A 144,179-nucleotide genomic window follows, 5' to 3' on the forward strand; every position below is an offset into this window, starting at 1 on the left:
TTGTAAGAAGCAATGGTCATGCTGGAAAAAAAAAGGAGAAACAATGCTTAGTTCAGCAAGATGACATAGACTAAAATCTATCAGATTATTTATCTTCCGATAATTATATTTTATGAAGAGAAGTTATACTTGGAGGAAAGGTATTTAAGTCTAGTTTCATAAGGAGAAAAATCCATGTCAATCTCATCAAAATTTAATGATACATTTGCATTAGAAGAATCAAAGGTCATGCTGGTATTCTGTTGCATTGAAAAATCAGAATTTATGCCCATTTTTTTGCGTCACTTTTTGAGATAATATATATCAGGAAAATATCTCACTTCTCCCTAGTTTGAGGGATTATTTATACATCTATGTTATTTGGGTTTATTGTTATATCTATGATATTTGGTTCAAGCTGGGATCACTGCCATTACATCCCGGCTTGAGGGAGAGAAGTAGAAGAAGTAGAAGAGAGAGGTACTTTATTCCATATGTTGTGGATAAGTTTATGTGAACACAAATATTCAGGAAAGGGAGAGCACAAAAGATGAAGTTTTTGCATCTAAGAAAAAATATTTACATCTGATTATGATTATTTCATGGGTCCTTCTACAAGGTTTATTAATTTGGGTCGTGTTATATGTGTTGAAAGATGGTTGTGTTATATTCAGTTGCAGCTATTATCTCTTTGGAGGCATTGTTATTGAAGAAGAGATGGCCTCCATATCATTTCTCATATCATCATTTACTGACCCCTTAAAAAAATATCACTATTGGGAAAACATGAAAGGCCGTTTCAAAAAAAAAAAAAATCCTTGGTTTGGATTCCTTCACAGAAGAACTTAATACCCCGTTAAAAATATCAACGATTGGGATTCCATGATGGAGGAACTTAATACCCCATAAAAAATATCAACGGTTTGGATTCCATGATGGAGGAACTTTAAACCCCATCAAAAATATAAAAAATATCAACGGTTGGAATTCCATGACGGAGAAACTTAAAAGCCCATAAAAAAATGTCAACAGTTGGGATTCCATGACGGAGGAACTTATTATTACATCTATGTTATACCCCCCTGAATTGGCCAACTGGGCCTCATGGTTGAGAGCACCCAAGCTGGGAGTTCATGATATTCTCTCACACGCAGCTTGTGGGGGAGTGTTGGAAGATGGGCTCCAGCCACACGACCAAAGAAAGCCCATAAGATAGGCCCAAGCACATAAGAAGTAGGACCCACCATGATTACCACGAGCTGGCATCCTTATCACATAAATTGGAAGATCAAGAAGGACACACAAAGATAACCACAAGCTGGTTGGAAGATCAAGAAGGACTCACAAAGATAACCATGTGCTCGTATCTTTATCTTATGGCCTCGTCATAGAAGAGTTCTTGTTTCACTTATGTTACTCATCTATCTATATTGAGTTATTTAATTATGCTAAGTCTTATCCTAAAGTGTTAGAGTTTGGGTGTAATTAGGACAAAGGTAGTCTTATTGTAATTGGACTCCACTACCTTCCTCTATTATAAATAGAGGTTCATCCACTTTGATTATAATAAGTTAATGAGGTCAATGAAATATTTTTCCTTTCCATAAATTCAACAAAAGTCTCAACCGACATCTTTCACCCTTCATAATGTACTAGTGCATCAATTTCTTTCTAAGTTCGAGTCCATTTCTAAGCTTCAGGTAAGTTCCAAAACTCAAATAAGAGTGCTAACACATCAAACCACAAAAGGAAAATATATATAGTTAATCAATTTTCATTTGGATTTATCTACAAAGAGAAATCGATATTTGAAGTTGCGAAGGTCAAATTGAGAAAAAGATGTTCAGGCAGTAGCAGAAAGCTTCAACTTTCGAGGTATTTTATGCTATCAAGAACGAGACTTTTTAAGTAGAACTGTATATAAAAATAAATATATTTTAGTATATTTTCTTACCTATTCAACCAGTTCTCGATCTGAGTTTTTTGTAAGGAGATATTGATCTTGTAAGAGTCAATGGTCATGCTGGAAAAAGAGGAGAAACAATGCTTAGTTCGACAAGATGACAAAGACTAAAATCTATCAGATTATTTATCTTCCGATAATTATATTTTATGAAGAGAAGTTATACTTGGAGGAAAGGTATTTAAGTCTAGTTTCATAAGGAGAAAAATTCATGTCTATCTAATCTAAATTTAAAGATATATTTTCATTGGAAGAATCAAAGGTTATGCTGGTATTATGTTGCATTGAAAAATCTGAATTTATGCCCATTGTTTTGTGTCACTTTTTGAGTTAATAAGTATCAGGAAAATATCTCACTTCTCCCTGGTTTGAGGGATTATTTATACATCTCTGTTATTTGGGTTTATTGTTATATCTATGATATTTGGTTTAAGCTGGGATCACTGCCATTACATCCCAACTTGAGAGAGAGAAGTAGAAGAAGTACAAGAGAGAGGTACTTTATTCAATATGTTGTGGATAAGTTTATGTGACCAAAATATTCAAGAAAGGGAGAGCACAAAAGATGAAGTTTCAACATCTAAGAAAAAATATTTATATCAGATTATGATTATTTCATGGGTCCTTCTACATGGTTTATTATTTTGGGTCGTGTTATATTCAGTTGCAGCTATTGTCTCTTTGGGGGCATTATTATTGAAGAAGAGATGGCCTCGATATCCTTTCTCATATCATCATTTATTTTACCCCGTAAAAAAATATCACCATTGGGAAAAAAATCAATGGTTGGGATTCCATGACGGAGGAACTTAATACCCCATAAAAAATATTAACGGCTGGGATTCCATGACGGAGGTACTTAATACCCCATAAAAAATATCAAAGGTTTGGATTCCATGACGGAGGAACTTTATACCCCATCAAAAATATAAAAAATATCAACGGTAGGGATTCCATGACGGAGGAACTAAATACCCCATCGAAATATCAAAAATATCAATGGTTGGGCTTCCATGATGGAGAAACTTAGTAGCCTGTCAAAAAATATCAACGGTTGGGATTCTATGGCAGAGGAATTTATTATTACATTTATGTTAGACCCCAATGAATTGGCCAATTGGGCCTCATGGTAGAGAGCAACTAGCGGGGAGTTCATGATATTCTCTCACCCGCTGCTTGAGGCGGAGTGTTGAAAGATGGGCTCCAGCCCACACGACGAAAGAAGGCCCACAAGATAGGCCCAAGCACATAAGAAGTAGGACCCACCACGATTACCACGAGCTGGCACCCTTATCACATAAGTTGGAAGATCAAGAAGGACTCACAAAGATAACCATGAGCTCGTATCTTTATCTTATGGCCTCGTCATAGAAGAGTTCTTGTTTGACTTATATTTGTCTTCTTTCAATATTGATTTATTTAATTATGCTAAGTCTTATCCAGAAGTGTTAGAGTTTAGGTGTAATTGGGACAAAGGTAGTCTTATTGTAATTGGACTCTACTACGTTTCTCTATTATAAATAGAGGTTCATGCACTCTGATTATAATAAGTTAATGAGATCAATGAAGGATTTCTCCTTTCCATAAATTCAACAAGATTCTCAGCCGACATTTTCCACCCTTCGTAATGTACTAGTGGATCAATTTCTTTTTGAGTCTGAATCCGTGTCTGAGCCTCAGGTAAGTTCCGAAACTCAAATAAGAGTGCTAACTCATCGAACTACAAAAGGAAAATATATATACTTAATCAATTTTTAATCGGATTTATCTACAAAGAGAAATCGATATTCTAAGCTACGAAGGTCAAATTGAAAAATAGATGTTCGGGCAGTAGCAGAAAGCTTTCGAGGTATTTTATGCTAACAAGAATGAGACTTTATATGCAGAATTATATATGAAAATAAATATATTTAAGTATATTTTCTTACCTATTCAACCAGTTCTCGACCTGAGTTTTTTTTAAAAAGATATTGATCTTGTAAGAGTCAGTGGTCTTGCTGGAAAAAAAGGAGAAACAATACTTAGTTCGGCGAGATGACAAAGACTAAAATCTATCAAAGTATTTATCTCCCGATAATTATATTTTATGAAGATAAATTATACTTGGAGGAAAGGTATTTAAGTCTAGTTTCATAAGCAAAAAAATTCATGTCAATCTAATCTAAATTTAACGATTTATTTGGATTGGAAGAATCAAAGGTCATGCAGGTGTTCTGTTGCATTGAAAAATCTGAATTTATGCCCATTGTTTTGCGTCACTTTTTGAGTTAATATATATCTGGAAAATATATCTCTTCTCCCTGGTTTGAGGGATTATTTATACATCTCTGTTATTTGGGTTTATTGTTATAACTATGATATTTGATTCTAGCTGGGATCTCTGCCATTTCATTCCAGCTTGAGGGAGAGAAGTAGAAGAAGTACAAGTGAGAGGTACTTTATTCCATATGTTGTGGATAAGTTTATGTGACCAAAATATTCAAGAAAGGGAGAGCATGAAAGATGAATTTTCTGCATCTAAGAAAAAATATTTATATCAGATTATGATTATTTCATGGATTCTTCAACACGGTTTATTATTTTGGGTCGTGTTATATGTGTTGAAAGATGGTCGTGTTATATTTAGTTGCAACTATTGTCTCTTTGGGGGCATAATTATTGAAGATGAGATGACCTCGATATCCTTTCTCATATCATCATTTATTTGACCCCGAAAAAAATATCACTATTGGGAAATCAAGAAAGGCCCTGTCAAAAAAATAAAAAATCAATGGTTGGGATTCCATGACGGAGGAACTTAATACCCCGTCAAAAATATCAACTGTTGGGATTCCATGACGGAGGAACTTAATACCCCATAAAAAATATCAACGGTTTGGATTCCATAACGGAGGAACTTTAAACCCCGTAAAAAATATAAAAAATATCAACAGTTGGGATTCCATGACGGAGGAACTTATTACCCTGTCAAAATATCAAAAATATCAATGGTTGGGATTCAATGATGGAGAAACTTAATAGCCCGTAAAAAAATATCAACGGTTGGGATTCCATTACGGAGGAAGTTATTTTTACATCTATGTTATACCCTCCTGAATTGGCCAACTGGGCATCGTGGTAGAGAGCACCAAGCTAGGAGTTCATGATATTCTGTCACCCACAGGTTGTGGGGGAATGTTGGAAGATGGGCTCCAGCCCACATTACCAAAGAAGGCCCACAAGATAGGCTCAAGCACGTAAGAAGTAGGACCCACCATGATTACCACGAGCTGCATCCTTATCACATAAGTTGGAAGATTAAGAAGGACTCACAAAGATAACCACAAGCTGGTTGGAAGATCAAGAAGGACTCACAAAGATAACCATGAGCTCGTATCGTTTTCTTATGGCCTCGTCATAGAAGAGTTCTTGTTTGACTTATGTTTGTCTTCTATCTATATCGAGTTATTTCATTATGCTAAGTCTTATCGTCAAGTGTTAGAGTTTGGGTGTAATTGGGACAAAGGTAGTCTTATTGTAAATAGAGGTTCATTTACTCTGATTATAATAAGTTAATGAAGGATTTCGCCTTTCCATAAATTCAACAAGAGTCTCAGCCGACATCTTCCACCCATCATAATGTACTTGTGGATCAATTTCTTTTTGAGTCTGAGTCCATGTCTGAACCTCAGGTAAGTTCCAAAACTCAAATAAGAGTGCTAACTCATCGAACCACAAAAGGAAAATATATATAGTTAATCAATTTTTAATTGGATTTGTCTACAAAGAGAAATTGATATTTGAAGCTGCAAAGGTTAAATTGAAAAAAAGATTTTCGGACAGTAGCAGAAAGCTTCAACTTCCGAGGTATTTTATGCTATTAAGAACGAGACTTTATATGTAGAATTATATATAAAAATAAATATCTTTAAGTATATTTTCTTATCTATTCAACCAGTTCTTGATCTGATTTTTTTGCAAGGAGATATTGATCTTGTTCGAGTCAATAGTCATGCTGGAAAAAAAAGGAGAAACAATGCTTAGTTTGGCAAGATGACAAAGGCTAAAATCTATCAGATTATTTATCTTTCGATAATTATATTTTATGAAGAAAATTTATACTTGGAGGAAAGGTATTTAAGTCTAGTTTCATAAGAAGAAAACTTCATGTTAATCTAATCTAAATTTAAAGATATATTTGCATTGGAAGAATCAAAGGTCATGCTGGTATTCTGTTGCATTGAAAAATCTGAATTTATGCCCATTGTTTTGTGTCACTTTTTAAGTTAATATATATCAGGAAAATATCTCACTTCTCCCTGGTTTGAGTGATTATTTATACATCTCTGTTATTTGGATTTATTGTTATATCTATGATATTTGGTTCAAGTTGGGATCAGTGTCATTACATCCCAGCTTGATGGAGAGAAGACGAAGAAGTACAAGAGAGAGGTACTTTATTCCATATGTTGTGGATAAGTTTATGTGACCAAAATATTCAAGAAAGGGAGAGCACAAAAGATGAAGTTTCTACATCTAAGAAAAAATATTTTTATCAGATTATGATTATTTCATGGGTCCTTCTACAAGGTTTATAATTTTGGGTCGTGTTATATGTGTTGAAAGATGGCCATGTGATATTCAGTTGCAGCTATTGTCTCTTTGGGGGCAATATTATTGAAGAAGAGATGGCCTCGATATCCTTTCTCATATCATCATTTATTTGACCGGTAAAAACATATCACTATTGGGAAATCATGAAAGGCCCTGTCAAAAAAACAAAAAAAAAATCAATGGTTGGGATTCCATGACGGAGGAACTTAATACCCTGTAAAAAATATCAACGGTTGGGATTCCATGACGGAGGAACTTAATACCCCGTAAAAAATATCAACGGTTTTGATTCCATGACAGAGAACTTTAAACCCCGTAAAAAATATAAAAAATCTCAACGGTTGGGATTCCATGACGGAGGAACTTAATACCCCGTCAAAATATAAAAAATATCAACGGTTGAAATTCCATGATGGAGGAACTTAATAGCCCGTCAAAAAATATCAACGGTTTGGATTTCATGACAGAGGAACTTATTATTTCATCTATGTTATACCTCCCTGAATTGTCCAACTGGGCCACATGGTAGAGAGCACCAAGCTGGGAGTTCATGATATTCTCTCACCCGCAACTTGAGGGAGAGTGTTGGAAGATGGGCTCCAGCTCACATGACCAAAGAAGGCCCACAAGTTAGGCCTAAACACATAAGAAGTAGGACCCACCATGAATACCACGAGTTGGTATCCTGATCACATAAGTTGGAAGATCAAGAAGGACTCACAAAGATAACCACAAGCTAGTTGGAGAATCAAGAAGGACTCACAAAGATAACCATGAGCTTGTATCTTTATTTTATGACCTCGTCATAGAAGAGTTCTTGTTCTACTTATGTTTGTCTTCTATCTATATTGACTTATTTAATTATGCTAAGTCTTATCCTAAAGTGTTAGAGTTTGGGTGTAATTGGGACAAAAGTAGTCTTGTTGTAATTGGACTCTCCTACCTTGCTCTATTATAAATAGAGGTTCATGCACTCTGATTATAATAAGTTAATGAGGTCAATGAAGTATTTCTCCTTTTCATAAATTCAACAAGAGCCTCAGCCGACATCTTCCACCCTTCATAATGTACTAGTGGATCAATTTCTTTCTGAGTCCGAGTCCATGTTTGAGCCTCAAGTAAGTTCCGAAACTCAAATAAGAGTGCTAACTCATCGAACCACAAAAGGAAAACCTAGAGTCAATTATGAACCTTTTCTCACCTCTAAATCTGAGTATCCCATGCATAATTTTGTTCCTTATCATAAATTGTCAAATGCAAATGTTGTTGAATTTATGGAAACGAAAATTAATTCATTGAATTTTTTGTAATCAGAGTACATGTACCTCTATTTATAATAGAGGAAGGTAGTAGAGTCTAATTACAATTAAACTACGTTTGTTCCAATTACACCCAAACTCTAACACTTAAAGATAAGTCCTAGCATAATTAAATAACCCAATATAAATAGAAGACTAACATGACTAAAATACCTTTAAACTAAAACTCTTATATGAGACCTACTTCCATAATAATTGTGGCTCTGTTAGACTTCTTATGTTACCTCACATGATCCTGGTGGGTCCCACCAACTCGTGTGATCATGGTGGGTCCATATCTTAGGGGATTCAGCCCATATTCCAACACTCTTGGATATGTGGACCCTTCCTTAGTCGTGTGGGCTTGGGCCCATCTTTTAACACTCACCCTCAAGCTAGGCGTGAGAGAACATCATGAACTACCAGCTTGCTGCAAATGATGTATAGGATATTCTCATAAAAATTGCAGTCCTCCATATTTTCAAACACTCCCCCTCACGCTGGTGCTCGCTTCCATGAGGCCCAACTAGCATAAGATAAGTGAAAGTAAAATCACTCCAAGTCGTATGATATTTCTTAGATCCATTGGCAAAGATGCAACCTATCCCAATGAATTCTTAATTTCACTGGTAGAGGATAGCTCATCTTAAATATAATTTATTATATTTTAAAAATATTTTTTTCATGTTTAAAAAAATAATTAATTTAATATAAAATTAAAAATATATAAAAATATCTATAAAAAGATCCCACAAAATTTTACAAAGTATACAAATCTTGTTTAAATGTATAAAATATTTACAAATTATAAAAAAATAATTAAACTATACACTATCAGTGAGAGGATCGAGGGGTGAGTGGATGGCTGGCTCTTAGTCTGCATACGCTTAAAGAACCTTTGCATCTTCATCTCTATGTTCTTCATTTTACGATCCTGCTCCTCAGTATGATGTTTAGACTCTACATCATGACATTGTACATTTCTCAACTACTCCTGAGTTTGGAACAATAGCTCTTTAGTTTCCCACAACTCTTGCTCTATACATGTAGATGATTGAGAAGAAGATGGTTGACCCTGCTAGGCAAAGGTAGTTGAGACAAACCCAACCCCTTAACATAGCCAAACCTAGCTCTATGAACCCGACACTCAATGTACTCTCATCAACCAGTTGACCTGCAACATATGCCTCTCGTACCAACCGGGTTCTTCTCCTATGAAAAATAACGTTAAAATTATTTTTTTATAAATAAAATATATTATTTATAATAATGTTATACTTACATATTGTTCTCCAAATCTGCCAGTCCACCCAAACATGGATTGATGAGTAATCAAAAATTGATCAATATCAAAGCAATTTGTACCCTACACATTTAGAAGGACGTATGCATGTAAATATATTACATTAGTAGTATATTTGAAAGAAAATATATCCCAATTTAAATACATACCATCTCCTCTCTGATGTGTATAAAAAACTTTGACCCCATAGTATGTCGAACATTTCATTTACTAATATTTTCTACATTTACTCGGGAATATCTCTACAAATGGATATTAAATATGAGTAAAATTAAAAAATGAGATTTTAAAAAAATCCTTAGAAATCTAATCACCAAAAACGTCTCCCTTCGAAAGACGTGTTATGGGATAATTTTTACACTCTCTATACAAAGCCTGCATAGCAATCCAGTGTTGTCAAAATACAACACCCAATATAGAATGCACACAATTTGTGCTGCCGTATTACTATTGACAACAACATCAAACTTCTCCTATAACACAAACATTATCAAACTTATCATTGTTAGCGAGAAAAAAATGAAAGGAACACTTAATTGAATAATTTGTATTATCTCAATATAAGGATAAGAATAAGATGTCTAATCTTCAATGTAGCTTTTAAACTTTTCCACCTTCACCTTCATATGAAATCTCAATGAGTAAAAAGTGGACTGAAGGTTTTTGATGCCCTCCTATGAAAATCTCTAAAATCTATCGGGGTCCTCTTAAGGTCTTTCATCAAATCATTAACTCTAGAACCTTTGTATGGGCCTCATGATTACCTCTTGTGTGAGGAAATGGATGGAGACAATGTGGATGGAGATGATGTGGAAGATGATGGAGTGAATGTATGTATATATAAAAAACATAAATTATTGTAGACAAAATATAATTTAATACAAAGGAGTGATAATACTTAGTTGAATTTCAAATTCTGTCTCTGGGACACGATCATTCCCTCGAAGTAACTTAGTATCATGTATCTCAGATGGTGGTTCCATCGAATTCATCACCTCAGATGATGCGTACATGTGAGACTAATAGTAGCCTAGGTGGATGAGGAGGCATGGTATCAGATGAACTTGCTAGAAAAACAATAAATTTTTTTATGTTTAAAATAAACTATTTTACACAAACTAATGTAATAGACCCATGAAATAAATATTCAAATTTATTATCGTTTAACAACATTATATATCTTCCTCGCTTTCTTCCCTTTCTTTATCGATTTCTTCAATTTCTTGTCCTACTTCATCTTGTTCTTCATAGTACTTATCCCCAACCTCAACTTCGTCATGTTTATTTATTTCATCTTCGTTGTCTTTATCATCACCCATTGATGCACCGATACAATCTGGAGGAACACCTAGCTTTGTCAATGTCCAACATCAACATCCACTTAGTCAACATGAAGATTAGCATTTGACAACTCTTGTTGGTAGGCAATCATTTCATCAAGTGCAGATAATAATTGCTCTAGCACATCAAACACATTCCTCATAACCACATCGACATGAGCCACCAATATTTAGGTCTTCCATATAATATACTTGTTCAGTTTGAGACTCTAATACAAAAGGATCATCATTGCACCAAGTCTACAACATATTAATATAGGTAAACCACTCACCCATCTTAATACATGCCTACTATTGCTTATATCAAACCACTAACACTTGAGAGCTCACAAAAATTATTTCCAAAATACATTAATTCAATTATATCAATTACGACTATAATAATCAAGCAATTATTCTCGTAGTACTCCTTTATTTTCAATCTTACAATTTGCCTCAAGTTGCTCAATATAGATGCACATGCCAATAACAATACAACTCGAGTAGCTCTTACTTGATATAAGACCCATTCCAAGATCGTAGATATCACTGTTCATTTCAAGTTGGTACAAGTAACTAAATTTTTTTACCTTATTAAATTAGATGACATTAGAAATATCAATAAACCCAATGATTGTGAGCCCATATAGTTGATTGACATAACTAACCTTTTGTTTAAACCAAATGACAAACTCTTCTTCATGTTTTTGGTCTAGGTCAATTAGAGCCTTCTTTTGTAAAATTTCTCTTTGTTCACTATATACAAGAAAATACTAAACATTTTAAAATCATGTTCAATAACTTATCATACAACCTGAAATGAACAAGTACTTACAAGATGAGTTGTTCAATCAGATCACAATTGTTAAGTACATCCACAACATCTAGTCATATAACTCCAAGGATTAATTCTATTTTGCCACTTAGTTTTGAGCAATGGTTGCAAAAACTGAGAGTTTGTCCTCTTGGCTATCGACATTTCCATCATAATTCTGATCGGTTGGTTAAATTTCATTTCAACATCATTCAATATAAGCTTCATGGTCAAAGTTTCATGGTCAATATAAGCTTCTGCAATTGAACCTTTTAGAGGAGCTTTATTTTGTATCGATACTTTTAATTTATGAAGAAACCTTTCAGTCGGGTACATCCTTCGATATTTTATAGGACCACACAAATAGTGCTTCTTGTGGTAGATGAACTATCAAATGGACCATTATATTTTTTTTTAAAATGAGGGTGGAAATATTTTTTCTAACTAACAAAATATTACCATGACGTCTCCTTACAATTTTTTCAACATATCAACTCTTAAGTGTTTTTAAACTCAACTCTCTTAAAAAATCCCAAATAGTGACTTCTATTTGTTAGATAACCACGTAACCCCATCAGAAGCAAACATTGCATCATTATGTGAAAATAATGACTCTTTTATCCTGTTATATTTTGGGGATCCTTTAAGCAACTCCATCTGGGAACATAATGCTACAAAGCCATATACAAAATAATTTTTGCTCTCATAAGATATTATGTACGATGCATGAGGCATATAAATCGAATCACCATCTCTTCTCAAATGCAGTTCCATTTTTATTCCCATATATTCCAAGTTTAGTCTAGCATTCATTGAGCCTTTCATTTTACCACTTACGTTCAAAGGTGTACCCCAATTTTCACAAATATTTTTTTCAATATGCATGAAGTCTAAATTATGTCTCAATTTCAACTTTGACTAATAAATCAACTAAAAAATGTACAATCTTCTTCTTCCAATTCAATTCATTAATAGATCTTTTCATCTTCCTATTTGCATGCATTTTGCCATAGGGGTGCTCCATCAATTGTCTCTCAATATCATATCTAGATATGTGAAGAAAGGAGGGGTGGGGGGCATCTAACATTTCTTTTTGCTTGTTTCAAATTGCACAAAAGTTTTTTTCACTCATACACGTTGAAATATATCAATTGTTCCTTGGTACTCCATCCTGAAAGTGATTCGTAATCTGGGAAATCAAGTGCATAACAAGTTTGTACTCCTTCTGATTGACCACAACTCTTTCTACTCATCCACGCAAGGGCATAAATAAACCTCAATGTAGTTGCCAGGAGAGTTCAACCCTAGAATTAGTAAGTTCATTGTGTAGCAATGATCTTTCATACATTTCCTTGGGGGCCGATTATACGACAACAGGTTATTTACTGTATGATGTACTCATATTGACAAATTGATTGAAATTATCTTTCAAACCCTAGACAAACATTTTGTGAGTCTGTAGAAAACCACGGGTGGTCTTTGTTAAATTCACAACAAAGTTTTGAATCAATCAGGTGTCTCAACGAATCTGTCTCATCCAAATGGACCTCAGCATGCCACCTCATGTCCTTGGTTGTGTCATTTGATATGAACAACCGCTGAAGTTGAGGTTTGAGTGGAAAATAATGCAAGACCTTCTACTAGACCGACTTTTATTTGTTGGGTGAGTGTATCTACCTCGGATCATGATATTGCAAACACTTGTTTGCCTTTTCATATTCCTTCCAAAATAATATGCAATTATTTTTATATACATGTATCTTTTTGTAATGGAATCCTAACTCATGCAAAAAAATTTTAGCCTCATTATAGTGGTGAGGCAGTAACTCTCCAAAAATAAATGGTTCTTTCAATAGGGAAAGTATATTATCCGATAGTTTTTTGCTCATGTTAGAAGTTGTTTTCATGTGGAACAAATAGATGAGAAACTTCAAATAGAAAAGCTTTGACAACCATGGTATAGTGGCCTATTAGTATCCATGAACAAGCGAGTGAATTTATCAAACCCCCTTGGTCCAACTCCAAAATTTTCAACATGACTACTAGACTCTACTTGATCGTCATTGATAGAGGTTTGTCCAGCTTGTATAACATAGATTAGATCATGGATACCACCATGCATACCACCCTCACTTCTCGTTTGACAATTAGCTAAATTTTTAGAATTTCACCTTTGATGAGTTTCCATATAGGTAACAAATTGTTCCCCATGAAATGTCCATCTAGTATAGTCAGGCAACATCTAGTTCATAAACATGCAAACCTCTATTTAGCATACATCCTGAAAAAACTTATTAGAACACACTCTGAATGGATAACACATCTTATTGTCCTGCCCTACTACACATTTAATGTAAGCGATTCGAATAAAAACCTCTACCCCTTTTATATTCTTTGTTTAACGGTCTATTACAAATAATTTTTATAAAACTCTTATCCATTTTTTCTGCATAACACCAACATATATAAACACACAAATCAGCCATCAACAATACCCAACTATAAGGGAGAATACTCTACTTTAATACACCTAATTCTAGATGGGAGAGGTCTCAGACTACGACTCCCAAATTACTTCCAACTCTTATCCATCTCGCCCATTCAGGAGTCACACTTGTTTGCTATTGTATGATTATAATTTAAGACACTTGTCAAAATTTTGGCAGTATCTCCCTACACCCTCATGTTATACCATCATGTTATACCAACATAATTAGTTGGCATGCATGCACCACTCTGTTACTAGAGCACAGTGAACACTAGTCAACTAAGTATGCAATATTATTCTCGAGAAATATATGGGAGATGCATACAAATGTATTGACAAACTGTCACAAACTATAATATTTACAATAGTAAAGACATTTGCATGCCCTGAACTATCATACAGGACAATTCAAGAGTTGTACGAGTATATTTAGTACTATTTAGTACTTGTGCAAATATAGATATCCCAAACTTTGCACAAAACTAGCATATTTATTTCAATCTCTTGAATGGGTTATATCATTTCAAAAAGATCCAAATTGCAAAAAGACCCATATTTCTAAAAGACTCATATCCCAACTTCCAACAACTTAAGCTACAATTTGATCGAGCATATTATGTGTTATGCACAATGATATGACCGATGATTTCATAATAATTCTGAAAGATTTCTATGTTATTACCCTTATGATTAATTTCAAATTGCACTCTTAGTTCCATATAAAAAAAATTAAAACTCATATTGTCCTTGTACTTTTTATGCAGTATGTGTATCTTCTTACTCTACATTGAATTATCTTCTCGTATTGACATTATGTTGATATTATTATTATACTTATCCCCAGTCATATGACTCTTCTCTCGACTAACCAACTTAGTAACATGGGCACTCATCATGCAACAAATAAATGCAAATAAAAAATCCAAGCGACAGTCCCACCATATTTCCCTTCCTTCACTGTGGGTATTTTCTCATCGCCGCATGGAAACATTCCATAGCACTTCAATAGCTCAATGGCATACCAAAAAAAATATTTGCAATCTAAATATAAAAAAATAACAATCTAAAAATAAAAAATAAAGAACAATCTACAAATTTTCAAAAAAAACTAACAATCAAAGTCCCCCTCCCCCTTCCTCCCATTCCCCTACCCGTGGCCCTCTCCTCCCCCTACACTGTAAAATAAAATGTACTAGGTAGCGGCAACATCATCAAGCAGCAACCAATGGCATGTGACAACAAAATTCTGAGGCGGCTTCTATGATGATGACGATAAGGAGCAAGAAAGAAATGGAAAAGCGAGGGAAGAAAAAAAGGAGAAAGGGAGAAAATCTTGCCTTGGGTATGTGGTTCGAGGTGGGTAAGATGGGAAAATTGAAAAAAGGGGTGAAAGATAAAGGACGAAGAAGGAAAGGGAAAAAGAAAAGGAAGAAGAAGGGGGTTGTTGGAAGATAGGCCCAAGCCCACACAACCAAGAAAGGCCCACATATCCAAGTTTGTTAGAAGATGGGCCCAATCCCATAAGACCAAGGAAGTCCCACATATCCAAGTGTGTTGGAAGATGGGCCCAAGCCCATAAGACCAAGGAAGATCCACATATCCAAGTGTGTTGGAAGATGGGCCCAAACCCATACGATATGGACCCACCATAATCACGAGTTCGTAGAATCCACCATGATCATGTGAGGTGGCATGAGAAGTCTTACACAATAAGAAGTCTTACAGAGCCAAAATTATTATGGAAGTAGGTCTTACAGAAGAATTTCATTTTAAAAGTGTTTTAGTCATGTTAGTCTTCTATTTATATTGGGTTATTTAATTATGCTAGGACATATCTTTAAGTGTTAGATTTTAGGTGTAATTGGGACAAAGGTAGTTTAATTGTAATTAGACTTACTACCTTCCTCTATTATAAATAAAGGTTCATGTACTTTGATTATATGAAGTAAATGAAGTATTTCTCTTTTCCATAAATTCAACAAGGGCAAAGAAAAAATGGAAGAAAGGAAAAAGAAGAAGAAAATTTGAAAAAGAAGAAGGAAAAAAGTAAAGGAAAAGAGGAAAGTAAGAAGGAGGATGGAAAAAATGAGAAAAAAAGGAAAAATAGGAGGAGAAGAAAAAAGGGAAGAAGGATTAATAGGAAAAAGAAAAATAGTAGAAGAAGAAAAAAGGGAAGAAGGATTAATAGGAAAAAGAAAAATAGGAGAAGAAGAAAAAAGGGAATAAAAGATTAGAGTAAAAAGGAAAAAAGGAGAAAGAGGAAAAGAAAAAAAAAAGCAAAAGGCAGAGTTTCTTCCAATGAAATTGCGGAATTCACATGGAGTGGACAACTTCTCCAAGAAAATTTTCCAATTTTGCTTGAAAAATTTCTAGCATTTTGCTCTTCTCCTCTATACAGAAAAAGGAGTAGGAAAAAATGAGGTGGAAAAAAGGAGAAGAAAGAAAAAAAAAGGAAAAAGGAAAAGAGGAAAAAGAAAAAGAGGGGAAAAGGAAAGAGGAAAAATGGAAAGAAGAATAAGATGGAAAAAAGGAGAAGAAAGAAAAGAAAAATAAAAAAGGAAGAATTTCTCTAGAAAAACTGGAAAATTGCTCCCAACAAATTTTTCAATTTTGTTGGGAGAATTTCTAACATTTTGTTCTTCTCTTCTAGAGGGAAAAAATGAGGAGAAGGAGAAAGAGGTGGAGAAGGAGAAGAAGGAGAAAAGGAGAAGAAGAAAAAAATAAAAAATAAAAGGCTGAATATTTTCCAAAGAAATTGGGAAATTCATTGGGAAAGGGCACATTCTCCCAGAATTGTGCTTAGAGAATTTGCAGACAACACAGACTTAGAATCAACAACTAACACTATTTGTCAATGTACAATTCCAGGAAGTTGTGAAAAATTAGGCAACACTAATAACCCTACAATCCTTGCTTTAGAACAACAAATAGACAAGAATATAGTAAAACTAGATAATAAATTGTTATGTTACAAAGAAATAGATGAAGCTTTAACAGAAGTTACTATCCAACAATCTCAAACTTTTCCCGAAGCAGTAGTTCATATAGGTTTAGTACCAGTCTTAGTTCAACCGGAGATCTATATACAACAATTACCAAGTCCTCAAGATTTTCAAGACGAGATAATGGGTGAAGATGAAGATATGGATGATTGGAAAGAAAGAATGATAGATTTAGATTATACTTTTTTAGACACAGAAAAACTATATTTAGAAATAGTCAATGTTCACCATAAAGATAAACACCACCTACAAAAGATTATAGACAAATTAGACCAATTAGAATATTTTGGAGAAAATCCCTTAAAACATTGGGATAATAACCATATACAATGTAGGCTAGAGTTATTAAATCCTAGTTATATAGTCAAAACAGCTAATATAGAGGCTACTAACTTAGATAAGGAAGATTTTAAACTCCATATCACATAATTATTAAATCTAAGAATTATTAGAAAATCAATTAGCCCTCATAGATCTGCTACCTTTATAGTAAGAAAACATAGTGAACAAAAAAGAGGAAAATCTAGGATGGTTATTAATTATAAGAGATTAAATGATGATACTGTTACAGATAGCTACAATATACTAGATAAGTCCCAACTAATTAATAATATTCAAGATAAAAAGATATTCAGTAAGTTTGACTGTAAGTCAGGATTTTGGCAGGTAAAAATGCACCCTGACAGTATAGAATGGATGACATTTACTTGTCTAGAAGGACATTTTGAATAGTTGGTCATGTCGTTCGGTTTAAAGAATGCACCTACTATTTTTCAAAGGAAGATGGATAACATATTTAGAAAATATGATACTTTTGTTCTAGTTTACATAGATGACATTTTATTTTTTAGTAAAACTATTGAAGAACATATAGGACATTTACAACTAGTATTAGTTACCTTTATGCAAGAAAGAATCATTATTAGCAAAAAAAAAAATAGAACTATTCAAGGAATACATTAAATTCTTAGGAGTAAATATAGGTCAAGGACAGATAGAACTACAAGAACATATTTCTAAGAAAATTCTAGAAAAGCCAGATGACCTATTAGACACAAAACAACTCCAAAGATTTTTAGGATTAGTAAATTATGCTAGACCCTTTCTTAAAGATATAGGAAAAATCATTGGCCTTTTGTATGGTAAAACGTCTCCTACAGGCCAAAAATTCTTTAACCAAGAAGATAAAAATTTGGTCAAAAAGGTCAAAGAAAAAATCCAAACTTTGTCCAAATTGCAAATGCCTTTAGACACTGATTATCTTATAATAGAATCTGACGGAAGTAACTTAGGATGAGGAGGTGTTCTGATTGCCAAACCACATAAGTATAGTGAAAAAGAACAAGAAACAATATGTAGCTATGCTAGTGGAAATTGTTTTAAAAAAAGGAAATATTAGAAGCATAGACTCAGAAATTCTAGCAGTAATTTATTCTTTAGAATCATTCAGACTATTCATTATTAATAAACAAGAATTTACCTTAAGAACAGACTGTGAAGCAATAGTCAAATATTTTCAACGAAGTAAAGAAAATAAAATAAGCCGAAGAAGATGGCTAAATTTAGTAGATATTATTACAGGCAATGGCTATAAAATTGAATTTGAACACATTAAAGGCAAAAATAATAGTCTTGCTGACACCTTTAGTACACGATTTTTTGACTCAAACATTACTATCACTTGAATAGATGGATTCTCCAGACCAAGGCTCCTCCAGACCAACCTCATCAAGATTAATAATTATGGCCAAGAATTTCTTAATTTTGGTAGTCATAAATTAGTAGTATTTCCTAAATCCAATATTACTTTTAAAACTTTACCAAGCATTTCTGTTACAAAAGAAGAACAGTGTTTATTAGACAATTTATGGCTTTCCTATCAAAGAATTCCAAAAGATCAGAAATATTTCTTAGCTAGTATTAACGGGCTTATAGAATATTTTTCTTAGAAAAAGAAAAGCTTTAATTTTTATGTGGTTTTTCAAGGTCATACTCTAGGAGTCTTCCATTCCTGGACAAAAGTTGTTGAGAGTATCCAAAATTTTAAAAGACCCATTTACAAATATTTTAATAATTTACTGAAAGCTTTAGAAGAAGCTAAGTTAACCATAGGTACAAATTATTATATAGCCCCTTCTATGAGACATGTGAGAGAAGACAAAGTATCCTATGGCGTTGCCAAGGATAATAAAAGAATTATTTTTTGTGACCATTGTGATACCCTAGCCTGAACCATTCAAAGACTGGATGAGAAGAGAAAACTACTAGAAGAGAAAAATGAATTCCAAAAAGAATATATCAAAAAATTGGAAGAAGAAAATAGAAGACTAAAAGCCAAGGCAACAGGTACTATTTGTACCCAGATCCCTACTAGTGAAGGATTTTCACTAGCTAGTCCGGCTCAAACGGTAGCCGGTAAAGACTCATCAAGACCGTTGATGGCTGGACATTTGCCAAAAATGTTAGATGAGAAAAAGAAAGACAAACATCAGACAGACCCTGAAGAAATCAAAAGGATGCTGAAAGAATATTTTCAAGAATATCTAAAAGAGCAAGGTTATGTGAAGAATGATTGAAACGCCTCCAGTAAAACTGGATCTACAGGAACTGGTACTTAGACTATTCAATGTTATTCTCAAGATGAAGACGAATACTTTGATTTCGACTCAGAGGCCATCCATAATTTGACAACACTTGATGGCAAATAGACAAAGCACTAAGAATATTAATTAAGAAAAGAGATTGGATAGAAAAGAGAATGGATAGAAAAGAGAACGGATAGAAAAGAGACTGGAAAGAAAAGATAAGAAAAAACAAACCATTATATTTTATATCACTTCTAGATGGAATTCTAAGGTCTAAATAGTCGAATTTCTTAAAAGGTTCCAGGTCTTAGGGCTCTGATACCAATTTGAAGGGGGTACTACTACTTAATCTAGAGTATTTAATGATCTTTGTGGTCTTTGTCTTCTGGGTATAAAATTTGTCTTGGGGTTTCTACGAATCTTCTATAGGAATATAATAAAGTAAAACAGATAAAACTAAATAAGTAGAGGTTGCAGATGACTAATGCTAAGGCTATAAAAAAAAAAATCATGCGCCTAAAATTCTTGCTATAATATTGGCAGTTATAAATATATAAGATTCTAAAATATATTCTACTTGTTCTGGAAGAAAGGAAAAGTACCCAAATAATTTTACTACTACTATTCCTAAAAACAGGATGCTCAAATAAGTTCCTATATTTTAAATCTTCTTCCATAGTACAAAGCTTTATACAACAAGGCAAAGTAAATATAGAAAACAGGTAAGAAAAGTAAGATTAATCTTAAAAATTGATTAATTAAGTTATATAAAAGCCAGATAAACATAAAAGGTATTGTGGCGTTGTGACTTCCAAGAGTGACGCTTGACTCATCAGAGGCGTCTATCAGGGCATAGCCACCCAGTAGTTTCCAAGCTAATATACCATTTTATGTATTAAACACACAATATTTATACTCAACATACAATAAAAGCAGTAAGAATCAGACATGCAAGAACAACTCCTAAGGTAATAAGAAGAAAAAGCATAGAAATGATTTCGGAAAAAAAACAAATTATAGTTGTAACTCCCGAGAGGGATACTTTAGACCAATGTTGTTTGGATCTTTATTCTTACTCCTTCAGGTATAGGGAACCCAAGACATTGAGAGGTGTGCAATTTCCTAGCAATTTTATGCTTCTACCACGGGCTCCATCTTTTAGTCCCAAGATAATCAAAAGCCCTCAAACCTCATAGAGTATAAACGGGCAGAGACAAGGGACACATGGACCGTGCATCATTAGTGGAATATCACAATGCTTTTACTCTGTGCTTGGGATTAACCCCGGATTAGAGGAGGAAGGTACAGACCCAAATAGATAGAGATCTAAAGTTTCCCCTTAGAGAAAACCCGAAAAACAAAAAGAAATACTTGAAATTAGCACTTACTTTGGAAACAAGGGTTGTTCGTGGATTTTCTCAGGATTGGAAAAAGGAGAAGGGATTCATAGGTGTAAGGAACAAGGAGTACTAGAACAGCTCTCTTTGATAAGATGAGACAGCTACAATTATCAATGGAGAAGTGGAAGGCAGGTATATATGTTGTTTATAGAGAATAAGGTGGTCTTGAACCACCCATTGTGCTGATAGGGTGCCGGCAGCAATCTGTTGGGACAGCTCCCAATTGTTTGTTGGTGCATAATTAGTTGCTTGACAGTTTTATGTTCATCTAGGTAGTGATTACATGTTAGTGAGAAGTCGACTACTAGTAAAACTTTCCATTCCAATACCAAATCCAAATGTAGAGGTATACTTCTGCTTCCTATGTAGTCAACTTCATGGCCTCTTTGAATGATCATAATTTACCAAATCTATATAAATTTAAACTCACATGCCACAATTAGCTTTGGTTTGTTATCTTCAAAATTAGGGAATAAAAAGGATTTGAGATGACCTCAATCCAATAAAATTAAGTTGCACCACTTGCTGATTGGGTGTAATTTGTTTTATGTTTTTCATTATAATCAGCCTTTTAAAAAGGCTTTGTATGTGTTTCAAATTCTAAGTAAGAAGTCCTTTCATTTTCTTTGATCAAGCCTTGTGTAAATTAGACCAAATCCTTAACCCACATAGATAATGATGCCTTTGTGACTATATTTGAGTTGTTGGATATCTATTTGTGGGTTTAAGCTTGTGTAGCTTGGTCAAGTTGTTGAAAATTCTTTTTATAGGTCTAAGCTTATTTAACCTAGTTGAAGTTATCGTAAATCCCTTTGGCAGAATTATTGTGATTGGCCTAATTGTGAGTACCATTGAGCTATTACTTAGTAATATTAAACTCACAAGGTGTTTAAAACACTTTATGAATGAATTAACAACCTAAGTTTGAATTGTGAATCACTATAAACATTGATTTATTCGTTCTTGTTTTTAATTTTTATTTACTTTGAACTAAATTTTAGATCATCTTCACAAATAGAATTTTGTATCAAGAGGAGAGATTACTCAATCTAACAAAGAGTTTAAAATTGATACTAGAGTACATAAGCCTTTTTCAGTCTCCCTCTACATTTGTCTCTTACAAGATCTAACAACATATATTAGTGTATGTTCTGAAGGGAAAAGCATATCTTGCGTTTTATAGAATCGACTCAAATTTGGACTTTAGTACAAATTGTTTGAGCAACTTGATTAGACTTTATATCATGCAAACACTTGGCTAAAATGGTCAAACCATGTCTTGTTTTGAATTAAAAGATGAGTAATTTGATTCAATCAAGACAAATTATCTTGATGGAGTCTATTGAAATTGCGAGGGTTCCAATGTAGGCATAGAAACATATGTAATTGAGGTCAGATTTAGGGAATTCTAACCTCACCCCACCAACCTGCCCTTGAATCTCATCATTCAATCTATAAGGTGGGTGAATTTTCTACCTCATCCTTGTTATATTTATGAACCTCATCCAAAAATAGGGGTTGAGCCCCTGCCCCATTCTCTTTCACGTAGTCAATGGGAGGACAAAGGTATCAAAACCTCTCCCAGAAAAATAATTTAGATTAAAAAAAAAAAAGTGTTTCTAACTAGAAATAGATTTCCAAGAACCATGGTTACGTTCTAGGAAAGGAATGTCTGCCAGAAAACATGGCCACTTCGAATGATAGGTTTTATCTACAAGAAGTCAGAAACTACTCTCCCTAAAAAAACCATCAAAGATAAGACCTCTCACCTCCTGCCCCCACTTCCCTCTTTGCCCTTTGCCCTAACGTCTTCCCCTCCCCTATAAATGCCATGAAAGGCTGAACAAGGCAGTTCTCCCACCAGCGTTTTCTCTCCCCTCCCCTAGAAATTTGATATTTATATTACATACATTGCTTACGTAACCCTAGTGATAAGAGTAGGTACAAAAGACCAAAGTACGACTCAACTGTTTCAAACTAGGTCTTTGCACGATACGAGATTTAATCAAGTTGATCTGACATATATTATCGAAATCTAAATCCAGGTCACCGAATGATACACAAAACTAGAATTATCTATCATTTACTCAAACTTCTAAAAATACTATTACATTTCTATCCAATTTTTTGAGTAAAGGACTGATAATATTTAAATGAAAATTTTCTTTAAAACTAATTAAAAAACTTTTCTCTTTTTATGTGATGAACATAACCGACCAAAGGTACTAACAGGCCCTAAATGATTGGCAAATCAAGTGCTTGAAAAATAAGAGCAAGACGTTTCCTAGTTGATCTTGAGTTTTGATTTTGCGAGAACAAGCATGCTTAGAACCCCGGCGTGTATTCAACGCCACTTAAAAAGGCTTTATCACAGAACAAAACAGTTTTCTCACTTATCTGCTGTTACGGATAAAATAGGATTTCCAGTTGTCAAATTAAATTGTCATGACTGGAAGAAAAAACAAAACAAAAATAAAGTATGGAAAAAAGGACTTCTATTGATCGACTTCGATACTCAAAACTCGTAGCAAAATCGTTGGAATGAATATTACAATATTACAGGGCTTGTTTTGTTTTTCACCTACTACCACTTTAACGACTTTGGCAAGGGGGCTTTACAGCAATACTATTCTTTTTGGTAAACGGAGAGGACGAGATCCGTATGTACAGAGAAGAGCTGGGTATCCACAAAGAGCTGCTCCCACATGAATCGCAGAAACAAATAAAAAATCAGCCTTTCAGCTAAGTCGCAACAGTGAAATAAGCAAACCGCACAGCATGCAATCATTTTGTTTCTACCAGTAAAATCCAAAGGAAAGCAGCAGAGCGAATGCATTCATGAGACTGGTACATTGTCAAAGAACCATTCATCTTCATAAGTGAAATGCCTTCTCTCTGCACTCGTCTACTCATATGCTAGAGAAAAACATAAAATATCAAGACATCTAAATATTTCATGACAGTTTTATGCCTCAAAGCTTTCAGAAGTTTGAAATTATCAAAACATTTTTTTTTCTGTGGCAAGAAATTTCTCAGCTACATCTCCATGCAAAACATATATAAAGAAAGACATTATTTACTTGTTCTTTTCATTTGGTAACATCATTTACTTGAAGTTTCAAATTGACCCTTGGAAGTATAAAAAGGTCTCTTTCACATACCATGGACTGCTTTCTTCCACCTTCCTAGACGTGTTTTCTTCCTAGAAGCAACAAAATTTATTGGAATTTGTGTAGGTACCTAGCCATTACTTCATGGAAAGCTAGACCCTTAATCCTATTAATACTGGGCTAGCCTAACTTGATGCCCCAACGTTAGGCCCCAGATGACCATTATAATCCAGCACACTTCTGTATCGATGGCCTAATCTATAACGGTTTTTAGTAGTCTTTTTTTCACCTTAGTGATGGCTCTCATACTAGCACCGAGCAACCCTAATCATATGTCACCTCTTCCAAATTCAAATACATGATGTGGTGTCTGCTTTGATACCAATGTTGACTTATCACTCAACGGAGGAAGAAGCCAATGATTTCTTGTTATACAAGAGGTAGGTAAAGAAGAGAGGGAGACTGATGGATGTGGTGAGCTATGAGAAAAAGATAAGAACACGGACAAAAGTTGGCAAAGCTTGGGTGCTAGAGGCATCCCACTCCTATCTACTTATAATCTCCTTCCATTCAAACTAAGTGGTCATCCTACTAAACTAGGTAAGTGCCTTCTTTGCTCGCCAAGGAACCAAGTTGGTGCCCTTCCTTACTACAGTCCTTTTACTTGCTCTCTAAGCAACAAGGCTGATGGACTTACCCATATTGAAGCCCCCTTAATTGCATCTTAATCACACACTTTGCCTTTACTTGGTCTCCCCTACCAAAACCTAAAGAAATTACATATTTTCCCTCATTTATTACAAATAAACCCCCACTAGTAATAAGCTAATTAAGTACTATGTTGAAATAAAAAGACTACTTTGCTACTCCATTTGTACTCTAACACAGTTTCTCCATGTTTAAATGATAAATTTGATTAAAAATAAAAAGCTTCAGCAAGGATGGAAACAAGAATGACTAGCATAAAAAACAACTAATTTGATCACTTCTATTAACAAAAAGTTCAAACACACACACAAAAATTTTAAGACAAAGATAGCAGTTACCTTTTGTCCTTTTTATTTGAAAAAAGCAGTTACCTTTTGTCCTTGAAAGCCAGAAGTTAGTACTTAAATGTTACAACCAACAAAAGTAGATGGATAAAACCTAATGACCTTCAGTATGTTAATTAAGTATTTTAATTTTAAGAGAAGCCAAGTAGCAAGTTGAACTTATGGACTTTTTGCCAGTTATTTGTGTTGGTGAATAAAATCATCCACTAGTGTACAATTACACATATGTTGCACGTTTCAGGCTAGTTGTCTTAAAGCAAGAGTAGTTTTTTTGTAAGAGAGTAGTGCTAAATTCTTTGGGCTTCAAAACATTTTGTGCTTATTATTAGGAAGAAATGTCTTAACTTTGCTAAGTCATTTTGAGATAAACAGGCCAAACTTTCGCAATTTGCAAATGCAATAATTACTCGAATTGCTATAAACGACTGTTAAGATATACAAGTACTAAACCTGGGTTGTGAGAGTGTCCATATTGTGTTTCCAAGTATGCAGGTAGTACACATGCATGTCTGAGCAGGTATACAAACAGAATTTTCATGTAAATATATACTGAGAATCATCTTTCTTTTCTGAGTAGACCTAGATTTGATCATGCAGTCAGATAAAAGATTTTTCAAGTAATAATCATGAGATTTCATTTTTCTCGCACGCAAAAACCTCAAATTTGTGTTTTCTGTCAGCTCCTTATCAGCTGATCCTTGCTTACCATAATTAGTCCTCTCATTTCATTTCAAATAATTGCTCTCCTCTTTCTCAGTCCAATTTCTTTTCTTTTTCTCTTCTTGATTACCAACCTTCTATTCTCATTGTTTCTCTTTTTGATATTTCAGAAACCAAATTATACTATAAAAAAACGGACAACAGTACCTAAGGAGATAAAGCTACCAGCCTACCTTCATGAATGGCTGGTCGCAACTTAGGAATGAGTCAATGAAGCTCTCCTTTAGAAGTAAAGAAACCTGTTCATCAGAGAAAAAGTGAGCAAAGACTGCAGTTTAAACCAATCATAAACAGAGGTTGTCTCTCAACTGTGCTTTTCTAGTACTCCGATGCTTAAATAAACTAAAACCATTTTCCAAGGTGCAAGGTCCTTTCCCTTTTTAATAGAAACCAATCATAAATAACCTTACTTTAGGATTTCACACAATTTAGAGCAAAAGACATTGAACTAAGAACACTTTCGAGTTAAATGAAGAAACCTAACCTTTAGAATTGATCCATATAACATATCAGACTGACCAAGGCAGTACAAGAAAGAAACCACAAGATATTTTTTAGTGAGAATAAAGGGCCTCTACTTTGGTTGGCTCTGTGTAATTTGCTTGTATACTTCTCTCTTTCATTAATAAAATTCTCATTATTCTCAAATAATTAAGAACAAAGAGTGGCATTAGGGCAAGTTAAACGGGGAATCTGCCCAGATATGTCCTTCTTAAAGCCGAGAGACGGTGGGAATGGTCTTAGTGATCCAACCCATGGGTTATCATTACCTTAGTGCCCATAGATATCATACAAAAATTCGAGAATTTATTTTATTCTTTTGTAAATTTAATGGATGAAAATGTAAATATTTAAAGCAAGACGAATGAAGGTATGGAAAGGTCACTAATTTTGAAGTTTTTTTTAAACCAAAAGTGATTGACTGCAGGGCAGCTCATGTATTATATGAGTTTGAATACTATTTTAATAGTGTAAAGTTGCTGTCAATAGCTGCCACCATTTTAACATTTTATTCGAAAACCTTCAATAATTAAAAAATGCAATCATTACTTAATTAAGATCATCTTCTCATTTTTTTAAAAAAACATTAAATTGTCTCATTTGAATAATGCCTCTTCTCCTCAACCCAGTAACTCAAATGCCCAACGATCATTGAGATGATAAAGAAGAGAGTCCAAGAACATCTGTAAATCAATTAGAAGAGCAGCTGCTCTATTCATAGTTCAAGATTTGTCCACATGATCATTGCCACTATGCAGTGCTGGACCAGAGCTTGGCAGCCAGGCCTCCAAAGTCGGTGTTAGATCATCCCATAAAAATAGTAGCAGTAATCTACAAGCAGACAACCACAACTTGTGCTTCAGCATTATTCTATGTGAGGTTCTAGCTTCAGTGGCCCCATAGTATGACAGCTCAATGAAGTCCTCTGCTTTTTCTCAACCCTTTATGGGTATCATTTTGTTGGCAAACATCACTCCACCACTTGCCACTCCTGCTGATACCTTGTAGCTTCTACTCCTTTGTAGGGACGAGGTAGGGAAGGGGATGCAGGAGAGGACATAGAGCAAGCACAGGGTGAGGAGGATGAGATGCAGGTTGGGCATGGGTTTCTGCAAACGTGGCCCCAATCCGCCCTGCCAATATGCTTGGTGGGAATAATACCACACAAGTGAATGAAAAAAATGATCTTACGACTATTAGTTGGGAAAAGACCTTTGTTAAAATCTAAGGGTATTTTGGTCATTTCCCTCAACTGGTATACGTATCTGGAGCTACTTGTATTCTATGTTTCATGTTAGAAACTTATGGTTAAATTTTGGTAAGATTTGGAGTTGTATTTATTAAGTTACGAAGAATGAGGCTGTGAGGGGCATTATTGTAATTCTGTAAAAATGTCTCACTTCAGTTAATAAAAGAGGGCTCATTTTTCCTCCAACGAGTGCTACTTCATGCACTTTTTCTTCTTTCTTCTCTCTATTTTTCTCTTGCTCTCTATCTTTCTTCTCCAATTCTGTTTTACAACCTTCATACTTCAGCTTAGCCTTTTAGAGATGGACCTGTATCCAAGTTTAACATGACATCAGAGCAAAGTACCTGTTGGGTCTAATTTGTGCTCCGTTAATTTGTATACCCTCATGTTGTTCATTTCTCGAAGTGGTGTCTATCTGTTTACGCTTAGCCATGAGGAGTGATAGTGGGAATAATCCCACATAGTTAAATGCTAAGAAAAATCGTAAGATTATTAGTTAAGAAAATACATTTTTAATTTCAGTTAGCCAATTCAGGAAGGACCTAGACCCAACTTTAATAATACTCGGCTTTGTTAACTCATTCTAAAAACTAAAACGTGCAGCAGTGTAGAAATAAAAATTCCTTCAGAAAATGTAACAATTTGTTTTTTCCAATAGCACATCATACAAACCTTGTCATCATTGGATTGCACATTTGTTATGGTATGAGACCGCAAGTTAGAGCAGAGAGAATCCAAGTATGAGCGCAACACTGCCAAGAAGCCTTTAGCAGCTTCAATCTATAGATAACAACAAAAGCCATAAATCATGGAAAAACATTTTTCCAAAGGAGATTAAGAAAAGGATGCAAATACACATCTCACTATGGTGATTCTGCATGGCAATTTGCATGGACAGATTGTGAATTAAAAACTATATTTTATTTTTACCACAACCTTTTTACTGTAGAATAAAATAAAAATAGATCATGAAATACCCAAGCAAAGATCTCAACAGCATTGCCACTCTTTAAGTTGAACTTGAAATAAACTAGCCACCCTGCTTCTATTTATCTAGATGTAATACAAATATGATTGCCTCTTTGTGGCCTTGCCCTCTTAAGGTACACATGTATACAATCCATTCTAATGGTTAATCAGAAATCACAAGGATGAGTCCTGTCTGAATAATAGTAAGGTTTATCAAAACCACTGACCACCACATTTTCCATACAAACAACAGGTACATGTACTAGGTTGCAATATTTAGAAGTCAATACAGTATAACACAACTGACAACCAAATAACATTGAGGATCCAGGGTTGGATAGAAATCCTCCAATTGTAGTATTGTATGCACCACATACAAGTTTTTTTTTTTTTTGAATTGTACAACAGAAGTAATAAGCATGCAAGTTTCTTAAACATTCTTTTGTTTTGAGTACAATCTGTAAAAGCACAATCATGTAAATAATATTTCTCAATACATGCAAACTCATTACATGTTAAAAGTTAATATTGAGAGCATTATCATGCACTTGCTAGTTTTTTTATATACTTATGCAAACGGAAGTTTCTTATGACTTTATTTTAATCTTTCAGCTTGAACCAAGCAAGATGTTGCTCCTATTTCTTGGACAAACTTTTTCTTGTTCCCTTCAAATAAACAATTAAATCTTTATTTTTTATGATTAAACAATAAGAAACTATTAGATTCAAATATTTGACCAGTAATGGAGGTCCGTTTCCTTTTTTTCCTTATTTTAGTTGAAAGCTGTTATGAACCCAAGAGGATGGCCATATGGTAGAGCTCGAGTTTGGTGCAAATTGACCGAGTGAGAGGGCTGGGAGTGTATATATAGGTATTCAGGAGGCCCAAGGGGGGGACTAGGGTTGGTTGAGAGACACAAATTGGTTGGTTTAGGATAGCAGGATAAGGTCAGGGGTTGTAGGTGGAGAGAATAGATTAGTCCTAGAGTTGGTAGGACTTAGGTGGCGGCTAGGCGAGTGTGGTGTTGATTTGTCTATGAGAAGAAATGGTGATGCTTTTACCCCTACTTTGTTGGTGCCCCTTCATCTAGACCCTTCTCTTGACTTCTTTGCCTCTACATAGTTGGCACCTCCCTAACTTTGCTGATTCACCCTATTTTCCCCCTAAATGAAATATAGAAATACCCATCTGTCCTTACAGAGGCATGGTTTGTAACAAAAGCAATTTTTTTATGGGTTTATAGTAGAAAAGTCACATTATTTACAAGAATGACATTTACTTCATTATATTTCCAATAATGTTATAGCCTCCATTTTATCATTAAGATGGAATAAAAATAACAAAAAGACAAAAATGAACAGCGATCATAAATGCCACAAACATAATGCAGGCAAGTAACCCTGTACTTCGATAATGGAATCCCTTTTCCTGCTATGTATGCATGTACTTGCAACCTTGTTTGCAAGCAACGGAATACCTGGATATGCCAGAGAATTTTCAGAAGTAGAGTCATGCATTGGACCCATTACATTCTGTAACATTCAGTCTCAGATACCTAATGCAAATGCCACTGAACAATGCATGAAATCAGGAGCACACCTGGACATCAGTGCAATCATAGACTGGTCTTTTCTTGGCCAAATAGTTTTCTCCAACAAGCTTTGCATGATAGGGACTCAGAGATGAAAGTAACTCCTTTTGTTGCGGCAATGGTGGTATTGATTCTGAACATACCTACAAGTTTTAGACTATAAGAAACCGAAACTTGTTTGTGGTATGTGTGCGTTAAGAGAGAGATGCCACAAGAACCTGGTTTTTGTTGACATCAACCATAATCACATTTGTTGCTAACTTTGACTGTACTTCAGATTTGTTCTTCACACCAACCTTCACCATCATAATTGGTATTTCCACAATCAGGAAAGAGGGAAAGAAGTGGATCATACTACGAATGTTAATGTAACCAATAAACATTTGAAGAAATTCACAGATACTTTTTACATATAGCTCTTTATAGCCAGAAATCCCATCTATAAAGTGCCATAGTCATCATATTTTAAAAGCTGTGTAGCATGTGACAAGGCAGCCCTCCTTGAAGACCACTCAAAAAACATAGCCCCTTAAATGAATCAGAATTTCAAACCGAGAAGCTAATATAGTAAATGTAGATGAGTTTGAGACATTTAGAGCCATTCTGAAGAATACAAATGGTTAGAAGATATGATGTTGGGGTATGTATGTAATTTCTAGTCATGTAATTGGTCTTTCATAAGTTTGGAAGTGTCTTTGATTTAGATGGGTTTTTTTTTTGAAGAAGCTCTGATTTAGATAGTTAAATTGTAGAATTTAGGGATTAATGAGTTGGAGAGAGAAGAGAAATAAAGAAATCTGGGAGAAGGCTGAATGAGAAGAGCAGTTATTGTTAGGCGTCATAACTCAACCCGTAACTCTTTTTGTTAACTCACTTGAGCATCATTGCAGCAAAAGACTAAAATACCCCTCTTCTCTAAACAATAAACTGCATTGTTACACACTATATCTTGCTTAAAACAGGGTCAACTCAACTCTACTAAAAACATAAAACTCTCCCAACCTAAAAGGGTTAACACGTGCATAGAGAAATAACCACAATACCCTTAATACAAATTTCAACATCAATTAAAGTCAGAAGTTAGAACGCTATTGAATCTAGTAAGTTAGTGTTAAGTGACAAATGTAATGAGGAAGCAATACTCTTAAGTGACAAATGTCCGCTAACATCTCCCGTACAATCTTCTTGACCTCTATTTTCTGGTAGATGGGATATCTATACAGTCTGATGTTAGAGGGTTATTTGTCGGTCCTCAAAGGAATTGAGTGGTCCGGTGGTCAAGGTGGTGGCAGCCTAGGTATTGGTCGAACACTAATTGAAATTCTGTTAAATTGGGTCGAAGGTCTTATCCCAAAATGACTAGCCAACTTAGGAAACCTCTTTCCCAACTAATAAACTCAAGATTTTTGTACTCACTAATCCATGTGGGACTATTCCTTAACACTCCCCCTCACATGTAGACCCCCTTTTGTGGCTCTACAAGTGGATAATTTAGGAGTAGGCAGTTTTAGGTGTAGGCCTCTTTTGTGGCTTTACAAGTGGATAGTTTAGGTGTAGGCCCTCTTTTTGTGGCTCTACAAGTAGATAGTTTTTAGGTGCAGACCCACATATGAGTACCTGCTCTGATGCTATGTTAAATTGGGTCGAAGGTCCTATCCCAAAATAACTATCTAACTTAGGAAACCTCTTTCCCAACTAATAAACTCAAGATTTTTGTACTCACTAATCCATGTGGGACTATTCCTTAACAAATTCTATGAGAAGATTACTTATGTTCGGTCCAATTTCCTTTGATTGGCCCTCTGGTTCACTGGATAACGCGTGGAACTCTAGAAGACATCCTTGCCAATCCCTAGTCAAAATCTTAGACATGGCTTTCATTGACAATTCCACTTCAGCAAGGTGGGGTCACCCTGAAATCGAACCTTCCACCCGTGGATTTCAAAAGTCATGGAGAGGTTGCTTCAGTTCAGACAAACATCACCCAATAGGCCTAGCCAGGCCACTCCGAGAACCACATTTTCTGCTTCTATGGCGAAGAGGTGGAAATGTTGTCAGATGGTAATGCCTTGGATAATGAGATCAAGGTTTGGGCAAATTCTTTCGCCTTTGATATAGTGCCTGTCAGCAACAATGACTCTGAAGGGCCGACTACGCAAAACTGGGAGCTGCAGCTCTTGGACGAGGATGGTATTGATGAAATTATGGGAAGCACCACTATCTATGAGGACTATGACGTTTCATTTGCCAATGATGCACTTCAATTTCAGAATATGGCTCGAGGGGACTCCTTTGTGAAGCGCGTTTAGAGACAAGGTGACGAGATCATGCATGAGTGGCTCTAGTTCTTCAACAGATGCGTCATCATGGCCAGGTGGTGATTTCTCTTTCGACGGAGACTATCATCACATGCATCTAGCGCAACCAGCAGTAGTGTCACAGGGAAAATTTCTCGTCGCGCTGGAAACACAAGTCTTTTCTTCCTATTGCTTGCGCTTCAGCGTTCGAGAGCCGTCGATAGGCAAAATCCCACCTCGCCGTCGTCACTAGCTGTTGATTCAACGACAGCGGATGTTGCAATCGATAGTGCAGAAAATACAAGGGAAACCCCTTTTGGTTTGACGTTGGGGGCGATCCAAGACAAAGACCCTTTAGTCAACCTCTCTCACCCGGGCCCATGCCACTTAAAATCACGCGTGTGGCCCAGGACCGAGTTCCACTCATTGATTCAGTGAACAGCTTCCATCAGGGCGAGGAGTGACTCAGGTGGGTTGACTAGGAGTTCGGCTTGGACATCGTCCCAAAACCCATTGATAAAGGCGCCCATCAGCAGCTCATCTGACAGATCCACGAGTAGGGCCGAGAGGAGCTCAAACTGCTCCCTATAAGTGGCAACGATGTTGTCCTATAGGAGTGCAAGGACCTTGTACAGGCCCCTTGTCTGTGTGGGGTTGAAGCGGCAGAGGAGCACTTCCCGGAACTACAACAAGGTATGCATCAGAGCACTATTCTCCACCATTTGAAACCAATTTAAGGCCCGTCCTTCCAGGTAGACGATAGCATAAGCTATTTTGTCTTCCTCATTGATGGCGTTGACAGCGAAGTAGCGATCAGCACGGTATAGCCACCCATAGGGGTATTCATTAGAGAAAATCGGCAAGTCCAATCTCCTCCCACTCCCTTTCTATTATGTGCCCGTTTCTCCCTTCACTTCTACATTTTACCAACGTCCGCCTTGAGCAGCAAACACCTCCCCAAATGTCGATTTCTCCTTGGTGCACATCCCCTCTCAGAATTCCTCCAGGAGCTCCTGTATCAACGTCACGTCGATTTTGAGCTCCTCTATCCCATTCTTCGGCTCCAATACTTACTTCTCGACTGAATCCAATCTGCCTTCTATTCTCGATCTCACCATGCCCAATCCAATCTCACTCTGATAGCAAACTTTTGGAGACCTTATTTCCAGAAGACTTACCCATTGATGTTGAGCTGATGAATACAATCCACTCTAGACTTCGAGGGTCTAGAATCCTCCCTTCAATTGATTTTTTTCCTTCCCTTCTCCACTGCTAGCTCCCCTTCTTTATATTCCTCATTCCCGTAACTAACTGTCCTTAAGAGACAGCCTTGCTGCTGCCAGGTAGATGTGCCGTGTTGGATGCTTGGGTGCCCCATTCCCCTCTTTTGGTCTAATTCATCTTCCTTTTTCTACTGTATACCCGTAGGATTGGGGTCTATAAGCCTTCTTATATGGTAATTTTCAGGAAGCAATTTACACGGAGCAACCTCTTGATATGTTGCTCAAGGGAAGACAAAAAAGTATGCAAGTTGAGAAAGGCCATCTATCGGCTGAAACAGAGTCCTAGTGAGATGGAGGATGAAGCCATGGTGTGGCCAGACACCAAGGCAAAGGACTGTGCAAGTCCAGTGCACAGCAATAGCAGCAACGGCCAAGGCCAAGTGCAAAGGCACAGCCCGGAGGGGCGCACACATATGGCTGGCCCGGCATCAGCTGCAGCTAAGGAAGACACACTTGAGCTTGCCAAACGGATGTCCAAGCAACAAGGTGCACAACAACCCCAGCAGCCAGCCCAAACACAAGGCAGCACGCCAACAGAGAGTGCTGGCGGGGCGAAATGGGGTTGCTGGCGGGGCGAAATGGGGTTGCTGGCGCCCATAGAGTCCTGGCGGGGCGAAATGGGGTTGCTGGCGCCCATAGAGTCCTGGCGGGGCGAAATGGGGTTGCTGGCGCCAAGAGAGTCCTGGCGGGGTGAAATGGGGTTGCTGGCACCCATAGAGTCCTGGCGGGGCGCAATGGGGTTGCTGGCGCCAAGAGAGTCCTGGCGGGGCGAAATGGGGTTGCTGGCACCCATAGAGTCCTGGCGGGGCAAAATGGGGTTGCTGGCGCCAACAGAGTCCTGGCGGGGCGAAATGGGGTTGCTGGTGCCAACAGAGTCCTGGCGGGGCGAAATGGGGTTTCCAGGAGTCCTGCGCCAGGCGCCAGGCTCGCGCCAACAGAGTCCTGGCGGGGCGAAATGGGGTTTCCAGGAGTCCGGCGCCAGCAGGACTCCAGGCGCGCGCCAACAGAGTCCTGGCAGGGCGAAATGGGGTTTCCAGGACTCCAGCGCCAGCAGGACTCCAGACGCCTGGGCACCCAGGGCGCCCCTGGCGCCAAAATTCGGATTTTTCGGATTCTGGCGGATTTCTTGGCGTTTTTAGAGATATCTAAAGCCAAAGGAGAGGTTATAAATAGAGGGGCCTCTCCCATTGTAAGGAGGTCGAAAAATCCTTAGTATTCTTTACTTATCAAGTGTATAGAGAGAGTTTTTAGCCTTGGCTTTCAAGAGTGTTTGGCCATCCTTTGTAATCTTGTATTCTTAATACAAAGTAGGCTTTTCTCTGCTATATCTTGGTCCTTTCATTGTCCCATTTGGCTTGCAACTTCTTGTGTGAAGTATTGGTTGGAGGATCCGAGGCTCAAGGAGGCTGACTAGTTCTTCGGAAGAGCTAGGCCGCACGGGGTAGATATTCCGCAAGGCTAGACGGACTTAGCCTAAATCTAACCGCGTGACAACTGGTATCAGAGCGTGCGTTGCAATCAATGGCTTCCACAAGTGGAGAAGATGCTTCAAGAGGCAAAGAACAAGTAAGTGATGTTAACTTTCGTTTTTCTACTCTTGAACATCGTTTGGACAGTGTTGAAAACCTTTGTACGAACTGGGAGGAGTTCGTTCAAAGGACGATTGAGGAGCATCAGCCAACTCCGAATTGGCTGAGAGGATTTGAGGAGGACGTCCATTCTGCCATGGCTGTCATGAGAGTGGAGATGGAACGATTGGGGAAGGACGTCAAAGACCTCACTGGAGAGCTGCGGGCAAGACTTTCTTTGTGCGAACTAGCCTTAGCCAATGGAGGGGCTGGTCACACACAAGCAAAGATAAAGGTGCCTGAGCCAAAGTCTTTCAGTGGAAAGAGAGACGCGAAGGTCATAGATAATTTTCTATGGCAAGTGGAGCAATACTTCCATGCGAGCAAGCTCACCGACGAGCAAGCTAAGGTTAGTACGGCTGCCATGTTCTTGTCTGATGATGCTGTTATTTGGTGGAGAAGATGCATGGGAGATGAGCAAGAGGGAGAGGACCCCGTCCACACTTGGGAAGATTTCAAGAGGGAGTTGCGGAGGCAGTTCTTTCTGGAGGATGTCGAGTACCAAACAAGGAAGGAACTTCGTGCATTGACGCAGAAAGGTACAATTAAAGAGTATGTACAATCCTTCACTTCCCTTATGCTTTGTATTTCCAACATGACGGATGATGACCGTCTCTTCTCCTTTCTTGCTGGCCTTCGTCCATGGGCTGAGCAAGAATTGAGAAAACGAGAGGTAAAGACACTAGTTTCAGCGTTATCTACGGCTGAAAAGTTAACCGAATACGAGAGGAGGAATGATTCGGTTAACAAGGTGTCCAAGGAAAATAATGGTAAAACAAATTTTAAGAAGAAGGAGAAAGGGGAGAAGAAGCCATGGGTAAAAGATACCAAGGCTAGGCCGGAAGAGAAAAAGAGGGGACAAACAGAGGAAGAAGGTCCATTGTTTTATATGCGAGGGAGAGCACTATGCGAGGGATTGTCCTAAAAAGAGACTCCTCAATGCTGCTCAAACAGAATTTGACAATGGAGGAATTGAGCCTAGGATGGGTTCTCTAACCCTTCTCAATGCTGTTGTCCGTTCCAAGGAGAAGAAGGCTGCTCCACTTCCGGTAAGACCCTCAAGAGAACTTCTTTTTATATCACTAACACTTGCTGGACATACTATTAAAGCAATGGTGGACACTGGCGCCACCCACAACTTCCTTTCGGAGGAGGAGGCAAGGCGCCTAAGGATACGAGGAGAGAAAGATGGGAGCAAAATGAAAGCCGTAAATTCTGCTGCTTGTGAAGTCCAAGGCATTGCCAAGAATGTCCCGGTGGTGATAGGCAAGTGGGTAGGATTTCTGAATTTTACCATTGTTGGTATGGATGATTTCAAAGTAATTTTGGGAATGGAGTTTTTCACGGTTTGTAGGGCTTTTGTAATGCCACATGTTAGGGTAGTGGGGATTATGGACGAGCAAAGTCTTTGTACTGTTTCTGAAGTTGAAGATGAAAAAAATAAAGATTTAATGCTATCAGCCCTCCAACTTAAGAAAGGTCTTAAGCAGGACTGTTCTACTTACATTGCTTCTCTTTGTGCTATAGAACAGGTTGAGGCTATGCCTACCCCTAAGGAGATACAAACCGTTTTGCATGAGTATAGAGACGTCATGCCGGAACAACTCCCAGCGAGGTTACCACCTAGGAGAGGGGTGGACCATCGCATAGAGCTTGAACCCAGAGCAAGAAAGCCAGCACAAGCACCATATCGAATAGCGCCCAAAGAGTTGGACGAATTGTGAAAACAACTCAGCGAGTTGCTGGATTCGGGGTTCATAAAGCCAAGCAAAGCACCTTATGGAGCCCCTATACTGTTTCAGACTAAAAAGGATGGAAGTATGAGACTATGCATCGATTATAGGGCGCTCAACAAGGTAACCATTAAGAACAAGTACCCTATTCCCCTTATTGCTGATCTCTTTGATCAATTGAAGGAGGCAAGAGTTTTCTCCAAGCTGGATTTACGAAGTGGTTATTACCAAGTTCAGATTGCTGAAGGAGACGAGGGGAAGACTACTTGTGTGACGAGATATGGGGCTTATGAGTTCATGGTTATGCCCTTCGGCTTAACCAACGCACCAGCAACTTTCTGCACTCTCATGAACGAGGTATTTTCCGAGTACTTAGACAAATTTGTCGTTGTGTATTTGGATGATATTGTGGTGTATAGCAAGAGTATGGAAGAGCACAAAGAACATCTTCGAAAAGTGTTCAAGAAATTGAGACACAATCAGCTATATGTCAAGAAGGAGAAGTGTTCCTTTGGGTTGCAAGAGGTGTCCTTTCTTGGACATTGGATAGGGGAAGGACGGATATGGATGGACAGCAAGAAGGTGGAGGCTGTGCGTGATTGGTCCATCCCTACCAAGGTGCGTGAGCTTAAAAGTTTTCTTGGCTTAGCAAACTATTATAGGAGGTTTATCAAGGGTTTCTCAGCTATAGCAGCCCCCTTGACCGATCTCCTAAAGAAGGACCAAAAATGGCGATGGACGGACTCATGCCAAAGAGCATTCCAGCGGCTGAAGGATACCATGATGGTTGAACCAGTGCTTCACCTTGCTGATTTCAGCAAGCCATTTGAGGTACATACCGATGCCTCAAATTATGCCATTGGGGGTGTGCTAGAACAAGAAGGACACCCAGTCGCTTATGAGAGTAGGAAGCTCAATGAAACTGAGCAACGGTACACTGTACAAGAAAGAGAAATGACGGCGGTAGTGCATTGTTTACGTCTTTAGAGGCACTATCTTTTAGGCTCCAAATTTATTGTAAGAACTGACAATGTTGCTTCTAGTTACTTTCTTACACAGAAAAAGCTCAGTCCAAAACAGGCCCGGTGGCAAGATTTTTTGGCCGAGTTTGATTTTGAGATGATGTACAAGGCGGGGAAGGCCAATGGTGCTGCCGACGCACTGAGCAGGAAGGTGGACGCACCTAACTCTTATGAGGAAGAGACCAGCCAGAGCTTAGCGCACATGGCGCAGCAAGCACCAACATCATACACGCATGCGGCAGAGGAGAAGACGCGTGCGACTGAATCCTAGCATACCGCAGCAGCCGGTACTTGCTTCACGCGCACCACGCGCGGTGCGGTAGCAGCTGGACAGGAAGAGGCGCGCGGCGCGAGCGTAGGCGCAGGAGATATGTGCTTTGCGCAAGGCAAGCGCGCGCGCGGGGAGGACCATCTTGGCGCAGAAATAGAAGATGGGACTTTGCAATTACAAGCCTTAGCAGCAATTACACAGGTTGGTACATCGTTGCTAGACAAGATTCGCATTGGAATACGCCAAGACGCCCAGGCTTACAGCATTGTACAAGCTGCTGGCTTGGGCGAGACGAGAAGATTCTGGCTTGACGACGGATTGCTCAAGACCAAAGGTAATCGACTTTATGTGCCTAAGTACGATAACCTACGGCGTGACCTCTTGAGGGAATGCCATGATACCTTATGGGCAGGACATCCAGGTCAAAGAAGGACGTTGGCCTTGTTGTCTGGTCAGTATTATTGGCCAGACATGGAGAATGATGTGGAGGAGTTTGTGCGCACGTGTCTTATTTGTCAACAAGATAAGATCGAACAACGCAAGCCGAGGGGTTTGCTACAGCCCTTACCTATTCCAAAGCGGCCGTGGGAGTCTGTTTCAATGGACTTCATCTCTGGATTACGTAAGAAAGATGGGCTGGCGTCTATCATGGTGGTGGTAGACAGATTTACGAAGTATGGTACATTCGTAGCAGTGCCAAGTGATTGTACAGCAGACGGAGCAGCTAGAGCTTTCATGGCACATGTGGTGAAGCATTGGGGGTTTGCCCACAACGATCATTAGTGATCGTGACCCCAGATTCACGGGAAAATTCTGGACCGAGTTATTCAAACTAATGGGAACATCTCTATGTTTTTCCACTAGTTTTCATCCTCAAAGTGACGGCCAAACCAAGCGGGTAAATGCTTTGTTAGAACAATACTTACGCCATTTTGTTGCAGCAAATCAGAAAAACTGGCCAGACTTGTTAGACGTGGCCCAGTTTTCATACAATTTGCAGAAATCGGAATCAACCGGGCACAGTCCTTTCGAGTTGGCGACAGGACGACAGCCTTTGGCTCCCTAGGGTCTCTTTCCAGACACTTCACGGAAAAGTCCAGCAGCTCATCAGCTGGCGAAGAGGTGGAAAGAGAAAACGGAGCTGGCACGGGTCTTATTGCATAAGGCAGCTAAAAAGATGAAGAAGCATGCTGATTTGAAGAGGAGGGAGTCTTCGTTCAATATCGGTGACCAGGTCCTTCTCAAACTCAGACCTGACCAATTTCGTCACCTAAGAAGCAAGAACAAAGGTCTTTTGAAGAAATATGAAGGACCCTTCCCTATCATTGAACGTGTGGGCAACCTCGCCTACAAATTGCAGCTGCCAAAAAGGTTTAAGTTCCACAACGTTTTTCATGTATCAAACCTTAAACCTTATTTTGAAGACCCGGACCCGGAGAGAATAGTTGACCCAAGAGCTCCCATGGATATATCTACTACCTTTGACAATAAGGTAGAGTATATTATTGCAGACCGAGAGGAACGCCAAAGGGGCAAGCCCCAGAGGACGCAATACTTGGTTAAGTGGCTGGGTCAACCGGAAAGCGAGGCAACATGGCAAGATTCTGCCGAGTTATGGCAGTTCGAAAAGGAGGTAGCCGACTATCGCCAGGGGTTGCAGACGAGGGCGTCTGCCTTATGGCGGTGGGAGTATGAGACGGAGGATGAAGCCATGGTGTGGCCAGATACCAAGGCAAAGGACTGTGCAAGTCCAGTGCACAGCAATAGCAGCAACGGCCAAGGCCAAGTGCAAAGGCACGGCCCGGAGGGGCGCACACATATGGCTGGCCCGGCATCAGCTGCAGCAAAGGAAGACACACTTGAGCTTGCCAAACGGATGGCCAAGCAACAAGGTGCACAACAACCCCAGCAGCCAGCCCAGACACAAGGCAGCACGCCAACAGAGAGTGCTAGCGGGGCGAAATGGGGTTGCTGGCGCCCATAGAGTCCTGGCGGGGCGAAATGGGGTTGCTGGCGCCAAGAGAGTCCTGGCGGGGCGAAATGGGGTTGCTGGCGCCCAGAGAGTCCTGGCGGGGCGAAATGGGGTTGCTGGCGCCAACAGAGTCCTGGCGGGGCGAAATGGGGTTTCCAGGAGTCCTGCTGGCACCAGGCGCCAAGCGCGCGCCAACAGAGTCCTGGTGGGGTGAAATGGGGTTGCTGGCGCCAACAGAGTCCTGGCGGGGCGAAATGGGGTTTCCAGGAGTCCAGCGCCAGCAGGACTCCAGGCGCCAGGCGCCAGGTGCGCGCCAACAGAGTCCTGGCGGGGCGAAATGGGGTTTCCAGGACTCCAGCGCCAGCAGGACTCCAAACGCCTAGGCACCCAGGGCGCCCCTGGCGCCAGAATTCGGATTTTTCGGATTCTGGAGGATTTCTTGGCGTTTTTAGAGATATCTAAAGCCAAAGGAGAGGTTATAAATAGAGGGGCCTCTCCCATTGTAAGGAGGTCGAAAAATCCTTAGTATTCTTTACTTATCAAGTGTATAGAGAGAGTTTTTAGCCTTGGCTTTCAAGAGTGTTTGGCCATCCTTTGTAATCTTGTATTCTTAATACAAAGTAGGTTTTTCTCTACTATATCTTGGTCCTTTCATTGTCCCATTTGGCTTGCAACTTCTTGTGTGAAGTATTGGTTGGAGGATCCGAGGCTCAAGGAGGCTGACTAGTTCTTCGGAAGAGCTAGGCCGCACGGGGTAGATATTCCGCAAGGCAAGACGGACTTAGCCTAAATCTAACCGCGTGACACCTAGGGTATATAGTTTAAGTTCAGCAAAGTAGCGATTTCATTTGGTCTTTACCAGAGCCATCAGGAGCATTCTATGTTTGTTCTAAAGAAGCAATCAGGGGTAGTAGTGTTGGTACTTCGATAGCATAGTGCTTTTTGAGAACTTTCTTAGCATTGAGGTGGCTAAAAGCAAGACAAGTGTTGTGTTGTCTTGGCAGAAGTATGTCAAAGACATGTTGTAAGAGTATGGGTTGTTGGGTGTAAAGCTAGCGTAGACGCCTATGGAGGTGAATTTGAATCTTAATGATAACTAGAACTTTGAGCTTAAGGATAGAACCAGTACAGGAAGTAAGCTAGAAAGTTCATTTATGCCAATGTTACGATACCTAATAATCATTTGAGAAGAGCCCACAAAAAATACATCTTGTGGCAACATAAAGAACATTGAGATACTTAAAAGGAACTCCTGGAATAGTCCCTTAGAAAATTGGATGTTATGGGATAATTTGATGCTCATTATGCAGAATAAAGATAGGAGAGTGTCAACCACTGGGTTTTATTGTTTTGTCGGTGACAATTTGGTGAGTTGGAAAAGTAAGAAACAAAATGTAGCTCGGTCTAGTGCAAAGGCTGAGAATAGAGCAATGACACGAACTTATGTGGGTAAAATCAGTACATGAAAATTTTGGATTTGAAAATGATGATCCTATGGTAGTGAAGTTTGACCATCAAGCAACCATCTTCATGATAAGTAATTAGTATTCCTAGAAAGAACTAATAATATTGAAGTGGACTCATTAGTTAACCCTTACATGAAGTCAACATATCAGTTTGGCTAATGTGTTTAGAAATGCTCTTAGGGGATGTGAGTTTATGACCTTTTTTAACAACTTGAGATTTTATACATATATATGCTCCAACTAGAGGAGGATTGTTAAAAATATGATGTTGGAGGCATTCATATAATTTCAAGTCAATTAATTGGTCCCTTATATGTCTACATGTGTTTGGTTTAGATATAGGTAATTTAAGTCAGAAGTTCAAAATTTATTGAGTCTAGAAGTCAGTATTACGTGAAGCATGTGACGAGGGGCATTTTAGTCATTCTTTGTATAATTATTTTTTAAGTTTTTTTTTTTAAATGACTTTTTTAAGTTACTAATAGGTCCCTTTATAAGTCTAGAAGAATCTTTGGTTTAGATATAGTTAATTCAAGTCAAAAGTTAGAAAGTTATTAAGTCTAGACATCAGTATTAAGTGAAGCATGTGATGAGAGGCATTTTAGTCATTCTTGTCAGGAATTGATGGTGTCTTATGATGATCATTTTTTATTTTTTTTGAAAAAGGTGTGAATATATTACTGAGAGAGAAAAAATACAAACCATACTAAACAGGACCTTCCTCCACAACAAGCTGTTGGAGAAACATATGATGATCATTTTGGCTTAATCATTTTGGGATGGACTTCAACAAAATCTTGTGTATGTTTCTTTTTTTTGGAAAATCTTATGTATGTCAATCCATAAAATAAAATAAAACAGAATAAAGCAGTTATGGCAAACAAGAGGTGCATTTTTCACGGTATTACAACTAGAAAAATGGCCAGAAATTAACAAATAAGAAGCTAAGGAAACTCACAACGTATGGTACAGGAGCATCCAAGAAGTCCAGCATGGCATTAGGCAAAACCTGAACAAGACATGCATGAAATTATTGACAGAGCAACCCGTGACATAAAAAACTTAAAAATGACAAAACAACAAAAAAACATAAACAACTCTAATAAAGACCAAATTAAATGATAAATTCACATTCTGGTGAGTAAATATACAATTTATTAGTATTTCAAAAGAATACAATTCATTAGACCTACAAAGTACAGAAAAAATTTACGGAAAATATTAACATTGGATAAAAAAAGCTATACATACCGGCATTAAGAGACTCTGCCACTGGTAGGGACGGATTAGTGGAATAATTGATAATACTGAAGCAGATAAGACTCCCTGAAATCCAGAAATCACATTACTAGAACCATATATATCCGAGCAAGGAAGAAAAACTACGTGAAATTCATCACAGCCAAAATTGTACATTCTTTTTCAAATTGGAGAAGAGTTTTTATTTTCTGTTTTTTTAATCAGAGAATGAGAAATATTACTATAGGAAAAGAGACAATTCAAAGTCTATGATAGAAAAAATAGGTAGAAGAGAAGATGAAAAAATACTAAAAAAGGAATAGAAAAACTAAAAAGCCACAAACAAAATTAAGAACATTGCAGTAGTCCAGAATGCTTTCAGCCATGAGAAGAAATAACCTGGACTCTTCATGTTCATAGCATAAAGAAGACAAATTCTTTAGAAATTAGCTATGTTACTCTGATTCTTTTCATGTTTGGCCAATTATTAGTGGGGATAAAATTGTTCCTAGACTTCATGATCAAATTATTGTGCTTACATGGCCAGCAGCACAGAGGAGCCAACAAAAAGCGAAATTAAAAATAAAAATCAAACTCCAAATAATTGTAAAATATCTAAAGGAAAGCTCTCTCTAGTTTCTAATCCTTGGAGACCAACACTGAATGGGAAGCTCTCCCCAGTTACTAATCCTAGAAGATCACCACCAGTCCGAGCCATAGTACGAAGGAACTACAATTTCCTTTATGAAATCATCTTCCATAGGTTTGTTGATTTCAAAATTTTACTCATGTAACTATCAAGCATTTAAGAGCAAGCTGAACGAGGCGATTTTGGGCAAATTTTCCCTTAACGTGCGCCGTTAACCATCATAATGTGCGCCGTCTATTTCGAAACTGCTAACATGCGCCAAAACCCTCAAATGAGATAGAAAGCTCTCCCGACGGTCACCATCCCTACGGCCGGCGAGCGGACCACCGCTACTCAGGCAAGGCTACGGCGAGCCTTTCCGACACCGACAGAAGGCTCGTTGATGCTGCGACGAGAAGAAATGGAGGAAATGTCTATCCAAGGCGAGGAAGAAAAACTCACAGATGGTCGGATCCGTCCAGCCACCGCTCTGGCGAGCTTTCTGAGGCTCCGACGGAGGAATACGAAGCTTCTTGGACGATGGTCTCTCGCCAGAAGAAGCGAAATAGTATTTTCCGCTTTAGCTAAGGAAAATGCAAAGTTACCGTTGAGAGAGTCATCCGAAAATCAGGTCCGGTGATTCGTATCTCCTCAGCTGACGGATCAAAACTTTCATTCATCTGCGTCCCAATATAAGCGATCCACAACTTCAGGCTTCAGTTCCAAAGAGCTACCTCAGAAACTAAGAAATCCCATGAGCTCTGGTCACGGGACTCGATTTTCCTCTTCTCAGTGACTACCTTCCGTGGTCGTCGGGAATGTCGGATCACCCACAGAAGAGGAACCTCCATTTTAGCCAAATTATTCATACTTGATGCCACAAACTCGGGTTTTGGCTGGAATGAGCTAGCAGATGCACTCTAGAGCCTCTCCCAGGCGCTAGCCACAACAGTAGCAACGCCAATCCGCCCCAGTGATGCCAGAGTAAGATTTCCACCTCTCCTCCTAGGAACCCAGCGCCACCAAAACACCCTCCCGACATCCCCTCCTACTCCTAACAGCACCCCCTCCTCCCCGAAAATTCCTGATTTGCCCCAAAACCATGCATCAGTCCCCCCTACTCCCACAGGAAACACCCGAAATCATCCAAATCCCACCAAACCTTCTCCATGATGGACGCAGTATTTTGACTCTCTCCATTCTTGTCCAAACATCCTCCGATGTCATCAAATCCAGCATTCTTCACTGGTTGATTGACGCACTTCACCTCCCTTACACTCCCACAATCTCCTATCTTAGTCCCCAAACTTGGCTTGTTCATTTCGGAACCCAGTAGGAGTCTTCTACGGCTCTTGCCATCATACCCCACACCAGCTCTGGCATCATCGGGGTCTCAGAGTGGCTCCCTTCGGCACCCTCCAGCTAGTACAGCCAATGGGTCACATTTACAGGGCTTCCAACTGAGTTATGGCAAAACGCGGTCTTTTCGAGAGTCATGTCTGAGTTTGGCTATGTCATTGCTTTGAACCCACTCACGGAACACTGGCACTATCTGGATGAGGCCCGGATCCTCATCAACCCTCTTCACCCATGTGAAGGGCAATATTTCAGATGCGTTGTGATGGATGATTTTAGAGATGTGGCCCCCGAAAGCACAATCAAACCTCGGGAAATCACACAGCCAGCCAATGAGCTGGGAAGTACACCTCTCGACTCTATCCCCTCCCAACAATTGCGATCCCCTCCAGAAAGCTTTATAGCTGGCATGGGAACTATACTCACTGACCACCCAGCCCCCCCCGCCCCCCCCCCCCCCCCCAATTTATCCCACACATCACTCACCCACCCAACCTTGTCCCCCAAAAAAAATACCTTGGCCCAGATCCAGATGTCTTTCACCCCTCTGCCTTAACTCCAGAAATACCCCTTACCCTCACCTTCCACCACCCCCCCAATAGAAACCCTCACAGACCCTCCTACAAATCATCCCCATAACCCCCACACGCCACAAACTTCCCCCCAAATATTGGAATCCCCCCTAGCTCACCCCCGAGAAATCCCCACCCTGAAAATTACCTCTCCGACGCAGAGTACGAAAGCAGTGAGCGTGCTCCTCATGCCCACAGGCAAAACAATTCTCCCCCTCCCGTTGCAACCTACCAGCATCGAGCTAGAGGGCAGTAGAGACAACTTCTACAGGGAGGACCTAGTGCCACCATTCGATAACCCTGCAACCCAGAGACAGGAGATTTCATCATTCCAGAGTTGGGTGAACGAGCTCAAGTGTTTGTGGCAGCTCTCCAGTCATAACAACACAAATACGACCCAGAAACCTGGGCCCAGATAGTGGAACTTTCCAAGGTGATGGGCAACGTCTTCACGGAGCCTCTCCCAGGAGATAATCACCCATCTGAGAAGTCAAAGAAGATGACTAATGAGCAATGATTATTCTCTTCTAGAATGTCCGTGTAATTGGGTCCTTGCGTCGCCGTGCCTCCATTCGAGACCTCCTTTCCTCTACCATGGCAAATGTTGTTGTTCTCCAAGAAACCAAGGTGGCTTCTCTACCCCTTGGATACATCCGTGAGTTGTGGCACCTAAAGGAGCCCGGTTGGGCTTTAGTGGATGCAGTGGGATCAGCAGGCGGTATCCTACTGATGTGAGACACCAATACTATTGAGGTGCTTGATCATTGCATGGCTCTTACTCTCTTGGCATCAAGCTGCGAGACAAAGGTTCAGGGAACATTTGGTGCCTAGTTAGTGTCTACGGCCCTACCAGACACCATGAGCGCCACCTATTTTGGGAGAATCTATTGAGGACTTGTCAGATGTGGCCTATTCCTCTGATGCTTGTGGGTGACTTCAATGTCACTCGCTTCTACCACGAATGGATTCAAAGGGGAATTTTATCGTCGTTGCTGGCCCTTCATCAAAGAAGACATTTCTAGCATGGCCCGCTCCTTTTGTCAACATGGCATCAGATATAGGAGTATTGGAGCCTCTTTCATTGCCCTCATCCCTAAAAAAGATGGGGCAGAGCTCCCATCTGACTTCTGGCCGATCAGTTTCACTACCAGTGCATATAAGGTGATTGCGTGCCTCCTTGCTAGTCGTCTCAAGGCAATCCTCCCTATTCCCATTCACCATGGCCAGAGTGATTTTATTAAGGGAAGAAACATTCTTGATTCAGCCATGGCATGTCATGAACTTAGTCATCATTTCAAGATCCGAAAGCTCCCCAGATTCATCCTCAAGCTTGACTTCGAAAAGGCATTTGACAGAGTTAACTGGAAATTTCTGGACACCCTCTTGGGGAATATGGGATTCGAAGAAAAATGGTGCTTCTGGATCCAAAGTTGCATCTCCTCTACAAGCTACTCCATCCTTCTCAATTGAACAATTTGCGGGTATTTTAAGGGAACCAGGGGGATCAGACAGGGAGACCCCCTCTCCCCCTTGCTCTTCAACATGGTGGCAGAATACCTATCCTCCTTGATCTACTTGGCCAAGAATATGGGATAGCTCCTCCCCACGACTGATTGCACAACCTTTGATATTCCGATTCTCCAGTTTGCGGGTGATACTATTTGCTTTGAGGTTGGTACTATGGATCAGATAAGAAAATTGCGTGCCGTGCTGGGATTATTTGAATTGGCTTCCGGTCAAAACATAAACTGGGAAAAAACCACTCTTCTTGGATATCACATTGATCCAGCTAGGCTTGGGGATATGGCGGACTATCTGGGATGCTCTCTGGGAAATATGCCAGCTACATATCTTGGGTTCCTACTTTTTTATTCTCGGCCTTTGGCATCTCAATGGTCCTCCCTCATTGAGAAATTTGAAAAGAGACTAGCCACTTGGAGGAGTAAACTTTTATCAATAGCGAGGTGACTCACTCTCCTCAAGTCTTATCTGGCGGGGTTGCCAAATTATCTGTTATCATTCATGCACTGTCCGGCCTCCATTTGCTCCAAAATTGATGCTATCCGTCAACGATTTCTATGGAGAGGTTCAGAAGATACCTTCAGATACCATCTGGTCATTTGGAAAGATATTTGCATGCCTCATAATAGGGGAGGATTGGGTATCTGGCCTATAAGAGAAATGAACAAAGCTCTTATGCTCAAATGGATTTGGAATTTCAACAACAAGCATAACAGTTTATGGAAGAATATGGTGAAATTCTACCTTCAGTTTTCGGGTGCATGGTGGAGAGAGGGTGGTGCTGCTTGCCTCCTATCCCCGATATGGAAATCAGTTTTCAAGCTCCTTCCAGTATGCAGAGATGCTATTTTGTTTCACACGGGCAATGGAAGGACCCTTCTCTTTTGGTCAGACGAATGGTGTGGCCCCCGATCTCTCTCAGAGGACTTCTCGGGGCTGCATAGGGTGGCAAGCGACCTCTCTTGCTCTGTGGCTGATTCATGGAGTGATCGCTCATGGAGTCTCCCATTCTGTCGGGGATTAAATGATGAGGAATCATTGGCTTTTTGCTTTCTCCTTGCTAAACTCAGCAATACAATTATCCGGGAGCACTCAATTGACAAGCTGATTTGGAAGCCCAGTAATAATGGCCGATTCACTGTCACTTCAGCTTACTCTCATATCAGAAAGCAAGACTACAGTGCTCATGAGCACAAGGCCAATCTGGCTTGGAAAGTCTCAGTGCCAAGCAAAATCAAATTCTTCGTATGGTCAGCCATCAGAGAACAGATTCTTACATCAGACAATCTTCATAGAAGAGGCTTCACTGCCCCCGACCTTTCTTGTCTCCTTTGCGGTGAGTGCGAAGAGACAATCCAGCATGTCCTCTTACACTTTGGATTTTCATGGCAAGTTTGGATGAAGATCTTTCAGAAAATCGGGCTCCAACTAGGGCTACATCAGGACCTCTTTGGCACCTTTGAGATGGTTCGAGTGATTCTCCTTCCTCGGCTGGGCAAATTAATTCTTGCGGCCTATCGTGCACATGTTTCATGGTGCATTTGGCTCGAGCAGAACAACCGAAGATTCAACTCCAAAGCTAGCACCTTGGACAACACGGCTTCTCATGTCGTCGGCCTCATCTTGAACTGGCTTCATACAAAGAAGGATTTTGCCACTCTATCAGGGGATTCCCTTCGGGAAAATTGGAATTTGATTGCTCACATGTTTGGCCCTAGCAGAGCTCCAAGTATGGCTATCTGGGATCCTCCCCCTTGCGACTGCATAAAACTGAATTTTGATGGTAGTGCTATTGGATGTCTTGGTCCAGTAGGAGCCGGTGGTGTGTTCAGAGGTCACAATGGAGACCCTATTCTTTCTTATGTTGGTCCAGTGGGCATTGTCGATTCTAATACTGCTGAAGTTAGTGCTCTGCTATTCGGCCTTCAAATCTTCAGGGATCGTCTCTATGGCAAGTTAATCATTGAAGGTGACTCGAAGATGGTTATTAGTTGGTGTTCCAAGGACAGCCTCCCCCCTTGGCGCCACTGGCCCATCACTGATAGTATTACTGACATTGTATCTTCCACACATTGTAATTGGAATCTCATTCCTAGATCAGCCAACTCTTTGGCTGATAAATTGGCAAAATTCGGAACTTCCCAGCAATCTCTCATTGTTTGGGAAGGCTTCCCTCCCTTGTAATATGCTCTCTTGAGCTTCTGCCTTAATAAAAATCAGCATCATTTCAAAAAAAAAAAAAAAAATACTCTCGTTTGTTCTACTTGCCTTTTTTTTTTCTTTGAAGAAGGTAAAATATTTCATTAAAGTGAAATATGATCACAAAAAAGAGGGGAGAAGAAAGCCCTCAAGCCCCAATATAAAGACATGTTCCTGTTTTTTTTTTTAATGAAAAGTGTGAATTTATTAAAACAAGGAAAAGAAAAAGATTTCAGATGTGCTTGCCAAGGAGGGAGCTTTCCTGCAATCTCTCGTTGTAAAGGATTTGCGCCCTCCGCTTTTGTAGTTTTATAGTTTTCTCTTCCTTCTTTTAAATAAAAATACATTGTCATAAAAAAAAAAAAAAAAAAAAGATACAACCTATAGAGGGGGGCCTCCCATCACATCAAGGGATTGAAGGGATGTGCCCCGTCTAGCTTGAGAATTCGCAAGGTGGTTGAGATGAAATATAACCAAGGTATATCTTTTTTATCAGAGGTTGAATCGATCATTAGAAGAAGAATTTGGCCAAACATGAGGATACTTTCTGGCAATTTACCTTCTTTTGCAATCAGTTTCGCTACAGCACCCGCTGCTCTAGCTAATTGTCCACGCTTTCCAAGTGTTATTGCTGATCTGGGCACATGTACCCAAGTACAATTGAGGGTGGAGGTAATGGTGCATATATCCAAAAAGAGATCCCAATGCCAGCATGGAGGAGTTTTGGAATTGGTGCACCTGTCAATAATCACCTTGGAATCCCCCCCAATGATAAGGGGACCTATGAACCAGCCTTGGAAGATGGTAAGGCCATGGTAGAGGCCAGCAAGCTCAGCCAAGATATTATCCGAGATACCAAGGGGGCCGGCAAACGACAACAAGAGGCTGCCATTGCCCGTGTGGATGACACCGCCAAAGCCCGCAAGGCCTGGACAGCCAAGGACACTACCATCAAAATTCAAAAGCATCCAGGAGGAGGAGGATTCCAAACTTCCAATAGTGGGAGAACAGGTGGGGCAAGAATGAGCTGCAACAAGTCGCCAGTTTCGACGAAGATGAGAGCTCCGTAAGTGGAGGAATTCCTTCTTCATAAGGTGCCAAGTAGAGACTTGGCCAGCAATAGATTTAGCAAGCGCAGGGGCACCGGAAGCCTTAAGTTGAAAATTCCTTCTATTTCTCTCCTTCCAGAGGGCCCATGGATATGACCCGCGCAGCTGGAGACGTGCATTCTGCCTAACTTTGGAAGCCGAGAGCCAATGACAGAGCAAATCAAAGATAGGAGGTCAGAAGTGACGCAGTATTGGATGTCAATCCGACTCAGAAGATTGGCCCAAATTTCCTGGGTGAAATGGTAGTGAAGGAGCATGTGGTTCATTGACTTCAGAGAGGCGTAGCAAAAGGGGCAAGAAGGGTCTGGAATTGGAGCTCCACGCCTGAGTAAGTTGTCGGATGTGAGGATTTTATTTCTGCATGCACACCAAACAAAGAACATAGCGAGAGGAGTAGCATAGAGGGACCAAACCAAAGCTGCTGGGTGGCTAGAGCGAGGAGTAGTGTCGCCATGAAGAGTATTGTATGAAGCAACCGAGAAGGAGCCCTTTTGGCAAGGGGTCCAGAAGAGCTGATCCAGAGTAGAGGCTCCGATTTTAATGCTTGCAAGTGGAGAGAAGACTTGAGGCCTCCATTGCCTCAGCATCCGTGAGTCCCTTATGGAATTGTAAATTCCAATTTCCGGACTGCTGCCAAACATCAGCAAACGAGGCGGTGGGGTAATTGGAGAGGCTAGAGAGTGAGCTGAAGGAGACCATCAACAGGTTATCTCCTAGTCACCAATCAGACCAAAATTTAGTTTGAAGACCATTGCCGGCAAAGCACTTAACAAAGGCGGAGAACCGTGGGAGGAGGAAAAAGATCTTCCTCCAAATTAGTGAAAGTCGATGTAGGTTGCCGCCCTCCAACCACCATCCCTCATGCTGACCAGCTTTGGCAGCAACCAGAGAGCGCCAAATCAGCGAGGGAGAATTGTTAAATCTCCACAGCCACTTGAGCAAGTAAGTAGAGTTTGTGCCAGAGATGCTTCTGATGCCGAGACCGCCGAGATGAGTTGGTTGGCACACTTCAGCCCAGTTCACAAGGCGGTTTTCTGCTCTCCATTGGGACAGCCCCAAAAAAATTTCCTCCTCAGAACTCTTAACCAACTGGCAACAACAACTGGGTAGAAAAGAAGAAGAGAAAGTAGCTTGTTATTCCATGGAGGCAATGTCTTCAGCCAGCTGATTTGAGATGGGAGAGAGCCATCCAATGTCCTTAAGAGTGATGAACCATCATGATGAAAAGGAAAGGTGATAAGGGGTCCTCCTAACAGATCCCATGAGTGCCTTGAAAATGCCCATAGGAGACCATTTACCAATATAGAATAGGAGGTGGAAGAAACACCATTACGCATCCAAAATCTCCAGCAGGTTCCAAAACCCATTTGCCCAAGGAGATAGTCAAGGAGCTTCCAGTTGACACAATCGAACGCCTTCTCGAAATCAGGTTTGAGAGCAAATATGTGAAGTTTGCAGCACTTGAAAGAGTCAAGAAGCACGTGCGCGACCATGTTGGAATCTAGGATATTATGACCACGGATGAAGGCACTCTGACACAGGTGAATAATCTGAGGCAGGACGCTTCGGAGTCTGTTTGCAAGCAACCGAGCAATAATTTTGTAAGTACTGGTGGAGAGGTTGATAGGTCTGAAGTCTCAAGGATGCTCAGTGTTGATTTCCTTAGGCACCAAAGGCAATGAATGAAGCTCCCATGGCCCAGCATGTAATGTCGCATTGGTGGAAGTTGTTGATGAGGGCGAATACATCTTCTTGGATAGTCTGCCAGCAATGTCGATAAAATTCCCTACTGAAGCCATCGGGCCCAAGGGCACGATCTGTAGGCATCCCAAGTCAAAGATATCAATATCGGAGTGGGAGAAGGGAAGCTCCAGATTGGTAGCAGCATTGTCACTGAACCATTGGTACCAAAGGTGTTGGAACACAGGATGATCAAACCGCTCCTCAGTGTATAGCTCTACAAAAAACTACACAATAGCATTAGTGATACATAGTCTATCCGATCTCACCTGGTCCTCAATGTTGAGGGAGGTGATTCAGTTAGCTCTCCTCCTGGCTGAAGCGATGGAGTGGAAGAATTTGGAGTTTCCATCACCATCGGACAGCCAGTGAATGGTTTCATTGTAGGATAGATTTTGGAATTCACGAGTAAGATCATTGTGAAGGGAGAGTTCAAGGTTGGAGAGAGAACTTTGTTCCTCAAGGAGATCAAGCTCAAAGATTCGGCTCAGGAGTGAACTCTTCTGATTAGTGGCAGTAGTCCGGTGACTAGAGGACCAGGATCGGATTTTGGTTTTGAGCATCTTCAACTTAAGAGGAAAAGTCCATCAGGGGTTGGAGCTGGGCAGAATAGATTGCCATCAGTCCGACAAAATTAGCGTCAAAATCATGGTCCCAAAGCCAACAATTTTCAAACCGGTGGTCAGTTGTGGGAGACTGTTTCTCTCACCGGTGGCACCAGCAGCGACGCATCCCCCGGCCGACACATAGCCCAGCACACCCACCCCATCCCCCTGCCACCACTGAGCCCCCTGACAGCCTCCTACCCCTATGCCTTCGGCTGCCTGCCCCTACCATGTGGACTACCTTGGCCTCCATTTAATCTCAAGAAAGTAATTTGTCAAGGATCTATGAGTTATATGTGAAATGTTTTAATATGAAGCATAGAAGTAGATCAGTGAAACAAATTATTTCACAGAGATGAGAGAGGTACTATAGGAGATTAGTATAATTCATCCTTTTTACTGCAAATGTTACAAACATTCGTAAGAAAGAAATCAGATTCAAGTAGCCCGATTTTTGGATGGTTTGGGGCCTGAGTATGATGTTATTCGAGCGCAAATGTTGGCAAATGAGGATATGACCACCCTTGAGCAAGTCTTTAATAAAGTTTTCGAGTTGAAGGTGCAGTAGTAAATAAGAATGAGTCTGGTGGAGCTCCCTCAAAAGCAGCTGCTCTTAACCTCCAGCTACGAGTAAGCTTGATGGTCAGTTTCATTATGGTAATAAAAGAGGTAGAGGTCGCTCTTTCTCTACTTGTGGCCGTGGCCGAAATGATCGGGGGGATCTAAAATGTGTTCGTTGCAATAGGACTAATCATTTTTCTGAGAAATGCAGGGAAATTTTTGGCAAGCCTACCTAGGCCAACTCTATAGTCACAAATAAGGACGCCTCCTCATACACTGGATCCTATGAGGAAATTCAACAGTTAGTATAATGACTACCTCAGCTAACTGTTTCATCTACTGCTTCGCAGACTACTGAGACTCCTTCCTCAACGAATGCCATGATGGCAAGTACAGGTATAAATGCATTGAATGTGTGTCATCCCCCCTCTTGGATCATTGATTCAAGAGCCTCTACACACATGTCAGGTAAGCCCACCTTATTTCAGTCCATTAATCCATCTCATTCATATAGTCGAGTTACTTTGGTTGATGGATCCACCTCTCCCGTTCAGGGGGAGGGTATAGTTCATACTACATAAAAATGTACTTAGATTCTATTTTATTTCTTCCAAAGTTTCTAGTTAATCTCTTGTGTGTGAGTCATTTTACCAAATCCAAAAATTGTTCAGTAATTTTTTATCCTATTGCGTTTTCCAGGACTTGCAAACGAAGAAGGTGATTGGTTCAGGACATGAGAAGGGAGGGCTTGTTGTGGAGGAGGGCCCATCATGCTAGGTTGTATCCCTCCTCATTTTGAATTAAATTCACTCTTCCCTCAAAAAAAAAAAAAAAAAAAAAAAAAAATGAGAAGGGAGAGCTCTACAAGCTGGATGATGTATCAATTTATTGAGTTGTTGCTAAGGGTGGGCACGAACCCGGCTTTCTGGGGTCGGGTAGGGTCGTGTTCCCCACCAAACCTGAGCCGATGCCCACCCTTAGTTGTGACACTCACTACTGCAGATTCTTCTTACTTGTGGTATCTGCGTTTGGGACATCATCATCAGTTAAGTTGCCTCAGTCTTTTCCTTCTTTGCCAATTAAAATTTCATTTGATTGCGAGCCTTGCCAGTTGAGAAAACATTGTCGCTCCAATTTCCCAGTTAGTTCTAGTTGAAGTACCGAATTGTTTGAAATAGTTCACTCTGATGAATGAGATCCATATCGGATTTCTAGTCCATTTGGTTTTAAGTATTTCGCGTCGTTTATTGATGATTTCAGTAGAGTAACTTGGGTGTATCTACTACCGGAGAAGTCCGAAGTATTTGATGTATTCCTTAATTTTTTCAATGAAATAAAGAATCATTTTGGTACTTATGTTCATGTGCTTCGTAATGACAATGGTTTGGAATATCTTAATCATAAATTTTTATTATTTAATGTCTCTTTTTTTTTCTTAGAATGAGTGTGAATTTATTAAAAGGAGAAGGAGAAGTACAAACTAGGGGGGACCCTCCCATTACAACAAGAGATTGAAGGGAGGTACCCAATTTAGTTTGACTATCAGCAAAAGAGTTTGTTGCCTGATAGATGCCATATTCTGACATGAGAACTAGGTTAATTATAATAGAATAACCTTTATAATTGTGTTATAGGTGGTTACTTATCGGTTTTCAAATGAAATGAGCATTTATTGAATTTGGCATTAATCACTGTCGATATTGCATATTTCTCCCTCCTGAATTATATTTCATTATTTTTTTAGTCTTATTTCTTCCTGAAATGCTTTTTATAAATTCAATTATGGAATTTCAGGAGAATTTGGGTGGAGAAGAAGATATTTACCAAAATGCCCTTAGTGAAATGGAGGTAATTTCTAGGGCAAAACGTTTTAAAAGAAGAAAAATCATATTTAAAGGGAGAGGCGTCGAACGAGAGGGGGGAGGAGCGTGAAAGGAAAAGAGAGAGTATTGAAAAACAGAGGAGCACCGTCGACCGAAACAGGGGAGGATCCGAGAGGAGTTCCCCACCGCCGTTCGCCGGGCCACCGTCGTCCGCCGTCGTCCACCACCATCCGGCAACCGAGAACAGACCCGAGGAGAGCTCGAGAGAGTCTCCGTCGCGGCGAGTTTGACGCTGCCATTCTTTGCTCGCCAGGCCGGGAGGGGATCCGAGAGGGCTTCTCCGGTGCCACTTCTTCTTTCCGACCATCCTCCGGCGTCGTTTACATATTCCGACCAGTCCCGGAGCCATTCCGACTCCAACCGAGACTCGAGAGAGCCGGTTAGAGAACGTCAGCTCTGTTTCGCTCTTCGCCGGACGTTACCTCCGTCCGTCGGCTTCTAACCGTCGTCGCCGGCGTCGTCTCTACCTCCGGCCACTCACTATTGCTACCCAACGCCACCAATTTCCGGAAATCGCAGCACCCGTGAGAACGAGTTGCTGCCTGAGCGAGAGGAGGAAGAAGGGGAGTAATTCGTCATTATTTAATTTAATTTTTCATATGGTTTGAACTTAGGTTTTGAATGTTAATTGAATCTGATTTGATAATTAAGGTTTATTTAAGATTTTTTTTCTTGATATTTGATTAAATTAGTTAATTAGGGTAAGATTATAATTGAGGTTGGATTTTGGTATTTTAATCCGATTTCTGTCTTTAACTCTAGGCGCCCGAGAGGGGCTAGACGCAAGGATTGAGAATTCGGATTCGTGGTTACGTGGCACTCGAGAGAGGCACGAATCACGATAAAATCCAGAGTTGATAATTTTAGCATCATCACAATAGGAAATTAATTCTCTGCATTCTATTGTAATCTGATCTTGGTCATTAACTCTATGCGCCCGAGAGGGGCTAGACGCAAGGATTGAGAATCCGGATTCGTGGTTACGTGGCGCTCGAGAGAGGTACGAATCACGGTAAAATCCAGAGTTGACGTTTCCTGTTGTGCAAATAGTTAATTAAATTATTGCTTGATAATTTAGGATATAATTAGTGTTTAGTTCATATTAATTCATCATATTTGGTTAGGCTAGTTGATTGAAGAATACACGAAATTCAATCCTCCCTGTGGATATGAACCTCGCTTATTGCTAGATTACATGAACGATTCGTACGCTTGCGAGGTATAAAAGTCGATGTAACTAAAATTCTACATCAAGTTTTTGGCGTCGTTGCCGGGGAGGCACGTATTAAGCGTATTTCTTTGTTCTCCATAGTCTTAGGTTAGATTTTTTTAAATTTTTTATTTTATTTTATTTTTATTTTATTTTTATTTATTTTTATTTTATTTTTATTTTTATTTTTATTTTTATTTTTATTTTTATTTTTTTATTTTTTTTATTTTTTTGGAATTATTTTTATTTCTTCTAGTTAGTTCATATTTTTAGTAGCGAGTTTGTTAGCTTAATTTGATAGTTCATTTTGTTTCTTTTTGTGTTTTTATACACGGGCGCCGCTCCCTAGGTGTACCATTAGCTCCCTTTGTTGAAGAGGTAGAACATATTTGTAGGAAAACACCCGAAGTCAAGTTAGGAGCTACCATGGCCAATTAGAGCGAACCATTACAGTTACCTGCAGCAGGTGACCGTAGAGCCCTGAGGGATTATTCTATCCCATCCCACTTCACATCACCTTCTTGCATTATATTGCCACCCACTACTGCCGCCAGTTATGAGTTGAAACCGGGTGTGATCCAACTCCTCCCTACATTCTATGGGTTGGAGAAGGAGGACCCATATTACCACATCAAGGAATTCTTAGATATTTGTGCAACTTTTAAATTCCAGAATTTCTCAGATGACTCTATCCGGTTAAGACTTTTTCCATTTTCACTTAAGGATAAGGCCAAGTCTTGGCTTAATTCCTTAGAGGTGGGCAGCATTACTTCATGGGACACATTAGTCACGAAATTTTTGTCCAAGTACTTTCCCATTCAGAGAACTACAGCCCTCAGGAGAGAAATCTCCAACTTTATGCAGCAGGAGGGTGAACACTTTTATGAGGCTTGGGAGAAATGGAAGGATTTGATCCGTAGGTGTCCGCATCATGGGTTTGAGAAATGGCATTTAGTGCAATACTTTTATCAAGGTCTTACACCCCAGGTTAGATCCATGGTAGATGCAACAAGTGGTGGGAGTTTGATGGGTAAGAATGCTAGTGAGGTGTGGGATTTTTTTGAAACGTTGAGTGATCAATCTCAGCAATGGGGTTCGTCATTTAATGTTGATAGGAGATCCCACGAAGCCAAAAGAGGGGGTCTCTATGAGGTTAGTGAAACACCTATGCTCATGGCCAAGATTGAAGGGTTGACTAGAAAAATTGATGCCCTTATGGTGTCCAAGAGTTCACCTGCTCCTAACCCATCTACTGTATGTGCCAAATGCTCTGGTTCATCTCATCCCACACAAATGTGTCCATCTAGTTCATCCTACCCAGAGCTCATTGAGGACTTGAATGCAGTCCAGAATTTTCATAGACCAAACCGGAACGATCCTTTTTCAGAAACATATAATCCGGGTTGGGCTAGGCACCCAAATTTCTCATGGTCCAAGGGCCCACAGGTTGGGGGTGCTCCAGGGTTTACTCAACCCCAAGCTCCGCGCCCACACTTCACTCAACAACCATTGATTCCACAAAAACCTTCACTTGAGGATACACTTCAATTATTCATGCAGAATACACAGTCCTCCATTGCTAAACTTGAAATGCAAGTGAGTCAGTTGGCCAGCCACATGAGTGAACAAGCACAAAATAGACTCCCGAGTCAAACCATTCCTAACCCCAAAAGCACACAGGAGAGTGAGTTGAGTTCCAAACCCCACCATGAGCAAGCCAAAGCCATAACCACCCTTAGGAGTGGTCGTGAGTTGAACAATGGGGTAGGGACCACTAAGTCTAAGGAGTCAAAGGATGACAATGGGGACACATCATTGAGTGAAGAACCTCCAAGTTCTCCACCAACAGCCAAGCAGATCCCTAACCAAGTCCCATTAGCTCCTTATCCGCAGAGGTTATCGGGCCCACCTAGGAAAGGAGATAGCATGCATGAAACGTTGGAACTGTTTAGTAAGGTTCACATTAACATTCCACTTCTTGATGCTATTAGGCAAGTGCCTGCCTATGCACGATTTTTGAAAGACCTTTGTACACAGAAGAGAAAACAACATGTTAACAAAAAGGTCTTTCTTACTGAGAATGTAAGCTCAATTCTGAAGCATAACACTCCTCCTAAAGTTAAAGATCCTGGATGTCCCACAATTTCATGTGTCATTGGTGAACATACCATCCAGAGAGCTCTTCTTGACTTAGGGGCAAGTGTGAATTTGCTTCCTTTCTTTGTGTACCAGCAATTAGGTTTGGGGGAATTGAAGCCTACTCCCATCACACTTCAACTAGCTGACCGTTCTGTCAAGATACCACGAGGAATAGTTGAAGATGTTTTGATAAAAGTGGACAAATTTTTGTTCCCGGTTGATTTCATTGTTCTTGATACAGAACCAGTAGTCGATGTGACCAACCAAATTCCTGTCATCCTAGGACGTCCCTTCTTAGCCACATCTAATGCTATCATTCATTGTAAAAGTGGTCAGTTGGAGTTGTCTTTTGGAAATTTTAAGATCTCATTGAATGTATTTAATGTCGGGCACCACCCACTTGAGTCTGATGATCTGAGTCCTGCATTTAATATAGAAACTGTTATGCTTGATAACGAATCCACTCTTGAATCTTTTGAGTCTTGCATAACATCTTTAGACATGGACTATTTTGATGAGGAAACATATTTCCGAGAGGTTAATTCTTTACTCGATTCTGTACCTCTGTTGGAGGAAGCTTATGAGGTTATCACAACGGAACATCCACAGGATCCTCCTCTTGACTTGGACAAACCTCTTGAAACTTCCAAGCTAGACCTTAAGCCACTCCCTCCCACATTGAAGTATGCGTTCTTGGGACCCATGAACTCATTACCAGTCATTATTTCCTCTTATTTGAGTACTGAGCAGGAGGAACAATTGACTGAAGTTTTACAAGCACACAGAGAGGCATTGGGGTGGACTCTTGATGCCTTAAAAGGGATTAGCCCCTCCATATGCATGCATCGTATTCATTTGGAGGAGGGGACTAAAGCCTCACGTGAGATGCAACGTAGGTTAAATCCCCATATGCTGGAGGTTGTGAGAGAAGAAGTCATCAGGTTGCTTGTGACAGGAATCATTTACCCTATTTCCGATAGCACCTGGGTGAGTCCAATTCAAGTTGTCCCTAAGAAAGGGGGGATAACGATAATGAAAAATGAGAGTGGTGAATTGATTCCCACAAGAACTACCACCAAGTGGCGTGTCTGCATTGACTATAGAAAACTTAATTCTGCCACTAGGAAGGATCACTTCCCACTACCTTTCATTGATCAGGTACTAGAGCAATTGGCCGGCCACAATTTTTATTGCTTCTTAGATGGATACTCCGGCTACAATCAAATTCCCATTGCTCCAGAAGACCAGGAAAAGACCACATTCACGTGTCCGTTTGGCACCTATGCTTACAAACGCATGCCTTTTGGTTTATGCAATGCGCCAGCCACTTTCCAACGATGCATGATGAGTATCTTTTCTGACATGATTGGTGAATTTTTAGAGGTCTTTATGGATGACTTTTCTGTGTTTGGCTCTAGTTTTGATACATGTTTGCACAATCTTTCACTCGTATTGTCCCGTTGCATTAAGTCCAATTTAGTCTTGAATTGGGAAAAATGCCACTTCATGGTGAAAGAAGGAATTGTTTTAGGACATGTAGTGTCTGAGCAGGGTGTAGAAGTGGACAAAGCCAAGGTTGACCTAATTGCCAATCTGCCACCACCTACTTCTGTGAAGGGGGTGCGTTCTTTCCTTGGCCATGCTGGGTTCTATAGGCGTTTCATTAAAGACTTTAGCAAAATTTCTCGTCCTTTGACGAATTTACTTGCTCAAGATGTTGCTTTCGCCTTTGATGATGCCTGTATTCATGCTTTTGAAACACTGAAGAAATGTTTGTCCACTGCACCCATTGTCCAACCCCCTATTTGGTCTTTGCCTTTTGAGTTGATGTGTGATGCCTCTGACTATGCATTGGGGGCTGTTTTGGGGCAAAAGACGGATAAAATGCCCTGTGTCATTCAATATGCTAGCTGAACTCTTCATGATGCTCAATTGAATTATACTACCACTGAGAAGGAGTTGCTAGCTGTTGTGTTTGCCTTGAACAATTTCAGATCATATCTGTTAGGGTCAAAGGTTATAGTGTTCACTGATCATTCTGCTTTGAAGTACTTATTATCCATCAAGGACACTAAACCTCGCTTGATTAGATGGATCTTGCAATTGCAAGAATTTGACCTTGAGATTCGAGATAAGAAGGGTTGTGAGAATGTTGTTGTTGATCATCTATCTAGGATCTGTGTAGTACCTCAGGAAGGATTCCTTCCTTTAAATGATTCCTTCCCTGATGAACAACTTCTCCAAGTATCCCAGTTGCCTTGGTTTGCTGACATAGTCAACTATCTTGTAACTCATAAGATTCCTGATTATTGGAGTAAACAAGATAGGTTGAAATTCTTTTCCCAAGTCAAACATTTTTTTTGGGATGACCCTTATTTGTTCAAGGTGTGTTCTGACCAAGTCATTAGGCGTTGTGTACATGAGCAAGACTTTGCCAACATTCTTGAATTTTGTCATTCCCACGCATGTGGTGGACATTTTGGTGCTAGAAAGACCGCGGCTAAAGTCTTGCAATGTGGTTTCTATTGGCCTTCATTATTTAGAGATGCCCATGAGTTTTGTCAGGTGTGTGATAAATGCCAACGAAATGGTTGTTTGTCTAGGAAGAACATGATGCCTCTTAACCCCATTCTTATTGTTGAATTGTTTGATGTGTGGGGTATTGACTTCATGGGTCCTTTTCCTGTCTCGTTCGGCTATCAATACATTCTTGTTGTTGTTGAATATGTCTCTAAATGGATTGAAGCTATATCATGTAAGACAAATGATCACAAAGTGGTGGTAAAGTTTTTAAAAGAAAATATCTTTAATCGGTTTGGTACCCCGAGAGCGATCATCAGTGATGGGGGATCTCATTTTTGTAACAGAGCATTTGAGACCTTATTGAAGAAATATTCCATCACTCATCGGGTGTCCACTCCGTACCACCCGCAAACTTGTGGTCAAGTGGAAATCTCTAATAGGGAGATCAAACGGATTTTGGAGAAGTCGGTTCGCTTTGATAGGAAAGATTGGTCCACTCGATTGGACGATGCTTTATGGGCCTATCGAACCGCTTATAAGACTCCGATTGGGATGTCTCCATTTCGCCTAGTGTTCGGCAAAGCATGTCATCTACCTGTTGAGCTTGAGCATAGAGCTTATTGGGCCATTAAGGCTTTAAATTTTGATTTAACTCAAGCGGGTGAGGAGAGAAAGTTGCAATTGAATGAGTTGGAGGAGATACGTCATGATGCTTATGAGAATGCCAAACTGTATAAGGAGCGAACAAAGCTTTTACATGATAAATCTATTTTTCGCAAGTCTTTTACTGTTGGGCAGAATGTTTTACTTTATAACTCACGATTGCATTTGTTTCCAGGGAAGCTAAGATCCAGGTGGTCCGGTCCATTTGAAGTTACACAGGTGTTTCCTCATGGCGCTATTGAGATCCGCAATCACGGAGATGGGTCAAGCTTCAAAGTTAACGGTCAGAGGCTCAAACCGTATCTTGAGAATATCCCCACACCGGAGGAAGTGATGGTGATTTTCTTGGAGGAACCTGTCATTTCATCTTGAATGCGTCAGAGTCTTGCTTACGACTATAAACTTAGCACATTGTGGGCAATCCCCATATTTCTATCCCTTTGTACATTACAGTTTTATTTTTATTTTATTTTTTTTGGTTTATTCATACTCTCTTGCCGGCTGAGAGCATAAATGGTTCCAGTAGTCGATGACCAAACTTTTGGTCCCTAGTTTGAGAGGTCTGTACTCAAACAACCGTTCTGGGATTGACCAGTTCGATCTTGAAGTATTGAATGAAAACCTTATGGTGAGTAACTTAAGGACTTGTGTTCAGCGAGTGATTCTTGCTGCCTTCAGTGGCCAGTCACACGGAGATTTCTTCAAAGTGTGATGTGGGATAGCGGTTTCATCTACGGATGATTACCTACGGGTACGGCTGATACGAGTAAACCTTCTTCGAGGGAGACTATGTATCATTCCTGGGGGTCTTTATTATTTTTATTTTTTTTGTAGTCGTTATAGTGTTTTAACTTTTCCCCATTGAGGACAATGTCAGGTTTAGGTTTGGGGGGGGGAGGAAACGACTCTTTTATGTCTTAGCAATAATTTTCTTTTGATTTGTGTTACCGGTTTTCAAATTACTCCTCTTAGTATGTGGTTAACATTACTAGAGTTAAAATAAGTTGTTCAAATGTGTTTCAAAAATTTTCGTAAATTTGTGTAGAATATGCCTATTAGAAATCTGATATCATTTGTTGTGATTCATGAGAATTCAGTGGGATAACTTACTATTGCATTAGACTTGGAATTTAGTTGCAAAAGAGAACATGTAAATCTAGTGTTGATTTATGTTAGTCTGAATAGTCCTGTATGCCTGTTTGAACTCAATTTTTTTTTATACCTCAGTGAAATTCCTTGTTGTAATGTATGAATGCGAAGGGAAATACTCTTGCTTGCAAAAGACAGATAACTTCAGAAACAGCCTGGGCAAACCCAGGGACATGCACCAGAACAGTTGGTTACTTAAAAATAAGTGCATGTGCAGTGAAGACGAATACAAAATGGTGGTAATACCAAAAGTATTCAGTGAAACAAAAATTACGCTGGTAATAGCAAAAGTGCGCTGGTAATAGCGTAAAATGGTTTTCAATCTGGAAGCAATGAGTTTCTTAACTTTGAAGATGAATTGTAATTTGAAAGAAGTTGCAAGTCAAGATTGAAATTGGTATATTTCTTCTGTGAGATTGTCAGACAACAAGCTTACTCTACTATTTTCTCTTAATTGTGATGTGACCAGGATTTTATTGTTATTTGTTGCCTCTTTGTTCTGTTGAAGTAATAGCTTATGGGTCACATTGGTTCAAGTGGAGTAACAATGAGTGTATTTGGATTGATAATAGGCTATATTTTACACAAGTTTTAATATTTCGCAAGATCTCATATGAATTTCAGATATTTTACGATACTAAGTATTAGTCATATGCTAATGAGGAGTAAATTTTCTTCAGTTTTTCTTTTTATATTATTGATTTAAATAAATTTTGTGGGTAAATTCCATGCAAACCCTCACGAGACATAACTCGTCCACTACTGCAGAGCAGGGGTTTAACGGCTTGTTGCATGCGCTAAATGCAATTGTGCTCCCTACGAAAGTGGCATTTTGTTTTCCTAGGCTTAATTTTGGTTCGATTGTTGTTTTGCTAGGGACTAGCAAAGATTTAGGTTTGGGGGGGTGATAGATGCCATATTCTGACATGAGAACTAGGTTAATTATAATAGAATAACCTTTATAATTGTGTTATAGGTGGTTACTTATCGGTTTTCAAATGAAATGAGCATTTATTGAATTTGGCATCAATCACTGTCGATATTGCATATTTCTCCCTCCTGAATTATATTTCATTATTTTTTTAGTCTTATTTCTTCCTGAAATGCTTTTTATAAATTCAATTATGGAATTTCAGGAGAATTTGGGTGGAGAAGAAGATATTTACCAAAATGCCCTTAGTGAAATGAAGGTAATTTCTAGGGCAAATCATTTTAAAAGAAGAAAAATCATATTTAAAGGGAGAGGCGTCGAACGAGAGGGGGGAGGAGCGTGAAAGGAAAAGAGAGAGTATTGAAAAACAGAGGAGCACCGTCGACCGAAACAGGGGAGGATCCGAGAGGAGTTCCCCATCGCCGTTCGCCGGGCCACCGTTGTCCACCACCATCCGGCAACCGAGAACAGACCCGAGGAGAGCTCGAGAGAGTCTCCGTCGCGGCGAGTTCAACGCTGCCATTCTTTGCTCGCCAGGCCGGGAGGGGATCCGAGAGGGCTTCTCCGGTGCCACTTCTTCTTTCCGACCATCCTCCGGCGTCGTTTACATATTCCGACCAGTCCCGGAGCCATTCCGACTCCAACCGAGACTCGAGAGAGCCGGTTAGAGAACGTCAGCTCTGTTTCGCTCTTCGCCGGACGTTACCTCCGTCCGTCGGCTTCTAACCGTCGTCGCCGGCGTCGTCTCTACCTCCGGCCACTCACTATTGCTACCCGACGCCACCAATTTCCGGAAATCGCAGCACCCGTGAGAACGAGTTGCTGCTCGAGCGAGAGGAGGAAGAAGGGGAGTAATTCGTCATTATTTAATTTAATTTTTCATATGGTTTGAACTTAGGTTTTGAATGTTAATTGAATCTGATTTGATAATTAAGGTTTATTTAAGATTTGTTTTCTTGATATTTGATTAAATTAGTTAATTAGGGTAAGATTACAATTGAGGTTGGATTTTGGTATTTTAATCCGATTTCTGTCTTTAACTCTAGGCGCCCGAGAGGGGCTAGACGCAAGGATTGAGAATTCGGATTCGTGGTTACGTGGCGCTCGAGAGAGGCACGAATCACGGTAAAATCCAGAGTTGATAATTTTAGCATCATCACAATAGGAAATTAATTCTCTGCATTCTATTGTAATCTGATCTTGGTCATTAACTCTATGCGCCCGAGAGGGGCTAGACGCAAGGATTGAGAATCCGGATTCGTGGTTACGTGGCGCTCGAGAGAGGTACGAATCACGGTAAAATCCAGAGTTGACATTTCCTGTTGTGCAAATAGTTAATTAAATTATTGCTTGATAATTTAGGATATAATTAGTGTTTAGTTCATATTAATTCATCATATTTGGTTAGGCTAGTTGACTGAAGAATACACGAAATTCAATCCTCCCTGTGGATATGACCCTCGCTTACTGCTAGATTACATGAACGATTCGTACGCTTGCGAGGTATAAAAGTCGATGTAACTAAAATTCTACATCACTGCCTGGGGGACATGAATCTAGGTAACGTCCTATTGTCTCCATGGGGGGCTTTGGATTTAGCGCAACAATCAATTACAATCTTGGAGTCTCCCTCAATGATAAGCGGCCCAAAGAATTAATCACAGAAGATAATGAGGCCATGAAGGAGCCCTGTAAGTTCCACAAAGGTGGAGTAAGAGGTTCCAAGAGGCCCAGCCTAGGCAGCAAGGAGGGAACCATTGTTCGAGCAGATGCCACCGCCAAAGCCAGTCGGAGGCACTGCCATCAAAATTCAGCTTGAGAGAGCCAGCAGGAGGGGGCTGTCATTCAGCCATGGTGGCAAGCCAAGGAGGGCCGGTCATCTGGGCAATCAAACATCAGTTGGTTCTCAAGTATGTGCCTTGTAGATAGAGGAATTCCTTCATGGTCAGGAGCCAAGAGGAAACCAGGCCAGTAATAGATTCAGCGAGGGAGTCAACGTTGGTGAATTTGCATTGAAAGTGTATGTTGTTTTGTTCTTTCCAAATGAATCAAGGTATGAAGCCCACGTAGTTGGAGAGGAGAAGCTTGTCGAGCTTAGGAAGGCGGGAACCCTGAAGGGATTGAATCATGGAGGGAATATCTCAGGGCATAGATTCAAACAATCTGATACAGCAGGTTATTCCACACACTCCAGGCATAAGAGCAATGTAGGAGAACATGGCCGACCGAGTTGGCCTCAGCGTTGCAAAGAGAGCATGTAGGCTGTCACACCGGAGGAGGCTGTCAGTGGTTAGAATTTTGTTTAAGCTAGCTGTCCAAATGAAGAACTAAGCACATTGAGGGGGGGGGGGGGGGGGGGGGGGGGAGGGCAATTGGGTGCCAGGAATGTAAAGCAAGAGGTCGGCCGTCAGAAGCAAAGTCATGATGCAGCTAAGAGTAAGCCAAGGAGACCAAGGAGCTGCTCCCATCGACAAGTCAGATAAGTCTGTAGGGGACGCGAGTCCAAATTTTGGCCTGCATCAGCTTGGAGGCAGCTAAAGCCTCAATGTCAAATAAGTCATGCCAGAGCTGGAGACTCTAATTGCAATAGCCCTTATACAGTATAACAAAACGAGGTGTCTGAACGTAAAAACAAACATCTCCTTGAGGTTACAAGGATAATATTACTGTATATGAATGTTTCAAATCTAGCATCGTGCTACTTGATTAATCATATGCCCTCATTCGTTTTGAGTGGTCAAGTTCATCTTCATGTTTTAAAACTGAATTGTAAACTATTTCATGTAGTTCCTCGTGTTTTTTGTTGTACTTGTTTTGTTCATATGTTTGGAACTTCGGTTGATAAGTTGTCACCTCGATTTGCCAAATGTGTCTTCATGGAATATTATCGTGGACAAAAAGGGTACAAATGTTATAATCCAACTCGATAGAAGACATGTGTCAGCTGATGTGACCTTCTTTGAACATACTCCGTATTTTGAATCCTCTACTAAGCTTCCTGTCTCACTTGAGCCTCCTACAGATAGTCATGTTCCTATTGCAGTTTTGGATGTACCAACTCCATCGAGTTCTTCATCGCCTCTCCATGTTTACAACTGTCATTCTCGTACTCCTGCAGTGCCTCCAGCAATTACCTCTTCATAGCTCTCTTATCATAATCCACCAGGTTCCTCATTGCCTGTAAATCATGTTGTCTCTGATTTGGATTTGCCCATTAATCTACGGAAAGGTAAATGATCTTGTACTTCTCATCCAATATCAAAATATGTGTCTCTTGATTTTTTGTTCCCATCCCTCAAGTCCTTTGCTATGTCATCGTCTACTTCCTATGTACCTAGTTTAGTGTAGGAACTTTGTGCTCTCCTAAATAGAAACGTCGGGGAACATGGCGTCTACGTGATCCACTTGCAGAATAGCTATTGTGGGGTGTCGTTGTGTTTATACTAACAAATATAATATTGATAACCCTATTGAATGGTACAAAGCACAACTGGTAGCGAAGGGGTATACACAGACTCTTAGTGTTGACGTTTTGAAACATATTCTCCTGTGGCCCGACTTACTTCAATACGTATCTTAATCTTTGAGGCAGTTCATAAGGGTTGACCTCTCTTTTAGCTTGATGTGAAGAATGTCTTTTCTATATGGTGATCTACATGAGGAAGTTAAACCTTCTGGGTATGTTGCTCAGGGGGAGATAGGAAAATGTGTAAGTTAGAAAAGGCAATTTAGGGACTTAAACAAACTGCACGGGCCTGGTTTGAAAAGTTTAGTGTTGTGATATTACAATTTGGATTCCATGTTCCTACTTAAAAGAAAGACCGGTGTAGTGGTTTTGGTTGTCTATGTAGATGACATTGTGTTATCTAGGGATGATCTTGATGGTATTATAGAAGTTAAACAATATCCGGTTACACATTTCCAGACAAAAGATTTGGCTCTCTCAAGTACTTCCTTGGCATTGAAATTACTCGTAGCAAGCGAGGTATTGCTTTTTCTTAGAGAAAATTTATATTGGATATGTTACAGGAGAATATTTTATTAGGTGCTAAACCCGTAGACACCCCATAGAAGTTAATCTTAATTTGCATGACACCCAAGGTCCTACACTCAAGGATAAAACTCAATATCGATGATTAGTAGGTAAACCGATTTATGCTACATTTTTTTTTAAATGATGCTGAATTTTTAAGACAAAAGCTCAAGAGAGCAATTTACAAAGGGGGGAAGTCTTCCCAAATAATGAGAGGTTGTTGGGAAGTTCTGAATTTAGCCAATGTATCAGCCAAAGAGTTGGCTGATCTAAGAATGAGATTCCAATTACAATAAATAGAAGACACAATGTCAGCAATACAATTGGTGATAGGCCAGTGACACCAAGGGGGGGAGCTATCTTTTGAATACCAACTGATGATAGTCTTTAAGTCTCCTTCAATAATTAGTTTGCCATGGAGACGCTCCTTGAAGATTCGGAGGCCGAATAGAAAGAACACTTATTTCAGCAGTATTTGAATCGGCCATGCCCACCGGCCCAGCATAAGAAAGAATAGGGTCTCCATTGTTGCCTCTAAAAACACCACCTGCTCCAGCCAGTCCAGGACAGTCAATAGCACTACCATCAAAATTGAGTTTGATGAAGTCGCAAGGGGGAGGATCCCATATGGCCACAACCAGAGTCTTGCAAGGGCCCGTCATATGGCGATCAACCTCCAGTTTTCCCAAAGGGAAACACCCGATAGAGCGGCAAACTCCTTTCTGGTACCAGCTCGAGATAAGGCCTACAGCTTGTGAAGCCGTATTGTCCAAGGTGCTAGCTTTGGAGTTGAATCTCCAGTTATTTTGCTCGAGCCATAAGCACAAGGGACATGTGCAAGACATGCCGAAAGAATTAACTTGCCCAACTGAGGAAGGTGGATCCCCCTTACCATCTCATAGGTGCCGAAGAGGTCCTGATGAAGCCCCATTTGGAGCCCTATCTGATGAAAAATCTTCATCTAGACTTGCCAGGAAAATCCACAATGTAAGAGAACATGCTGGACTGTCTCATCGCATACTTCATAGAGGGGACAGGAACGATCAGGAGTGGTGAAGCCTCTTTTATGAAGGTTGTCAGATGTGAAAATGTGTTTTCTGGTGGCCAACCACACGAAGAACTTGATTTTGCTTGGCGTAGAGAGCTTCCAAGCAAAGTTTGCCTTGTGCTCATGCATACTATAGTCTTGCTTTCTGATATGAGAGTAGGCAGAAGCAACAGTGAATCGGCCATTAATGTTGGGCTTCCAAATCAGTTTGTCAACTGCATGCTCCCGGATAATAGTACTACTATGTCAGGAAAGGAGAGCAAAAAACCGAAGTTTCCTCATCATTTAGTCCCTAACAAAACGTGAGACTCCACAACTGGTCCCTCCATGAGTCAGCCACTGAGCAAAAGAGGTCTCTAGCCACCCTAGAGAGCCCCGAGAAGTCCCCCGAGAGGGGGCCGAGGCCGCACCATTCATCCGACCAGAAAAGGAGGGTCCCTCCATTGCCCGTGTGAAAGAAAGTAGCATCTCTGAATACTGGGAAGAGCTTATAAATTGATTTCCATATCGAGGATAGGAGGCGAGTGACGCCACCCTCTCTCCACCAGGCACCCGAAAATTGAAGGTAGAATCTAACCATATCTCTCCATAGGCTGTTATGTTTGATGTTGAAGTTCCAAATTCATTTGAGCATAAGAGCTTTGTTCATTGCCTTCGTAGGTTGGATGTCTAATCCTCCCTCGGTGCTGGGCATGCAAATATCCTTCCAACTAACCAAATGATATCTGAAGGTACCTTCTGATCCTCTACAGAGAAAGCGCCAACAGATGGCATCAATATTGGAGCAAACGGAGGCCAGACAGTGCATGAATGATAGCAGATAATTTGGCAGCCCTGCCAAACAATACTTGAGGAGAGTGACACGCCCCACTATAGATAGAAGCTTAACCCTCAAGTAGCTAGTCTCTTCTCAAATTTTTCAATGAGGGGGGACCAGAGTGACGCCGAAAGCCAAGAGTCGAAAAGTGGGAGCCCTAGATATGTGAGTGGCAAATTCCCCAAGGAGCATCCCAAATAGTCAGCCATACCCCGAAGCTCAGCTGGATCGATGTGGTAGCCTAGAAGAGTGGTTTTCTTCCAGTTTATGTTCTGACTAGAAGCCAATTCAAATAATCCCAAAACAGCACACAATTTTCTAATCAAATCCATAGTACCAACCCCCGAAACAAATATCACCTGCAAACTGGAGGATCGGAATATCAAAGATTGTACAATCCATCGTGGGGAAGAGCCATCCCATGTTTATGGCCGAATAGATCAAGGATGTTAGATATTCTGCCACCACATTGAAGAGCAAGGGGGAGAGGGGATTTCCGTTACTGATTCCCCTAGATCCCTGAAAGTACCCACAAACCGTTCCGTTTAGAAGGTCGGAGTAGCTTGCAGAGGAGATGCAGCTTTGGATCTAGAAGCTCCATTTTTCCCCAAATCTCATCTTCCCCATGAGGGTGTCCAAAAACTTCCAATTAACTCTGTTGAAGGCTTTTTTTATGTCAAGCTTGAGGATGAATCTGGTGAGCTTAAGAACCTTGAAGTGGTGGATGAGCTCGTGACATGCTATGGCCGAATCAAGTATGTTCCTTTCCTTGATAAAAGCATTCTGGCCATGATGGATGGCAATAGGGAGAATTGTCCTGAGGCAATTAGCAAGGAGGTGCGCAATCACCTTGTATGCACTGGTGGTGAGACTGATCGGCCAGAAGTCGGATGGTAGCTCTGTCCTATCCTTTTTGGGGATGAGGGCAATAAACGACACTCCGATGCTTCTATATTTTATTTTATTTTTAGAGGAGTTGTGAAGTATTTAATAAGAAAAATTACAAGCCTTGAAACTAAAAAGACATTTCCTCCACAAAAAAATGTTGGAGGGTAATGCCTTTTTTCGCTTGAACATCGGCTAAATGATTAGCAGATCTTGGAACATGTTTCCAAGTGCATAATAAATCAGAAGTTAAATTACAAATTTCATCAAAAATCTTCCAATGACGCCAAGGAGGTTTTGATGGCTTGGAGCACCAGTTTATAATGACTTGAGAATCCCCTTCAACGAAGAAAGCACCATCCTTTTTTTGTTTGAAGAGCTTCAGTCCGTTGAGCAAGCCATGTAATTCCGCACAAGTAGAGTCTGATACTCCAATTGGACCCGCATAAGTGAAGAGAAGATTCGCTTGATCATTGTGAATTACTCCACCAAATCCAGCTGGGCCCGAACACCTGAAAGCACTTCCATCAAAATTTAGTTTAAAGTGTCCAGAAGGAAGTTTAGTCCATTCTACCATAATAGGAACCTTCGATGGAAAAGACATATTCGCAACATTTCGCCAATTTTCCCTCATATTTGTTGCTCTTAAATAATAGAATTCTCCGATGCTTCTATATTTGATGTCATGCAGATAAAAGGAGCGGGCCATGCAGGCAATGTCGTCTTTGATGAAAGGCCAGCATCGACGATAAAATTTCCCATTGAATCCATCTGGACCTGGAGCGCGATCCAAAGGAAGACCAAGGGCTACAATTTCAATTTCCCGACTGAAGAAGGAGAGCTCAATGAGACTAGTTGCAACTGATGGAATAGCCTGGAAGTGAACCCTTTGGAAGAAACGGCGGACTGGCTGGTGATCAGAATATAAATCTGCAAAAAAATTCACTATTGAGTTTGAAGTAAGGGTTCGATCCGAGGCAGTCTCACCATTGACGCTGAGCATAGTGATGCAGTTGGCTCTTCTTCGTGCAGAGGCAATTGCGAGGAAGGATTTAGTATTAGCATCCCCATCGAAGAGCCACTTAAATCTTGCACGTTGCTTCCAATGCACGGGCTCATTGTGGGTGAAAGATTGCAATTGCCCTTGTAGGGCATACCTCTGAGTGACTTCCGAAGAGGAAAGTTCTCTAGACTCCTCTGAGTCTAGAGCGGTGATTTATGCTACAATTACCAGGCTAGATATCTCATTTGCCATGGGAGTTGCGAGCCCATTCATGGAAAATCCTCAGAAAGTTCATTTAGAAGCTGCTTAGAGGACTTTAAAGTATTTGAAAGGTACACATGGAAAGGGTCTTCTGTACACTCAGAATGGGAAAATTGATATACTTGGGTATTTTAATGTCGATTATATTGGGTGTAAGATGGACAAACGTTCTACATCAGGCTACTGTTTTTTTGGGAGGCAACCTGGTAAGCTGGAACGGACAGTTGTGGCTAGATCTAATGCAGAGGCCGCATATCGAGCAATGGTTCACACAATTAGTGAACTAATGTGGATTCTGTTCTTCTTGAATTAGGTTTCAAGTTACCTAACCATATGGTTATGAATTGTGATCACCAGGCAGCCATTTTTATTGCCAGCAACCTTATATTCCATGAGAGAACAAAATATATAGAGGTTGATTGTCATTTCATTAGAGATGCAATTATGTAGGAGAAGGTGATAACTCCTTATGTTAAATCTTCAAACCAGTTGGGAGATATATTTACCTAGTCTTTGGGAAGACATGAACATGTATCCATCAATGATAAGCTAGGATTGTTTGATATCTCCAGCTTGAGGAGGAGTGTTATAATACCAGTTTAGGGGTATCTTAGTTATTTCTTACATTACATTTTTCTCTTATAGTATGGTTGTTAGATAGACAATATCTTATTTCATCTATGATTCAATTTTCATTCAATTTAGACATGTATTTTAGGAGTTATGTAGTTTTGAGTATTGAGAGGCATTTTTGTCCTTTTGTAAAATATCACTAACCCTAATTAAAAAGAGGGAAGACCTGCTTTTCTGGCATGTTCTCCAAGGCAGCAATGCTGCTCTTCTCCCAGGTCTCCTTTTCTCCTCTTTTCTCTTCTATTTTCTCTCCAAATCTCATATTTTTCAAAAGTAATTTAGACACGGAGAAGTTAAGGTTGTTCAAAAGTTGATATGTATTTAGAAGGAACAGAATTGTAATTTTTCTTTTATTTCTGCCTCCACGTATAGTTATGAGGAGCATTTTGGTGTTTGTGTAAATCATACTTCAGAGATTAATAAAAGAGGTCAGGGGTCAATTTTGACCCCCAATGTGACTGCTGCTCATTAGAGCTTCCCCTTTCTTCTTTCTTTTATTTCTTCTTTCTTATTATTTCTCTTCAATCTCACAATTTTTCAAATGGTACTTCCAGAAGGCAAAAAATAGCATAAATGTGAAAACAATCACAACTAAGCGAAAGTATTCATTATAAGCTATGCAACTAAAACACACATTCAAATTTTTCTCTTTTTTGCAGTCAAAAAACTAGAAATCAACCGGTTATGGAGAACAAAATGGTTAAACATAATGAATTTTTTCTTTGGTTTAAAAAATAAAGTATATTCTGAAAATCAGATCAAGTTGAGTAAGAGCATGTTTCTACATACCAAATTGGAGCAAACCACCATGATTTGCTTCTCCAAAAGTGCCCCTGCAAACATCATTAAAACCTGAAATTCCAGAGGATCATCATGTTAAATGTCCCAATCAATAAAACAAAGTAAACGAATACACTATTTGATTTCACAACTAAGTGGAAGAGTGAAGACAATAAATGGTGAAGGTAAGTAATTTGATTTCCTATTTTGATGTTAAAAGAAGCCTTGAATATATTTTTTTATAAAGGCAAGAAATATCTGTTTCATTATCAAAGAGAAGACATCTGATTACTTTTATTTTCACTTTTTGTTTATATTGCTCCCCAGTTTTTCTTTCCTCCTGGACTTCCACGAAATGTGAGTTAACTCATGTTCACATATTCAGTTGTCTTTGTGATGCTCTGCCCCCGTAACTCTTCTCCTCCAACGACCCTTTGTGCTTTTCAGTTTTAGAGAGTTCTTTTATTAAGGGTATTAAACCAAGGCTATTTTTTTTAGTATCTTTTATTTAAAGAACTCTCTAAACAGAAATATAATCAAAAGTGCCCCTTTAGAAATATCTCTCAATATTAGTAAAGCTGATTGGTGGTGATCGGAGCCAAGAAATTTGTACCAAGCTGGGAACACTGACATTTATTCCTCAGCTTGAAGGAGATTATTTATTTTTTACTTTTTAAATGAGACTGAATTTTATTAAAAATCTCAGAAGAGCAAGATTACAGGGGGGGAAGCATTCCCAAGCAATGAGAGATTGCTGGGAGGTTCCAAATTTAGCCAATTTATCAGCTAAGGAATTGGCTGATCTAGGAATATGATTCCAAGAACAATGAATTGCAAACACAGCTTGAAGGAGATTATGAAAGTCCAGTAGAGACGTTTTTAGTAGATCCCATATAAAATAGACACTTAATTGTAAATTCATCCAACATATTATCTTACAAAAATTAATTGAACATATTTTTACAACTATTTTGTTCTTCTACAAAGGCCATTTTTGTTCTTCATTTGTACACTAATATTTTTTTTGAAATGAGTACCCTAATATTTTTATTAAAATAAACAACAAAGGACACTGCATTGGTGGCTGCAATGGTTGCTTACAGCCCTACACTTAAAGAAATCCATTTTTTATACTTTTTGCTAATTTCAGTATTCCATACCAAACACAGTTATGGCATATTCAGATTTGGAATTTATATACGTTACTTTGGTGGTAAAAACATGGTAGTCAATTTGATCTAAAGTTATGGAATATGTATCAGCCTTTGGTATGTATAAATCTCCTTTTGAGTAATGAAAGTTCAACTCCCCAAACTATTTATAGTGCAGCTCTCACTTACATTTTCAAGGCGCAAGTTGCCACATATGCATGCAACAGCCCAGACAGATAAGGCAGTTGCCTCCTCTTCAGCCAAAAGTGCATTGTGTGCCTGTAAAAGAGACGCATGTCATACTAAGCACCCACTAGCTAATGAATTTAAGAATCATGAACAGAAAATTGTTTCTCTGAAGATCAAGTTAAAACCAGATTTTTGTATTTTTTATTTTTAGAATGTTGAGATTGCAAGGAGAAGTAAAGAATACCAATTACAATGAGGCCACTCAGACAAAGGCCAAGCAAATAGAGAAAAACATTAGAAAACCAACAAATTACAAGGCAATAAACAACCCCAAATACAAAAAAAAAAAAAAAAAAAAAAAAAAAAAAAAAAAGTTATCAATCAGATAAGTATGGCTTGGAATCGGATGAGTGAAAGACACCCATCCTAGCCAAATTGTCAGCCAAACCCATTTGCACTTCTCATGCTATGTCCATTGTAGAGCGATAACTACATAAATCTAAAACTTCATATTGAAGTTGAAAATATCTCCAATGATGCTTGATGCCTGCTGAAAACTATCTAATTGGTCTCAAAATCACATTCCACCAAGTTTTGATGATAACAAACATTTGGAACCAACCATGTGTTTTGAGTTGAGTGTGGATTGATTCTCAAACCATATTCAATCTCCTGCAACACTAACTGTTCAAACAGGATAAACAAAACAATTCGAACAGTCCTAACAGTCCTAGTCAGAAAGATGGCTGAACAAAAAGCACACAAAGAAGGCAATGTTTGAACAGTTAATAGACCATTCGAACAGTCTTACCAAGAGAAACGAGAAACTGCAGCACTGAAGCTCAGAATGTTCGAACAGTCAAACCATTCAAATGGTGATCTAATTGTTCGAACATTGCAACAAAAACTTCGGAGGCTAGAAAGCAGGCATACAAATGCCTGCTTAAGGCATTCAAATGCCAAAAACAGAGAGCTAGAGGAATTTCAAACATCCGAATACCCAACCAGCATCAGAATACCGAAGCAAAGCGGAAAGCCACTAGAAAAGAAGACTATTCGAACAATATTCAGCCTGCGTTCGAGCAGTGTGCATTTTGAAGAAGACTATTCGAACAGTCCCTAACACTGTTCAAACAGTAGCAGCCGAAACTGTTGCAAAAGAAACTTTCAAGCTTCGATCAGGCCAAGTTCGGTCACCAAAATTTGTTAGTGATCTATCTTTAAGTTCAATAGCTTAAAAGAGAAATTTTAAGTATTTTCTTCTGAATTTTTCATCTAGTTTTTCAGAAGGATAAAGTGTCTCTTTCACCACTCAACAGTTTAATTTTTAAACGTTGAGATCTCCCATATGTAAGATATTTCTGCCTTAATCAAATTGAGGAATGATTTCTACGGTGGTTAAGACCAATCCCAAGTACCATTTCCCTTTACAATCGATTTGTGGAGTTCAGGTTTAAGATTGAGGTGCTTACTCTAAGTATATCAAAAAGAGCAAGTATTTCACAGCTTGTATATTTTTTATTTTTTTTTGAATGTCAATTAAATACACACAAACACACACACATACATACCCTTCCCTGGTGAGACTTAAACCAAAGACTTGTCACTAGAAAGCACCCATGTGACATAGAATCAAAGAACCCAAGACACAAAAATCAGTTTTTTGAAATCAATGTTTATTTAGCTCTATTCTGTTCTTGAATTTTATTTTTGTTCAGAAAAGGTAGTACACTTTCAACCTCAATTCATTAAGGACTAATTTCAGCTGCTCACATTGATTGGCACTGTTAGGACTTGGGCATAATTTTTTCCTTTAATTGTAAAATCAGCCTATTGAAGAGGCACTAAATGCCATGAAATTGTAAGCAAGTAACCCTTGTATTAGTATTGGTCAAGCCTTGTATAGGCAAGACTAAAACCTCAACTCACATTATGTGGAAAGCACTATGATTGAGGTAGTGGTGAAGTGAGTATGGTACTCACTACGTGAAAGGGATTTGATTACTATTGCTGCTGCTGTGAATCCCTTGATGGGTCTAGGCCTGTGCAGCCTAGTATTTTTTTATTTTTATTTTTTGCTGCAGCAAGTCCCCTCAAGGGCATTTTTGTGATTGGCTTGTACAGCCATAAAGCTATAAGTACCACTGACACGACTGACCCTATCCTAACAGCCCTGCCTCCTTATACTACACACCCTGAAGAAACCCGTGACCCACACCACCCTACCCAGAAACTTCACCTTCTCCTTTTCCTATTCCCACTTACCATGTTCCTCATCCTGAGAATCTACTAAGTCAAACCAACTTTTCCACAGCCCTTTAGCCAGCCTGCAGCAGTCAAACACCAATTCTGCACTGTTCCCCTCCCACTCAGACTCACCTTTTGAGCTGTTACCCCCTAAACCAACAACCGGAAGACCCCTACACCTCAAACATGGCTTCCTTACACACCTGGCAGAATGACTTTCCTATTTTAGCTAATGCATCTGCTCCCTCTACTTCCATAACCAGCATTCCTAAACACACAATCACCTTGCAAGCAGCCCCCACACAGTCTATCCTCACAACTCTGTTTTTGGAAACCCCCCCCAATCGTCCACACTTTCCTCTTCACCAAACCCCCTTCTGAAACTGAATCCATGACCCCAATCATAATTGGAGAAAGAGCCACTTTTCAACCCTTTGAATTATTACCAAAATACAGCTCCACATCCCCTATTGCAACCTACATGAGGAAAGGACGAGCTCCAACTAGAAGGCTTCTCCAGGGGGAATCCAGTGCCCCAACCCAATACTCAGTTGACTCGGCAACAGGTCGACTCATTTTCCCACCCCCAGGCGAGAACTCTAGAAAAATGGTTGCTGAACTACAATCGGAATGACACAAATATGACGAAGAGACATAGTGAGACGGGGGAAGAAGCCATGGTGTAGCCAAACACCAAGGCCAAAGACTGTGCAAGTCCAGTGCACAGCAATAGCAGCGGTGGCCAAGGCCAAGTGCAAAGGCACGGCCCAGAGGGGCGCACGCATATGGCCGGCCCGGAACCAGCTGCAACGGAAAAAGACACACTTGAGCTTGCCAAACGGATGGCCAAGCAACAAGGTGCACAACAACCCCAACAGCCAGCTCAGACACAAGGCAGCACGCCAGCAGACACTTCTGGCGGGCCGAAATGGGGTTGGGCGCAACCAGAAATCCTGGCGGGGCGAAATGGGGTTGCTGGCGCACAACCAGGACTCCAGGCAGGGCGAAATGGGGTTTCCTCAGGACGCCAGGCGCAGGCACGCACGCGGCAAGGCACAGGCGCCAGGCGCCAGGCACCCACGGGCGAAATGGGGTTTCCGCCAGGCGCCCCGCGCGAAATGGGGTTTCCTGAGGCGCCAGGCGCCCGCGGGCGAAATGGGGTTTCCGCCAGGCGCCAGGCGCCCCGCGCGAAATGGGGTTTCCTGAGGCGCCAGGTGCCAGGCGCCCCGCGCGAAATGGGGTTTCCTAGCGACCAGGTCGCCAGGCGCCCTGGTCTGGCGGGCGCCAGCCTGACCAGGGTGCCCCTTGATGCCAGAAACCGAATTTTTGGGATCTGACGGGTTTTTGAGCGTTTTTAGTGATTTCAAAAGGCCTAGGGAGAGACTATAAATAGAGAGGCCTCTCCCATGGTAAAGAGGTTGAAAAATCCTTAGCCTTCTTTACTCTTTTGGTGTATAGAGAGAGTTTTTAGCCTTGGCCTTCAAGAGTGTTTGGCCACCCTTTGTAACCTTGTATTCTCAATACAAAGTAGGCTTTTCTCTTCTATTCCTTGGTGTTTTCGTTGTCCCATTTGGCTTGTAACTTCTTGTGTGAAGTATTGGTTGGAAGATCCGAAGCTCAAGGAGGCTGACTAGTTCTTGGGAAGAGCTAGGCCGCACGGGGTAGATATTCCGCTTGGCTAGACGGACCTAGCCCAAATCTAACCGCGTGACACATAGGCACAAATGATGAGATTAGCTGAAATAATGGGAGCCAACTCTCAGGACCCTCCCACTAGTGCAAAATCCAACTTGTGAGTCCAAAACTCAAGAAAGAAGCAATTATTCTTTCCAAGAACATACATGGAATTGGCAACCTTCGGAAAAAAGCTGTTGTCCGTGACATTCTGGCCTGGCCTTCTCTAAGGCATCTATCATTTTTCTTCCAAGATACCAAGGTCCAGTGTTTGGATGACAGAACAGCCCAGGAGCTCTGTGACTGCCCAACTCTTGCCTAGACCACCCTGAATGCCATCAGCCAATCTGGTGGAATCCTCACCCTCTGGAACTCCAACCATGTTGACGTCCTTGATGAATGTATTGGTGTCTATTCCATTGGCTTAAAAATCCTCGACCGCTCTGGTAGTGTTTGGGGTCTAGCTAGCGTTTATGGACCAAAGTGCAACTGTGAGCGACGCCAATTTTAGGATGAGTTGTGCTCCATATCTCAAAGATGGCAAATGGCTTGGCTTTACATTGGTGATTTTAACACCTTTCAATACTGTAATGACAAGCTACCACCCAGCTCTAGAATCATGTCCTCCATATGCAATTTCGCCAACTTCATTGGCAGGTATGAGCTGGAAGAGACCCCTTTCCAGGAAAAATTACACTTTGTCTAATTTTTTTTTAAGGGAAAGTGTGTGAAAATTCAATAAATCAGAGAAAAAATATACAACCTACTAGGGTGGGCCGACCTCCACAACAAGGTGTTGGAGGGAAGATCCCCATGTAGTGTGTAAGTCTGACAAATGGTGATTGGCTTCAACTATACCAGCAAGCAACTGGAAAAGTTCTTAACCGAATTTGTTTTGACAACTAACTGATCCTCTTTGACACCAAGCTCGGCCAATGGGATCCCAAACCATTCAGGTTTGAAAATTCCTGGCTGCTAGAAGAGGACTTTGATGCTTCATCTCAAGTCATTGAGACAATCATGTCAACAGCTGTGATATTGGAGGGCGCCTACCTCAAATGCTCAAAATGTTGAAAGGCCACCTAAAGAAATGGGCTGCTGACGTACGTGCCTCCACCATTTCTGAAAAGTCTTAAACATTGACCAGAATTTTCGAATTGGATAAAATTGAAGAGCAAGAACACCCGCTCTCCGGAATTCTATCGCCGATGTTGGCCCTTCATCAAAGACGATATTGCTTGCATGGTCCACTCGTTCTATCAACATGGCATCAGATATAGGAGCATCAGAACTTCATTTATTGCCCTCATCCCTAAAAAAGAAGGGGCAGAACTTCCATCTGACTTCCGGCCGATCAGTCTCACCACCAGTGTCTACAAGGTGCTTGTGCGCCTCCTTGCCAATCGCCTGAAGGCCGTTCTCACACTTGACATTCATCATGGCCAGAGTGCTTTTATCAAGGGAAGAAATATATTAGATTCAGCCATGGCATGTCACGAGCTCATTCACCATTTTAAGGCTTTAAAGTTTCCCAGATTCATCCTAAAGCTTGATTTTGAGAAAGCCTTTGACAGATTTAATTGGAAGCTTCTGGACACTCTCCTGGGGAAGATGGGATTAGGGGAAAAATGGCGCTTCTGGATTCAAAGTTGCATCTCCTCTACAAGCTACTCCATTATTCTCAACGGAACGGCTTGCGGGTATTTTAAGGGATCTAGGGGAATCAGGCAGGGAAACCCCCTTTCCCCTTTGCTCTTCAATGTGGTAGTGGAATATCTATCCTCTTTGATCTATTCAGCCAAGAACTTGGGTTGGCTCCTCCACACGACGGACTGTGCAGCCTTTGATGTGTCGATCCTTCAGTTTGCAGATGATATCATTTGCTTTGGGGTTGGTACTATGGATCAGACCTGAAAACTGCAAGTTGTATTGGGACTATTAGAATTGGCTTCTGTTCAGAACATTAACTGGAAGAAAACCACCCTCCTATGCTATCATATCGACTCACCTGTGCTTCAAGGTATGGCTGACTATTTGGGTTGCTCAGTGGGAAATTTGCTAGTTACATATCCTGGACTCCCACTCTTTGACTCTCGGCCTTCGGCAACGCTTTGGTCCCCCCTTATTAAGAAATTTGAGAAGAGACTCGCTACTTGGAGGGGCAAGTTTTTATCTACTGCAGGGCTACTCACTCTCCTCAAGTCCTATTTGGCAAGATTGCCAAACTATTTATTATCCTTCATGCACTATCCGGCCTCCGTTTGTAACAAGATTGATGCCATCCGCCGGCATTTTCTCTGGAGAGGATCAGAGGACACCTTCAGATATTATTTGGTGAGTTGGAAGGATATTTGCATGCCCTGCAATCAGGGTGCTTTTGGCATCCAGCCTATGAAGGAGATGAACAATACCCTTATGCTCAAATGGATTTGGAACGTCAACATCAAGCATAACAGCCTATGGGTAGATATGGTCAGGTTCTATCTACAACCTTCGGGTGCCTAGTGGAGGGAGGATGGCGCTACTCGCCTCCTATCCCCGACATGGAAATCAATTCAAAAGTTCCTCCCAATATTCAGAGATGCAACTTCCTTTCACACAAGCAATGGAAGGACCCTCCTCTTTTTGTTGGATAAATGGTGCGGCCCCCACACCCTCTCCGAGGACTTCCCGGGGCTCTCTAGGGTAGCGAGGGACCTCTCTTGCTTAGTGGCTGATTCTTGGAGAGATCGCTCATGGAGTCTCACGTTTTGTCGGGGATTAAATGAGGAAACTTTGTTCGTGAGCATGCAGTCGATCAACTGACATGGAAACCCAGCATTAATCGTCGATTCACAGTTGCATCTGCCTACTCTCACATTAGAAAGCAAGATTACAGCATGCATGAGCACAACGCAAACCTGGCCTGGAAGCTCTCAACACCTAGTAAAATCAAATTCTTCGTGTAGATGGCCATCAGGGAATAGATCATCACCTTTGTCAACCTCCATACAAGAGGTTACACAGCCCCCGATCGTACTTGTCCCCTTTGTGGTGCGTGCGACAAGACAATGCAGCATGTTCTCTTACATTGTGATTTTTCTTGGCAAGTTTGGATGAAGATAATTCAGAAGATTGGACTCCGAATGGGGCTACATCAGAACCTTTTTGGCACATATGAGATGGTTATGGGGATCCACCTTCCTAGGTTGGGCAAGATAATTCTCTTGTCATGCCTTGTGCATGTCCCATGGTGCATATGGCTCGAGCGAAATAACCGGAGATTCAATTCCAAGACTAGCACCCCAGATAATATAGCTTCTTAGGCAGTAAGCCTTATCTCGAGTTGGTTACATACTAGGAAGTGTTTGCCTCTCTATCGGGCGTTTCCCTTCGGGAAAATTGGGGTTTGATCGCGCATATGGCCGGCCCTTGCAGGAATCCAGTTATGGCCACCTAGGATCCTCCCCCTTACGACTGCATCAAACTCAATTTTGATGGCAATGCTTTAGGCTGTCCTGGGCAGGCTGAAGCTGGTGGTGTTTTCAGAGACAGCAGTAGAGACCCTATTCTATCCTATACTGGGCCGGTGGGTATTTCTAATTCAAATACTGCTGAAGTGAGTGCTCTTCTATTCGGCCTTCAAATCTTTAAAGAGCGGCTTCATGGCAAGCTGCTTATCGAAGGAGACTCAAAGACTGTCATCAGTTGGTGTTTAAAAGATAGCTCCCCCCCTTGGCACCACTGGCCAATCACTGATTGTATTGCTGACATTGTGTCATCCATTCATTGTAATTGGAACCTCGTTCCTAGATCAGCCAATTCTTTGGCTGATAAATTGGCAAAATTCAGAACCTCCCAGCAATCGCTCATTGTTTGGGAAGGCTAACCCTCTTGTAATCTTAATAAAAATGAAGGCCCTCTCTCCTAAAAATATTTCAATGCTAGGCTCTCCATCCAATCCCATTTCCTACCTCTAACCCACTTGGAGAGAATTCATTAGAAAAAAAGAGACCATTTGGTGGCTCTCGGAAGGGGATAGCAACACCAAATTCTTCCATGCAATGGCTTCAACCATGCAGAGGACCAAACGTATCACCTCTCTCTATAGAAATGATGAGGAGACCACAGAGTGTGCGGTTATTACTAACACTTTTCTTAGATTTTTTTACAGGTCTGTACAGAGAAGGCAATCAAAACCATGGCAAATCAAGTTTGGAGATATTGAAATGGTTTCATTATTTTGTGTGTGTGTGTGTGTGTGTGTGTGTGTGTGTGTGTGTGTGGGGGGGGGGGGGGGGGGGGGGGGGGGGGGCGCAGTAAAGGGAGGGACCTGGGACTGATTTCTGGGCCAAGGGGTCTACCGGGTCGGGAACGGGGCAAGGGTTGGTGGGGGCAGTATTCTGGGTTGTCGGGTTTGGGAGTAAAGGGGATAGAAGGGGGAAAAGAGGTATGTGTTGGGTTGTGATGGGGGTGGAAGAAAATGGAAGATGGCGTGGGCTAGCTAACTCCAGCCGAAGCCAAAGTTGGTTGTTTCTAGGATGGCTATACGGGCCATGGTTGCGGAGTCTCTGTGTCGTGAAATTATACATTCAGCGTGGTTTCCTCGACGAACCGTACAAAAATAGTACCTCCAAGGCCCGGACCAGAGTTCTTTGGTTCTGGGTAACAATCTCAAATCTTCAACAGTAGCTGCCGAGAAGGTAGTGAGGAAAGAAGAGCCGACCAACAGAGGAAAAGTGATGAAGACACGGCACTCTCCAATTTTTACTGCAATACGAACATTTTCGGCATTTCGGAGGTTCACCCGAGAGACCGTGACAACCGTAGGACCAAAAATGAAGAGGCATGGAGTCGTAGAGCCACGGGGAAGTCGTCTTCTTTGGCTCCAACGGTGAACAGTGGTCCAACCGAAGGTGTCGCCATCGTCGCAGGACCTCTACTCGATCTGTCCTCTTTGGTTATCACTTTCAGAGACACAAGAAGAGGGTAGAGGGGAGTTGTACGGCATCAGAAGGCCCTCGGGCTTCCTCTGCGGTACTTGCAGGTTATCACCTGCTGCGAGAAGAGCGGGGAAGAGAAGTTTTCCACCTTTTGGATCGTCGTCGGAGGTGAGGGTCCTAATCGAAAGGAGTTTCCGATAGGGAGTTGCGGTTTAACCTACCTCTTAGTCTTCCCGAAAGATCTCGGGTAGATCTGTTTCGACGAGCACCAGGAGAGAACATCGACTCGTCACAACAACTCGTCGGCCGTCATCGTTGTGGCTCGTCAGCTCGCGTTGAACATGCCACATTGGCATGCCTATGGCTGTGCACCGGGATCTGATGGAGACAATGGCTAATTTTACCGACGATGCTAGCCTATTGTTAAAGATGACATTCTTTTTTTTTAAACAGTGACGATTTTATTATGAAGAAAAGCAATTAAAGATGACATTCTTGCCATGGTCAAATCCTTCTACCATCAAGGGATCACTTTCAAGAGTTTAGGAGCATCTTTTATTGCTCTAATCCCAGAGAAAAGAGTTCACTGACCACCCAATGACTTCCGGCCGATCAGTCTAGTCTCTGATGCATATAAAATTACCGCTTGCATCCTATCTCATCGTATCAAGGCTGCTCTTCCCATGGTGATCCATCCTAGCCAATGTTTTATTTTTTAAATAGTGCTAAGAATTGTATTAAACAGAGAAGATTACATCAAGGGGGGACTGTCTCATATAGTGAGAGAAAGGAGGGAGGTCTCAAATTTAGCTAACTTATCGGCAAAAGAATTTGCCGAACAGATTACATGGTTCCAAGAACAAGAAATAACAATTACAACATCAGAAATGGAATGCAAGGTAGGTCAGTGACGCCGAGGGGGAGGAGTCGATCCCGATACCCAGCTAATAACGACACTAGAGTCTCCTTCAATGAGAAGATGCCCGGATAGTCGCTCCTTGAAAATATTTAGACCGTGGAGGAGGGTAGAGACTTCAGTCATGGTAGAATCAGCAAGACCTAGAGGACCCGCATAAGATAAAGTGACCTCACCCGAAAAATTACAGAATACACCTCCAAAGCCAATCGGACCCAGGCAACCCAAAGCACTACTGTTAGAGTTCAGTTTGATGTTACCCGGAGGAGGGGGGACCAGTCGACCATGCCAATAGTCTTTGTCGGGCCTGCCATGTGGGCAAGGATACGCCAGTTACTGTGAAGGGGCATTCCCATAAGGGAAGAGAATTATCGATGAAAGTCAAGCCAACTAGTAATATGACCCACAACCAACTCAACAGAGCGCTCGATGCTGTTGGACTAGCGGTTAAAACGCCGGTTATTGCGCTTTAACCTGATGCACCAGGGTACATGGGCAAGACAAGCAATGTGCCAGTGTGCCTTCATCTTGGCCAATGTGCCTTTATCAAAGGCCGAACCATCCTTGACATAGCCATGGCCACTCACGAGGTCCTTAACCATTTCAAGAAACCTAATAAACCTTGTTTTGCTCTAAAAATCAACTTGGAGAAGACCTTGGCCGCGTCAGTTGGCGTCTGCTAGATGATCTTCACAACATAATGGGATTTGGGGATAAATGGCGGTTTTGGATGAGAAGTTGTGTCACATGACCCTTCCTTCTCAATCTTATTGAATGGTATAGTCCGGAGATACTTCAAGAGTTCCTGAGGAATCAGCGAGGGGACCCGCTTTCTCCCGTCTCCTCTTGAACGTCGTGGCTGAATATCTTGGAGTGCTGGTTTACACTACAAGGCAAATTGGTTGACAATCGCCCATCTGCTCTCAGTGGGCGTTTGATGTTCCTCTCCTTTAATTTGCTGATGACACCATCTTCTTTGGAGTTGGCACAATCGAACAAATCAAGCAACTTAAGGCACTCCTTGGTCTCTTCGAGTTAACCTCGGGACAGAAGGCTCACTGGAGGAAAACCACACTCTTTGGTCATCAAATTGAGCTTGCTCTACTACAAACCATGGCCGCATACCTGGACTGCGAGATTAGCACCCTGCCAGCCTCCTATCTAGGCCTGCCTCTCTTTGATGGTCGGCCTCATAAACATCTTTGGGACCCAATAATTGAGAGACTTGAACAACAGTTAGCAACTTGCAGAGGAAGACTTTTATCTAATGCGGGGCCTAATCGTTCTCAACTCATGCATTGTTGAAACTCCAAATTATTTCCTTTCATTCCTTCACTGCCCGGCTGCTGTCTGCCACCAAATAGATGTCCTCAAACGATGTTTTCTCTGGCATGGCACATGTGATGGCTTCAAATATCACCTGGTAAATTCATTTCAAAAACAAATAAAATATATCACCTGGTAAAATGGAGTGATGTTTGCAAATCCAAATGCAAAGGAGAACTCGGTATTCACCTTGCACGGGACATGAATAGCACCTTTATACTGAAGCGGTTCTGGAAATTTAATGCTGCACCAAACTAAATTTGGAGACCAATGATCGCCACCATCCTCAACTGGCGCTCTACTTGGTGGAATTCCTAAGGTAGACGTCAGCACCTTTCTCCCTTATGGCAAGCATTCTTCCCCCTTCTAAGCATCTTTAAGAAAGGGGTTCGTTTCTTTGCTGGAAATGGCAGCACCCAGAAATTTTGTCTGATTGGTGGTGTGACCGAGGACTGCTCTGCTCAATCTACCCGCCACTTCCCTCGATCAGCACTCAGTCACATGCGTCGGTTGCTGAATCCCGGTCCCTTCCTGCCTACTGGAACTTCAATTTCCGTCATGGCTTAAGTGACAATGAGGCTAACCTCATCTCCTCCATGCCCATGAAACTCCAGTAGATACAAATTCAACATCATATAAAAGATAAAATTATCTGGTATCACGAGAAGAATGGCATTTTTTCTATGACCTCAGCAAATAACCTCATTAATGGTTGGGCTACTCCTTGTCACTCCCATGCAGTAGCCATTGTTTGGAGTTTGTCTACACCCCTCAAGATGTAGTTCTTCCTCTGGTGTGATGTACATGACAAAATTCTTACTACCATCAATCTTCACAAAAGAGAGAACACCACGCCTTGCATCTTGTGTTCTTTCTGCAATACTGCTGAGGAAATGACATCCCATCTCCACCATTACCATTTTGCATGGTCAGTCTGGACCACCATCTTTAACCGAATTGGGCTTCAACTCAGCCTCCAATAAACTCCTCGAAGCCTGCAGACTCCTAACTGGCACCTCCTTTCATGCTCTCTTCATGTATTGTCCATATACCATGGGCCCTTTGGAAGGACAGAACTAGTAGACGCTTCAACTTTAAGACCAGTTGCACATGTGTCGACTTGGCTACATAGAAGAAAGGAATTCAACATGGTTGGTACACCCCCCCCCCCCAAATGCTCAATCTTGCCTGGTTGCCTCCTCCACAGAGCCAGTAAATTGCTGCAAAGAAAGCAACTTACCAACCCATAATTGAATATATTAAATCTTGCACTCAACAAAACCAATATAGAACCAGCACAATTTTGAAAAGTTCTAGAATTTCTTTCCTCCCAAAGGGCCCAAATAACCACATAAAAGATAAATGACCATAGCTCCTCTCCAAACTTAGATAAGGACCTTTCAAAAACTTGCATCAATGAGTTTGGAAAGGAACAAGGAATACCAAATGGTAAAAATTTTGCACCATGGCAAACATACAACATATGCGAACATGCAATGTATTTTTTATCTTGCTTTTTGACTAAGCCCTAAGGCAAAAAGAAGATCAAATAGAGGGGAGGCCCTTTGAATGAGGGATTGGAGGTTCATCCATTCTTTAGCCACTGAATAAGCTAAACCCTTAGCTGTTCGCTGTATATGAGACCAATTATAAACACAATCTTTAGCCAGCCCTGAATTTCATGAAAACATTGCTAATGACACCAAGGACAACAGCAGACATTTCTGGAATTGCCTTCAACATGGATGCATGCCAAGAACCATCTCAACAGGAACCAAGATTCCATTGAATGATTGTACTTGATTTCCTGGAGATTCCTCCAAAAGGAAGTTTTGTCATCAGCATAACGTCACAACCACTGTGCCCAAAGCCCCTTGATTCATCAGGTAAATGGACTTCATACCTAAGCCATCTTTATCCTTTGGAAGACAACACTTCGGGCCAGTCCCCTCCATGAAGCAAACAACACATGATCCTCACCATTCTATAAGCAACAATAGTATGATTAGGCAAAAAGAAAATTAGTAATTTGGAATTCCTGCCAGAGTTGCTATATAACAAGAGTCAGATTTCTAGTGTCAGGTTTTGGGTTCAAGTCTCACAAAAGTTATCAGTAGTATGCACGTGCTGTCAACATGCAAAGTAAAATAAAATGAAATAAACATGAATAAAAAATACTATCATTGCAAGATAATACCTCAGCCACTTCCAAACTCGTAGAGCACGATCTTAAGTCAATGGTTGAACCTGCAGTGTGCAACATTGTTTCTGCAGGTCTATGAAATTCCAAAGGATTAAGGTGTTCAAGGGGGCGAAATACTAATGTCGAACCTCTGGCAGGGCAACTTAACCAGTAGTATTCACATAGTATTTGTAAAGATCCATGATTGTTTGCCTGAAAAAATAAATACCAGATAGTTCTTTTCTTCTTTAAATTTTTGAAAAATAAAGACAGACAGTGTTCAAGAATTAAACACACAAAAAAAAAGCATACTTGGGAAGAAACAGTTTGAGATAAATACAGATGTAAATTCCAGACACAAATTGCAAGTGAGAAGGACAGAGTCCAAATTGTCAATTGTGATGGATTTTACATTCAAAAACATACTTGAGAGTATGTTATTCTACATTGAGAAAGAATGATAGTCATAGCAAAGTAGGATCATCTTTTGGTAATATTAATTTTGACCAGATCCAGATTCCTATTTTATGCATGGATATCTACTTAAGGAGGTCAACCAATCCAAGTTTTTATTTGTTTCTCTTCAGATTTTTTCTTTGCTTCCTCTTAAAAAACAAACTTTAACCTATTTTTATCAGACTCAAAATAAAGCGTTGCCTACCTTAGCCCATTCAAGAATGTCATTATGATCATTGAAATCTTCGTGACTGGATGATGATGGTTCCTCCTGCTCAACTTCCTCCATATCACTCCTAATATTTCTGTCCTCTCTGGGAGATCCCTGGATACTGGAAAAGAGGGGAAAAAAAGAGTAAGACTTTGATTATCTTCACGAAATGTCCATCCCCCCTACAGCACAAACAAAAGAACAAATCAAAACAATTCCTCAATGCAAAATTATATATCATAGTAATGTGGCCTGGTGGGCCTTCTTTTTCCTTTGGTAGGTTATAGAGGGGCAATATACTGATTCACCTGGCAGTAGTGTCAGAGCACTCAGTCTGGTAATGCCACAAGAGAGGTAAAACAGCTTCTCGTAAGCATTTTTCATTAGGCTGTTTCATGAAGCCATTAGAATTCTGCAGGAAAACTCCAGGTACACTTTTACCCACTGGCTCTTCTATCTCGGACTGATTTTGAAATGCAATCTTCTTCTCCAGAACCTCCTCATTGTTTATTTGATGATAGAGCTCATAATTGTCATCAGTGACACACCTGGAGCAAGAATTTTCAACAGTCTTTTCGGAACTTTCCATTGTTTCATTACAAGTGTCCATAGAGCTCTGTTTTGGGGAAATAGTTCCAATGCATCCCGGCATCTCTTCCTCCAGATTCTGCTCCTCGGATGATGCCAAAGCCAAAACATCAATACTTTTGGTTAATCTCTGCAACCTTTCCTCAGTGAAGATGCTACAGACAATGGGTGCAGTTGTCAGGTATTGACTACTAATAAAGAATTAAAACAATCATAAAATGACAACTAAAATTAAAATGTAAAGTCAATCAAGCAGATGGAAATATTTTAATGTTCAATTTGCATCAAAAGTGTTCATTCACATAAACAAAGTCTAATTCTATTTTACATTCCGCAGACCTCCAAAAAATACCTCCTAGTATCGACAAAAAGATTTTTCCTAATGACAAGAGAGATTTTATCAAGGGAGGGCAATGCACGAAACAAAAGTTATACACCTCAATACCAAAATTTCACCTGTATGTTGTTCTAGCTTTGACTTAGTGAGAATGGGACTCCCTTTAGGAAAAGAGACTTCAAAAGTTTCAATACATGATCAAGGAAAAATGTTTAGGGGAAACAACATTATGTTAAAGTTGGGTCCAAGTCCATCCCAAAATAACGATTTGTAGTACAGCAACCTTTCCCAAGCAATAAGCATATGATTTTTCTTATCCTAGATCTATGTGGGACTATTCTTAACACCCCCTTTCACCTGTGGGCCTTGTTTACGGCTTCTACAAGTGGATGTTTACATAGGCAAAACAAAATAAGAAATTGACTAATGTAGCCTCCTAATGAGAGCTAGAGACTGGATCTTACATTAGATATCTCCACACTTCCCTTCAAACAAGAGCTAATAACTTCAAATTGTTATTATACACACCTTTTAAAAAAAAAATACGTCAAATTGTTATATAGCATACCAAAATAAAAAGACAATTTTCCTACTCAAGTCTTAAAAAGTCAATTTGCAACTCTCATATCAGAAAACAAGACTACAGTACTCATGAGCACAAGGCGAACCTAGCTTGGAAACTATCAGCGCCAAGCAAAATCAAATTCTTCGTGTGGTCAACCATCAGAGAACAGATTCTTACTTCAGACAACCTTCATAGAAGAGGTTTCACTGCCCCCGATCTTTCTTGTCCCCTTTGCGGGGAGTGCGAAGAGACAGTCCAGCATGTCCTCTTACACTGTGGATTTTCGTGGCAAGTTTGGATGAAGATCTTTCAGAAAATCGGGCTCTAACTGGGGCTACATTAGGACCTCTTTGGCACCTTTGAGATGGTTCAAGGGATTCTCCTTCCTCGGCTAGGCAAGTTAATTCTTTCGGCCTGTCTTGAGCATGTTCCATGGTGCATTTGGCTCGAGCGGAACAACCGGAGATTCAACTCCAAAGCTAGCACCCCAGACAACACGACTTCTCATGTTGTCGGCCTCATCTTGAACTGGCTTCATAAAAAGAAGGATTTTGCCACTCTATCGGGGGTTTCCCTCCGGGAAAATTGGAATTTGATTGCTCACATGTCTGGCCGTAGCAGAACTCCAAGAATGGCTATCTGGGATCCTCCCCCTTGCGACTACATAAAACTGAATTTTGATGGTAATGCTATTGGATGTCCTAGTCCAGTAGGAATAGATAGTGTGTTTTCTAAATGGAAATTTGGATGAGGAGATTTATATGGAACAACCATGTGGATTTGTTAGACATGGAACTGAAGCAAAGGTGTGTAAGTTGGACAAGTCTATTTACAATTTGAAACAAACCTCAAGAGTATGGAATATCAAGTTCAATGAAGCAATTGCATCGTATGGCAAGTTAATCATTGAAGGCGACTCGAAGATGGTTATTAGTTGGTGTTCCAAGGACAGCCTCCCTCCTTGGCGCCACTGGCCCATCACTGATAGTATTGCTGACATTGTATCTTCTATGCATTGTAATTGGAATCTCATTCCTAGATCAGCCAACTCTTTAGCTGATAAATTGGCAAAATTCGGAACTTCCCAGCAATCTCTCATTGTTTGGGAAGGCTTCCCTCCCTTGTAATATGCTCTCTTGAGCTTTTGCATTAATAAAAATCAGCATCATTTCAAAAAAAAAAAAAAGTCAATTTGCAGATCTTCAAGAAGCACAAAACTTGAGTCATATTCTAGCTTCACCTTGTTCCACAATCGGCCACTAATCATTGTTGAGTTGTGTAAAGAAGAAGAAAAGTTGAAGAGAGAGAATGAGAAGGAGAGAGCTTGGAGAAGAGAAATTAAGAAAAGAAAACTGAAAATTCGTGGCAGGACTTCCTCAAACTTCTATTTATAGATTTAGGGTTGAGTAGGTGAGGTCAATTTACGACATTGCCTTTACTTTAAGTGAAAACCCTAATTCTCTATATCTCCTACTCTACGTGTCCCCTTTACATGAAATTTAGTTCATAGATATAATTTGACACGTAGAATAAGATTACATTAAGAAATATAAATAACGACAAGGTAAAACGACCAAAATGCCCAATGTTCTAGTTTTTCAACACCCCCCTCAAGCCGGATAGTATATGTCGAACAATCCCAGCTTGTCGTAGAAATTCAGGAATTCACGCTTTCTCAGTGCTTTAGTTAGGATATCTCCAAGTTGATCATCAGACTGAACATACGGAGTAGTTACTTCTTTCCTCATTATTGCATCTCGGATGAAGTGACAATTTACCTCTACCTCTACCCTCCCATGTACGTCCCTTGGGCGTGTCAATAGAATTAGATGTTGTAACCGATGTATTAAGAGCAGTAGTTTCACCGGCTTTAGTATCTTTTCCAGCTCAAGGCACAACAGTCTTTTCAGCTCTTTGTACCCTATTAAAGGTAGTAAAGAGGTTAGGTATTTCATCTGAGACCAAAATTTGTGCCTTTATGCTGTCAAATTCAGCACCCAGTCCATCTAGAAATTTTGCCAAAGGAGTTGACTTTGGTGTTTCCAAAGTTCTCTTTTTTTTTTTTTGAAAAGTTCAAAGTTCTCTTTGATCCGTACTAAAATGATGAAAGACATTAATTTCCTACCAGATACTCAAAAATAAAAACTATAGTAGTCTTATCACAATTCTGTTACCCCTTTTTAAGCCAAAAAAATTTGTAAAAAATTCATAAGCCCTAGAACGATTACTCTCTTGTCGATAAAGAGCTTCCAAGGACAACCACATAGCCTTGGCAGTTTCAAAGTTCACAACTAGGCTCCTGATATTAGATTCCATGTTGTTGAGAAGCCAAGTCATCACTTGACTGTTTTCAACCTCCCAATAATCAATTTGAGAAATAGGAGGGTCCTCTCTAATAAATTTTAACTTTTTTTTGCCCTTCAAATACATTATCACTTTGGCACCTTTGAGATGGTTTAAGGGATTCTCCTTCCTCGATTGGGCAAGTTAATTCTTTTGGTCTGTCTTGCGCATGTTCCATGGTGTATTTGGCTCAAGCGGAATAACCGGAGATTTAATTCCGAAGCTAGCACCCCAAACAACTCGGCTTCTCATGCCGTTGGCCTCATCTCAAGCTGGCTTCATACAAAGAAGGATTTTGCCACTCTATCGGGGGTTTCCCTTCAGAAAAATTGAAATTTGATCGCTCATACGTCTAGCCCCAGCAGAGCTCGGAGTATGGTTATCTGGGATCCTCCCCTTCCAACTGCATAAAACGGAATTTTGATGGTAGTGCTATTGAATGTCCTTGACCAGCAGGAGCAGGTGGTGTGTTCAAAGGTCACAATGGAGACCCTATTCTTTCTTATGCTGGACCAATGGGCATTGCCGATTCTAATACTGCTGAAGTTAGTGCTCTGCTGTTAGGCCTCCAAATCTTCAGAGATCGTCTCCATGCAAGTTAATCATTGAAGGCGACTCAAAGACAGTTATTAGTTGATGTTCCAAGGACAGCCTCCGCCCTTGGCGCCACTGGCCAATCACTGATAGTATTGCTGACATTGTATCTTCTACACATTGTAATTGGAATCTCATTCCTAGATCAACCAACTCTTTGGCTGATAAATTGGTAAAATTCGAAACTTCCCAACAATCTCTCATTGTATGGGAAGGATTCCCTCCTTTGTAATATGCTCTTTTGAGCTTTTGTCTTAATAAAAATCAGCATCATTTAAAAAACAAAGGTATTTATCACCAATCAACCTATCTGAGGTGATAGAGCTAATATCATTAGCATCAGGATTATATGACCCCTTTGCTGAAGTGTAAAGCTCACCAGAGTCAATCATATCAGATATAGAAGATCAAATAAACCCTTCAAAAAATTCCAAATCAACCATTTCAAGTGGGCCCCATCACAAAAAAAAAAAGACAATTAGGGAATTTATAAGATGGGTAGATCAAACAATCCAAAAAATCCAACAAGGAGGTAAAATTCGCAAGAAAAAGTGTACTAGAACCTACACCAGGGCTCACATCTGTAAGTGCGCAGATGATGTCAGCAATTAAAGTTCTAGAATTTTGCGCACACCTCCAAATCAACATAAAAAGCCTTTTTTAGTAGTTTAGAACATCAGAATATATTCTTAGAATAGTAGGACCAGTAACCCTAGGGTTACAGCAAAGAAAAAAAGAGAAAAATTGGATTTTTACTAACCAGTAACAAAAAACCTGGAAAAAGATCTTCCTTTATATGGATTTCTCACAAAGATCCATCCCAGATGCGAACTACTGCTCTGATACCACATAAAAAGTAAGAAGAAGAAAGGTTGAAGCGAGAGAATGAGAAGGAGAGAGCTTAGAGAAGAGAAATTAAGAAAAAAAAACTGAAAATTCGTGGCTGGACTTCCTCCAGCTTCTATTTATAGATTTAGGATTGAGTAGGTGAGGTCAATTTACAACATGCCCTACTTTAAGTGAAAACCCTAATTCTCTATATCTCCTACTCTACGTATCCCCTTTGCATAAAATTTAGTTTGTAGACATAGTTTGACATGTAGAATAAGATTACAGTAAGAAATATAAATAAGGACAAGGTAAAATGACCAAAATGTCCATGTTGAAAAGCATAGAACATTTGTTCCACAATCTACCATCGAACAGATTTGCTTGCCATAGCATCAATGGACACCGTGTAGTAAGGTTCCCATAGCTTGGCCAAATCTTCTACTTCATCCATGCTAGTTGTAATAAAATAAAAATGTTGCATCACTATCCTAGGCAAACTTCTCATCATAATAAAAACATGATCATTGTGCCCATCTGCTGCCCATTTCCTCCTGAGTTAGTTTGTTGAAAAGCTTAGACTCAGTGTTGGTCGTTAGTCTTTGTAGCAGCCCAAGTGCAATACCACTTTCCATAGATGAATTATGGGTTGTGTGGAAGTGGACATGGGTCTTAGGGTCATCCCCAAGCTCCGGAGGATATTAAGTTTCTCCTCTTGTACATTCGCCAGCCTTGTGGCCTGTAAAAGAGCCAACCTCTATGGTCAACTCCACCTTTTTCTCCTACCGAATGTTTGTAATAATCAAAAAATTGTCCGATCAAGCAGTGTACTCATCTTGGCATGAGTCTTATTCTGGTGGTCACCCTCTCCTCAAACAAACCTTGCAAGGCTAAAAAACTTGGTTTCAAGTGACTCAACTAGGGTGGAGCCAAAGAGACTCAGCGATCCTCCGACGCAGTTCCCAGAAGACGGCAGCCAACGAGAACTCCAGCAACACTGGCAAGTGATCTACTTCCACCCTCTTCCGATATGCACGTCAACAGGGAGGTTTACGAAGAAGCTCCGTCGCCTGATCTGCTTCGACCAGTTCGAAATGGTGGATATGCTCGTCAATTCGAGAAGAGTGAATCCAGTGCAAGAGTTCCTTGCTCTGGTGTCATCGTCTATTATCGTGTGATGGGAAAGGAGGCTTCTTTTGACACGAACCAGCTCGATGATAGATGCAAAGGAACCAATCAGGATGACGAAGAAGACAACTGCGGTTGGACAAAGGATCGAACCAGGAGGACAGTTCGAAGAGCAAAATCGGGATCCTCTGAGACAACTTTCAGTTTTGAAGGTTCGACTCTAACTATTGGGCGCACTGTTGCGCACATGGGACCATCCATTCATATCACTATCCTCACTGCTGGGAAGCGAACATTCATCTCCTTTCCGGCAATTGTATGCTCTGACTTCCTCGGACATTTTGACGCTATCACCTTTGATGCCACTTGCAGCACTCAATCCAGTGAACTCTAACTCAGAAAGTTCACCTTCCACTTTTCTGTATTCTACTACAAAGATCGATGGGAATGCAAAATCGCTCAGACTCATGGTGAATTGGTAATGTCAAGAATCTACATTCCCGAGCATGTTGGATCCTTCGACTGGTCAGTGTTCCGGGCGGCCCTCAGAGATTACCTTTCGTCCAAATCTAATACTCTGACAACCCAATCTCTGGCCATTCAGCACCCACCCTTCTTCAACAGACACACTTCTCCCCATTACTGTTTCCTACCCCCGTTTCAAATCCAGCTCCCTCATCGACTACTCCTGACTAGAAAACCTCCATTCCCCTCTACCTTCGCCCCTGGATGTCCATCTCCCCCTTACTCCTTATCACGTGGGAATCACCTCCGTGCAACTACTGCTCTCGCCACCATTGTTGACTCCAATTGGAGCTGTGAGGGCCTCGCTGCCTGGTTTGGTGCGCATCTTAGACTGGATTATCATCCGCAAGTATCCTATCTTGGACCCCTGGCCTGACTAATCTCCTTTCGATCCATCAAAGATAAGACCATCGCCTTGAACACCCTCTCTTGTTGCTAAGCTCCTCTCGCCAGATTTACGAACTGGGACCCCTCAGTCCCTACCACCCATTTCAGTCAATGGATCTCGATTTGGGGAATTCTGATCGAGCTATGGTCTGAAGACATTCTTCGCCGGGTTGCTGCTACCTCCAGACGACCACTCTTGATGGCGCCGGACTCTACCTCTCAGTCTCACCTAGATGTTGCGGGCTCTTCATTATTCCAAACCAGCACTGGACCGGGTATTCGTTCTTCAAAATCCTGGTGGGGGAGGAATGCTTCTAGGCCAAGGCTGTTTTCAACGAGCTCTTGTGCACTACTACAAGAAACGCCAAGGAGAACTGGCAATCCTCACAGCAACAACTCGCTTTGACCGAGTCATGCTACTCAACCTGGCAATCAGCCATTCACCCCCTTTTTGACCTCTGCACCCACATCTAGTGGTTTTTTGAATTCACTGCCTCGCCCTGACATCCCTGCACTTGTTGCCTCTTCCCCTACCTTTCTCCCAGACCTGCTCTTTCCCTCAACCGCCATCTGTGACACTTCAATTCTCCTACCCTGCCCTGTCATCGTTGCCACCACTAGTCCCACACCCAAAGCCTCATCAACCCCACCCTTTCTCCCTAGCCCCCCAGTCCTTTTCCCTACTGACATTAATTATCATTCAACCAGGCACGGCCCTCTCTCTCGACCCAGTCTTTTGAACCCCCAGACTGGACAGCAGCCTCCGTACCTGATGCAATTACCCGATTCTCAGTTGCCACCTCCCAACCACTCAGAAACTCCCCCCTTACACACGTGGCCATCTCAGCCCCCACCCCCCAAAATTCCTTCCCGCAGAAATGGCCTCCCCGCCCCCTTTTCCCGGCCATCCTCAACCTAACCAGGATATTTGTGACTCAGAGTCTACCACAAGCAACCCAGCATGCTGCTAGTATCCCCAGCATGAGTCAACCTGGGAGAAACCCCCCCCCCCCCCCCCCCCCCAAAAAAAAAAAATTCGTTTTGAGAACTCACGGTTGATGTATGCTGATTTTGATAGCCTTATAGCTGATTGGTGGTAGAGCCTTGTTATTGATGCAGGCCTGATTAGAAGCCTGGGTAAAGAGGGAGTCGCTGTCCCTCAAAACTCAGCTCATCTTCTCCCTCACTTCCGTTTCCAAGCATGCAAAGCCATCTCAAATCTAGGGTTAATTTCTTCTAAGGGCACTCGGATCCAGAATTTTTCTTCTCCAAAGTCCAATTTAATCAATTGTGGTTCCACCCTGGGCTCCGCCGAAACAATGAAAGCTCTGGTGGAGTCAAGCTTGGCCATGTTGATCATGTACTCATCTAACTTGACCAGGCTTCTAAAGGTATGGGCAATGTAGCTTATAACCATCAGCTGCCAGAGTTGTGCAAGGAGGCCGAGAATCCAAATCCATTGTTCGTTGCATTCAATGGAGTCGAGCCAAGTCCACTCCCGAATATCAGAGTAGAGGCAATGAGTGGGGAAGTCAGATTGTAGCACCTGAGATTTTTCTTTTGGTTCAGTGAACCACATTATCCAATTCCCATTCCCGAGAGAGGAGCAGATAGGTTCCTGGTTTGAATAGTATGAGGTTAACCAGTGACAAAAGTCCGCACCCATTGTCTTTCAAGAGAAGGGGTTGACCACCGATCCTAAAGCCATCTTCTCCCGACCATCAATCAGCCTTTGTAGGTGGATGATGATAGTGTAATAGGGCTGTGTACTAGTATTCAGCTTGGGGCTTGGGCTGATAGTAAGAGGAGGTGTGGGGGCGTGGGTAGTGAGCGGAGTATGCAGAACGGAAGGCCTATATACAGGTCTTTGGCTAAAGAGGTGGAAAGTGGGTTAAATTTGGATGGGAAGGGGGCATAGAGGCTACTTGTGAGATTTGCTGCAGCGAAAGGGAGAAGCTCTTCAAACACTCAATGAAACGGCTAAGCCCAAACCCAGTAGCAATGAGCCTAGGGATGTTGCTGATTTTAGGATCCCACAATGATTAAGGAAGAACCAACCAGTCTAGAAGAAGAAGAAAAATTCGGAAGAGAGACGGGAGAAGGGGAGAAGTTGAAGTGAGCGTGAGAGAGACGGGAGATGCAATTTCGGGGCGATTTTCGTGAAAATTGAGGGGAGAGAAACGTTATGCGTAACGTGCGCCCATCGACACGTATCGTGGGCCAGAGAAACGCATAACGTGTGCCATTAGCTTCGAATGTGCTAACATGCGCTGATTTTCGAAAATGAGTCGAGACCCTTCTCCGGTCACCTTCCCCACAACCGGAGACCGGAACCCTCGACGCCAGACTTCTGGCAAGGACACAGCCTCCTTCTCCGACACTGATCGACGGAAAGAAGTCGACTCTCCGAGAAGACAGAAATTCTGACCTAGAAAAATGTCACTCTAGACCCTCGGAAACCTTGGAACTCCCCTCCGACGAGACAACAAAATCTCCTACGGAAGGTTTCGATGCCAACTAGAAGACGATCTCCTGGCGAAAGAAAAGGAACCCTCATTTCCATTTCAGTTACGGGAAAAACAGAGTTATAATGGAGAAAGTCGCCCAGAGCTCCGAACTGGATATTCGCATCTCCTCTGTCGTCGGATCGAAGATGTCCTTCATCTGTGTTCCGATGGAAGCCACTTCAAGCTTCGTCCTTCAGTTCCAACGAGTCACGAACGAAGCTAATCGAACCCGTGAACTTGGACATGGGATTCAATTTTCTTCCTGTCGGTGAGCTCCTTTCAGGGACAAAGAAAGTGTCGTGTCGTCCATCGGTGGGGCTCAACAGTGCTCGCCAAGATCTATATTCCCGAGGCCACCAACTCGGGATTTGGCTGGAATGAGTTTGAAGAAGCCATCCGAAGCCTCTCTCCGACGCAAACTTCGGTAGGAGGAGCCTCCAAATCCAGCGGCAACACCTAAGCATCCCCCCCCCCCCTTATTTCCGAGCCCCAGCAGAGACAAAACACTCCTCTGAGCCCATTTCTCCCTCCAACCAGCCCTCCCCTTCCTTCGAAATTTCCTAACCCAGCCATTCAAAACCTCTTTTCAGACCACCATGTCCCATCACACCTTCTTCACTCAGAAAAATCCAAATCCCTCCCTACTTGCTCCATAAAGGGCGACAATCTCTGGCCCGTTCTATCCTAGTCCACACCTCCCCTAGTATTATCAAATCCAGCATCCTTCAATGGCTGACTGATGAGCTTCACCTCCCCTACACACCCAGAATTTCCTACCTCAACCCCCAATCCTGGCTTGTTCATTTTGAAACCCAGCAAGAGTCTTTTGCGTCTTGATGAGGCTCGGATCCTCATCAATCCTATTCGTTCTTGCAAAGGACACTACTTCCGATGCATTATGGTGGATAATGCTCGATTTTGGATCTACATTGAGTTGGCAGATATGGAAGACTTCAGAAATGTGATCTTGAGTCCTACAGCTAAATCCAGAGATTCTCCACAGCCTATCCGCACATTGAGAGCAGCAACCCCGGTCTCATCTCCCCAGCAGATGCGTCCTAAACGAGCCAGTCTTACAACTGGCACTAATGCTATTCTAGTTGCCTCTTTGATAGTCCCTCCCTCCAGCCTACCATACCACCTACCCACCCGCCCATCTCAACCCAGATAGAATCTATCCCAACCCCCAAATACCTACATTTGCCATTCACCCTCCCAGATAGTGGAACTTACCAAGGTGATGGGCATCATCTACACGAAGCCCCTCCGAGAAGATAACCACCTGTCAGAGAAGTCCAAGAAAAAGACTAGTGATCAATGATCATTCTGTCTTGGAATGTTCATGGAATTGGATCCGTGCGTCTTCGTGCCTTAGTTCGAGACCTCCTTGCCTCTACCAAGGCAAATGTTGTTATTTTCAAGAAACCAAGGCGGCTTCTCTGCCCCTTGGATATATCCGCGAGTTGTGGCCTCTTAAGGAGCCTGGATAGATTTCTGTGGATGCGATTGGATCGGCTGATGGCATTCTGATGGTGTGGGACACTAATACCATTGAGGTGCTCGATCGTTGTTGTGGCACTTACTCCCTCGGAATAAAATTGAGAGACAAAGGATCGGGGAACATTTGGTGCCTTGTGGTGTGTATGGTCCTACTAGACACCATGAGAGACATCTCTTCTGGTATGACCTTTTGAGGACTTGTCAGAGGTGGCCCATTCCTCTGATGCTTGCAGGAGATTTCAATGTTACCCGCTTCTGCCACAAGAAATCACTACCCTCCTGGAGAATCACTACCTCCATGAGGCTATTTTCAGACTTTATTGGCAGTTGGGATCTTGATGAGGTTACTCTAACTGGGAAGACCTTCACTGGGTCAAATGGCAGACAACACCCCGTCTTCTCCAAGCTTGACCGCTTCTTAGCCAACAACGATTAGCTCCAGTTATACAACAATGCCACAGGCTAAGTCCTGAATAGGGTTGTTTCCGACCATTGGCCGATTATGGTAGATCCCCCCCCCCCCCCCCCCTTCCCTCTTTCAAATTCAACAATGCTTGGATGGCGGACCCCTCTATCCAGTCCTTCTGGGAGAGGATGGTCATTGCTGGCCCGAACGGGTGGACTTTCCCAGCATAGCTCCAGATGCTGAAGTCGTAGTTGCGATCCTGGGCCTCTGCAAGAAAAAGCCTCTTCCTCAGACGAGAAAGCCTCCGTCCTTTCTCAGATTTCCACTCTTGACTCTAAGGAGGAATCTAGAAACCACTCTTCCTCGGAAGTAACCATCCGAACCATCTTGGTGGCTCGAATTGGAAAATCATCCGAACCCGGGCTGGGCCCTCCCTCGGAAACTGAAAGCCCTCAAAGCAAAGATCAGAATGTGGGATAAAAATCACCGTGTTTCTGCTGCTTCCCAGAAAGATTCGATTCGCCGCCGCATTTCTGAGCTGGATCTACTGGAGGAACAAAGGTTAATCTCTCCTACTGAATTTTTGCTTAGAAATAAATTAAATGCTGAATACCGTACATTTCTTCATTCTGATTCTGTCCGTTGGAAACAACGTTCAAGATTTCGTTGGATGGCTGAGGGTGATGGAAACACAAAGTTTTTTCATTCCATCGCCTCGGCCAGGAGGAGGACTAACCGTATCACTGCTCTCTGTAACGGAGACCAAGTGGTAACGGATAGTGCCTCCATTTCTAACCTTTTGGTGAAGTATTTCTCAGAGCTATATTCAGAAGTCTGTTTCAGAAGACCAAAAATCCATCAGCTCAATTTCGAGCGCATCTCAACTGAAGACGCAATTGATCTTGAAAAACCATTCTCCTCAGAAGAAATTGAACGGGCTGTGCTGGGCCTTCCTAAAGATAAAGCCCCCGGACCAGATGGCTTTAATGGTGAGTTTTTTCACTGTTTTTGGGATCTGTTAAAAAATGATGTATGTGCCTTCGTTCCCAATTTTCACCAAGTGGGAATTACTCACTCTGGAATTGGTGCATCTTTTATTGCGCTTATTCCTAAAAAAACAAATTCAGAGGAGCCTAAAGATTTCCGGCCCATCAGTCTCATTTCCAGTTCATATAAAATTATTGGTCGTCTGTTGGCTAATCGGCTAAAAGCTGTCCTTTACAAGGTAATTAATCCTTGTCAAAGTGCTTTTATCCGAGACAGAAACATCCTGGACTCTTCTCTTACTGCTCATGAACTTCTTCATTCGTTCAAAAAATCTTCCCTTCCTAGGTTTGTTCTGAAAATTGATTTTGAGAAAGCCTTTGACCGGGTTGACTGGAAACTGGTGGATTATCTTTTTGACCGTATGGGTTTTGGTACCAGATGGAAATTCTGGATGAGGAGTTGTATTTCCTCCCCTTCTTATTCTGTTTTGGTAAATGGGAAACCCCGAGGATACTTCAAATCCTCTAGAGGGATCAGACAAGGAGACCCCCTTTCTCCATTTATTTTTACTCTCATTGGAGAATACCTTACCTCTATGATCCGGTTTGCTAAACGTTCGGGTTGGCTCAGTCCTATTTTTTCTGATCCAATCCAAGACGTCCCCATTCTTCAGTTTGCAGATGATTCTATTCTTTTTGGAGAAGGGTCCATGAGACAAATAAAACGCATGAAAGCTATCTTGAATATCTTTGAATTGACGTCTGGTCAAAAGATAAGCTGGGAGAAAACCACAATCTTTGGTTTTAATATTGATGCATCTATTCTCAACTCAATGGCGAACTATCTGGGTTGTAAGGTAGCATCAATTCCGAGTACATATCTGGGCTTACCTTTGACTCCTTTCCTGCCTTCGAAAAATTCCTGGTTTCCGGTTGTTGAGAGGCTTGAGAAGCGTCTGGCTTCTTGGAAAGGAAAATTTTTATCCAAAGCTGGTAAACTGGTTCTAATTAAATCATGCCTTCATGGAATACCTTCCTATTTCTTATCTTTGTACAATTGTCCAGCTTCTATTCGGGATAGAATTGAATTTTTGAAAAGAAGATTTTTATGGGATGGGCCAAATGGGGAAAAAAAGGTTAATCTTGTAAAATGGGTTGATGTTTGTAAACCAATTGTAATGGGGGGCCTCGGGATTCGTGACGTTGCTACCACCAACAAGTCTCTGCTACTAAAGTGGGTTTGGAAGTACAACATGCAACCCAATCTACTGTGGCGCCGAATGGTTGCAAGTAAATCAGGAAAAGAGAGAGGTTGGTGGACGGAGGGGGGAAGATTTTACAAGTTATCCCCTGTTTGGAAGAAAATTGCCAAACTCTTACCTTGCTTCAAAGCCGCCGTCAAATGCTATATTGGAAGTGGTGAAAGTACTCTTTTCTGGTCCGATTGGTGGATCGGGACTAGTTCCTTAGAGGAAAGTTATCCTCTTTTATTCCAGCTGTCAAGATCTCGAAGTTCAATGATTTCTGACCATTGGCAGTCCTCGGGTGGGTGGAATCTTCATCTCAGACGGGCATTAAATGACTCTGAAACTGTTGAAGCAACTGGCCTGATCAATTTACTTTCTGGTGTGGCCTTAAAAAATTCTTCCGATATCCTCATCTGGACACCCAACAAACAAGGTATGTTCTCTTCAGCCTCAACGTACCATCATTTGATTTCCTACCATCCTCTTCACGCAGAACATCCTGTTACTTTTGCTTGGTCGCTCCCGATTCCTCCTCGCATCAAATTTTTCATTTGGACGGTATGTCTTAAAAAAATTTTAACTTCTGACGCTTTGCAAAGACGAGGCATTAATATTCCCAATCCAGAATGCCCATTTTGCAACACATCTCCTGAAACAGCAGATCATACGCTTTTGCATTGCGAATATGCTCATAAGATTTGGACCGAATTAATGGACAAGATCGGTTTATTATATTGCCCTTCGCAAGATTTGCTAAACACTATTTATACTTTGGTTAGCTCCCATCTTCCGAAGTTAGGGAAAATCTTAATATCTTGTTGTGTTGGACACATTGTGTGGAATTTATGGAAAGAAAGAAATAATCGCAAATTCAATCAGAAATCTATTCCTCGGAATATTCTCTGTGATCAGATAGTTGGTCAAGTTAGCTCTTGGGTTCTCCTTCGCAAAGAATTCTGTGATCTAAGAGCAACTAATATGAGGGAAAATTGGAGAAATGTTGCGAAAATGTCTCTTATTTCGAAGGCTCCTATTATGATAGAATGGACTAGACCTCCTCCTGGACACTTTAAATTAAATTTTGATGGAAGTGCTTTCGGTTGTCCGGGCCCAGCCGGATTTGGTGGAGTAATTCACGATGATCAAGCAAATCTTCTCTACACTTATGCGGGTCCAATTGGAGTATCAGACTCTACTTGTGCGGAATTACATGGCTTGCTCAACGGGCTGAAACTCTTCAAACAAAAAAAGGACGGTGCTCTCTTGATCGAAGGGGATTCTCAAGTTATTATAAATTGGTGCTCCAAGCCTTCAAAACCTCCTTGGCGTCATTGGAAGATTTATGATGAAATCTGTAATTTAACTTCTGATTTATTATGTACTTGGAAACATGTACCAAGATCTGCTAATCATTTAGCCGATGTTCAAGCTAAAAAAGGCGTTACCCTCCAACATCTTGTTGTGGAGGAAATGTCTTTTTAGTTTTTTAGTTTGTATTTTATCTCTTTTGAATGCATTTACAACTCTTCTCAAAAAAAAACCCAAAGATATGCCCTCCAAGGGCAAATGCAGTCCTTCACTCATAGTGAGTTCGTGCACTGGAAGCAGTGTGCAAGATTTAAGTGGCTTGTTGAAGGGGATGCCAATACTAAATTCTTCCATGCAGTCGCCTCTACACGGAGAAGAGCCAACCGCATCACCACGCTCAGCGTCAATGGTGAAATTACCTCAGATCGATCCCTTATTTCAGACTCATTGGTGAACTTTTTTGCAGAATTATATTCTAATTGCCAGCCAATTCGCCCTTTCTTCGAACGGGTTCATTTTCAAACTATTTCTTCGGCCACATCTAGTCTCATCAAGCTCCCTTTCTCCAGTAAGGAAATTGAAAAAGCAACACTGGGTCTTCCTTTGCTTCGCATTCTGGGCCCAGATGGTTTCAATCGGGAATTCTATCGCCGATGCTGGCCTTTCATCAAAGATGATACTGTCTGCATGGTCCACTCGATCTATCAGCATGGCATCAAATATAGGAGCATCGGAACTTCGTTTATTGCCCTCATCCTTAAAAAAGAAGGTGCAGAACTTCCATCTGACTTGCGGCCGATCAGTCTCACCACTAGTGCCCACAAGGTGCTTGTGCGCCTCCTTGCCAATTGCCTTAGGGCAGTTCTCCCTATTACCAATCATAATGGTCAGAGTGCTTTTATCAAGGGAAGAAATATATTAGATTCGGTCATGACATGTCACGAGCTCATTCACCATTTTAAGGCTTTAAGCTTCCCAAATGCATTATAAAGCTTGATTTTGAGAAAGTCTTTGACAGAGTTAATTGGAAGCTTCTAGACACTCTCCTGAGGAAGTTGGGATTCAGGGAAAAATGGAGCTTCTGGATTCAAAGTTGCATCTCCTCTGCAAAGTACTCCTTTCTTCTCAACAAAACGGCCTACGAGTATTTTAAGGGATCCAGGGGAATCAGGTAGAGAGACCCCCTTTCCCCTTAGCTCTTCAATGTGGTAGCGGAATATCTATCCTCTTGATCTATTCGGCCAAGAACATGGGTTGGCTCCTCCCCATGACGAACTGTGTGTAGAAGTTCCTAAATCAATGATCCCAGAGGGGGTAATGAGACATATTCAGTGCATTTATACCTGTACTAGCCATCGTGGCACTCGTTGAGGAAGGAGGATGAGTCTCGGTAGTATGAGAAGCAATTGACCCAATCACTATAATAATTGTTCAATTTCCTCATAGGATCCAGTATGTGAGGAGGCGTCCTTTTCTATGACTATACAATTGGCCCAAGTAGGCTTACCAAATTTTTCCTCACATTTCTCGAAAATATGATTAGTCCTATCACAATGAACACATTTCCGATCCCCCCCAATCATTTCGGCCACGGGTAGAGTAAGAGCGACGTCTACCTCTATTATTACCACCATGAAACTGACCATCAGGCTTACTAGTAGAAGATTGAAGATTAAGAACAACTGCTTCTGAGAGAGCTCCACCTGACTCATTCTTCTGTTAAAGGCTTACTCAAGGGTGGTAACAACCTCATTGACCAACAGTTGGGCTATAATAGCATCATACTCAGGCCCCAAACCATCCAAAAACTGGGCTACTTGAATCTTATTTTTTTTCTTACGAATGTCTTCAATATTCATAGTAAAAGGATGGAATATACTAATCTCTTGTAGTACTCCCCTCAGCTCAGTGAAATATTTTGTCACTGACTACCTCCATGCTTCATATTAAAGAACTTCACATATAACTCATAGATCCTTGACAAATTACTCTCTTGAGACAAAATGGAAACCAAGGTAATCCGCATTGCCTTAGCAGTACTACAACTCAAAATCTGGTCACTAAATTTGGATTTCATACTATTGACCAACCAGGTCATTACTAAATTATCTTCTATCACCCAATCATCAGTACCAAGCACCGTGGGATCATCGGTTATATATTTTGCCATTCTTTTGGCTCTCTAATACATCAAAACATATCTAGACCAGAGTACATAATTTGATTCATTCAACCAGATTTATCTAAATAGACAGAGAGAATTTCACATATGAGCTCTCAGCAGTCCTCTAGAACACCCGTGTGCTGCAATCAGCCTTTACATATCACTAAACACCACAACTCAGTACACTAGAGCGTCAATTAACCCAAGCGAAACACTTTCCCCGAAATTCTATGCTTGCACAGTCAAGTGGACCCCACACCGAATTCAATTAGGGCAATTCAGCACCCAATTCACTCAATTTTGAACCAATAGTGATCAATTTCAGCAATTGAGACCATAAATTGATGAAAGAATGACCTAATTGTAAGAAACCAAGATGATGCAGGCTATATGGATGATGACGCAAGAATTGGGTTGATGATGCAGGCAGATTTGAGAAATTTTTACAAATTGGGATCATCAAACACTTCTAAATCCCAATAATCAATCAAATAGAAGCAATAATCATTAGCCAAATGCTAAGATAGGCAGAAGAAGGGAAAAATTGGAATTTTTACCCTACCAGTCTAGAAATTTGAAAAAAAAACTTTAAGGAGATGTTGAAAATGGAGAGAAGATACACAAAATCGAAAGAAACTTACCCAAGACTTGCATTACTACTTTGATACCATGAAAAATAATGGGGAGAAAATAGAAGAGGAGAAGCTTTGTTGCCTTGGCATCCGATCCAGAAATGCCCGTTTAGCTTCCTTATAATCACGATTTAAGTGAAATTTTACAAACGGAAAAAAATGCCCCTAAATACTCAAAAATACTTATCTCCTAAAATATATGTATAAATTGAATAAAAATTTAACTAGAGATAAAATAAGACAATCTCTATCTAATAGTCATACTATAAGAGAAAAATGTAATGTGAAAAATATGGGAAATGACCAAATTAGTCTATGATAGAAGTAAACATATAAAAGTTGATTGACATTTCACTCAAGGGGCAGTGATGAGTGGTAAGATCTTGACTCCACATATCAAGTCAACGGATCAGCTTGAAGATGCTTTGGCAAAGGGTGCCTAGGAAAAAGGAGCTTATGCTATAACAAGCTAGGGCTCTTTGATATATATGCTCCAATATGAGGGGGAGTTTTAAATATTGTAATCCTGGGGCATTTGGCCATTGTACACATGGGTAGATTAGTCATATCTCCTCTCTCATAGGTTTGTTGTATACCTGATTATGTGCATAGTTATATATTTAGTTCTTTAGAAATGTAATTTTTTTTGTAATTAAGAAAGAAAGGCATACTTCTATTTGTAACTTTTTTCTTAAGTAGATGTAAACAAAGCATAGGGGTTGCACTCGACTGCTAGCTGCTACTGCTTCTGGCTTGCAGCAACTTTGTTCCACTCTAATTTTCTTCTTCTCACTTCTTTCTCTCTTCCATTTAAACTTTTTGAGGGAAAGATTACAAACATACACGGAATGAGAGAGAGATCCTAACAACATTGGACATTACATAAGACATGTTCATAAATGCACCATCTAAATGATCCCAAAGTTTTTTTCTGTTTTCCTTTTAGAAAATGGTAATTTCGTTAAAAGAAGAAAGAAGAGAGAATAGAAATTACAAGAAGGCCTCTAACAAAAAGGCCAAAATAAAAGGAAAATCCACAAGAAAACCTGTAACCACAAAAACAAAAACAAAAACAAAAAAAAAATCATCCAGCATCAAAATATGCACCTCTTCCAAATGATCCAAAAGTAACATGACTAAATTGAGGACGAAAGAAATCAAAGTATGCACCTGTTCAGCACACCAAAGTGCAAATCAAAAAAAGGAAGCCTTGAGAGAATACAGTAACACCGTGGTGTTGTCATCAGAAGACGACCCAAAGATGGGAAGGGATGTTCTTCCTCAGAAATCATTGATATCAACCCTGAACCCTTCTGAACAATCTCTTCAACTAACATACAGCATCCATATAAAGTAGAGTCATCAGCCACCTAGCAGAAACATCAACAAACCCTTCATACATTCTGGTAGGAAAATCCATCAACTAACACCGTAGACACTTGTCTCACCAGTATGTCAGCAGTATTATCAAAACAGAACTAAAAAAACAGTAAAATAAAAATAACTTTGTATTTAGGATTTAATTTGGGAGTATGTAATTAAACACAATTACACCTAAAGGACTACTAAATCTGTGTCAGAAGTTGCACCATTCTCTCCCCTACTCCATGAAATTGAAGAGTATGTACATCAGTTATGAACATCACTCTGGTTCAACCAAGTGGAAAACCCGGCTAAACAAGGTTGAACTAAACCAGGAAGGTGCCACTTTCGGAAACCTGGAGATTTGTACAACTTTGATTACCACTGTTTAAGTGTCTGTTTCAAGAGAAATCTTTACATGCAAACCATACTTTTACTATGAAGAGAGTCATACTCAAACAATAGTGGCAGAATACAATCTAAAGAATCATTCCGAGAAAACCATTTTTTTACCATTAGAGAACTATTTATAGGACAAAGAGAAGGCGAAACAATGCAAAGGCAAGTTACCTGTAAGCGGAACACAAAAGATAAATCACTATGATTGAGGTGTTCCTGCAAAATATAAAAAGATAAAAATGTTTTATGTCATCATCTATATCCTTTTACTAATTTTGAAAGAGAGCTTGATTAAGGGAGCCAAAAAAGACCAAAGCTACCACACAGAAGAGGGAATCCCTCAATGAGAGATTGGTGGGTGGTCCCACCTTTAACTAGAGAATCAGCTAAACCATTAGCTGATCTTAAAACATGAGACCAAAAAATTACATCAATAGCTAAACCATCAGCTGATCTTAAAACATGAGACCAGCAAATTACATCAACTGCAAGATCCAGTGAAGCAAGGAAGCCCACTACAGGAAACAGATCAATACCTGTCCAAGGAGTATTTCATTCAATGCACTCATTGAAGGAGTTCTTTCCACTGCATGAACCTGGGAGTAACTTACTGAACTAAGGACTATTGCGGCACATAAAATAATATAAGATTTTCAAATTCACATAAAATAGCGTTAAATCATATTAATTTGGAAGTTGACACAAACCTCCAAACCACCAGGAAAACAGAAGGACAAAAGATCCTTGTACTTTAGTGGAAGCTGCTTATCAGGAGGATAGACAAATAAAACCTGTAAATAAAAAAATAGTAAAAATATTTACCTGGAAGAGCTAACGAAAAAACATAAAGAAACATGCAAACCAGAATATGGAATCCAAAGACATTACACTGCATCAATAAAATGATAGGTCTGACCGTAGTAAACATTAAGCAATTTAATCTATTGAACTTAAACAAGCTTTTTGCTAAGAAGGTATCAAGTATCAGCACCTGAGGTTCAATATTTTGTTCCCCATTTGCTTGATTCTGAAAACTGGGTGCAATTTTTAAGGTCTTAGAGCCTTCAAGGTTTTTCTCAAACATCTGCTTCTGAAGGGCCCTGATGTCACAGTTTGGGTGGAGCCCCACAATAACTATGCTCTCATAAAGCCTAGATGGTTCTTTCACTGACCTTTGATCCTGCAAATGTTAAAAATATCAGAGACGTATTACTCCAAACATGCATTCAGGAAAGTTATCCAGAAGATCATATGGACCCAAAACACAGCAGAAACTTTTAAGAGAATACTGTTGGACCAATCACACCGGCCGGGGATCAACATACCATATTAGAACTAGCAACTGCAGGTTTATCTATGTTATCAAGTTGGCAGAGATCGAGTATCTTAAATATACACTACATATAGGTAACATAGAAGTATACTAACTCCACTGGAAGATTTCCTTCTCAAGCACATCTTGGCTAAGAAGAATAAAAGGCTTTCAGCCTGTACTAATGAATTGGCTAATAATCGACCTGTCACGTGAGTTGTGATAGATCAAAATGGAGTAAAAGGATTCATGTAGGCAAGCCCAACATAACCCAGATAAGTCCAAGGTGATGATGGTGGCCCTCTTGTACCTCCTCTTTAAAATTTTGCCACTTGGAAAATCAAGATGATCAAGAAGAAAACAACTATAACGATTATGATGAGGACAAATCAGTGAGATACGAATTGAACTAGGGAGTATTATGATTCCAAGGTTAGCTGTGGGAAAGAAAGAATATAGTTGCAATAAATAAGAAATAAATTTGGGAAACTGAAACTTAATTTTTAAGTTGATGAAACACTATACTAGAAACAAGACTAAAAAACTAATATGCACTTTTATAGGTGATGAAAAACTAAACTAGATAGATATGCAGAGCTCATTAGATAGAACGTGTGATCTCAGTATCAATTAAATGATGTACTTGGGAGTGATGAGGAACTTTGACCATCTTCCCCATCAGGGGCATTTGCAGACTGGTAAAATGAGAGAACGCAGATAACCAGAGAGCCACCGTCAAGGTTTCAGGTCATGATCAGGTAAGGTTAAGGCTGGACAAAGTTTCTGATAAAGGGATTCATCAAGGAAGAGAAAGAGAAAGATTCAAAGATTGGTTGTCGTTCTCCTTTCCACGTGGAAGAGTGTATTGTTTATTAATGAATTTCTTCTTTTTTTTAAGAAAGGTGATTCTATTAAGAGAAAGAACCAAAGGAAACAAAAAAGGGTGAGCTAACCCGTAAAAACAAGAGATTGCAAGGAAGCTCCCTGTTTGGCCAAACCATCGGCCACAAAATTTGTTGATCTCGAGATGTGAAACCAAAAATAATTAAATAGGCTGACAATTTCCATAATCTCAAAAAAGGTGTCCCAATGACGCCACGGTGGCACTGAGGATTGCTCACACCAACCGATCACCACCTTAGTATCTCCCTCGATGTGAATGGGCCAGTGCAGTGATGGCTGAAAGCACAAAGCCCATCAAGGAGGTTGTGGAGTTCATCCGTTGTGGAGTCCGCAATACCAAGAGGGCCAGCGAAGGAGACGATCTGGTTCACTAGAGAGTCACGAACAACTACACCAAATCCTGCTAACCCAGGGTTGCCGAGAGAGGAGCCATCAAAGTTTTAACTTAAGGACACCGGCCAGCGACAGGTCCACTCAAGAACAACTAGGGCTTTGAAGACGTATGGAGTTGGGCAAGACAACTACAATTGTCTCTGATGGAAGATCTTGAAAAGGGGGAAAAGGTTTTCCTAGAGTGGAGCCATGTAGCAATATTTCCTTAAATAATTTCAGCCCCAAAGAATGAAAGTCGAGCATGTCGAGATCATCATTCTCCCAAGGTCAGGTATGGCGGTCCCTGCAAGCATCCGACAGGCTGCAGGATGATCCGCAGGAAAGCAGAACTGGAACCCAATTTGGCTGAGATTCGATGTCCAAATCCCCCAAGAGAAAGGACATAAGAGGAGCATGTGGCTGACAGTTTCCCTGGCAACTTGGCAAAAAGGACAAATGGTGTCCACCCCAAGTTGGCGACGCATCCTGAGATTGTCAGCTATGAGAATTTTATTGAGGTAGGCACTCCACATGAAGAACTTTACTTTTGAGGGGGGCGCTAAGACGCCAGGTGAAATCCACCGCATGCCCGGAGCTGTGAGTGAGCCATCCTTGAATTGCAAGATATGGGGAGGATACCGAAAAAGAACCACTCTTATCAGGCCACCAAATTAACTTATCAGATCTGTTAGCCTGAATTTTGGTCGGCTTCATGGCTTCCAGAGCTTCCAAGTCCGATAGACCCCGGCGAGGCTGTATGTTCCAGCCCCCATTACTGGCGGCTTCAGCAACTGAAATCCTCCTCAGCCTGGATATTCTGAAGAGGTACGGAAAAGAGTTCTGAAGAGGCATATCACCCGACCACCAATCATCCCAAAATCTAATAGACTGGCCGTTACCCACATAATACTGGATTGCCGAGGAGAAAATCGGGAGAAGGAGAAAAAGAGATCTCTAGATAGAAGATAAACGCCTTCTGTTTCCCCCCTCGGTCCACCAATTCGAGGAGATGCCGAGTTTTGCTTGCACCATATCTTTCCGAGTTTTGCTTGCACCATATCTTTCCAGAGGTTTGTGAGTTTTTTTCTCCTCTTTGAAGCAGAAATCTACATAAAGGAAGATCTTTTTCCACGTTTTTGGTTACTGGTAAGTAAAAATCCATTTTTTTCTCCTTTTTTCTCTGCCATAACTTTAGGGTTACTTCTCCTACTGTTGTAAGAACATATTCTAATATTCTAAAGCACCAAAAGAGAATCTTTTATGCTGATTTGGAGGTGTGCGCCAAAATTCCAGAACTGTAACCACTGACATCATCTATGCACCTGCTGACGTCAATGGTGGTGCAGGTTGCAATGCACTTTTTCTTCTGAATTTAATCCCCTTATTGGATTTTCTGGACTGTTTGATCTCCCCACATCTTATAACTGCCCAAATTGTGGTTTTTTTACATGGTGGAGCCACTTCAACTACTTGATTAGGAATTTTTGAAGGGTTTATTTAATATATTTATTTTATCTTTTATATCTGATATGGCTGACTCTAGTGAGGTTTACATTCCAGCAAAGGGGTCATATAATCCTGATGGTAAAGATATTATCACTATCACCTCTGATAGGTTGAGTGGTGATAACTACCTTACTTGGTCCAGACCTATTAGAATGTATTTGAAGGGCAGGAAAAAGTTGAAATTTATTAGAGATGACATTTATTAGAGATGACCCTCCTATTCCTCAGGATGATGATTGGGAGGTTGAAGTCAGTCAAGAGATGACTAGGCTTGTCAACAGCATGGAATCTAAATCAGGAGCCAAGTCATGAACTTTGAAACTGCCAAGGCTATGTGGTTGTCCTTGGAAGCTCTTTATGGACAAGAGAGCAATCTTTCCAAGGTTTACGAATTATATAAAAAAAAATTGGTTTGAAAAGGGTAACAGAACTGTGACAGACAACTATAGTTCTTCTTTGAGTATATGGTAGGAAATTAAGATGAAAGGGAACTTCGAAAACAACAAAATCAACTCCTTGTGGTGAAATTTCTAGATGGATTGGGTGTTGAATTTGACAACATAAAGGCACAAATTTTGGCCTCAGATGAAATACCTAACCTCTATACTACCTTTAATAGGGTACAAAGAGTTGAAAAGATTATTATGCCTTGAGCTGGAAAAGATACTAAAAATTTTATTGAAGTTACTGCCCTTAATACATCAGCTACAACATCTAATTCTATTGATACGTCCAAGGGACGTACAGGGACTAGAAGAGGCAATGGTAGAGATAATTCTGGCAGAGGACAAGGACAAGGACAAGGAGATGGTAAATTTGAGCGCAAGTGTGGAATCTGTGGACTCACCAATCATTAATCAGATAGATGTTGGGAAAATTTTGGGAAGCCTATGTGGGCAAATGCTATTACACATGAAGGTACAACACCAGGGTCTAAAACTACAATCCCACCTGGTGCTCCAGATGAATTACAAAAATTGATCCAACAGCAACAACAGATCTCGCAGCAGCAGCAACAGATTTCCCAGCGTATGGCACAGGTATCTATTCCCTCTGAATCCTTGGCACATACGACTTCTTCTGCAGGTATGTCTGCATTCTCAGTGTCTTATTCCCCATCTTGGGTTTTTGACTCCAGTGCTACAAAAACACATGTCAGGTGTGTCCTCGCTATTTTCTGATTTAAAAGAGTTTGTTCTCGTTAAGCATGTTAATCCTGTTGATGGGTTAGTTTCACTAGTACGGACAATGGGAAATGTTACCCTGCACCTTTTCTTTCACCTCAATCTAAAGTGTTAGTTCCAGAATTTCTTTTAAATTTATTGTCTGTCAGTCAAATGGCTAAGTCTATGAATTGTCATCTCACGTTTTACCCTACTCATTGTGTTTCAGGAGTGACGAGGAAGATGATCGGTTTCGTTCGTGAAAGAGGGGAACTATACAATTTGGACAACCACAATTCAGATAGTACTTTACATGCCCTGCACAACTGATTCACCTCTTCAGTGGCATCTCAGACTTGGTCATCCATCTCCAGCAAAACTGATTCAAATAGTTTTAGATCTTCCTTTTAGTATTACTTTCCAATGCGAGTCATGTCAACCAGGCAAGCATCACAGGAGTTCCTTTTCCTATTTCCTCTCATAAAACTAGTAACCTTTTGAGCATGTTTATTCAGATGTCTGGGGTCCTTGTCCTGTGACTAGTCAGTTTAGCCATAGGTATTTTATTTCCTTTATTGATGATTTTAGTAGATGTACTTGATTTTTCTCATGCGAGAAAAATCTAAAGTTTTTTATGCCTTTCAGTTATTTTTTAATGAAATAAAGAATCAGATTGCGACTTTTATCCATATACTTCGTACAGACAATGGTCTTGAGTTTACGAATCGTAACGACACTATGATCTTCAGGGACGAGACTATGGAGGGTATTAGAAGAATCAAGGCAATGTTGGGGCTTTTAGAGTTTGAGTTCCAGGTAAAAGGTTAACTGAGGAAAGACCTATTTGCTGGGTTTCAACATTGATCAGGGGACTCTCTCGGATATGGCTAGAGTGTTGGGCTGCACTGTTTCGTCCACACCCACCACTTACCTCAGGCTTTCCGTTATTCTTGAGTCGTATCAACAAGGATCTCTGGGTGTCGGTGATTGAAAAGATCAAGTTGCGCCTTGCCACTTGAAAGGGGCATTTGCTCAGCAAGGCCGGAAGACTCACCCTCCTCAAATCCAGAATTGTTGGAATCCCGAATTATTTTACTGAAAAATATTAAAAGGAGATTTTTGTGGCGAGGCCCTAGTTCTGGTTTCAAGTATCATTTGGTCAGCTGGGTTGATGTTTGCCTCCCCAATTCCCTTGGGGACCAAGGAATTCGGTTATCCAAGGACATGAATCGTGCTCTGCTCCTTAAATGGATATGGAGATACAGCTCGCCCGCTCCCAATCTTTGGAAGGATATGGTGTATGCTAAGCTCAGCAATCCCTCTACTTGGTGGACTTCAGGCGGGAACAAAAGATGTTTATCACCTATTTGGAGATCTCTTTATCTCCTTCTCTCGATCTTCTCCTTTGCTATTCGTTATTACGTAGGCAACGGTCAATCAATCAGATTTTTGGAAGACTGGTGGACGGGCAATGCACCTTTGTAGAGCTCTTTTTCAACTTACTTCAGTCTCTCCCTGCAAAGAAGGATTTTGGTAGCTGAGGCTTTTTGTGATGGTGGGTGGAACCTCCACCCATGCTAGGGCTTATCGGATCTTGAGGCTTTGGAGGCCAGCCGCATATTGGACTCCATTCAGCCACCCTAGATTCATGCTCTTGTCTGGGACAAGTTCATTTGGTGGCCTAAGAGGAGTGGATCTTTCTTGGTCACCTTAGCTTATTACTTACTCAGGGGGTCGCTCCCAAATAGTACTGAGCACGAGGTGGCTTTCACTTGGCGTCTTTGTGCCCCTCTCAAAGTCAAATTCTTCATGTGAGCACCTGTCTCAACAAAATTCATTTGGCGAACGATCTTAGAAGGCGTGGCCAGCCCTCAGTTGATCTCATTTGCCCCCTTTGCAGCTCGACAGAGGAATCAATTGACCGACTTCTTTTATTATGCCCCTTCTCTTGGAGGGTATCTGCCGCCAGTTATATGCTCCTTAGCTTCTTTGTCCCCAGCCTTGGAAGATTGATGATCTCCGCTTGCATTGCTTTCATTTTGTGGGGTCTTTGGATTGAACGAAACCGTAGGCGTTTCAACGCCAAGTTTGAATCTCCAGAGAGAGTCGTAGACATCATTTTAGGGAATATTTTTGTTTGGCTTCATACCAAGAAGGTTTTCTCCCCCTTTTTTGGCTCTTCCATTAGAGAAAACTCGTATTGCCTTGCTCAATTACATGTGCACTCGAAGCCCCCGATAGTCATGGAGTGGTCATTGTTGCAGCCCAGTGCTCTCAAGTTAAATTTTGACGGCTCCTCCCTCGGTTTTTTCGGGAAAGCGGGTTTTGGTGGAGTCATCCGTGACTCTATGGGCAATAAGATCATCATCTCCTTTCCTGGCCCATTAGGTATTGCTTATTCCACAACAACTGAGCTCCATGGCCTCTGCAATGAACTCCACATCTTCCGGGATCATTGCAGCAGCCCTATCTACATTGAGGAGGCTCCTTACTTGGCTAAAGCATTAGCCACAGAATGTGCTGATCTCGGAATGAGAGACCAAAAACAGCCAAAAAGATTGACAAAATCCCAAATTTCAAAAAAGGTATCCCAATGTCGCCACGAAGGCAGAGGCATTCTCACACCAACCAATCACCACCTTGGAGTCTGCCTCAATCAGGATATTCCCGAAGCAGTGATCTCGAAAGACACGGAGCCCATTAAGAAGGCTTTGAAGTTCAGCCGTTGTGGAATTAAGGGAGCATTGAGAAGAAAAAATCTTTCCCTTTATGGTGTGTTCTTGTTTTATTATTTGTCATACTTTATTTCAATGCTCCATGCGCTTAATTTTTTTTAACTTAGAATCTCAATTCGCCACCCTCTTGAGAACCCACCTAGGCCAACATGAGATTCACCTACGGCCATGTCTTGGTGGTCAAGTAATTGGTGCCCCTTGGAGATTGGAGCCATTTCTTTGAAGAGATTGTAGACTTTTGCTAAGCATCAACTATCAAAAGGCAGCATGTGATCCATTATGTATCACGGATTCTCTAGCCAAGGAAAGTGTATCTCACTTTCACATCATTGTAAGCAAAACTTTCTTGTACCCTAATGGATTGAGCTGTTCTCCTCCTCTTTGCCTTGAAGATAAAGACCTTCTCTTCCTAACTAATATATTTATTATTCATTATTGAATTGTCACCACCAATTCAAAAAATCCATTATCCGAATAGATTAGCAGGAGATTTTATAAAACAGAGAAAAAGACATATAGGGACAAACCTTCAAGCACATATAAGAGAAGGGTAAGAAGGGTGAGAAGGGTGAGAAGGGTAAGAAGGGTAAGAAGAGGGAATAAGGTGGAAGGAGTTGCCCATGAAAAGGTATTGATGAGACTCTACATGAACAACATGACTATTTTTTATTGCTGACATTCATAAAACGATATAATGGCAATCTCCAGTTCCTGCTGTCACACAGAGAAACATACCCCTTCAAAAATAGTACAAGATGAGACTGAACAATTTACCTTTAAAAAAGTAAAGGATGGACTGTTACTAAAAGACAAATGAACCACAAGTTCTTGGCCCACAGTGATCAACATAGAAGATAACCACATAAGCAGAAAAACTTACCAAAGACTGCAACTGGAAGCTTGCCCATTGACGTTTTTGACTGGTAAGAACTTCTGGATTGTACATTCCTCTTTTCTTTACTTCTGGGGGAGGTGAGAACCCTTTCAATACTCTAGCAACATGTCTCTGAAGCTTCTGAATTTGGCTATCACCATTATCATCTTTGGATGAAAAGACCACAGAAGGACGTGGAGAGCGCGTAGTGGCAGCTGCAGCTGCAGCTGCGACAGCTCTTGCAACATCTTCAGTTGTTTGCATCCAGTAGGAGGGAGACCAACCAGGACTTCCTGAACCTTCATCCTTGGACATCTTCACAGGAGTAACTATTAATGTTTCAAAAACCTTCAATAGCAGAGTGTATAATAGAAAAATAAAGTTAAAAAAGAGAGAAAAAAAAAGAGAAAAGAATTGACATTTCTTTTTCCCCATCAATAAAATCTCATTCCATCGTTCAGAAAAGAAAGAGAGAAAATTGAGATCTTATAAGCTATTACTGACTGAGAAATAAATGAAACCGAATAGTTCTAAAAAATCAGGTATCATAAAAAGCCAATAACCAATGAAAGAAGCTATCACTAAATATGTAACTTGACATTCCAAGAGAATTCATATATGATTTTGCTCAGAAGGAAGAGCACAAGAAGATCAGACAAAAGATTGGTACTTGCAACTTTTTTTAGGAAAATTCGTACTTGCAATTAATGCAAAGCACCAATTTTTTGGCATTTCCTATACAGGCTAAAAATCTTTGGAGATGCCATGAAGTCCAAGCATTATCAATCATTCTTAGAGAGGATAAGCTGAGAAGAAGTTCATCACTCCATGGACCAGCTGTACTAACAAAAAGCTTAGCATGGTGTTGAAAGCTAGGAAGCATGTATTCCATCATCATGTACACAATTCAGGATAACTAAAGTCATAAAAGATGAAGGTGAACCAGGATATCACTAAGCTTTTGAAAACAAAAGTGGATGTCAAAAGTTCAAAAATTGTCCTTTCTCTCGCATGATTGAACGTCAACATCCGATTTCTATCTGTGTGGCTTTTGAATCATGTTGGTTTAGTTTTATTCACCTAAAAATAGGTGATTCAGATATCACTAAGCTTGTGAAAACAAAAGTGGATATCAAAAGTTCAAAAAATTGTCCTTTCTCTCACATGATCAAACATCGACATCCGATTTCTATCTTTGTGGCCTTTGAATCATGTTGGTTTAGTTTTTTTCACCTAATACCTCTTCTCCCAGTTATGAGCCTAGATCACTATACTAACTACAAGAAGATTGAACCAGACGCATCAACCAAGTGAAATAAAGAGTAAATTGAAAGACAAGAACCAAAATTGGTGTTACATAGTGAGTCACAGTAACAAAGGTAAGAAAACCATGTATATTGACAAGATCAAGTGAATGAAACTGTGACTTTGGTGTAATTAAGGTCATAGGGTACTCCAAAGATAAAACATGCAATGCCACCAGCTCTAGTGTTGCAAACAACGGATCTCACTAGATCCTAACTTCATGTTCAGAAGGTACTTAATTTTCTATAATCCAATTGTATTTCCTGCTAGCTACTACTCAACTATTCCTTATATAACAAATACTACCCAATATAATTTTCCAAGAATTGTTCCAAAAGAAAACAAAGAGTTCAAGAAGTACCATATTGAGAATGTCATGGAAAAGCAACACAGTAGCCTTCACTGCTGAGATGATACCAAGCCCAGTACAATGTATTAAAGTATATGAGAGGCATTGTGTTGCTATCTTAGTGGAATAACTTCATGTTACAGTCAAAGAGGCATTGGACGAACAGTTGTGGGAGGAAAGAATTAGACACTCAAAGTGGTTGGGTAATTTATTCTTATGAACTAAGAGATGTAACGTGGTTCTATATCAGCCAGTTTGGATACACTACCCAACAAGCACAAACAAAAATATCTTGCTTTACTTAAAAGTTATTTATATATTTAAGAGCCAATAACACCATTTCACTACCTACCTTCCAACTTAACCGACGGTTAATGTTGTGAGACTGTCTCCTCTGATTCAATTCCTATCTACTCCTCAACCCCAAGTCACCTGATCATAGCAACCATAGCTCTCCAAGATTACACCTGCGGCAAAGACGACTAACCAAGTGAAATTTCTTCGTCCACCGATTACGCACACACTCATAGACCAAAGCAGATTAATTAGAGCTCTGTAAACTACATGCCTTTGTCAATCAGACAATAAACTAAGTCAAAGAACAAGTAATAAGAAAATCTTTACTGAGAGAAGATTACTGAAAATACATGATCACATGTACTCGTTTCACAAAATCAATAAAATTCAAGCAGAAAACCAGAAAAGCTATAATAAATAACTCGAAGCGCTTCAATCCATGAAAATCATGAAGGAAACGAATATAAAAAATAGAAAAAAAGAAGAATAGAAACCTCAAGGCAGCTCCAGAAAACCAAAAAAGCTAAGGACAATGGCAGATTATCGGTGAAAAATGGATAGATTAAGTAATACTGAACTTTCAAGTAATACTTCCCTAGAAAAAACTTCCAAATGAAAACATCGGTTATCGTTCACACATCATCAAACGACAAATGATTATAAAGAAGAAGGAGGGACAAGACAATCCAATTACTACAGTTATTAATCGGAGGAGTAAATAAAAGAAAAGGCAGGTCCAGGAGGAAAACAAATTACAATAGGAACCGAAAAGCATGGGTTACCGAGGTAGGAAATATAGCCCTGTAAAAGTTCCGGCGAAAAGAATCTCCGGAGCGGTAGGAGGAGCGAGAAAAACGAGAGGAACAAGGCAGCGAGTTTTTTTGTTCGAGCGAGGACTTGGTAGAGGGGGGAGTTCTTACTTACGCCATGTCATCGCTCACTGAATGATGGGCCCATCCATTGGGTTGGTCGGTCCCACTACCGGCCAACACCTCCGGTCTGGTCCCTTCCTTTCCTATTTGCATTGGATGCGCCGAATGGCAAATAATGTAACTGAAGTAACTTTTTCAATTTCCTTTTAATGGGTGAACGAATTACTGTCGCAAACTAATATCGACAACCGACCATGGATCACATGGATTAATAATTAAGCAGATAAAGGAAGGAAATCGGGAGACGTCTAGACAAGAACCATTACGGCCATTCTTATCCAGCAGTGATTCTTCTTTATTTCAGACACTCGAAGACAGTAGCCCGCGAATCTGTGACGGAACACGAATGCATCGTTTATTCTAAATTCGAATCCCCGGCAAGTTCCAACATATTTGACCGCATGGTGTTCCCTCTGAAAAGGGTTCGTACTATCTAAGTACGACTAAGGATAGTTTGTGCATAGTAAAATAGTTTTTTATTAAAAAAAATTATTACAAAAAATTTGATCAACTAAGGATAGTTTTTGCATAGTAAAATATTTTTTTATTTAAAAGTTTTTATTAAAAAAATTGATCAAATTTTTTGTGTTTATCCTACCATAGGAAACAAGGGCAAATTTAGTTATGAAGTTTGAGTTTATATTATAAATAAAATATTTTTATAAATAATAAAAATAAGGTTTAAAACAATAGGTAAGTAATCAAGAACTACTTTAGTATTTCTTGGTTTATTTTTTTTATAGCTTCATATTGAAACAAAATGAATCTCATTTTCCTATTGTTGATTTCTTTTCTTGATGCAAATCCTTTTGTTCATATTTTTGTTCAAGCCTTTTATACAAGGATTTTAATTCTTTTAATTCAAGTTTGATTTCTTTAATTTCTCCTTGTAATGAGGAGATCGATACTGGTTGTATTGAAGAATTGGTTTCTTCATAACGACCAATAATTTTCTTCAAAGAATAAGGTTTGACTCCTTGAATCGGGGGTACATTTGAAGTATTTTGAATTTGATCAAGATATTCTTTAATTAAATATCTTTTGGTAAGAGGATTTTCCTCTTGATCAATGTTTTTGAGCATAATTTGTTGGTCATTAGTAAGAACATTAATCTGATACATTTGTGCCACAGATTGTAGATGAGAACAGCTACAATCTTGGTCTTCTTCTGATGGACTGGATGAGGCATAATCAATATTATCTCCGGAATCAGAATTTAAGAGAATTTTAGCCAACTGAATTCTTAATCCTTCATCAATCTGAAGTTGGTTAAGTTTCTCTTTGGTTTTGCATCTATTGGAATAGTGGCCTAATTTACCACATTTGTAATAGACAATTTTCTTTTTGTCTGGAGGATTTTGTCTAGGAGGTGGTCTATGACGAGGAGGAGGTCTCCTAGGTTCATGACGAGTCTTTTGATGAGACTGTCTTTTTGGATATCTTCTACTCTGGTGTGAGTAGTCCTGTCTCTTAGTATGAGAGACTTTACCTTGTCCCTTCCTTTGATTGGAAGGCGGTGGTCCTGTGTCACAAGTAAATTGTTCACAGAATTCACCAAGCTCACACTTTCCAGTAAGATTTTGTTTCTTAAGCTGAGCTTGAAGCTTTAAATCATTACATAAAGTCAGTCCTTCTTGGATGATAGCACTGGTAAGGAGACCATATGTATATTGATGGTAGTTTATGATTCCTACCTCATTACCTAATCTTTTTTTTACCTTGCTGGCAAAAAGAGGTGGTAATCCATCAATAAATTTTGCTTTCCAATATTCATTATTGGCATCTGTTCGTTGCATAACCTTAGTGAGGTAAACATCTTTGTACCGTCGAAAATGGCTAAGTGTTCGACACTTAAGATTTTGCAATACCTCTCTTCCCTTGTCTGATTGGGAAGTCAAATTGCCAATGAAATGATGAACAAAACAGGAAATCAAGGTATAAACTGCATCGTCCTCACCTAGGTAGGCTTGGCCAAATTCAGTTTTGATAACCTTTTTTGAATTATAAATTTCCTGATGTTGTTCAGGGTGAGTATATTATCCAACCAACCTTTGAGGGTTCCAGAAAACCCTGCAGTAAGCTTTTCTGCAATTCCTTGATCGGAATTCTTATGTTGCCGAAAGATGGTACAATACATAAGCATTCAGCGACAATGTTCCAATATCTAATATTCAGATAATCCATCTAAATTCCATTCATAAATGGATTTGCTATCATAGGCCTTTTGATCTAAATAAACATTTAATAGGTCCTGAGGTGTAGGCCTATGGTAATAATGTTTATTAGGTAGATCCCATTGCCGAGTAGACTTCTTCTCATATTCCAATTTTTGTATACTCGGGTCTTGAATCATTTCCTGAAGAATTTCTTCAGTCTGATTGACATTGGTTAAACCTAAATCTTTGAGATTAGAATCCTAAAGGAGTTAAATCCTCAACATTTTGCGATAAAAAATCTTCTTGAGATTCATGAGATTCTAGGACTTGGATGCTTTTTAGAATCTCTGCAGCTTTGGCTTCCTTTGGCTTGTTTGAGTTGATCTTCAGAAAGATTCAATCTTCCAAGCTGAGATAATAATTCCTTAAAAACTTTAGAATTATTATCCAATTTAAAGTTCCTAATTGGAACGGGTGGTTTGATGAGTGGTTTATTATTCATCAACAAAGGTAATTTGCGAGAAGATAAGTCATAAGGATTTTGACAATATTTCTCTGGATTACCTTTATCCAATAAATCTTCAATACAAATTAGTTGTTGGCCAATTGTTTTGAGATTTAAATTGTTAAAATTGTTTTGTCTCCTGATTTGACCCATAGGATTAAGATTGGCTTCAGGATTGACAAAAGCAATTGCCTCAACATGACCCATAGGATTAAGATTGGCTTCAGGATTGACAAAAGCAACTGCCTCAAGATAATCAGGGGATTTCCCTGAGGAGCTTGGAAATTCAAGCTTTATCGGATCAGTGGGAGGATGGACTGATCGGATGGTGGTACCAGATTGAAGCTGCCATTCTTTTGTTAGGGTTGAAAGAGTGGAATCTGGGGAAGAAACCAATGGTCGTTTATTCGCTTGCTTCAATCTAAAATGCATAAATCAATCCACAAAAGACATAATAACCTTATTTGTTACTAAATAAAGATAAAAGTCCCTTGAGAATTCCATGTATTCGGAGTCCCCATAGGTGTCAAAAAACCATCTTTTGAAACCTAGATTATTGGGGTGAAAGAATTCAGCTTTAATTGCTGCTCTGTCCACCACAAAAGGTTGTGGGTTCTGGTTAATCTATTGAGGTGTAAGAATCATAATCACAGATTGAAACCAATCATTTCACTAGGAGTGGGAGAAGTGCGCTCATGCTCCCGTTCTGTATAGACACCATGAGGAATTTGGGTGTCTGATAAGTGGTTTCCTTTTAATGAGGAATCATCCTTAAAGGATTGTTTTTCATCCACCTCTTGTAGGTGAGAAGTTTGGTCAACATCAGAGTATCTGGATGACAATGGTAAAGAGACTTGGTAAGAAGCCTTAGGTTTAAAATTAATAACGTCTCCATCTGTGGATTGAAGAACTTGATCAATATCCTGATTAATCGGGAGTCGTGGAGGAACAACCTGGGGAATTGTCCAGTTGGTTGGGAAATGAATTTCTTCCCAATTGATCATCCTTGGAGTGGCAACATTTGCACTCATGAGATCTGTCTCGATCAATACGGTCTTACCCTGATCTGGTAAGTGTAATACCTTAGGGACTAAGGTATTCTTTATTTTGAAATGAATCCTTGCAATAACTGCAATGGTTTTAGTTCCAGGAATAAAAGTGTATCCCTGTGTTAGAATCCTCAACTGGATAGATTCTAACAAATTCCTATCTGTCAAAGATAGGGTAAGGTTTGGATGGACATTAAAGTAAACGGTTCCACGACTAAGATGCGTTTCAACAATACCCATTAATGAGGGTTTCCAATCCAAACATTGACCATCGCGAAGTATGGCCTGTAGACATGTGTTCATCCCTAATAAGGTCAAGGGTTTGAACGCAATCTGTATGCATCCAATATGCATATATTTCTTCTCAGTATCTGCTAGATACTTATTGAGATCTGTTAACTCTAATAATTTAAGAGTTGAATTTTGATTTTCCAGATTTATTGTTTGTTCCATGGTTTTAATGCCCATGGTACTCGAACCCTTTCTTATATATTGAAGTAGGTTTAATAGACAGAATTGTCCAATCATTCAATTGTTGTTGAACTTTATATTCAACAAGAGATGCATTCTTAACTGATCCAGTAATCCTACTACTGGATGCCATGATTTAACAAATTAAAAAGAAGTAAACACAATTTAAAAACACAATTTAATTAAACTAAAAGTAAACTAAATTACACTACAACGAAGAATGGTAAAAGAGAACCAAAAGGAGGAATATCCTAGTATGAAGTATACATATTATAAACTGATTATATGGAAATCATGAATGAAGTAAACTATGATTCATAATATCATAATTAATTTACTGTTCATCATCTTCTTGATCAGATACACTTCTGTCAATGACTTATGAGTAGTGGCTTCAACGCCTACACCTATCCACGGCAACGGCAACACGGCCTTGACTCAACGCGACTTGGGTGACGTCCCACATCATAACAAGAACGAAGATGAATAGTAAAATTATTATAACATTGTGAAGTAAGTTTTAACTCCCCTGATGATTAAGATATAAAAAATTTATAATACCTTACTCTATACCTGGATATTCAAGGTTTAACCTTCCATGGCTCTGATACCAATTACAGCGAAAGAAGGCTGAAGGCCAAAAGAAGGCAAATAAAATAAGGAAACAGGCAGAAAATAACTTTAACTCAGTACTATCTTATTCACTATATCATAAAAGTACTTATAATAAATCTCCAAACCAAATAACACACTAGTAGGCAACCTTGAGTACAAAGGAAGACTTCGGAAAAACAAGTGATGCCTTACTAAAATAAAACAACTCCTTATATAGGAGGAAACCAAAGTGGATTCTAACAAGTTTGAAATCCACTACTAAGAAAGCAATAAGCCTCTATGATTGAGGCGGCTGAGCTGAGTCATCTCTATTATTGAGATTGCTTTGTTGGTTATCTCCATAATTGAGATGATCTTGACTTTGTTGTCCACTATCTCCATGATTGAGATGTGAAAGACACCTTTGATGGGCTTAGTCCCAAAAAATCTTTCTTTGTCTAAGAGCTTTAACTCTTATCCGATGAAGGCGGCTACATTCGGCATCCCATGGTTGTGACTTTATGGAAAATGGCCAACCAAAGATATTGTAGGTGCCTTGCTTGATGTGACAAATAAGCCAGTTGTGGGCCGGAGGATAAGATTTCCTCTGTTGCTTTTGGACGGACTTGGCCGACGAATCTGATACATATGTGTCTGTCATAGTCATATCCTGAAACAAATTATTTTCTTTTAGACTTGGCTTCGAACATAAGAAACAATATATTTGTCATCTTCCAAAGGTTGACTATCTGGTAATGACTCATTAGCATTATCATTATGCTTTTCGATATTTTCTTCTTCTTCTTCTTCTTCTTCTTCTGCAGCAGATGGTTCTGAGAAAGACATGTTATCTTCTGCTGGATGAGAGGATGTGCCTTTATTGCACAATGTAACCATAGAATCCTTCATTGATTCTAGAATTTTTCTAATAATCTCTTTCTCCGAAATATTTGGAAACAAACTCCTTAATTGAGTTTTAAAGGTGCCAAATAAATTTGTGAAGTCATAATGGACTTCCGAGATTCTATGTAATCCAAGATTATTTTCATTTTGAATGATAGCAGACGCAATTTATGCAACTTTAGTATCAATATTGGGGAAATTTTTCCACCAATGAACATGAAATGTTCGTAATAATACTGGCAGACCTTTATCATTAAAGCTTGTAGTACAATCCCATCTCCAAATCCATGGTATAGAAAATACTATAAAAAAGATAAAGATGTTACTATTTATTGGGGGTTTCGTAAAACCCAGAGCTTTAAGCTCAGGACTGGATTGAGTCCATTTTACAAAATGAACCTTGATTGGTTCTAGTAAGATTGAAATGGGTGGCCCAAATTTGTTATACTATGCAAATACCCAACTGGGTAGAGGTAATAACTTTGATAGACATTCTTTTCCCATTGGGAAACTAGGAATGTCGATGGGAAGGATTTTGGTAATAAAAGGTATTATACCAAGAATACATATAGTCCCAATAATTAAATTCCTTATCATTAGGAAGATTAGCTACTTTAGCTAAATCAAAATTTCCCCATGTTGAGGGATGCATGAATCTTTGAATCGTACATTTACTGTACGCTCTTGGTCTATCCCATTTAGCCACATTAGACAGTGTATGATGCACTGCTATAGAATTTAAATGAACCAAAATATATTCAAATGAATACCATCGTTTTCCTGCACAGATGGGACAGTAGGCTTCTCCAAGCCATTTCTGTAACATCTCCTAGGAATCCAAGGTACCATCCAAGTCCTCTTTATTGAGGATCAAAATTGTATCCGTTTCTGAAAGAGTAATGTACTCTGGTTCAGCTTCAAGTGTCTCCTTATACGACACTGGGGCTTTGCCCTTCTTTTCTGAGGAATTTCCTCTATCTTGATTTTTGAGGCTTGCGCCTCTAGATTGATTTCCAGGTCCTCTGATTGGGACTGGTTGGCCCCTTCCGGGGTTATACATGATATTGACCCTGGAGAAATTCATGGGTTAGAAAATCAGGTAAGGAGTTTAATTCTCCTTTGATATGTTCAATATCAAAATTAAAGGCGCTTAATTCCACCTGTCATCTCTCAAAGATTTGTTTGGAAGTAAGATTCTTCACATCCTTCTTAAGAATTGATTTTGCAGCTGAACAAGGAATTTCTAATTTAATAAATCATCTTGAAATTTATGAATGCACTTAATTACTGCCAAAATTTCCTGTTTCACAGTGGAATAATTAATCTGTGCATCATGCCAGTTACTAGAGGTAAATCGAATAAGTTCTTCTTTACCCGCTGGATTAATTTGTTTTAGGATGCTACCATAGCCTACATGGGAGGCATCTGTCTCTACAACCTTCAGATAAGAAGGATTGGTTAGGTTGAGACAAGGGAGTTGTTGGACCTTACTCTTGATAAGTTGGACTGCCTAAGTATGTTTAGGAGTCCATGGCTCAGGATTCTTTCTGAGTCATTTATGTAATATTGCTGAGTCTTGTGCAAGATAAGGATAATAGTCAGCAATATAATTGAGACTTCCTAGAAATCTCTGAAGTTGAGTTTTCTCCAGTAATTCATCAGGAAACTTAGAGGCAAACTCAATACTACGATTAATGAGAACTATTTTTCCTTTATGAATATTGTGACCTAAGAATCTCACAGAGGTCTGAAACAATTTCATTTTTGGTGTCGATATCACCAACCCATGTTTTTTAATAACTGTTTTGAAAACATTTAAATGCTTAAAATGAACATCAATAGATTCTGAATAAACAAGTATATCATCAATATAAACAATTGTAAACTTAGAATAAGGAGCAAATATATCATTCATGATATTCTGAAATTCAGATGGAGCATTTTCAAACCAAAAGGCATAACATTCCATTCAAAGTGACTAAAAGGGATAGTGAATGCAGTCTTATATTTATCCTTTTCGTTGATTTGAATTTGCCAATATCCAGATTTCAAATCAAATTTAGAAAATATTGTAGTAGAAAACAATTTGTCTAATAAATCTTTCTTGTTTGGGATAGGATAGCGAATCCATCGCAAACAATCATTAAGTGGTTTATAATTAACCACTAATCTAGGAACACCTCGTTCCTTTTCTGCATTTTTATTGACATAAAAAGTAGTACAACTCCATGGGGAGTAAGATTTTCTAATTAATTTCTTATCTAATAAATTTTGGATTTCCTTTTTGTAGAGGTCTAGTAAGGCATGTTTCATTTGACTAGGCCTTGCCTTTGTAGGAATAGTTCTTTCATTGAACCCATCAATATATGGTAAAGACACAATATATATTTTTTAAAATTTTTATTACAAAAAAATTTGATCGACTAAGGAAAGTTTGTGCATAGTAAAATATTTTTTTATTTTAAAGTTTTATTAAAAAAAAATTGATCAAATTTTTTGTGGTGATCCTACCATAGGAAACAAGGGCAAATTTAGTTATGAAGTTTGAGTTTATATTATAAATAAATATTTTTTGTGTTTATCCTACCATATGAAACAAGGGCAAATTTAGTTATGAAGTTTGAGTTTATATTATAAATAAAATATTTTTATAAATAATAAAAATAAGGTTAAAAACAATAGGTAAGTAATCAAGAACTACTTTAGTATTTCTTGGTTTATTTTTTTCTATAGCTTCATATTGAAACAAAATGAATCTCATTTTCCTATTGTTTTTAGCATTTCTTATAGGCAAAGGGAATTAAGAAGAATCAAGTAGAAAAAAATTGTCTCAAAAGAATGCACAAATATTGAATATCTTTTTTTCAACAAAAAGATTTTCCATGGCATTTTTCCAGCACCTTCCGATTGGCACAAGCACACGCTTATTCCCCTTATAAAATCAATTTTTTTTTTCAATCTCGAGACTTTTCTAAAAGACCCATGTATAAATTGTGAACCATAATTCCTAATATTCAACCTATTAAGTTTAATCTTTTCTATTTAAATTTCTCATTTTTAATAATTTAATCATAAGCAAAGGTTGTAATTCCTTACTCTTCACCAATAAAAAGTTTTTAAAAATGTCAAGGAAAATATCAGGAAAATGGAAAGAAAAAATTTGCCCCTTATTATAACCCAACTAACCTTTTGACTTGTGGTAACTTAAATGTTTGTTGAAAATGAGAGGCAACTAATATGTCTCTTCGGTGTCTAGAAGGAGAGGACTCATCGGATCACTATAAATCTTTATCAAACTACAAATGGCTTATCTTAACGTTGTCAATATTGAGGTGTTTTACCATACCTTTGGGCATCAAATGATAATGCATCCATTCACATGAACTCCATGTGAATGCATTACCCTAATTATTGTCACACCTTGATATGTGTCTCCAAAAAGCTTAAACACGCAATAGATAAACATTTCAAAGGACCCAAAAACTACCAACTATTTAGCCCAACATTAAAGAAAGAAAGTGAGAGAAAACTTTTAAATTAAAGTTGGGTTGTCCCTTCAAAATGTACTACTTTTTATTGAATAACAGGTGTGGAATAGTCTAACATGACTCTCACATTAATAAGTCTCACAAAGCAACAATTTATATGATAAAATCTTATAAGAGTCTCACGGAAATAAGTCTCACAGAAGAGTCTTAGTCAAAAAGTGATTTAGTTATATTAGGTTTCTATTCTAATTCAATTGTTTAATTACTTGCAGGACTTAAGTGTTTGACTTTGGGTGTAACTAGGATATTTCTAGTTTAATTATAATCTAATTCTACTTGTTTCATCTATATAAATAGAGGCCCATTGTAGTTAGTTATAATCAAGTGAATGAATTACTTCTCCTTTCAAACAAATTAATATCGTATTAAAGTGGGTTTTGTGATTTGACTTGGTCAACCTACAGATATAATGTAATTTTTTTCTTATCTATCATCACTATTAGTTTAGGTTTGTTATTCTTTTTCTTCCTCATTGATGTTTTCCAATCTTAGTACCTATTTTTTCCTTGATCATACATTTGTTAATATTGGTTTCATATTAAAAATTATATATTGACATAAAGGATTTTGAGTCTTATTTCCAACGCAAAAGGAATTTTGTCAATTGGAGTTTTCTACAAAGAAAAATCGACATCTGAAACAGCAAAATTCAGACAGCAAGAAAGGTTCCAATAACAGTAGAATGCTTCATTTTTCAACACTTTTTATGTCGACGAGAATGAGACTTTTGTTGGTTCAAGTGGCTTCTCAACAGGAGGGTGAATTGAGGATAACAAATTAAATTTTTACTTAAGGCGTGGAGATAGATGCAAACATGTAAATTCAAATATGAAGCATTCATTCAACACATGGATAATACAAGACTTTTTTTTTATCAATGTGGTATTCACCGCCCAATAACCCGTGCTTGGGAAATTTCACTATTTTAGCTCTCCTAGCTGAAATTTACATAAACGTGATTATTTACTCTCTTTAAGTCATGTGTAGCTCATGATTTTACAATCAATTTTCCCCAGAGATTGGCTAGATTCTAGCTTTGGCTAGGCATCTAAATTACAATAGGTTCTAGATAAACCTTTCTCAACAAGAAAATACAAAAAAAGGATAAAAATTTACTTCCTTTATCACTTGGAGAGTACCTTCTTCTTGAGAAATCCAAGCCCAACTTTGTAGCATAATGGAAATGTACGATCTCGTCGAATGCAAATGAAAAAGAGAAGAATTGAGAGAAGAGTGTGAGAATTTCAAGAATATATGTTCACTCTTTCTCTCAAAAGCACTTTGAGAAGATTCTCAAGGATTTTAGGATAAAGGCTTAAGAATTTGCCAATAAACACTCATTGACTTCTCAAAGGAAAGTTTGGTGGGGTATTTAAATGTTCCCAAAACCAAACTAACCACTTTTTGCCCATTTGCAAAAGTCGATGTTTACATTGATCGATCACTATAAAGTGATTGATCGATCAATTAAGTGTAACACCTATTTTTAGTTAGAATATGTCTTATCAATCAATGTTATGATTGCACAATATCTTCCCATTGGGTCTAACATTTTAAATTGATTGATCATTGCCAAGGTATGATCAATCAATCAGAATTTCAATGCATTACAAGTATGTAGACTTCCAATTATCGATCATGTTTTATGTCCCTGACTAACAAAGTTTTGTATGATCAATCAGTCATATAGGTTGATCGAATAAACAACATTAAATTCCCTTACCCGGAGAGTATTGACCAATCAGTCCAAATGGGATGACCAATCATGCTTTATAGTACGGTTTGGCCATGTTCTAGATGATCGATCAATTGACTTAAGATGATAGATCATGCTTTATAATCTTGGCCTGTGTATTTTTTGTTGATTGATCATTGGTAGATATTGATCGATCATTTCAGGGCTAGTTAAACTAATTTGACTTTGAAAACATGGGAATAAAAGATCCTAAGTGAAACTAAGATGTTTGAAATGTGTTTATGATGATTTTAAAAACAACTTTTAAATGTCAAATATGTCCAAAATCTCCAAGTTTGCATTATCACTCAAATCGAAGGAGATGAGCAGTTCTCTTTGACATAGATTGAGTTTTGATACCTCTCAAAAAGTCCTAAACTCTTGACTTCACTTTGTCTTCATCTTCCAAGGGTGCTTGTTCAAGATTTGACTTTCCATGAAGCTTGAGGTCTTTGAGAAGGTTGATTCATTTTGATGCTTTAGACTCTGAAATGCATATCTATAGAAGGAAAAGCATATGAAATTCTTAATTTATAATTGTCAGCCCTATTAAGTTTTGTTCTCATAAAAATCAAGAAGAGAGTCAATATACAGTCAACAATCTCCCCCTTTTTTTAATAATGAGAAACCTAACTATGAAATTTTTTAAAATACAAGATCCCTAAGGTTGAATCTAAGTCAAATATAAACTTTGAGAAATGGCTCCCCCTTAATCTATGCATATCTTTTTAGACTTTTAAGTTTCAATTTTTAACTTTTAGTGTGCCTAGTGAGTCTAAATATTTTTCTCCCTTTTTTGACATACTCAAAAAGATGTACAAATAAAGCAAGTGAATAATCAAAAGGTTGGTTCAAAGGCCTTTTGATTTATAATATCAACTTTACAAAAAGGAGTACTAATTACAAATGTTGAAATGTAAGTACAAATATAACAAAAGCCAATGTAATTAAAAGGGAGTCAAAAAGGTTGGGTTCTAAGGACATCTATGAGGGTGGAGTAGAGTGTTGATGATTGCCTATATACTCTCAAGCCTCAAGAGATTGGCTTGAATCTCACTCTACCGATCTTCAATTGCTCTTGAGTCGCTAGTATGGCGGCCTGTGAAGCTCTAATGTCGTCTATTGACTCATCTAGTGCAGTCAATCGGTCAATAGAGGATGAAGTGTCTTCCATAGTCCTCCCCCTCTTCAAAAACATGTATTGATAGGCTTTGATATCGGGCTCATCTCATCCTTTGAGCCGACAATCTACAATGCTTCCTTATGAATATAGTAATTTTGCACCCACTGACCTCCCCACTTGGCGAAGCAGAATTTTTCTACCATGGTCTCAGCAATGAACATCTTCTTTGTTATGTCCATGCTCTCCTCATCTTCTTTGTTTATGCTATCAAGGTTAAGATTCCAATCAAGGGATCCTTATCTCACTCAAGTGTTAGAAAAGTGTTAGACCGGCATGGTAAACTAGATATTTCTAAGGCTAATTAAGCGTCTATCTTTACTATTGAAATTTGCAAAGAAGTCCCATCAGATTTTTCAAAAGGGAAGGTTTGAGGATAATTATGATCTATTGTAGAAAATCAAAACTTTAATAGCTTCTACAACTATGGTTTCTACTGCTACTATGTACTCTCTTATTTAATATTCTAGTTCTTCACATCGGATTATTGACTCTAGAGCCTTTGAAAACATCTTACTAGTAAAATTCGAAAGTTATCCTCTTTGTCTCTTTGTGCTTTAGGTCGATTTGTATCTATTACAGATGGGTCCCAAACCAAAGTTCAAGTTACCAGTGCTTCTACAATAAACTCCTCCTTATAATTTTATAATGTTTTATTTCTTCCACAATTTTTATTGAGTTATATGTCAATTAGGCAATTAACTAAGAAACAAAATTATTTTGTACCTATTTTCCATTAACATTGTGTCTTTCATGACATCAAGAGGAAATAGGTAATTGGTGGCAACCATGAGAGAGGGGGTCTCTACTTCCTAGACTTTTCAATTTTGATAGTTGTAAAAGCTACAAATCAAAAAGCAATTCAATGGCATAATTGACTTCTTCATTCGTCTTTATCAAGTTTAAAAATATTATTTTCTTCTTGTTAGAAGGTGGGACCAAACCCACCATGCCCACATGAGGTTGCACAATTAGTCACCACATGAGGTGGTTGTTGTGTTCCCTAGCCATGGATCGAGTAACTTGGCGTGGAATTTGTGAATCCAGTACTGTAATAGAGCTGCTGTTCTCGGTAAGGCTGAAAAGGAGTCTCCTTTTCTTTGGCTCTTCTCGGATAGGAGGAAAACAACCTCCTTTGTTAACCTAGGTTGTTGTTCTCGGTAAGGACAGAGAGCCCTTGTTGCTGCTACTCGGACAGGAGCCGAAAGCCTCCAACTTGGACGGTCCTCGGATCAGAGGTTAGGGGTTCCTAACCTTGGAGCTTGCTGGCTTTGAGGCTAAAGCACCTCTTGTTGTTGTGGATGTAGGAGAGGCCACAACCTCTAATTGAACTCGGAAATAGTAAATCAATCCTTCCCCATTGGTTTTGGTAAGATCAATGCAAACCTGTTATGCACGCAATAACATTATTATTTTAATTTTTTTCTTTAATTTACTTTATTTTATTTCAGTTTTAAGTCATTGGGGTATTTTGGGAATATTTTATTTATAGGGGTATTTTTGTAATATTTTATCTTGAACCCTATAAGGGTGAAACCTATTTAAAGGGTAAGAGTAATGAGAAAGCTAAGCATTGATTTTTAGGTTAAACAGGCTTGACATTCTCCTTAACGAAGCTAGGGTTTTCAAGCATCCTTTTGGTTTGATTTTCGTCTTTTTCTTCTTCTTCCCTGCAAATCCATGTGTCAGATCTAGAACCGTAACAACTAGTATCAGAGCGGGAACACAATGGGCTATTCTATATTCCAAGAACAATGAATTGTTATGTACGAGGTACTCGATTCAATGGAAAAAGTATGCAAACAAATGGGAGAAATACGCGCATGGTATGAATCTTCCCTTGAACGTTTTGCAATGGAGAAACTCGCTGCCGCAGAAAAGAAGGTCATCCGACCTAAAATTTTTGTGCACAAAAATTTCATAGAATGAAAGATAGCAGACGCAATCTTCGACGAGCAGCAAGGCCAAGCTTCAGAAAATTTCAATATTTCCCCCCTGGGAAAGCCAAAGCCGAACAACGGGGACCAAGATTTGGGGAAAATGGAAGGGTTTTCTACCGAAACGTCGGTAGCACTGGACGATTTGGGTGCGACCTCAAATCCGAGATTAGGGACAATGGAGATCTCCAAGCAGGGACGTCATGCGCAAAAATCTGGAGCAGGGCAAGGGGACCTAGAAATTCCGAAATCACACCAACGAGGCTCATGTGACAAGCAACACTCAGTCTCGAATAGGAGAAGGAAAATTTTCAGGCGACTGGTCCAACCAGGAAATGTTTTTGAGAGCCCTCTGTCTCAAAAAATCTCCAATCGGTGAAGCCCCAAAGGGTTGTTGTTCGCCATAGGAGAAGGAGGAGACTCCATCGGCTCCATCGGACAAATTTCCGCTCAATCTCTCCCTCGGCAGTCCAGTGGGGAACCCACTTCCACGTATTTTGGGGTAAGCTTCTGAAACGTCATTGAATTTTATGTCTAAACAATTTTTCCATGTGGTTGAAGAGGCTCCAAGGGGTTGAGCAGTAGCGACGCTGCTCGAATTTTTGGCCTGGAGGTTCTTTGTTCCACGAAGCAGAGGAACAATACCCAATTGATGGAATTTAGGCTTGTGTGTATGAATTCCGAGATGTAAATTTTTTGGGAATTCCAGGAAGGCTAAAGAAATTTATTCGGGTGATTTGTTATTTTGTTCATGCGCACATTACCTATGGGTGTTCATTGTCAAATTGAAACGGTGGGGCTTAATTTTTTGGGTTCCATCATTTGTGGTTTTCCTAGTGAAGCAATTGTGGCAAATCCCCCAAAGGATATTAATGTTGTGCATGCTCCTAAAAGCTTTGTTGAATGGGCTTATAGTGGTGAACGAACTAAGGTTCTTATAACTGGAGACTTTCTTCGTAGACCTTCAGAGTGTTTCAGATACGTTGCTGCTTATGAAAACGTAATCAGTTTGAATATTTTCACTTTGAACGACTACAACATCCTGTTTGTGTTTTTCTTCATTCATAAAAAATTACAAATTGCACTTGGGTTTTTGGCTGCAAATGTTTTCTCAAATGTAACATCTGCTTCAGTTATTGGCTATGTGTGAGTCTTGGCATCAGGACTCTTGAGAGGCTCTCTTTTTCACTTTTTTCTTGAATATACAAGTTTCTCAAGTGACTGGGTTTTAGTGATGGAGATCTTTCCTAGTTTTTCTTTATACCGAGGTGTATATGAGTTTGCACTGTTTGCCTTTACTGGACTTTCTATTGGAATTTTTGGAATGCGTTGGAGAGATCTGAATGTCGTGTCCTGGAATGCAATGATTTTGGGACACTGTTTTCATGGATGTCCTGCAGATGGTCTCACTTTAGTTTTAGAAATGGTGGGACAAGGTTCCAGCACCAAACCAGGTGCCAAGACAACATCAAAATATAAAAGGTTGACTGTTGAAACTACTGATGGGAATGCTAAGAAAGGTGAATTAGTGCTTAATGATTCTATTATTAGTGCTGAAACTACTGATGGGCATGCTATCTCTGTTGATGGGTTTGGTTCAAAGGTCAAATTTCAAGAAGACAGTGTGGAAAGCAATGAGTATAAGCCTTTTGCACTTGTTGTCGATGTGAAGGCGGAATCTGACAGTACTTCTACCAGTGTGTTTGCAAATGAAGATAGCTTGACCAAAAGAAATAGCGATGAAAAACTTATTTCTGAAGCTGTTGGAGGGCTTCAAGAGGATTCTATTGCTGCTTCTTTGGTTGCACAACAGACATTAATGTGCTGGACAACAATCACGTTGGGACACTGGATTTGGGGATATCTTGCAGCACTTGGGTTCTTCCACCAATTACTTTGTGTTGCTGCTGTGGCACTGCAATAACCAGTGCTGCCACCAGTGGCACTGCTGAAACTAGTGCTGCCAGCCAGCCAAGCAACCAAGGTTGTTGTGGTAGTCTAGCTTACACTACTGCTAGCCAGCCCAACCGAGGGGCTTCTTGAGGGTGCAAATGGCTATTTGCATGCAATCAAGGCACTAACCTAGCATGCTGGAAATGGGAAGTATGATTCCAGTGGTGCTGATTCTAGTGCTTATGCTTTGGGGGTGACACTTGAACCACTAGCAGGAAGTCTTACATTAATGAGTCCCCTGCTTAGTACTGTTAATGAGAGGATGATGCAACTTGTGAAGGACAACAAGGAATGTGCAGATACAGTTACTAAATATCGTGGACTTGACAATAAGAAAATTGAGTAGTGCATGGGCGTCCCAAATGCTAATGCTGACAATCTTGTGCTAAAAACAAAGCAAGATGCTCCAGTTGGTAAGGGATCCAGGAGAGCTGTTACCATACTGCCTACACTTGTTGTTAATAAGCAACATTATCGAGGGAAGTTAGAGAAAGGTGTTGTACTGAAGGCTATTTGTGTTGGTTTTGAGGAAACTACTGAACCTACTGTTTGTTTGAGTGATGATATTGAGACAAATGAATGCTTGAGCAATAATGGGGGTTGTTGGCAAGATAAAATTGTGAATATAACAGCTTGTAAGGACATATTCCGTGGTAGAGTCTATGACTGTCCCTTGGTAGAAGGTGTGCAATTCAAGGGTGATGGTTATAGCCATTGTGTAGCAAGTGGGCCTGGACAATGTAAGTTAAACAATGGAGGTTGCAAGATTGACATTCCTTCTCCGCTTGTCGATTGTTGTCTGGATTTTTGAGAAAAAATAGCTGGTTGGATTCATACAAAGCTAGGTTTTCTGCTGATGATGGTGATGAGGAAAAAGCATGCAGTGGGCTTCCTAGTGTTATTCAGTTACCTGCTTGTTCAGTTCCACCAACCATACAACGTCACCATGTTGATCCTGTTGTCCATGATGGTTTTAGGCTTCTAAGTGTTTCAAGGTGCAGCAAATGGAGAGGGTCAGTGCCACTATGTCTTCTCAATTCCAGGGGGCTGGTCAGTATGTTGTTGCTGCCATGCTGGGAAAGTTTAGGCAGTGCAACCTTGCCAATGGGGGGCCACCGTGAGGGGTTGTTTCACACCATTCTAGGACAGAGGGAGGGCAGAGATGCTATTTGGGGAGATATAGCAACGTTCGACACACATCCCTACATTCGACCATAAAAAAATGCTTCTCTGGTTGGATGCTCCAGTTTTGTAGTCCAGCATGCTGACACAGATACCGCGGTTGATACTTCAGAACAAATGGAGACGTTGGCACGAGTGAGCAGACCCTACCTTTGAGCTTGAGGACAAGCTCTTTCTGCCAGGGGGTGTAATGTTATGCACGCAATAACATTAATATTTTAATAGTTTTCTTTAATTTACTTTATTTTATTTCAGTTTTAAGCCACAAGGGTATTTTTGAAATATTTTATTTATAGGGGTATTTTTGTAATATTTTATTTTAAACCCTTTAAGGCTGAACCCTTTTTAAGGGGTAAGAGTAATGAGAAAGGTAAGCATTGATTTTTAGGTTAAACAAGCTTGGCATTCTCCTTAACGAACCTAGGGTTTTCAAGCTTCCCTTTGGCTTGATCTTCGTCTTTTTCTTCTTCTTCCCTACGAACCCCTGTGACAGATCCAGAACCGTAACAAAGCCCAAATTCAAAAGAGAAAGAATAAACCCAAATTCAAGAGAGAATTATACCTGGAGCTCGTCAAGGAGAACTCCAAACCCTCTTTTACCTAATTCAATGCTTCTCTTCTTCTATTTATCTACCCTCTAAGTAGGGCTTGACATCATTAGAGTTTTAGGGCTTAAATTAACAATTCTGCCCTCGAGACCTGGTTCCTTACATACTTAATGAAAAAAATATACTTAAAGCAATATAAAATATGAAATTTAAAAGTAATTGACTCAGTGAGTCATTGCCGCCTCCTTTGGGTGACTCGGTGAGCTATTGAGTCCTATAGAGTGGCATGATGAATCATCACACAAGGTGGAATCATCTTATGAGTTGGAAGATTTGGCATTCTTCCTTGATTAATGTAATTGATTGATCTTCCCTTCACTGATGTAATTTAGCTAATCATAATTGATGCAATTAGGGATCCTAATTGATTGAGGACTTTCCCTAAATATGTAATGGAAATAGTATAAATATGGGTCTTTGTTGAAGGCTTCAATCAAGCTCTCCTCTACTCAAATTCATGGAAGAATATCTCCCCTAGCTTAAAGTCTCGCTTCTCCCTTTTCTCTTCTCTCCTCTCCACCTGAGCTCTCTCTCCCTTGGCTCTTTTCTTCTCTTCTCTCTCCCCTCTCTTCTCCCTCTTTCAACTTGCTCGAGGTTCAAGCATGGGGTTCTAAATTCAACACTTCTTTAAACATTTTACTCAGTTATTTTTTTAGTTTAGTGAGTTGGAAGCATGACATGTCTATTTTTCTACCAAGGCAAGATAAAGTGTCTTACATTCTTTTTAGTTCACTTGAATATTTGGGGACCATTTAATGTACCAAAGACTTCTTAATCCAAGTATTTTGTGATTTTGTGGATCATCATACGATAGTTACTTGGTTATTTTTTTACTATGTTTGAGTCTTTTTGTTTTATGGAAACCCAATTTCATATGAAAATTTAGGTTTTTCGATTTGATAATGCCAAAGGAGAACTCCCAAACCCTAGAGCTCGTCAAGGAGAACTCCAAACCATGTTTAACCAAATTCAATGCTTGTCTTTCTTCTATTTCCTACCTTCTAAATAGGGTTTGACGTCATTAGAGTTTTAGGGCTTAAATTGAAAATTCTACCCTTGCGACCTAGATCCTTACATACCTAATGAAAAAATATACTTAAATAAATATAAAATATGAAATTTAAAAATAATTAACTCAATGAGTCATTGCCGCCTCCTTTGGGGGACTCGGTGAGCTATTGAGTCCTCAACATTTGCCCTCCAAGGAGAAAGTGCTTGTCCTCAAGCTCGTAAGTTGGGTAGACCTGTTTGAAGTTGACCAGTTGTTCCCATGTAGTAGCCTCTTATTCGGTGTCTTTCCATTGTGCTAGAATCTCCCACTGGTCATCAATACGATGGGCATGCAAAACCACAGTTGGAGTAAGAATAACCCGTCCATTATCCATCAGAGGAAGGGGCGGGATTGACAATGGAGGTGGACCCTTAAAGGGTTTAAGTAAGGAGACATGGAACGCATCATGAAGTTTAGCCATTGCGGGAAGTTGCAATTGATAGGTGACTAGCCAAATGTGTCAAATAATAGAGAAATGCCCAAAGTACTTTGGAAAAACTTTATGAAGGTGTTGACCCGTTAGTGAGTGTTGGCGGTAAGGATGGAGTCGTAACCGGACATAGGCACCTTCCTTGTATGCGATATCCCGGTGCCCCTTGTCGTAGAAGTCCTTCATACGAATTTGTGCTTTGAGGAGGCGTTCCAAAATATTCTATAGAAATTGGTCCCATTCAATGAGTGCTTGATCAATAGAGTCCATGCGGTTGGAGCCTGGAGTATACGAGAGAAACTGAGGAGGATCTCTGCCATATAGAATGCTGAAAGGAGTAGATTGTAAAGCGGTGTGGAAGGAAGTGTAGTAACAATGTTCTGCCCACAGTAGCCATTGAACCCAGTTTTTAGGACAATCATCCACTAGACATCGGAGATACATTTCTACAGCGCGGTTAACTACCTTTGTGTGGCCATCTGTTTGAGGATGATATGATGATGAGAACTTCAACTTGGTGCCGCATAGACAAAACAATTCACGCCAAAAAGTGCTGGTAAAGACCACATCACGATCACTGACAATCGATTCGAGAATACCATGTAAACATAAAATATTCTTGAGAAATAACTGCGCCACTCTGGATGCGGTATTTGGGTGTGCCATGGGGATAAAGTGAGCATACTTGGAGAACCAATCTACCACCACAAATAATATCGACTTGCAGGAAGTTTGTGGAAGACCTTCGATGAAGTCCATAGAAATATCGGCCCACACCTGTGTAGGAAGTGCCAAAGGCTGCAGATGACCCGCGGGACTTAAGTGTTCAACCTTGTTGTGTTGACACACCGGACAGGATGTTACATATGCTGCAAAGGAGGTCTTCACAGCCTGCCAATAGAAATCCGCTCGAATGCGATGCAATATTTTCTGAATGCCTTCATGAGTGTTGTCATGGTATGCAGAGATGATGGATGAAACCAAATCCGAAGTGTGTATGATATATAATTGCAATTTTTAATTAATAAGAGAATCCTGAATGTTCCATCTAGAGTCCAGGGGCCTCTCTATAATTTTCTTGTGCATATCGAGAAGAATCGGATTGTTGGCATTTTCGTCCTTGACCAAGTCTAAAAGATTAAAATGAGGCTAGCTCATAGCATATAGAAGCGGCGTGTTGGAAGATGGGCTCAAGCCCACAAGCTCAAGGCTAGAAGCCCACACGTCAAAGGGGTGGCAAAGTGGTTATTTATGGTATGTTTCATAAGGATAACAGGAAGATGTAAATACATTGTCTTAGTATTTCTTTTAATCTATTGAGTTGTAACCCTAAGGGCTTTGTAACACTATAAATAAGAGCATTGGCTAAAAGGTAAGGCATTCAAGCGTTTTCCTCTCTTTGGAAAAACGTCCAGCCACCCTCTCTTCTCCCTTGACGCATTCCCTCCTTCCCTTAATCCAAAGTCTCCTCTCTAATGTCCTTATCCTTTCTCCCTCTTATCTCTCTTCTCTCCTTCTTCTTCCACATTAACCTAGAGTCATTCTCATGGGGTCCTAACTTCTACATGGTATCAGAGTTTGGAGGTTAGGATCCCTATTCAAATAGTTATGTCATCCATTCAAGATGTTGTGTATAGAAGGAGTTCAACCATGAAGAGATAGGTAAAATCTGTTGTTGCTGTTTTTTTTTTTTTTTTTTTGCATATTCTCTCTTTACGGTTTCAACTTTTTTCTCTTCTTGAATTCTTGAGTCATGTCAAGGTAAGATAATCTTCATAAACATTGTGAAGATCTAACTTGTATGACTAAAAGGATATTGTAGTCTTGATCATCTTGTAGCAAAATTACATGATTGATCAACGATTGCTTTTTTTGGTTTGTTATTTGGATTCAATTACCTGTATGTAATGGGAATCACACATTGTTGATATGGGATTCCAGCATATGTTGTTGTCAATTCTATAATCTAATGTTACTCATGGGAGTGTGTTATGTTGTTGGATGCCTGTTATAAGTTTGATGAAATTTCAGCACTCACTTATCCCTATTATTTTTTGTGGTTGAGCTTCAATAATTGAATCTTTTTTTGTGTTGAAGTATTCCCATGAGTTGGAATTTATTTTTCCAAGAAATTGTTCTCGGTTTTCCAAGAAAGTCTTTGTCTAAAGGTTCTCTCGGTTTTGTGGTTGAGTTTGGATTAAGGATAAGAGCTGCATCTATTCTCTTCTCTATATTTTTTTGATAAATATAAGAGAAGTTGAGTAGTGGCTGGTTCCTGTTATCACTTGACAAAAGCACCAATTTTTCCCTGATTTGGTGCTTATTCTCGTGAAAATATTCTCTATTTAGTTTTGGTGGCTAAATTGGTCTACGAATGCTTAAAATTACGTTGTGTAATTGTTATTTGAGCCCCTTGGACAATTGACCTTACTAGTTGATTTGCGTCATCATGGAGAGTGGACATATGAGTAATAAGAGGGATATACTCTGAATTACTACAATTTCACTAAGAGGTCTTTTCAATTACCTCAGCTGGTCACAACCGGTACGGAGGGTTCTCATTACTTGTGACCTTCTCAGTCATGTTATCAAAATCTCTCCTTTGATTGATAAAGAAGATGAAGTCTACCATAAATGGGTAAAAAATGATAACATGGTTATCAGTAGTCTTATTTATTGCATGGAAGAGCATGTTACTAATAATGTTGTCCACTTGGAAACTTCCAAGGATATTTGGGACACATGTGCTAAGCTCTATTCTAGTACCGCCTCCTTGCAAAGAGTATATGATGTTTTCAAAAGTATGTTGGCTACCAAACAAGGAGATAATATTCATGAGTTTTTGGCCCGATTTCATGGGCTTCTCCAAGAATGGAAAATTGCACAACCATACTCTACCGACATTGTTGTCAAAGAAAAACAGCGCAAGACCCTGGCAACGGCTATTCGCCTTACCAATATTAAGCTGTATCTAGAGGTGGCTAAGACTCAGTTTCATAGTTCTTCTTCCCTTCCATCTTTTGATGACATTCGTGCTATGTTGTTACGGATTCCTGATCCATCTCCTCCTTCTCCAATTGATGCTCCATCATCTATGTTCACTGGTAATTGAGGTACATCATCCCCATTTTGAGGACGCGGCAAAAATACAAGAGGAGGATGCAATAGAGGTGGTCAAATGGGTCTGACCCATTCCTGCACTGAGCCTCGATTGTGCACTTACTATGGGGGTCATAACCACCTTGTGGATTCATACTGGAAACTCCATGGTAAGCCTAATTGGGAGACAATTAATCCAACCTCAGTTAATGTTGAGAAAAAGGAGGATAGGACTGATTCTCATTTCGGGAATGTGACTATCTCTACGGAAGACTATAATGTAATTCAGAAGCTGAAATCCTTATTGGATCAGTCCTCTACTCCACCAGGTCCTACTGCTGCCACTACCAGTGCCTTAGGTATAATTTCTTCTACTTCAACCCCTTCCTCTGTGATCATTGACTTCTGGGCTTCCGAACACTTTTCATGTAACAAACACATGCTTCATTCATTGTCTCCATGTCTTCCTTATAAATTGGTCACTATTGCTAATGGTTCCCAAGCCAAGGTGCTTGGCAAGGGTTCCTCCTCTCTTACTGCGTCTATTCCTCTCCAAAATGTGTTATTTGTTCCTCAATTTCCGTTAAATTTGCTCTCCGTTAGTCAATTAACCAAACAATTGAATTGTTTTGTCACCTTCTCACCATCTTTGTGTATATTTCATGATCTAACTACGAAATAGGTGATTGGTGGCAGCCATGAAAAAAGGGGGTTTATACAATTTTACTCTTCCATCAGTAGCTGCCTTACGTATGATTTATTCTACTTCAACCCCTTCCTCTTGGATCATTGACTTCTGGGCTTCCGAACACTTTTCAAGTAACAAACACATGCTTCATTCATTGTCTCCATGTCTTCCTCATAAATTGGTCACTATTGCTAATGGTTCCCAAACCAAGGTGCTTGGCAAGGGTTCCTCCTCTCTTATTGCATCTATTCCTCTCCAAAATTTGTTATTTGTTCCTCAATTTCCGTTAAATTTGCTCTCCGTTAGTCAATTAACCAAACAATTGAATTGTTTTGTCACCTTCTCACCATTTTTGTGTATATTTCAGGATCTAACTACGAAATAGGTGATTAGTGGCAGCCATGAAAAAGGGTGTTTATACAATTTTAATCTTCCATCAGTAGCTATTATTTCATCCACTGCATCCGAGGCTCAACTGTGGCACAACCAGCGTGGTCATCCATCTACCTTGTTACTTCGTTCTTTAGCTCCATCTCTTAAATTTTTGTCTAATTTTCATTGTGAGGCATGTCAATTAAGTAAGCACGTTAGGAGTACATATTCTCCTCATCTTACAACTACTAGTACTACTCCATTTGCATTAATACATTATGATGTTTGAGGCCTTTTAAAGGTCTCTAACATTTCTCAGATTCAATATTTTGTTATTTTTGTAGAGAACTTTACCAGAGTGACTTGGTTGTTTTTGTTTAAAGAATGATAAAAAATTCTTTCTATTTTTAAAAACTTTCATGCAATGGTTCTAATGCAATTAAGAAAAAAAAATTCAAACCCTTAGATCCGATAATGCTAAGGAATATTTGTCTAATGAGTTTAAATCATTTTGTGAGGGTAATGGGAAAATCATGTGCCTATACCACTCAACAAAATGGTGTTGCTGAAAGAAAGAATCGTCACTTCCTTGAAGTTGCTCAGGGCCTCCTCTACTCCACGAAGGTACCCTACTTTTATTGGCCTCATGCTATTCTTACAACATGTTTTCTCATCAATAGGTTACCTTCATTAGTACTTAGAAATCAAACTCCGTATTTTGTTTTGTTTCATAGTGAAGATCCATTTTCTCTTCCTCTTAAAGTATTTGGTAGCACATATTTTGTTCATGATA

At 40.0% G+C, this 144,179-nt stretch overlaps 1 protein-coding gene and 1 non-coding gene across 5 annotated transcripts; both read right to left on the reverse strand.

Moving 5' to 3' along the window:
- Positions 1 to 23,138: 23,138 nt before the first annotated feature.
- LOC137958462 (uncharacterized) lies at positions 23,139 to 119,865 on the reverse strand. 4 transcript variants are annotated; one of them, XM_068805496.1, is made up of 20 exons: positions 119,776 to 119,865; positions 119,049 to 119,163; positions 117,049 to 117,357; positions 109,169 to 109,357; positions 108,885 to 108,968; positions 108,714 to 108,773; positions 108,349 to 108,393; positions 107,587 to 107,786; positions 88,680 to 89,114; positions 88,366 to 88,492; positions 87,720 to 87,917; positions 74,438 to 74,527; positions 73,107 to 73,169; positions 42,861 to 42,935; positions 42,568 to 42,618; positions 30,156 to 30,233; positions 29,946 to 30,080; positions 28,049 to 28,156; positions 25,800 to 25,865; positions 23,139 to 23,439 (listed from the first exon to the last, which is right to left on the reverse strand). In XM_068805496.1, exons 3-20 carry the CDS (start codon positions 117,355 to 117,357, stop codon positions 23,371 to 23,373), a joined length of 2,382 nt encoding a protein of 793 aa, XP_068661597.1. In that variant the 5' UTR covers positions 119,049 to 119,163; positions 119,776 to 119,865; the 3' UTR covers positions 23,139 to 23,370. The 4 variants fall into 4 exon arrangements, with proteins under 4 accessions (XP_068661597.1, XP_068661596.1, XP_068661599.1 ...); XM_068805495.1 differs by having other exon boundaries at positions 117,049 to 117,390; XM_068805498.1 differs by lacking the exon at positions 23,139 to 23,439 and having other exon boundaries at positions 28,049 to 28,128; positions 117,049 to 117,390.
- Positions 57,064 to 57,170, reverse strand: LOC137960689 (small nucleolar RNA R71). The gene has a single exon (XR_011114239.1). It is a non-coding gene; the product is annotated as a small nucleolar RNA R71 (small nucleolar RNA).
- Positions 119,866 to 144,179: the final 24,314 nt, after the last annotated feature.

The sequence above is a fragment of the Aristolochia californica genome, unplaced genomic scaffold (assembly GCF_029961685.1).
Source record: "Aristolochia californica isolate CCGP_79_NKW_82.1479 unplaced genomic scaffold, dmAriCali1.0.hap1 SCAF_3, whole genome shotgun sequence".
Taxonomy (NCBI): Eukaryota; Viridiplantae; Streptophyta; class Magnoliopsida; order Piperales; family Aristolochiaceae; genus Aristolochia; species Aristolochia californica.

Coding starts and splice junctions, on each gene's coding strand:
- LOC137958462 (XM_068805496.1), bottom strand. CDS start 117,357: ATGTCCAAGGATGAAGGTTCAGGAAGTCCTGGTTGGTCTCCCTCCTAC. Junction 108,394..108,713: donor ATGAAATACTCCTTGGACAG/GTATTGATCTGT, acceptor TATATTTTGCAG/GAACACCTCAATCATAGTGA. Junction 25,866..28,048: donor TGCAATCCAATGATGACAAG/GTTTGTATGATG, acceptor TCTGATGAACAG/GTTTCTTTACTTCTAAAGGA.